This window comes from Rhinichthys klamathensis, unplaced genomic scaffold (genome assembly GCF_029890125.1).
Source record: "Rhinichthys klamathensis goyatoka isolate OS25496 unplaced genomic scaffold, OSU_Roscu_1.1 h1tg000126l_1, whole genome shotgun sequence".
Classification (NCBI taxonomy): Eukaryota; Metazoa; Chordata; class Actinopteri; order Cypriniformes; family Leuciscidae; genus Rhinichthys; species Rhinichthys klamathensis.
Window position 1 is genome coordinate 129,498 of NW_026606663.1, and position 114,162 is coordinate 243,659.

At 39.4% G+C, this 114,162-nt stretch overlaps 3 protein-coding genes across 9 annotated transcripts; all 3 read right to left on the minus strand.

Annotated features, from left to right (window-relative positions):
* Positions 1-11,572: 11,572 nt before the first annotated feature.
* usp54a (ubiquitin specific peptidase 54a) lies at positions 11,573-80,852 on the minus strand. Of its 6 annotated transcripts, XM_056256265.1 has the most exons (23): positions 80,778-80,850; positions 57,208-57,802; positions 49,649-49,741; positions 46,183-46,317; positions 45,174-45,287; positions 43,544-43,626; positions 41,779-41,884; positions 33,447-33,593; positions 32,734-32,883; positions 29,017-29,185; positions 26,305-26,490; positions 24,759-24,947; positions 22,302-22,839; positions 22,076-22,218; positions 20,735-20,896; positions 20,434-20,553; positions 16,898-17,039; positions 15,678-16,582; positions 15,205-15,332; positions 14,931-15,068; positions 14,070-14,286; positions 13,355-13,804; positions 11,573-13,023 (listed from the first exon to the last, which is right to left on the minus strand). In XM_056256265.1, the coding sequence occupies exons 2-23, from the start codon at positions 57,352-57,354 to the stop codon at positions 12,950-12,952; spliced, it is 4,536 nt and encodes a 1,511-aa protein (XP_056112240.1). In that variant the 5' UTR covers positions 57,355-57,802; positions 80,778-80,850; the 3' UTR covers positions 11,573-12,949. The 6 variants fall into 6 exon arrangements, with proteins under 6 accessions (XP_056112240.1, XP_056112239.1, XP_056112237.1 ...); XM_056256264.1 differs by lacking the exon at positions 11,573-13,023 and having other exon boundaries at positions 13,065-13,804; positions 20,735-20,893; positions 80,778-80,849; XM_056256262.1 differs by lacking the exon at positions 11,573-13,023 and having other exon boundaries at positions 13,065-13,804; positions 80,778-80,849.
* A 10,286-nt stretch (positions 80,853-91,138) lies between these two features.
* myoz1a (myozenin 1a) lies at positions 91,139-96,306 on the minus strand. Its single transcript, XM_056256307.1, has 6 exons — positions 96,099-96,306; positions 94,741-94,837; positions 93,122-93,309; positions 92,688-92,913; positions 91,744-91,915; positions 91,139-91,643 (listed from the first exon to the last, which is right to left on the minus strand). Exons 2-6 carry the CDS (start codon positions 94,826-94,828, stop codon positions 91,409-91,411), a joined length of 909 nt encoding a protein of 302 aa, XP_056112282.1. The 5' UTR covers positions 94,829-94,837; positions 96,099-96,306; the 3' UTR covers positions 91,139-91,408.
* A 3,641-nt stretch (positions 96,307-99,947) lies between these two features.
* Positions 99,948-109,952, minus strand: synpo2la (synaptopodin 2-like a). Of its 2 annotated transcripts, none has more exons than XM_056256270.1 (4): positions 109,591-109,952; positions 104,944-105,095; positions 104,069-104,694; positions 99,948-102,654 (listed from the first exon to the last, which is right to left on the minus strand). In XM_056256270.1, exons 1-4 carry the CDS (start codon positions 109,690-109,692, stop codon positions 100,133-100,135), a joined length of 3,402 nt encoding a protein of 1,133 aa, XP_056112245.1. In that variant the 5' UTR covers positions 109,693-109,952; the 3' UTR covers positions 99,948-100,132. The 2 variants fall into 2 exon arrangements, with proteins under 2 accessions (XP_056112245.1, XP_056112244.1); XM_056256269.1 differs by having other exon boundaries at positions 104,069-104,778.
* Between the last annotated feature and the right edge of the window lie 4,210 nt (positions 109,953-114,162).

Sequence of the window (114,162 nt, forward strand, 5' to 3'; positions counted from 1 at the left end):
AGCAGGAGGGATGTAAAGGTCAGTAAGCTGGGCTGAGTTGAGTGGGGGACAGAGGGGGGTGACTCTGGGACGCCAGAGTCACTGTCGAGCCCTCTTGAGGTGTCGTGGGCTAGTCGACGAAACACTGAGGATGGAAGGTGCCCACTTTAAGACCCTAGAGATGTCCCCTACTCGGCTCAATCCAGACGGTTGTCGTGCTGGTCCACTGGGGAGACCACACTCTTATTGCAGCCGTCTTGTGTGCTGACCCGCCAAGTACACTGCAGCCGTTAACGCCGGACAGAAGGAGATTCACATCACCATAAGGAAGGAAGTGTAAATGGATGGAGAAGCATAGGTTACTGTAAAGCTACGTCTTAGTTCGTGCTTATTTTGGCGAAAGCCGAGAACAAATCAGCATGAAGTTTTAACATCTACTCTCGTGTAATGGAAATCATAATTTTAGCCTATTATAATTTTAGCCTATTTTAGCCTATTATAGCTGCACTGCACAACATCAGGAAGATCAGGCCTTTCCTAACTGAGCATGCAACACAACTTCTCGCCCAGGCCCTGGTCATATCTAGGCTGGATTACGGTAATGCTCTTCTGGCTGGACTTCCATCATGTGCAACTAAACCTCTACAAATGATTCAGAACGCTGCAGCTCATCTCGTCTTCAACGAGCCCAAAAGAGCCCACGTCACTCCTCTGTTCATCTCTCTGCACTGGCTTCCACTCGCTTCTTGCATCAAGGTCAAGGCATTGACGCTTGCTTACAGATCTATCACAGGCTCAGCTCCCTCCTACTTTCACTCGCTCCTACGCGTTTACGTCCCTACCAGAAGCCTACGATCAGTCAATGAGCGACGGCTCGTGGTACCATCAGAGAGCCAAAAAATCACTCTCTAGAACATTCTCATTCACGGTTCCATGCTGGTGCAGAATCCCTGACAACATTCAAAAGACAACTGAAAACTCATCACTTCCGTGAGCACTTAACCTCATAAAAATAAAAATATACTTTCCTTTTCCCTTAATCCTCCCTTCTCTGGCTCATGCTACTCTGAGAAATGCCTCCACTTTGTATTTTAAGCACTTCTTGTGTTGTTTTTGCCTCTTCACGATGACTTGCTTTAATTTAGTTCTAATTTATAAGTCGTACTGCTCATAAAACATTCACTATTAGGCTTAAGAACCAATATAGATGGAAAAGATCGGGTACGTTTACACGACAATGATGTAAAAACAGAAAAGTTTTTCCTTTAAATTTTCGGCCTACAGAAGACAACATTGTCAAAACAATCCCTGTTGACACCGCGAAAACCGATGTATTATGCATGCCAGGCCAGTAGTTGGCGATGTCACTTTGTAAAGAAACACTATGTGCCTATGACTGAACATCTAATATGCATGACTTCACGATTTTTTGTAGTATAACGATAACGGACAATAAACTTTTAAAAAACGTGCACTTTGAAACCCGTTTTCAAAAGTTAGCATTTTCGAGCCCCCTAAACACCGTTGTCGTGTAATTGAAGTCAAAACGCATACATTTTTTTACGGTTTTATTTTAAAATGGTGTCATGTGAACAGCCCCTGAATCCAATAGTATCCAGCTGCAGACCCGCAGCACCACCAGTTTCAGAACCCCAGCGCCAGAACCGGAAGTAAGGGGCGGAGCTTACGTTCTAACACCAGCGCCAGGACCGGAAGTGAGGGGTGGAGCTTACGTTCTAAACCGAGTAACGCCACCTAACGCTTTGGAGCGTAATTTGCTTAGACACGAAACGGCATTATTACACACGAAACCATACTTTAACGTATTATAATGATACATTAAGGTATAGTACAATAAGCATTTTAAAACATTGATTTTGTGTAATATAATTCTATATAGTTATCCGTTTCATTGTATTATGAGTTACTTCCTGATCATGATGGTGAAAAATAATGCTTGAAACTTATGGTCATTTTATATAAAATATACTTTATTTCACAAGAACATGTGCAGCATGCATTTTTCTTTATGTAAAATAATGTCAAAAATCTAAAAAGAGAGAGAAAATCCGGCATTGTTTTAAAAGAAACCATAAAAATGTACCGTAGCATAGGCTACTTATTCAAATAATAGCCGAGTCCCAAATAGAAGATTGTCTCTTTTACACGCCTGGTGTGGCTGCAGGTCTGGGTAAATATAAGTCCGGTCTCAAATAGAGGTCGGGTCTGTTTTTTAGTTTCAGGTTGTATTAAATCTTCTAAAACCCGTCAGATCGTCCGCTTTTTGGCGGCCGCCAAAGCACATTTTTGTCCCGCCAAAGCCTATTTTGATCGGTGAGTGATGTAGAATAGAATGACTGCTGCGCATGACAGGGCAGAGCAGAGAGAGAGAGAGCCCTGGCCGCGCGCGCGCACTCTCACTTCTTCAAACAACACTTGCTCTTTATTTGTCACATACCAGTTATAGTTCATACAACGAGCAGTGACTCACTGTGTAATAAAAACATACCCTAAATATTATTTAAAAGGTGCAACAATTTTAAATATTTTTAAATACTTGCAAAAATAACCATGCTTGTGTCATTGTAAATAATTCCGCCCCTCCCTCACTTCCGGTTCTGGCGCTGGGGTTCTGGCACTGGGGTTCTGGCACTGGGGTTCTGAAACTGGTGGTGCTGCGGGTCTGCAGCTGGATATATCTCGATCTGAACAGCTGAAAACATTATACCTAATAGACAAGGTAAATAAATCCCATAACAGCGCTACAACAACCATAATGAAATGACCCTTCCCAATAGATAATGCTTTTTACCAGCAAACTCTCCTCTGTTCTACGTTTTTAATTTTTTAATTGGTGAGTCTCCGGAGGTTTGAGATTTAGTGTGTTGCTTTCTCGCTTTGTGACAACTAACCTATGCCACTCCCACACCATACACGCATCAAAGTAGCCGGAGCAACGTTTCTCTATTTTACGGATATGTTATTTCCCGCGAAAACAATCCCGTCAGGTCTAAAATATTAACACTTATTAGCTTACCACAGTGAGACAAAAACACGTTTTGGAAGAAGGATTAATGGTGTATTGACTCATTATTATAATTTTTTAACAAAAAAAAAGTAATATCTGCATAATGCCTTCAAAATATAGTAACTTTAAACATAATATTGAACACAATACAGTTAAAATTTGATGCTTTAGTATTTTAGTAAACATCAAAATAAGTGTACTTCTTAAAAGCACGACAAAAGATTATTGAAACATCAAAGTAACTTGACTTAAAGTAAAACTTTTAATTTGACATTACAAAGTGCACTTTTTAAAAGTGTACTTAAAGTCCCCCTATAGTCAATCATTTTATCGCTTAAAACTCGTTTATCACCAAAATGACAGTTAATCGTTTTTTCCTTGAAAAACATTTCTTCATGCCTTAAAATAGCTTGAATAACTCTACACCCTTGCCTCATTTAGTATACGTGGTTCTATGAATATGCACATTAGCCCCGCCTCCACTCACTCACACCAGCTCAGAGATCCACTCGTTGATGATCACATGTTGACGTAACTGGTTACAAGGTAGTTTGTGACGTCAGAAACACCAGCGATTTCAAACCATGTTTTTGAGACTGTCTTTGGTTCACTGCAGTTTTAAGGAGAAAATACTCAGCAATGGACTTATGAATTTACACATGGTTTATCTTAAAGCATATTAAAAACACCACATAGACATATAAACAACATTAAAAGCTTGATTTTTTATCACAGGGGGACTTTAAGTGTGTTAATAAACAGCCATGAAAGTGTACTTTTTTAAGTACAACTAAGTGGCCTTTTATTTCATTATTAGATCTGCAAGTATTTAAAAAAAAATAAGATTTGAGGTTCAGAGCACACAGTAGTGCCTCAGTGTGATTTTGGTACAGATGCCCAGAAGGCTGGTCACTCTCACACACCTACACTTCATGCAGGCAGTTCAACAGCCCCCTCATCAGTCAACACGCTCCCTGCAGGGGTTAAATCACTTTCTCTTGAATCATTCTTACTGACAGGCCAGAATCAGTCAGTCACAATGAACAATACTTGTATGCAGAACAATCAATCTAGCCAACAGCTCAAGGTCCAGATGACAACATCTGTGCTTCTGCAGTCACATAAAAGTAACACAGGAATAACATTGAATGCTGATTTTATGCAAAATGATATTTTATTCATATGTTATGTCCTTTGTAGAGGACACCAGGACTCAATTTCTTTTTAAATAAAAAAAAAACAATGGAATTTTTAAAACAAATCAATCAATTTTTAGGTTTCAGGATTTTATATACTACACTTTGTATAAAGATGATTCTCAACTATGTTATGAAAGATATAACAGAATTATTTGATATACCATTTTGCTTTGTTTAAAATGGCCATAAGGGGTTTTTATACAATGTATCTATACATTGTATCTAATTTGCATTATGATGTGTTCTTGAGGCAACATGTAATAAAAAAAGAAACGTAATAAGGGGAGTAATTGGCAATATTTTCATAATAATATCTGATATTTCATAGGAATATTGAAATTCCTTTCCCTATTCAGTTGTTGTGTCTCCCAACATGCATGATAAACATGATTTAAGTCCTGATGTCCTCTACAGTGTGCATGTATGAAATCGATGTCTTGTTTCGTAACAGACAGTCACATTTTGATTTGAACCCCCATAACATTTTCCTGAGATGTTTATTTATGACAAACAATTACATTTTTTTTTGTCAGATTTAAATTATAATTACAAAATATTATCATATTTCCATAAGAGTGTTAAATTTGATAACTAAATTAATGTCAGTCATTTTTAAAGTCCAAGGAGAGGCAGTTGTCATTGCAAAACTTCCAAACATTTGGTATCTCTGAAATGCCCTGAAAGTGCTCTTTACAGGACATCCATAATGTATGATGTGACATGTATGATGTCAGAGAAATTCACAAAAAATATAATGTCCTTCAGAGGACAAAAGTCTATTCCTGAGTCCCAGGAGGATAGGCAACCAGCATTCATGCCAAATTCACTTCAAATCACGTATTTCATACAGTTAGAAAATTGAAAAAGAATATATCCAAAAGTTAGACTTAAAGTCAAGGGTATTATTCATATATTAAAATAACAACCCTAATCTCAGTCTGAACTGTGAATAGAAGGCAGTAAGAAAGAGGTCAGATGCTGTGCTAATAGAGGATTAATGTGGGCACCTGCGTCACTGAATTGCATCTCTTCACAAGTCCAGTGCAAAACCAGACCACCAGTTTTCCAGACTAAATAAATAACACTGGCCTGCACCAAACATCACAAACGCTTTCCTGAAAACAAGAAATATTTTCCAAAATATGACCTGATATTTCCCCCCCAGTATCCTCTCTATGATGAGTACATTAGTAAGAGGAAAAATTTCACACAACACACAGCGAGGCATTTTAAGGTCATTTTTAAAAGCTCTTTTAGTTTTGAGCTCATTTGAATAATTTGGGAAAGATTCTAGTCCCTAAATAATCCTAACTGGTTCACATTTCTCATATCCATCACCTGTATTTACTGCTTTTCACTAAAGAACAGATGTGTTTTTGTCTTTCAGGAGTATTTCTCTTTATAAAACAGCCCAAATCATTGTGTAATTGAGGGAATGAAGGCAGGGATAAATATTCTCTCACTGACACAAACACATGATGCTCTCACAAGATGCTATAATTGTTGGCCAATTATAGCATCTTGTGAGAGCATGAACAACCTCACTGAGGTCTTTAATTGTAGTTGCATGCAAATATCTTAACATAAAGCCCCTTCAAAAACGGAAATAAAACATTTACTTCACACATAAAAAAAAGTAATAACATTCCATTGGTGGTATATTAGAAGTAAAGTTTAAATGTAATAAACTGTAATAAACCACCAGACCAAACAAGCACTCACAGCAGTGAGGCTGAAGCACATTCACAGTCTCATCACATATTCACAATAATCCCACTTATCTGATGACACACGGGCAGGTTTATGGAACCAGAATTCACACAGCAAGGATTAGGACAACACTACTTTCTCACAGCACAGGATACTTATCACAACTCACTATAATGTCAGAATCAGTCTACCTGAGAGATTATTATTTGTGCATTGTAATGTTGAGTTATGCTACATTAACGTAAATGGATACAGGAAACTACTGAAATACTGCATAGTTAGTGCTATTATGACTTATTATGTGAATATATAATATATCTACTTTTCGCACAAAGATTCTGAACGATTCCAGGGACCAGTTGTATAAACACAGCCGCTAAGTTAAGACTTTATCTTAAGAACTAGTCTGATCAATAAGCAATTAGTTAGGGCTAATCAGTCTTTTATTCTGATTCAAATAAGACCAAGTTAAAACAAATATGACCCATCTTGAAGATAAAAAATAGATGACTAGCTTGTAAGAAGTTTATGCAACCGACCTCCACGGACCCTGCACATACAGCAATTCTACAGACTTTCAAGGAATCCTTGAAAGATATAATGGGTTCTTCTCAATGGACTCTATGCTAAGTGTTACAAGAACATGTTTTACCTAGCACAAAATCAATCAAATCAAAAAGTTTTTGATGGACAATCAACCCAAATATGAAAATTCTGTCATCATTTACTCACCCTCACATGCTCCAAATCTGTACAACTGACTTTATTCTGCAGAACACAACAGATTTTGAAGAATGTTAGTAACTTTTTTCATTATATGGACAAATTAACATAGAGACATTTCTTAAAATATCTTCTATGTTCCAAAGAGGAAAGAAAGTCATACAGTTTTGGAATTACATGAGAGTGAGTAAATGGTGGCAGAATTAATTTTCATTTTTGAGTGAACTTACCCTCAGCTATGGGCAACTATTTGCTAATTCCAAAATTGTTTGACATTTAGTTTCACACTATTTTAAAGTGTTTATATTAGTGCTGGGCAACGATTAATCGCATCCAAAAAAGTTTGTAACACACGTGTGTGTACTGTGTATAATTATTTTGTATAAATAAATACACACACATGCATCTATATATTTAAGAAATATTTGGATGTATATACTGTATATATATATATATCTATATATATATAATGATCGTGATTTTAACGGTAAAACACTATAAATGCTAGTGAAAACTGTTAATTGGTTAACAGAAAGTTTTGGAAATGAAAAAGAACAAGTCATTGAAAAGTGAAAAACCGTAAATTTACATTCCCACAATTCCCTGCGTGACACTATACATTTGATGTATGTTTGTTGAAATAACTGTTTCTTCATCATTTTCTTAGTTTTTTTCTAATCAGTTATGTACATTAGGGTTTTATGTTACATTTAATGTTGTTAAATTCAAGTTTATTGCATTTTTAAAATTTCAACATATTACCATGAATGATGGTGTTTAGTGTATGTGTGAATGACACTGTGCAGCTATTAATTTTACTGTGGATAATTTGTTTGTGATGAGCTGTGACTGATCATCAAATCAAATCAGTTTTATTTCCAAAGCACATTTAATATTAACCTTGTTTGGCAAAAATGCTGTACAGTAGAGTAGAAAGAAACTAAATAAGACAAAACAAAACAAAAAAGAACAAGTTATGGTACACTGAACGCACTGGAGAAAAAAAAAAAGCGTTTTCAGCAGAGATTTGAATTCGGCTAATGTGGAAGCTGATTTAATATGTAATGGTAGTAGGGTGTTCCACAGACCACAGATCACGTGACTCTCATCTCGGTTATGATTGGTGACTGTTAGTGTATTACAATATTACAAAACAGATTTTAGTAGTTCTAAAGGTCAGTAAATTAACATCATATCAGATAACGATATATGGTTTATTGCTGTAAAATTATATAAGGTCTGTAAAACCTAAAATGTTGCTAAAATGTAAATTTCTGTTAACAGTTTACAGTATATATATATATATTTACATAATTTATATTATAAATATATTTGATATGTAAATAAATACAAATCTTAAATATATAATGCATATGTGTGTATTTATATAAATAAAATAATTATACACAGTGTAATACATTTATTTAAATACACTGTATAATGTCACGTCTGTTTTGGGTTTTGTTTCATGTCTCTTCTTTTGTAGTTTTGTTCCTGGTTTCTTGTCATGTGATTCCTTGCCCTCATTTGATTTTGCCATGTGTTTCCCGTTTATGTGTCTTGTTCTGATTGGTTGGTTTGGTCATGTGGTTCTTCAGTTCTGTTTCCTCATTGGTGTATTGTGTTCAGATGTTTCCTGTTAGTCATTAGTCATACAGCCATCATGTCCAATTGTTTCTTTGTCTAGCTTCGATGTTGTAATGTTCAAGTTCATGTTTGATTTCAGGTTTGTATTCCCGTTTATGTTTCAAGTTAAGTTATAGCCAAGTCAGGTCATTGTTGTGTTTTTTGTTGTTGTATTTTTGTATTGCTTTCATGTTTACTCCAATAAAATATGATGGTTATATGATAAATACAATGTGAATCTAAAATTAATTATTTGGTGGGGGAACTCTTATTTGATAGAGCATTTGATTGGACAAAAAATCTGTGTAGTGCTGGATGAGTCGTCAATATTTTCGGTCCGTTTTCCTGGAAAGATTCGGATGTTAATTCAATTCAATTCAAATGTATTTGTATAGCGCTTTTCACAATTCATATTGTTTCAAAGCAGCTTTACAGAAAGTGCATTTCAGAAATGTACATAGAAAAAATCTGATTTTTAGGTGGCTCAAAATGAAAAACAGGGGGCTGAAGGCCCCTAAATATGATCTACAATCACATATGATTGAAGAGTAAATAGGTAGCTGTAATAAAGCTATACTTCACATTGCACAAAATAGCTCTAGTTTGAATGGAAACAGGAAAAACTGAAAAGATGAAAGCAAGAGACACAAGGTCAGTCAGCATTAGTAGCCTAATCATTTCTGTGTGAGAGAAATATTGATCAGAACATGTAACAGTTAAGCAGACTCTGAAGCACAAAGGGTCTGACCAAAGATAGAAATCTAACCTCTACTACTTGTAGGTCATCTATTGTAGAAAAGGTGAAAGAATGGATTAGTTCAGCACTGCCAATTCAGTGACATGAATAGGTTTGATAAAATAGAACAAATGTATCCATGCATGCACTCAAAATAACCACAGAATAACTCACAAGTCATTAAGCTATATTACTGTCTCTTCGTAATATACTTGGTAACAGGCACAACAAAAGCCAGATAGAAGGAAAAAGGAGCCCGGGAACCAAATGTTTTATCAGTAATGTTTTGAATGAAAGACAGGAACCAATTAAAGACATGTCTATTAGTCCACAAAGATTGGTAAAATATCCAAGCATCTTTGGAGCAGTTTGGTTCAGATGTGGAACTCTGGACTACGGTATAGACAAAATAAGATCCGTGCACCTATTAAGTAGATTAAACCCTTTTCACTAAAAACGCTCGTTTCCTGCAATCAAAAAAGTTTTCAAGAAGAATTGTTTTAATACTTAGATGAAATGTGACTTCCATGGTCCCTGCAGCAGATTGAAGCCTACACTTAGCATGTTATTGGCAGCATGAAGACTTCCCATGCTGATTAGATTAATGCTCATTAAATCTTTATAAGTAATTCCAAATGGTGCGCTTTAAGAACAAAACTCTATTACACCGCAGAGGAAAGTACAGTGACTTAAAACCAACACAACCCCTCAGTCCCATCAGATTTCAGTTAACGCATAACTCCCCTGCCGATGATCAAACCATTTGCATGGTCGTTTTGTGGATTATGGTAAAAGATGCATCTTTTGCTTTCGCATGCCTTGAGAGTGTCTCGAACAAATGAGAGATTATGGCGACTGTCCATGGTTTGCTTCTGTTTTTCAAGAGTGCAATTTCTCACTGCTTGATCAGAAAGACAACAGAACAATGTCAGGTGATCCACCAGCGTGAGATATGCCCCTAGAATGGCCCACACTTACATTTTCAGTTGAATGGACAAGGCAACATTTCTAAGCGATATTGAACCACAGATGGCTGGTTTGGTGGATCGATGGCACTACATCAATACATTTTCATATCTGCAGAATACAGGCATCCAGAACATTATTGTACTGTAAGTAAGTTAGGAAACACAGCTGGTGCTAGTTTGAAGCAGTGTGAATGGCATTATTTTGATTAAGGGCATCTTACAAAAGAAAATCAGCTAGAGGCTTTGTAGAGAATATAGAATATATGTACTGAAGCCTGAATATTACTTTGATAACATTGATGTTCTTAGCAGATGCTTTCTTACCATAGCAACTTGGAGAGAGAAAGTAAAGAGCACAAATCCATCCATGTTACCATCGCAGGTAGATGAGAAGGTTTTAAGCTTTCAAACTGGTACATCAACTTGCATGCATCATATTAATCAGCTGCAAGGAAAGCAAAAAACAGCTCAGCAGGGGCCTGGTTTCAAAAAAGAAACATGAATTTTACAAGGTAAAAGAGTACCTCATGTTGCATTATATGAAACATCCTGCATCCAGTCCTCTGCTGTAAGTTAATGCTTTTCCAATAAAGAGCTGATGTTCCTGGCCTTTATCTGCAGATTCTGCTTTGACTCAAGTTCTTTGTGAATCTGCAAGGAAGAAACTCAAAGACCTTTTGCTCTTTTCCTCCCAGACAGCACAAGTCAATTCACACCAAACTGAATTGGCAGTTGCTCCACTGACCTGTTGCAGTTTACTTTGCAATTGACTTGCAGACTATTTTGTCATTGCCGTGTTACATTGGTTAACACTTAACTAGAACACATCCTGCACTATTCTAGAGCAACACATGAGCCCAAAAGTGTAGGTCATTTAACTGGCCTACTTGTACTTGCTTACCTCTACATAATAATCTTCAATTACCTTGCTTACTGTTTCTCATTTAGCAGTCCAATTACTTCAACTTGCCTTCATACAATTTCTTTTGCACATTTATACACGAAGACATTCATTACATTAACATAGTGACTCGTTTAGACCTCCTTCTTTGTTTTAGAAGTTCTTCTTGTTGCTAAGGAACTGAAACAACCTTATTACTGTTATACAAAACTAGAAGCTCATTGTCATCTCACTGTGATTGTTAATGTTCGAAGTACAAGTGAAATCCTTAGAGAAGAACTCATGATGGGTCAAGGTTTAACAAGCCTTCCTGTTATGACTGGAAAGAGGGGAAAATATCACAGACAATAAAAATGCAACAAGCACACAGCAGTGCAGGATGGTCACTGGAGGGCCTCTCAAGTCTAAATTAGCATATTAACAGTGGCACATGAACACAAGCATTTGCATTTGTTTTTATCATGCAACATTTTTGTTACTTTGACACCATCATTGAAATGTCTGTTCTGTTTGACATTCTGTTCTGTCTGTTTCTGTTCATGTTGGAGATTAGGTACAATTTAAATCAGAAAAGGGTTCATTATTGAGATTGCTGGGGAAGATGCTGGTATTATTCATTTCAACAAACAAACAAAATCATTTTCAAGAGAACACTTCATTTACGGATGGATGGATGGATGAAAGGCAGTCAGAAAGAAGGTACAGCGTTCTGCTCCTGATTGGAGCTTAATATAACTTTATTGCAAAAATACAAGTTTTATTTCTAGCACAGCATTTACATCAAATCTGAATCCATCTGTACTTAAGGTCAAAGACTGAATATCTGTACACACTTATATATACAGCCTTGCTTTTTTGCCATATCTGTTTGGATATTAATTAAAGAAGAAAAGGGTAAATCAATCACAGATCCATGTTCTGTTAGTAATCATCATGCCAGGGCAGTGTTGCACTGCATATTGGCCAAGCAAAAAAAAAGTGAGAATTCAACGCAGAGGCACTCCGATTCATCATTAGGTCCTGATTTACATGCAAAACTGTTCTAGAGAAATAAAAACAAGAGAGCATGTGATTGGTTGAGGTATTTGACATGCTCTACAATTTATGAAAAAAATAATGTTTGGCCCTGTTTCAAGATGAGCAGGTAATACTTTGATTTCCATGAAATGGCACATTGCACCATCAAACTTGGCTAATAGCTGAAACACTTTCAATGTGTAAGACTACAACTAAACATCTCAGGCCACAAGTTTCACCTCAACATCGTCCAAGAAATTAAATAAAACGAATATAAAAAGCATTTATTTTCCAGTGGGGGAAAAAGTGAAATTATCTTGTTTTGAGAACTGCAATTCTTGAATTTATCACTTTTATAATAAGCATTATTATAAGGCTGTTCATCTATAAAATGGACACTGGCACCCAGTTCCGTTGCCTTTCACAAGCCAAGGCACTGCAGACAGTTCTGTCCTTCTGTTTTCAATATCTCACGTCTTAAAACAACCATGAAATAGTTTTGCACTTAACAGTTAATGTAAGATATACTGTATAAATCAAAGTTAAACTGCTGCTACTACAAGATGTAAAAAAAGAAAGAAAAAAAAAGATCACAGGTGTTGGTGCTACTATCGGGCGGAACAATACTGTACACAAAAATATCGTCACAGATGCCAAAGAGGTTTTTGAAAGTTGACTGTTGGTACACGAGGAATCTGATGTACCTCTGATTACTTGCACAATGACGTTACACAGCCCTCTAAACGAAGTAGTTACACAACCATTGTTTTCCCATAAAAATTGGAGAAGTTACAACAGAGGAACGCTTCTAACTTAACACTTCTGAAGTGCACTAAACTTGAGTTAACATAGTTAAATTACAATCACAGAACTAAGGTTAGCTTGAAAAGCTAATTAAAAACTAAAGCGTATTTGTGCATATACGAAGCAGACACTGTATATCAGCAGGCAAAGTTTGTCAGTCTTGTCGTTTTGTGTGTTCGCGTCAGTTAAGTGCTCTGTTCTGCACAGCTTTATGCTGAGATTGTGGCCAATTAAAGTGAACTTAACTCTGGAAGTGAATTAGCAGTGGAAACATTTACTGTAAGTAACAGTGCAGGGAGTGACGTCCTTCTTCCAGCGTTTAAACGCGGCAGCTGCATTTAAAATATGGTTTCAAAAAATGACCACTCCTCACTCACATTCACGTCTGAGCCAAAGCAGCCATGAAAGTCATTATCTTTCACTTTAGCCAAAACAGCTAACAAGAACTTCCAGCTCGTTGCTGTGTAAAGAGCTTCACAGAATGGGCATGGGGCCTTATGCTTACTTTCAAGACAGAGAATGAGTGCGTTGAAGGATGCATCTCCAGTATGACTCAGCTGGTCATCCTGTAGTGGCTCCTTTGGGCTCTGCAGGTCTGGCAGCAGCTTCTAGTGGGCTCAGCAGGGCTCTGCTTGCACAGCCCGCAGAGATAGACAGGAGGACCACGGGGCATTCCACCACGTGGTTCTGTCCTGGGGAAGACATGAGTGTCCCTACCAGCCCTCCAGTCCCTCTCAGGGGGCACATCGAGGCGGAGGGGTTGGGCTGGTGGCTCTAGGTGCGGGTGATGATGGCTGGAGTGATGCGGGAATGGGGTGGTTGAAGCAGATTTTTGTTTCGGATGTCTGTAAAAACCATCCATCGTCCTACTAGATGCTGTAGTGCGGTGAGGGTGGGACAGTGTAGCGTAGGCTGCGTCTGGGTAGTTCCGGGGCCCCGGGCCCACTGAGGGTCCCGACCTCGCTTGGTGCACCGGGGGCCCGGATGAAATTGTCCTACGGAGGGCCCGTGGAAGGGTGCCGTAGTTCAGTGCAACGTTGTGGTAGTTTTCACAGGAGAACACTTCACCCCGGTCAAGCACAGCCAGAAACTTGTTGGTCTTTTGGCAATCTCCTGCAGAGAGCATCGAAGATAATTTGAGTAGTTGTTTAAAGCAATCATGCATTCAGGGTAGGTTAAACAGTCAAACTGAATGCAACTTGTAAGATGAATCATCAAGCTCTAATTTCATTATCCTGAACCTCAAGAGTGTTTTAGGTCCTTTGACCAGTTCCACAACAAATCTGATGGAACGCAAGATCACAGACAACAACAGAGACGGCACTCTCTTGCATCTGTGGCAGGGAGGCTGAACGAGCGGGTGGGGTGAGATGGTTACCTGTTTGTCCATGAGAAGGTCTCAGTGTCTGCTGGTGCAGGTGTGATGGAGGGGCGGGATGGTGGCGGTGGCTTGGGTGAAGGTATTGGGGCTGCGGTTCGTGAGGGAACACAGGAGGATTGTGGGAAGGAGGGGGCAAAACATGCAGGGAGGTGGTGGAGCGACGTGTGGGGGGTTGTACGTTCACATGCTTCGACATCCTGGAGACATGGGGGTCCTTTATGAAAGAAATAAAGAAATAGAAGAATGAAAGGAATGATTGAGGAGACAACGTGAAAATAAGACCCAGCCAGACAAGGACAGAAATGACAACAAGAAAAAACTAAAATAAAAAACAAAATAAAACAATTGATACTAAAAGAATAGGACAATGGACATATCAATTGTAGAAAATATACAAATTAAAACAATAACAGCAACCTGAGCTCTAAGTCAGTGGTTTTCAAACTGGAGTCCACGGACTACTGGTGGTCCATGAAGGATTCCAACAGGTCTGTGAGATGATTGGCTGATTTAAAAAATAAATAAATAAATAAAATAAAATGACTAAATAAATAATATTATAACTGACAAAAACAGCTTGCCAGCTGAAGTGGTATGTCACCTGTCAAAGTTTGAAAACCACTGCTCTATGTATTGCATTCACTATAGTCACACCAGGTGGCAGTATTTCTCTTTCGAAATGAGTTCACAAAAATGTAAGACTGCAATTCCTAAACCATGATGTGGCATTTCACATATCCTGAGAGAAAGTACTTGAAAGCAAATTTTGCAGCAAATTAAATGTTGCTAATGTATTTTGAGTGCATAATATGTGGTTTGAGTGTTTGACCAAGTGACTTTAAATTGTGAGACACCCACAAAGCTTCTGGATGGGGGTACGTCAGTCCGTCCTCCAATGACAGTTCCACTGAGACTCCGAGCAATTCGTCGTAGGTTCTCTGCACTGTATGATTCATCCTCACCCAGTGGTGCATCATAGGTAACAGCAGACACAGGCTGCTCACACACGACACACTGCATTAGCATTTCATTTCCTTATCCACATTAAGTAATGACAATTACTTCATGACACATCTTACACACACTTCAGTACTATAAATACTACTGAGAAAATGCCGGTGTGCCAACTCACCTTCTGAAGTGGTTTAGTGCTGTATGCTGGCGTCCTGTAGGCACTCCTCTCGATCTCTGCTGTGGGGGTTTTAGAACGGCCAAGTGTGGCAGAGAATCCAGAGTTGTGCTTACGAGAAGCAGCGGGGCCTAGAAAAACAGTACATTTATACAACCTGAAGAGTCTCTAGAAAGGACTTCTCATTAATTATATACAAAATATTTATTATCATATAAATAATAATAACAATAATATCAATATTTGTATTATTGATACTGTCAATTATTATTGTAAAAAAAATCAATTATTTGAATACATTTTTTAATGATAATAAATCATTTTTAATATTGTTATAGTTACTACTTTTGCAGGTGGCAGACCTTTTCAACGGTAAATGACGACAACAACAATTACAGGTTGTATTACAATTTTACAAAATGTACATTTAAAAAAAAAAAAAAAAAAAACCTAAGTGAGGTCTTGTTCGAAATTACCTGATCTGCTGGCAAGCTGAGGGCTGGGTCCCAATGGGGCTCGGGGCATGCTGGGAGCCTTCAAGCTGGCCTGATAAAGTGAGTCCAGCTCAGACAGCTCCTCACAGGGTGAGCCACGTCCCGACCGCGCACAATTCTGGGAATTGTAGTATCGATTGACATTCTCGGCCCACCTCTCCACGGGCATAGGGCCGGCTGGATGCTGCTCCAGTGCTGGTGATGAAAGGGTTGGAGGACAGGGGGATGAGGGGGAACGGAAGTCTGCTGGAGAGTACAGGGAGGAGTCCATCACGGTAGGACTGCGATCGGGACGTCCCAGACTGTGACAGGACCAATTGCGTGAGGGTGCCGGGAGTGATTTTTGACAGGCATCAGAAGCGGGGCTGTGGGGTGCGTGGGTTAGGCCATGGAGAGACTGAGGTCGAGGTGGGATTTGAAGTCCTTCCCCAGAGCTGGAGTGATCAGAGATGGAAGGTGTGTGACGGGCACTGAAATTAGTTGGACCAGAGGGCGTATTGAGCGGAACTGAGGACTGGAGAAGAGCCTCGCAGCCATTCACTGCAATAACAGGCACAGTGGCAGAACTGCGTTTTTTAGCAGTTTGTACAAGAGAGTTTTCGATGGTGACGGGGTTTCTGGGGCCCCACGTGTGTGAGCGTGGCACATTCTCATTCTCTGTAACAGCAAGAGGACTGGAGTTGTCCCCTGCGCTGCTCTGCTGCTGAGAAAGTGTGTCTGTATGGTAGGAGGAGACAGCAGGGCCGGGGGCTTCAGAAATAGGTTTATTTATAGACTGAGGTTTCATGTGGAGAGGTGACGGTGGTCCTAATGCATCTTCTGAAACTGCCTTCTCATCCTCTTCTTTAACATTAGTCAGAAGTATTTGGACCGGGACAGACTGTTCACTGAATGCAGAACAAAAAAATAACAATGAGTATCTGATAATAAACCGTGAACCGTGAGTCAGTATCTTGGATCAGTTCTTGATGATGTCATGCAGTATACAGACTTATTTCAGCCTCTCTAAAAGAGTGACATTACCTGGGCAGGGCGTTGCAATATGGTTTCTTACGCTAACCTGACTTTCAATCCTCCAAGTAACTTACAACAATAATGATCATTATTTTTTTTAAGGCAAAATGCATGTTTCCTCTTCTTGTGTGCGGGGCTCCTGGAGCACAGACACACACACACACACAACTGCAGCCAGCAGCAGGTACCTGAGGGGCTGTTTCTGATCCTTTTCTTCCTCCTGTTGCTTCTGCTGCATGCGCTGCTGCAGACCTCGTGCTCTCCTCATGCACTTTTGCATCCTGCCCTGAGCGTTAGCGCTGCTCTCATGCAAGGTATGCCTGAGTTTAGCTACAACGCAAACAAAACAAAACAAAACAAAAATAGGCAAAATAAAAATGAAACAGATGCAGAAAATAAAGAGCCGAGTCATGGGGCGCATGCAAACACATTACAGGGAACTGAAATGAAAAGGATCTTGATGTTTGACCGACTGGGTCACACAAATAGGGTTGATGGGGAACCTAATAAAATCCTTACACAAAATGTTAAATTCTCTCAAGCACAAAATGATTAAATTATAATGAAGTTGACTTAAATCAAAATGATTTGTAGTTAAGCCATCGAACTAAAAGAAAATCAAAATTACCCGAGCCTAATACCGTATCTCAGTCAAATTAATTATAAATATTTACAGAACAACAATACTTTCACCATGAGCTGCACTCTACCAAACCCTACAGAGGCTCTGGAAACTGAAGCAGGTAGGGGAGTGAGGTGTAGGTAACACACAGGGACCAGGCCATAGAAGGTGTGAGAGAGAGAGTGTGTGCAGTGTGTGTGTGTGTGTGTGTGCGCGCGCGCACATATATGAACACCCCATAAGTGACAAACCTCAGGGTATGACATACACAAGACAGACAGACAAAAATGATATTGGTAAGTAAAGCCTTTCACATTGATCACAGACAGAAAGACATAGACAGCATTTTTATTAACATTTATAAAAACTGATAGCTCTGGTTCTGGGGCTGGATTCATGAAAATATTAAAGAAGTTAGGAAGTTTCTTAAGATAAATTCTAAGAAGTTTGTAGGAAAAGACCTAAGTGCAATTCTTGATTTTTTTCTTTTTTTTCTTGGAAGACTCACTGATCAACTCAATGAAAAACACTTTGAAGGCCAAATGTTTTGTCTGCCTGCAGATTACCGTAACAATCATATTAAGCAGGCACACTATTTTCATTGAATCCAGCCCCCAGATTCTGCTTGTTTAATTCCAGTTATGATCAAATATATGCTTGAGGCTGTGCATCGTGTAGTGACTAGTAGTCAACCGATAAGGGTTTTTCAATAAAATGCCTAATATATAAATATAATAAGTATATTAATATGGTCAAATTTATTAAAAGTGTTTTTTCAATTATTTCAACTGAACCCGTTTTTTTGACGACAATGCTGTCGATTAGGTTTTGGAACTGGCTTTTGTTTATCAGCCAGCAGGACATAGTTATTGGCTGACGCAGATCTCAACATGGTCACACATCACCAGCATTGACTATAATCAAAACACAGCAGAGCGTATAGTGTACATCATTAGTATACGCAGTCTCTACATTGAAACCAGAGTATGTGAGCGGAGTGGAGTGGAAGCGGAGCGGTGTGAGTTTGAGTGCGGAGCGGATTTTAGAGCGCTCCAATACCGCTCCATCACGAGTACAATTCATGCCAACGGCCCATTATAGAACTGCATTTTTAGTAAGGTTTCACACCATCTCTGGTTGCTTTTAAATCCAGCTTAAAGACCCATTTTTACTCTCTCGCATTTGAGTAAATTTTAAATAATTTGGTGTTCTACGTTATGTATGTGCTGTTTGTATAAACTGAATGGTTTGATCCTTCATTTTATCTATTTTTTGCCTTTTGTCTACTACTTTTTCTTTTCTCTTTTTATTCTTCTATTTTATTTTTATTATACTGTAAAGCACTTTGGATCAACTACGGTTGTGTTAAACTTGTGCTATATAAATAAACCTTGACTTGACTTGACTTGACACGTTTAACACATTTAGCTAGCATGATACAGATACAGAAATCAGAATTTTTTTTGGAAGGTTATGATGACGACATGAGTGGCTGCGGGAGGTTATAGTTCTCAAGCCTACTGAATATGATCGGGCAACACGCACGATCTCATGAAAGTGCGTATCTTTAATTTTATTTCTCGTGCCATTTATACGGCAAAAATAGTTTTTGCGTGCAAATGATACGCACTAATCCCCTTGGGTAGGATTAGGGATGTGGAGTGCGTGCGTATTACACGCCATAAAGTGCATATCATATGTACGCGAAAACTGCATATCATATGCACGCAAAAACTATTTTTGCCGTATAAATGGTACGAGAAATAAAATTCGTGCTATAGATTTCAAAGCATACTTATAAATACTTTATTTGCAATTTCCTCTGGGAGAGAAGACGGAGCGGTGTTTCTGATATCAGTGAGCGAGGAGTGGAGCGGGGAGCGGTGAATGGTGAACCCGGAGCGGAGCTGGAGCGGAGTGATTATTAAAGGGGGGGTACAATGGTGTTTCATGTATTCAGAGTTGTTTACAGTGTTAAAGAGATGGATTCTCATGCTAAACATGGCCAAAGTTTAAAAAAAATATTTTGGACGAATAACGGAGAATTTCTGTGCCGAAAATCTTACTTCCGGGTTGGTACAAGTTTCGGCTGTTTTTTTTTCGATCGTGTATCTAATGACGTAGACGAGAGTGGAACTCCTTATATGAGCATTTCTCTCGGAAAAGCGCGCCCGCGCACACGTCGACCAGAGGAGAGCGAGACCACGCACATCAACGCGCTTCAACAGGAAATCATCAGCAGCGCTGCATAGGATTTGTTCAAGAATGTCTTTAAATACATTTGTTTAGCTGGCCACTGTAGGTGTCTGTTTGTTTATTGTAAAACCAAATCATGTCCTCATAAACCACGAGTAAACACACACAAATGTTGTAAGTTATAACTCGTGCATGACATGGTGTTCTAAAAACACTGCGCTCAAGTTCAAATCATTTCTACTTTTAAAAAACTCCCGCCTCAGTCGGCATCAAACTACACTTCCCACATGTACACCTTTAAAGAAAAAGAAAAATACGACGACATAAAGTGAAAATTAGTCATTTACAAAAACCGTTAAGCAAAATAAGTTATACAGTTCCAGTACACACCACATAGAGACGTCCTGCTGTAGTCGTTGCTGCTCGTCTTCAATTTCAGCCTCGGGATCTGATTCGGGATCAAAAATGTATGGCTGAATCTGATTGTTAGCCATGGTTTGTTTTGGGATGTCAGCTTCCAGACGCTCTCAACGCAAAAGCTTTGCGCGCTCGTGATTATTTAGCTCCGCCCACACGGCACGCCTCCACACACTCGTTTTTTTTCCGGAAAGACTCGGTACAGCCTATCTTTCTTTTATAAATATAAAAAAACGTAAGACTTTTTGGAGATATGAAGGGTGCAGTACTACTCTATAGGTACTCAAGATTAACATGAGATTGACTGAAACTGAGTGTTTCACCCCCCCTTTAAATGATTGGAGCGCGGAGGGAAAATTGTTCCCGCTCCACTCCGCTCACATACTCTGATTGAAACAGAGACAAACGCACTCAAACACAGAGATGTAGAGACACACAAGCTCGTGGCAGTAGTGATAGCAGCAGCAGGCTAAGGGCAGGATTACTTACACATTGCTTCGTTAACCACAGACAGAGCGGTGGCCACCTCTCCTGCCTGTTCCAACCTTAGAGATTGGTCTAACAGAGACTCTGCCTCCAACACACACCTTTCAAAGCCTTCCCCTTTCCCTGCAAGTGACAAACATCATAGCATAGCGCTTTTCAGCACGGAAACCAGCACACCCACATTTCACACACACATACACAAGCAGTCCCAAGCTCCAAATATTAAACCACAGCAGAAACCCAAGAAATGCATCCGAAGACTGAGCCACTCCCTTCGCCCTTTCGCGGCATGCTAACGCCGTACCTTGGTTCTGGAGCTCGTCCAGATCCATGAACTTGCTGGGTCTGGGATTGAAGCCCAGGGCCGCCTCTTTCTCCTTTTCCTTTCGCCTCTGTAATTCTTGCTCCTTGGCCCGGCGAGCTACTTCCTCCTGTAGCTCATCCAGTTCACTGCGACCCTCACCTGCTACACACAAACACAATCATTAGAATATTAAGGAAACATTCTGTGATGATGATCCATTGCTGCATTTACACTGTCAACCAATTCTGTTTTTCATTGACATCCAGAACACAGGCTTGACCTTGTTGCATGTATGTAAACAGCAAAAATATAACCCAAAAAACATGAGATTTTTTGGGCATCCAACTTTTCAATGCCATCTGACTTACATGCAGTGTTGTTATTGTGCAGTCGGAAAACGTTAACAACTGAAAATGGTTTTCTGTTACTGAAATAAAGCTGAAACAATATAAAACATAAACATCAGATCAAAAACGACTAAGTACTAAAATGACTAAAACTAAAATAAAAATTAAAGCGAAATAGAAAATAAAATTCTAAAATTGACAAAAGCACATAAACTTAACTTAAACTAAAATTAAAAAGTTAATTCATGACATTAATAAATAATAGTATATAAATAATACTAAGATAACAATGATTATATCTAACCACTTGTATCTGATTCTCTTAATTCTGAATCTTTCTTCAATGTTACACAGTTGAGACAGTTAGTTGCTGTCTTAATTTTACCCAATCAGACCAAAGGTACAGGCCAATCATTTGAAAAACATCACACCAATTATTGTGTGATTGATCATTGCAGTCACTTCAATTCTCTGGTACATAAGCTAATACCTACTATTAATGTTAACACAGTCCTAGGCAAATGTAAACAGGTAGAAAAAAATAATTTAAAAAATGCAGATGAGTGTCAAAATATTGCATCTAAGCATTAAGATCTGCAGTGTGAAATCAGCATAAGAGGCACAGTTTGAATATGCAAAAAAAAATAGGTGATCAAACATCTATTCTGGTCACATGGAGAAGCACAAACAGATATACTGTAGCAGCTGATATTTCTCCAGGGCAGACTCATGTTCCTCAGTTTACATAACAGATATACAGAGATAACATTTCACAGAAAGGAACAGGATGTATTTGGTCACTGATTCCACTACATTCTGCTCAATACTGCTTGCTTAGTATATTAAGTTAATTTTTATGTAAAAGCAAAGGCATGTGACACCTAGTTTAAACATCTGGAGAGAATGATTCATATCCTAAGGTAAAGAACGGGTGAATTCACCCACATGATGGCTGTGTGACGACTATAAACACACATGATCATACTGTACACACCTAAACTCATGTGACTGCTGCCCTTGAATGACGCTTTGACATCCTGCAGTAGGGCACTGCTGCTCTTGGATTTGGCGACAGGTACAGTTTTCCATGACGGGCTGACTTCAGGTGGAGGGTTTTTCTTTCCTCCCTCTCGTAAGCTGGAAAACAGAGAGAGAGAGTGAAATGAATAATGTGCTAACAAAGATCCTTATGAATTCTGATAAAGATTTTTGCATCATACCTGTGTATGCCATTACTGGTGCCCTCGCTAACAGGCATGTCTAGACTGACGGGGCTGTTACTGTTCCTCTCACTGCTCTCGTAGCCGCTCTCCATCCTCTGGATAAGCCGTGGGGGCTGCTCTGATCCTCGTCTCAGGAGTCCTGGCAGGTCGCGAAAGGTGGTCTGCTCCATGGATGCCGCCAAGTCCCCCTGAGGCCCTGTGTCTTCAGGCAACAGAGCTCCTAGCGGACTGTACCCGGCCTGCTTGCGCCGCTCCCTGCTAAAGATGCTATCAATGTTGAGGGCCTCACGACGAGGCTTCCAGGGCGGACGGTATCGCCCTCCAGAGGAGCTGGACTTGGACTCGCTGCTGGTGCTGTCGGCTTCCCAGTCTCGGGCCTTAGCGGTGGAGTCAGGTGGGCAAACTGAGCCCGAGGACGATGCAGAAAGAGGCCGGTTATGGATAATGTTGCTCATAGTCTCCTTAAAGTCTCTAAGTCGACTGGAGCTGGCTTTAGGTAGGGAACGGGGAACCTGCTGCTCTTTTAAAGTCTCGCCTGTAAGAGAGAAGGAGAGGACATTTAAAAAAAATAATGTAAAAAGAGGAAGAGGAAATGTTATTTTTACATAACCTAATATTGCTGTACACAGCCAGTAAAAGCAACAGTGATGACTAATGCAGCTCACATTGTCCAACATCCTACACTATCCTCTAATGATCTGTCAGAGAGCATCAATCCACTGACCAGTTACGGATTGTTAACCTGGGTTCCATTAAAGTAACACATATGGCGTTATTCCCCTGTCAAATGTCGAGAGCGCATTATTGTAGCGCGAAAGTACATTAATATAATGCGCGAGCGTGAATCTCAATGCTCGCGCGCGGAATATAATGTGCCGAGTGCGAATCTCTCTGCTCGCGCGCGGGAACTGGGCGTGCGCTCTCAGATACACGCTGCTCTTGTAAGAATTTTCTCTGGGCTCGCTCAGAGAATATGCCTGCACTTAAAACGTGTTCAGTGCAATCGCGAATCTCTCCTCTTCGCTTAAAGTAAGCGTGTATGTGCTTAGACTGTGTCCCGTGCGTTCGCGCATGCCTAATTATTCTTCTCTTCGATTTCTTTCTCTTTGCTCTTGGCATAAACGCTGTCAAAACGGCAACAACCAATCAGAAATTGCTATTCCATATGTTATGTAGGTTTTTTTCCCCCTTTTTTCTTTGGCCAGCCAGTGGCTGTTGTAAAAATGAGCTATATAAATTAAATAAACTTTAACTTGTGAATGTCATTGGTTGCTTTTGGTCATAATCCTTGTCCTTGTGTTCCCATTGTCTCTTGTCTAGCTTTGTTCCCTGTACCATTGTTGGTGATTCTATGTTTAGTCCAAGTTTATGTTCATGTCAATTTCATATTGTCACTTCAACCCAAATCGGTTTATTGAAATAAACTATAGGCCTACTTGGGTTCAATTCAACTCGACTTCAGTGGACTACATTACACATATTATAGACATGATTCTTTTTTTTTCTTTTTTTTTTTTCTTAATTTTAAAATCTGAAAGTTCTTGTTTTAGGTTATTCATATACGCCTATTATATAGGCTACCTTGTTATATAAAAAACATTAAGAAAGGTTTTAATAATTATTAAATTATTAATATTAATGTTTTTTTTTTATTGAATGAAATGTTTTTCATTATCTTAGAAAAACATTAAGAGAACGTTTATATAATGGGAGAATTGAACGTTTGAATAACGTTCTTATAACCAAGCAAGAACGTTAATACAACGTTTATATAAAGGGAGAATTGAACGTTCTAACGTTATTATAACCAGGAAATAACGTTAATACAACCAACGTTTATATAACGGGAGAATTGGACGTTCTTATAACCAAGAAATAACATTACAACGTCTAAAAAACTGGACGTTTTGAAATTCCCTAGAACATTCAGAAATAATGTTTTTATAACTTAATGGGAACGTTATGAAAACGTTCTTATAACCTAAAATTGTTAGCTGGGGAAGAGGAGAGATTCGCGATTGCACTGAACACGTTTTAAGTGCAGGCATATTCTCTGAGCGAGCCCACTCAGCCCAGAGAGAGAATAGGCTACGTGCACGTAGAAGTGTATCTGAGAGCGCGCGCCCAGTTCCCGCGCGCGAGCAGAGAGATTCGTGCTCGGCACAATATATTCCGCGCGTGCGCAGAGAGATTCGCACTCGGCACATAATATTCCGCGCGCGAGCAGAGAGATTCCCACTCGGCACATCATATTCCGCGCGCGAGCAGAGAGATTCGCACTCGGCACATCATGTTCCGCGCGCGAGCAGAGAGATTCACGCTCGCGCATTATATTAATGTACTTTCGCGCTACAATAATGCGCTCTCGACATTTGACAGGATAATAACTCCATAAACACAATGATCTGTTTTTTTGTATTGTGGTTTGGTGACAGCATTATATTAAATGCATACCTTCACTGTGGTAGCCAGCAGACAACACCTCATCTGTCTTAGAACAACGACTTCTTGAATCACCCCGGACCTCAAGTTTTCGTGGCCTGCTGGCACTTCTTTTCCGGTCCAAAACTACTCCCTTTCTGTCCAAGACACCGTCTTTTCTGAGAGTGTGGCGTTGCACTGGATCGGTGTCAGTCAAAGGACCTTCACAAAATGAGGGGAGGGGGAAAATGTGATTCTTCTGATACATTGTTTTGTAAAAAACCCACACTTTAGTCTTAAACATGCAGTGCGTATCTATCTGTCATCAAATCACAGCCTTTGCAATTTGATGACCGCACTAAGCCAGGTCGCGCATTATTTGTGCAGCCTTAAGCAGGACAAATTGACTACTGTATGGTTCAACACATTTAGTGTCAATATATCTAATAAGGTGTCTAAACTGTATTTCAGTGTGAACCAGGGATGGAAATTAGCACCCGCCACCAGCCAAATGCGGGTGATTTTGTGTTGTGGCGGGTAAACTCGCTTCACCTACCGGCCACCGTGGCGGGTAAATAAAAATAGCATACTGTTTCACCCGGACGGCGGACACTTTTAGAGGAGGCACACCTTCAAACAAAAATGTGGCGTTACATCGCAGGCGTAGAGGTCTGCAGAGAAAACATCATGGTGCGTTCACACCAAACGAGATTAGAGCGTCTGGCGCGAGTGATTTCATTGTTAAGTCAATGCAAAGACGCGTTACGCGCGTAAAAAGTTCCTACGGCGCGAATGAGGTGTAGAGCGCGCCGTGGTAGATGCGAATACGCCTCATTCGCGCGGCAAGTTCGAGCGTCTGACGCGTTCCGCGCGCATGATTTTATTGAGTGCTTTTGTGCATTCACGCGTTTGACGCGAATTCGCGTCTGCCGCCCGAGTTGAAAAATCTGAACTTTGGCGTCAATTCGCGCCGCGTTAACCAATCAGGAGCCTAGCTGCTGTCACGTGGTGAAGTATCTGGATGCTTCAATAAATTATTTTGTATTAAATGCCTGATGTGGTTCTAATGCACAACAAAGCAAATATTTTATCACATAAAACTTGATTTCAATATATGAGACATATTCATTTTGTATTGAATGCTATTTATTCCATTTCATATCTAGATTATATTAAATATTATTCTAATGTAAAGGCAACCAACATACTATAGCTCATAAATCCGTGTCTGGAGAGTGTTGTGTGAGAGAAAAAAAAAATCACAGGACAGGTTAATTACTTTTGGAGGCTGGCTCAATTTATCATCAAAACAAAAATAAATGACAGATTAGGTGGATGAGGCCGAGGGTGAGAGAAAGAGAAAATGTCAGTATTTCATTGAGACTTGAGATTAAATAAACTGCTTAAGTATTCTTGTAGTATTAATTTTCACATGCAGTTACACATTGTCGGTTAAAAACAAGAAAGTGGCTGGTAAAAACATTGAGTGGCTGGTAGATTTTGAAATCCACCAGCCACAGTGGCCGGTGGACAAAAAAGTTAATTTCCATCCCTGGTGTGAACGTATATACTGACGTACCTGTGGTTTCCAGGCTGCTGTGGGAGGCAGAGTCGTTGTCAGGGTTACAGATGACGGTTCCTTGGGAGTCAGAGGAGAAGTGGGAAGCCATAGACTCGTGGTGGGAGTGGGAGAGTGAATGCTTATAGCTGTAGCTGTCTGTGGAGGAGTCTGTCCGTGTATCGCTGGAAATTGATGGCTCACGGCCTGACAAAACAGAAGATTTCATTCTTATCACTAAAGCTACCAATCGGAGATGTTTACATTTTTAGCAAAAAAAGAGTGAGTGGCAACTGCCCGCATAAAACTTTAAGATATTGTGGGTGGTAGCCAGGGAAGGGAGGTGAAAGGGCATTGCTAGGTGGTTGCTACAGTATTCTGAATAGTTGTTTAGTAAGGTCAAAGGTAGGTATCTTTATTGATCCCACGTGGGAAATTTAAGTGCTTTAGCAGCAATACAAGAAGACCACCACAAATGTCGCCCATACATACACTACATGACTTTCAAAGTCATCTGATTGCTGTTCCTTTCACAGGAACCAATTCCACTCAAAACCTAATTCCCACTTCAGGACTTTGATCACACACAGGTCTAGATTTTTAACCTGTCAAATATCTCTTAAACTCAGATTTTAGGCTTTTGATGGAAAAATTGGTTAACGGTCACCTTACAACATATGGTGGAAAAACTGTAAATGGTTTAACACTGCATTTATGCAATTTTACTGTAAATACTGTTTGTATGTAATTTATGGGTTTTGAAAGTTAAAACTATAAATTACGGTGTAATTTATAGTGAAAAACAGTTTAAAAAAACGACATTGCCAGAAGTGCCCCTCATTACACCACATATTTTATTTAAATAGTTTTGCTTCCTTTATATTAAGGTTATCAGTAATGTATACTAGGATGGTCTGTGCTACATTTTGTTATTTAGTGAATGTTTATTGCATTACTTTTAGTATCTTGTGTTACAGTGTTTTGTCTTTGTGTGCATGACCTTGTGAACCATTTATATACAATTATTGGCCATGTTTTATGCACAGGCTACTTGGGATGAACTCTAATATCACCCATATTATCATAGTGGTTATCAGTATATTTTAAGCTGAAAAGCAGACTTTGGTACTTCAAGTATTGGAATATTGGCATCATATCTCCTAATGAAATATACCACATACCAAGTGAATTTCTGATAACCACAGCTGCTGATTTTTCCCTGTCAAATTAAAAGGGTCTTTTTTTTTTTTTTACAGTAATAGCCTTATCAAACTCCACTAAATATTTGTCTAAAAAGCAATGCACATATATATATATATATAATATACATATATATATATATATATATATATATATATATACACTCACCGGCCACTTTATTAGGTACCCCATGCTAGTAACGGGTTGGACCCCCTTTTGCCTTCAGAACTGCCTCAATTCTTCGTGGCATAGATTCAACAAGGTGCTGGAAGCATTCCTCAGGGAGTTTGGTCCATATTGACATGATGGCATCACACAGTTGCCGCAGATTTGTCGGCTGCACATCCATGATGCGAATCTCCCGTTCCACCACATCCCAAAGATGCTCTATTGGGTTGAGATCTGGTGACTGTGGAGGCCATTTTAGTACAGTGAACTCATTGTCATGTTCAAGAAACCAATTTGAAATGATTAGAGCTTTGTGACATGGTGGAAGTAGCCATCAGAGGATGGGTACATGGTGGCCATAAAGGGATGGACATGGTCAGAAACAATGCTCAGGTAGGCCGTGGCATTTAAACGATGCCCAATTGGCACTAAGGGGCCTAAAGTGTGCCAGGAAAACATCCCCCACACCATTACACCACCACCACCAGCCTGCACAGTGGTAACAAGGCATGATGGTTCCATGTTCTCATTCTGTTTACGCCAAATTCTGACTCTAACATCTGAATGTCTCAACAGAAATCGAGACTCATCAGACCAGGCAACATTTTTCCAGTCTTCAACTGTCCAATTTTGGTGAGCTCTTGCAAATTGTAGCCTCTTTTTCCTATTTGTAGTGGAGATGAGTGGTACCCGGTGGAGTCTTCTGCTGTTGTAGCCCATCCGCCTCAAGGTTGTGCGTGTTGTGGCTTCACAAATGCTTTGCTGCATACCTCGGTTGTAACGAGTGGTTATTTCAGTCACTGTTGCCCTTCTATCAGCTCGAACCAGTCTGGCCATTCTCCTCTGACCTCTGGCATCAACAAGGCATTTCCGCCCACAGAACTGCCGCTCACTGGATGTTTTTTCTTTTTCGGACCATTCTCTGTAAACCCTAGAGATGGTTGTGCGTGAAAATCCCAGTAGATTAGCAGTTTCTGAAATACTCAGACCAGCCCTTCTGGCACCAACAATCATGCCACGTTCAAAGTCACTCAAATCAACTTTCTTCCCCATACTGATGCTCGGTTTGAACTGCAGGAGATTGTCTTGACCATGTCTACATGCCTAAATGCACTGAGTTGCCGCCATGTGATTGGCTGCTTAGAAATTAAGTGTTAACGAGCAGTTGGACAGGTGTACCTAATAAAGTGGCCGGTGAGTGTATATACTGTATATATATATAATTATTATACTCAGACGTGAAATATTACACATTTTGTTATGAATTAAATATTTGATGTAGTGTGTAGAACTTCCCTGATGAAGGAATGAAAGAAATAAAGTGAGTTCTATGAATAAACGAGCCTTATGAAGGTGTGTAAATACCTGAATCCTCACTGTCATAATATGCTTTATTGTAGTGATGTAGGTCTAGGCGTGAGGCCAAATCCTGAGCTGACACGGGCGTCCCCCTGGGGTCAGCATAGAGCAGCAGCAGTGGCTGGTAATGCCCCTTTATACAGCGGGACACCACATCCTTCCACTTGGGCCCAATCTGTGAGAAAGAAAATGAGAGCAAGAATGAGAAAGTATAGTTATAAAGCAGTTCAAATAATACATTTGACAGATTTTCAAAATAGCAATCCCAACAGATCTCAACCAAATGTTACTTTTACACATTGTGGAAAACTAAACAAAAGCAGAGGCCAGGTTGAAATGTTCTGGCTACCCTGAATAACAAAGCTGAGACTGAAACCCAAGTCCAACACTTTTCAGACGAATCTTACCCTGACTCCAACTTCCCAAATGGACGACTTTCTCTACGCTTCCTCCATAACCAGACAGGATGTCCGAGCGGCCGCAGTAACAGACAAGCAAGAACGCAAGCGTGAACTAGTTAGCTTTAGTGTGTGTGTTTGTTTGAGGTGGACTATCATGGCGGTTTCTCTCTGTAGGCCACACCCTGCCGCTGTCCAGCTGGGGTTGTAAACAATAGTGGGATATCCTTGTTTTCAGAGGGCTTTTGTAAGAGCTCTGCGCAGCTCACGTGTAGGTCAGCATAAGCCTGCCAGACTCCACGAAAAAAGCTGATTTGTATGCAACTGTCCAGGATCCACAGTCCTGCACTGCTATTGTGAATCTAAATCCTGCAGGTTCAGAACTAAGAGAATGACACACCGCGTTAGTGACGTAACGCAAATTATTTATTTTTTCCAGGTAGTTTCAACAGTTACAGGAATTAAGCAGTGAATATATCACTATAAAAGTAGGGATGCACAATATTGGTACCACATCAGTCATCAACCAATATTAGAGATTGGTATCAGCTGATATTGGACATTTTGGATAGTTAGTTAATTGTGCATGCTCAGTTCCTTTATTTTTACATTTAAAATCTTTGCTGTCATCTCAACTCTTACATAAACTTAAGCTGTAAAAACACACAAAAAAAGTATAACATGTTAATAAATCTTAATCAAAAATCTCAAAATATCCATATGTAATACTTAATAAAATATTGTTTTATTTTTCATTCATTTAGCCAAATTAATATAGATTTTTTGTATTTAATACTATTAATATTTAAATAAAAATGTACCATTTATACAGTATAAACAGTAATACTGTGAAATACTATTATAATTTATTATTGCAAATAACTGGTTTCTATTTTAATATATTTTAAAATGTCATTTATTCCTGTGATGGCAAAGCTACATTTTTAGCATCATTACTCTAATCTTTAGTGTCACATGATCCTTCAGAAATCATTCTAATATGTTGATTTGGTGCACAAGAAACATTTTTTATTATTATCCATGTTAAAAACGGTTGTGCTGCTTGATATTGTTGTGGAAACTGTGATCATTTTATTTCAGGATTCTTTGAGGAATAGAATAAGTTCAAAAGAACATCATTTATCGTTTGAAACCGAAATCGTTTGTAACATTTTATGCTTGTTTGATTGTTATAATAAGTCTCTTTGTCTGTCAACTGTTTGTATTATTTTGTAAAGTGACCTTGGGTTCTTGAAAGGCGCTATAAAAAATAAACATTATTATTATTATTATTAACAACGTAAAAGTCTTTACTTTCGCTTTTGGACAATTTAATGCATCCTTGCTGAATAAAAGTAATAATTTCTTTAGAAGAAAAAAATCTTACTGAGGCCATCCTTAAAAATATTTTGGTTTGCAGTAACAGCAACAAAAAAAAAAAAAAAGGGTCGGTAGGTAGGTCTATATTTTTTTTTTTTCAAGATTCAATGTAAAAAAAAAGGATAATTTTGGTCATGGTGATTAGGTCGGTATGAATTTAAACAAATTTGCATATCGTGACGTCACTGACTGGGTCTTCAACCCCCATGCCTTCGGGCGCACCATTGCGAACCTCATTCTGATACAGGTTATAGACCACAAACAATTTGAAATCTTTGTAAAAAAAAAACATATTTATTGCATTAATTCCAGCTGCATTCATTTGGAAAAAAATAGGCAGAATAAAAAAAAAAAAAAAAAAAAAAAGGAGCCACTAGATTTCAATGAAAGTGGATTTTCAGAGGGAAACAAATAAATTAAAATGACTAATCTCACCAGCGCCGCACCGACCAATAAAACAGCGCGTTTGGCACCATTCGTTTACATTTGACCCATACTGTTACAAGCCCCCTTTCTGGTCTAGGGGCAGGAAAGGAGGGTAACAAAAAGTTGCAGGGAGAGAGTGAGAGATTTGACCCATAAACATCTGCTATTATTAACGGAAATCAGTGTGGTCAAATGGCTAGGCGCATTGTAGGAAACTATAGGCCGATTAAGTAGTCCTGACATATTATGGAATGGTCGATTTTCTTTTGTGCAATTTAGTACATTTCGGTATGGGATGTGCTGTTTTATTGGTCAGCGTGGCGCTGGTGAGATTAGTTCCTGCCGCTCTGACCATTGGCTGGCGCAAGCAAACACTTCTCTCTGCGCTGTCGAGTCTGTCGCGCTCGCGCGTCTCGGTCCATTGAGCCACGCAGATTACAAGTCAGCGCAGCGCGAACTCTGTAACACACCGCGCTGTTTCGTCCCCCTTTCGGTGTGTTTGGCTTCCCACACTTATGTGTGTTTGTTTGTCAGAGCCTGCAGTTGCTGTGTGACGTGCGTTCGCGGTGGGCATGTCATGACGAGCTGGACGCGCTCCGAGGAAAGGCCGTTAACATCGATTCCCTATTTGAATTTCGAATAATGAGCGACTAAATGTAGGCTCATACAGACGTATTTCACAAGCAGCCGCGCCGCAGCCATCATCACCGAGCGCGAACCATTGACCGTGAATGAAACGAAGCGAACGCACAGGCCATAGTGTGACATGCGTAAACCAATGGTGTAAACATAATCATAATAGATGACACCACGGGTTTTTATTTAAAAGAAAGAACGTAGCCTACGCAATTTATATTCACAATACTTACTATAATAAATGTATATTATTTTATTGCATTTGTATTAGTTGTTTGAAGAGTAAAAAAAAAAAATCGGTCGGTCTTAATGCAAGTTTACAACCGGCAAGTCGGTCGGACTAAAAGGGGAAAAAAATAAAAAATTGGGTCGGTCCTAATTTGACAGGGTCGGTCGGGTTACGGCAAACAAGAATATTTTTAAGGATGGCCTGACCACAAACTTTTGAACAGTAGAGTATATTGTCGGCATGATCAAGAATTTTAATACTGGTGAATAGCTGTATCATTCCTGTGTATGTTATGACCATAATGTGCACTGATGACTATTGACATGAAGCGAGCTACTGGCACATATACCTGCATACACACTCCTGACTGGTGAGTCAACAAGCTGCCGAATTATGTAAAACAGCACGCAAGCACTAACGGAGCAAACACACATACATTCACCCACCCACTCACCACATGCTGGGAGCCTGTGGGGCAATGCTAAATAACCAGCCAACACATTGGACTATCCCAGTTAATGATTCTACACAAACTCCCCATGGACAGAGCAGGCAAGGAACATTAGACAAGGGCATGTATAAATAAAGCAATACGAACAACTGACAAACCAACAAGCTAAGAGCAGCGTCTTTCACATTCACCCAGATGATTACCTCTTTCACATGAGCATCATCGAAGTAAATCCACTTGCGGATTTTGGTTTGGAAGAAGAAAGTGGAGTAGTGTTTGCCGTAGTAACAGACCACTCCCACCAGGTAGAGCTCCGCCTGTTTGGCCTTGTCCTCCGTCACTCGGTAGAACAGCTACAGGTGAAACAAAGGAGGAGAGAGCGCTTATTACTTATACAGGCATACATTTTCACATACACACACATAAAAGTAGATGCACGCACAACTTACAAAGATTACATATTTTAAGTGACCATGACCATCTTCCAAAGGAGATTATTAAATCACCACTCTTGACCTCTAGATGCATTTCGGTTTACAGCAATCATTTGTTTGGGCCTGTTTAAAAAAGGTTTACATTTCACATTGAAACATGAACCTGGTACTTAGCGAAAAGTTAACCCACTAAGGACACCCTGTGCCCGCCCTGTGTCCTAAGAAAGTGTGAACTCAGTGGCAGACAGTAGCTTTTATGTTTGAGTCATTGATGCAACAAGTTTGGCAAGTTCTGCCTGTAATTCCCATGTGCATCACAGTAATCTCAGAGTCTCAGCACTGCTGCTTTGAGCCTGACTGCATTTATCACCATCTATATTCAAAGGGTTGTGTTTTTGGCTGTGGGTTTGTTCATCTACTTATGTCAGCAGCATTGAGTGTAGTTTGTGGGATTTTTTGACTACTGGCAGGGAGTTTCTTACATCTCCAAGCCGCAGGACGGTCCCCAAGCTATGAATGACGTCTTCTGCCAGGTCAGAGTGGTCTGAGTCCCACACCAGGCCAATGGTGATGATCTCTGGAGAGTTCATAAGGACACGTCGGATGCGGAGCTTCTCTCCACAGTTGCCCTGTAGATGAGAAAAGGGAGAAGGCTTTTTCATACTGGAGCTTAATGAAAAACACACAGAAAGATTTACACACACTGTTACTATTAATTCTCCTTCTCCCTGCCCAAACTTACACCTGTCACCCTTACATAATTCACAAATCACATACAGACACCCATAATGTTTGTGTGTGTTTAAGTTGCATGTGAAGCATGTCTTCATCATCCCTGAGGGTCAAGAAAACATGTGTGTTTCAGATCTGTACACCTTGTTCTTGAACTTTCAAATGCGTTTAATACATACTGAAAATCTTGCTGTAGGGTAAGGGTTAAAATCTCAAAACATATTTTCTCCCATTAGCACTAGGGAACAGACAGACCAAGCATAATATAATCTAATAATGTATGGATTCATTGCTGTATGAATGCCTTATATGACTATCAAAGAAATCTAACAACATTTTGTTATATGGTTTATACTTAAAATGAGAAAAAATTACTTGCCAAGGGGTTAAGAAACAAACTTGTTTTCCCTTTGAATTAAGTTTATTCTTCTAACCCCAATAAAAAGTATCTTTCGCGTATAAACAAGCCTTAACGCTACCGTTCCAAAGTTTTGGGTCGATATGATTTTTAAGCTTTTTGGAAGAAGTCTCTTATACTCACCAAGGAAATATTGTGAATATTGTGAAATATTATAATTTAAAAACTATTTTTCTATTTTAATCAATTTTAAAATCCTTTAAAGAGCATGTTGCAGGTAAAAAAAAAAAAAAAACTAAATTAATATATAACCTTGTATGAAAATACCATATGAAAAGTTCATGCAGGATTTAAAATGTTTTAAAACGACATAAGGGCACTAATTTAGTAGATAAAGTGAGCGTTTCTTGGACTGCTCGTAAAAACGGCTTTTTTCCAAAATCGCGTCATTTTACATCACGCTAGGGACCCTCAGCCTCGGCTCAGTGCAAAGTAGGCTGGTATTCAGTGAGAGCGGCCTTGAGTCAGTGTGTTTTCGGTAGTTTTTGTATTTTAATTAATCATCGTCATGGTAAATTATTGTTTGTGGAGGTTGCAAAAACTCCGGCCTGTCAGGACATCGAGTCCACAGGTTTCCATAACAAGAAAAGGGACGGTGCTGTATATCTTTCGTGCCTGGTGCAGTTTGTGCAGGTGAAGAGACGGGATTTCTCTTCCGCATCGGCTTCGCGGTCGTGTGTAGCGTTCACTTCAGATCGGAGGATTACCATCCCGGCGATATGATGGAGTTCAACATGGGATGCCGAAGCAAAAATATTGATCGTCTAATACTGTACCAATGGCATGAAATAGTGTGATATAGGTAGTCATGCTCTAAATAGAGGCAACTGGTAATTGAAAAACAAAATTACTCCGGTTGTTTAAATATTCAAATCTTTAATTTTCTGTTTATGTTATAACCCAGGTGAAAAATATGTATTAGAAATGTACTTGGGTATGTTTTTAGTACAATAGAAATATACTCAAGTATAGTTTTTATACATTTAAGGCGAGACACTACAGGTGAATAGGGTAATTTTTTTAACTAGCAGATATCACCATGAAACTTTCCCAGTTGATTACCTATATTAAGATGAGAAAAAAATGTATTACAAGTTTTCTGTAATTTAATGTTTAAATATGCAAATTAGGCATTGTCTAATTAAATATGCACAAATTTGCATATATTTCAAAAAATGAAATCTGAGTATTGGATAAAGCCAGGTTCAAAATTATTTTTTTCATTGTGTTCACATATTAGATGGGGAAAAAATTACAGAGGGATTTATGGATATCTACTTTTGTTATCCTGTAAATCAGAATATACTGTCAATAGCCTTAAAAAAAATTATTTTTGCCATGTTTTTTGGAATAAAATGTTATATAAATCGGGCTAGGAATAATATATTTACAAATCCCTCTGTAAATGTCTTCATAATATAACTAGGTACAAGACTGGAAAGTTTGGTGTATATAGGTGCTACCGAAGTGGAGATTTCGGACTTTGAGTATGAGAGAAAGGTCATTTTGAGAAAACGGGCTTTAACCCTCTGGGGTCTGAGGTGTTTTTGGGGCCATTTGGATGTTCTGTGATGCCCTTACATTTGTGCTTTTTTCAGTTATTTATAAACATGTTAATGGCAAAGGTGTAAATTCACTCTATATAGCACAAACAGGGCTACCATAATCTGTGAGCAACTTGTATGTACATTGTTTGTATTTTTAAGAGAATATTGTTTATGCGTGGTTATTGAAAAAAATTAAAATGAAAGCTGCTGAAATAAGACCACAAAACAAATACTAAATATGTGTCCACAAGACTTTTGACAAATGGATGTTGACGCTTCGAGTTCTGGCTTCAAAATGATCTGAAAATCATCCTTCCTAATCATTCACATAAACCAATAGATTGTTTTAAATTGTGAAAAACATTTTTTTGTTTGCCAAGGCAATATGCAGATGGGCGGAACGGCCCAACCCCTATCATGAATATTAAGTGGTTCTCAGACAGTGACCCTACATAATAATGAGCCTTTCATTCAGGGGTGTCACACAAGAAATAATGCAAGGACAATATATATATATATATATATATATTGTCATTGCATTCTTTCTTGTATATATATAGCCTAAATATATATATATATATATATATATATATACACACACACACACACACACATATATATATATATATATATATATATATATATATACAAACAATCAAAATATAAATGAAAGCCAAAAGCACATTTTTAGTCATACCTGGAAACAAATTCTAGTCAAATGCTATATGGGCCATTCTACAGAATCTTGAAAAGAAAATAGTCTTTTTCCATAAATGTCTTATAAAGTATTATTTTTTAAAGTAGACCAATACAATAAAAATAAACCAGTCGCATTTCAAAGTCGTTCGCGAAATGACCGCCAGGTGGCGCAAAGGGACATTTATCAAAACGTAAGTGGGGCTAATGTCAATTAACAGTAAGGATGAAATTCTACAAGTTATGGTAATTTGCAAATAAGCCTACAACAAACATTTATTTTTAAACAAATATTTTTAAATATGCAACATGCACGTTTAAACAACAAACAATACAATCTGAACCAGCGCTTCTGCTCCTGTATTGAGACATGCAGCGCGTTGCAGTTACGATCCGGGTTCCAGTGGCCTTAATACATTCACGGCTTTTTAAAATGTCACAAAGCGTTTTGAGATGGTTTTGAATGAAATATTGAAGTTTATAATTAGGGTATTTTGGCACACCACGCCGAGTGGCTATGCATTATTCTAAAATCTGGCTTTATTCTGGCATGTTGAATTAGAGTTTGACAAACGCGGCGGCGCGTTCATTTGAATTTATTTTTCTCATAACAGCTAAAAGAACTTACTGCGTAATTGTTGGTCATACAGATAAGATATCATCTTTTAAAACTGTAAAAGGTCTACTTTTATTCATGTAGGCTAAAGTAGGCCTACACTCACAGGCTAACGACAAAACGTTTTCTCGCTCATGACAAACAAACGTTTGGGCATTTCTCAGTGAGAAAATTCATAGCCGAGTGGTAGAACTTACGGTTCGATCATCAAGATGACACGGGTTCAAATCCCGAACAAACATGGTCTATTGTAAATTTTATATTTATTAATGCAGAGAGATTTGTGTAGCTCTAAAACTCTGGTACACCATACAGTTTTTTGCTTATATTTATAAAATAAAATTACCATGCATTTCCATTTTACACTAAGGAACAATAGTATCCAACAGAACGACTTTGCATCTGTACCAATCGTATGAGGCCAATCGTAATTTCAAAAGCAGTTCTGTAAAAAAAGTAATTTTATATATATAGCCAATATATATATATATATATTTTATTAGGCCTATTATTATTATTTTTTTGATTCCCTACAACCTAGAGTTTTTAAAAACATGGTTTTAAGTAAAGTGTGATTTGCCAGGGGGACGGGGATTTCCTTCTGGTCTAAACATCCCTGCTTCTGCTGAATTATTTGAATCCCCACACCCCTCCCTCCACAGTAATCAATGCTATAGGCTACTTCACCAATAGACCATATCAAATATAAAATAGAGATATGCAACAGAACAAGCACGTTTAAACAACGATAAACAATAAAATCAAAACCAGCGTTTCAGTTGTCCATAGTTCAAGTGGCCTTAATGCATGCACGGCTTTTCAAAATTTCACAAAGCGTTTTGAGATTATTTTGAATGAAATATTGAAGTTTATAATTAAGTGTTTTGGCAGACCACGCCGAGTGGCCCTATGCATTTTTCTAAAATCGGGTTTTATTCGAACTTTTGCTAACGACAAAAGTTTATCTGTCGTCTCTGTCTCCGGGAACTGCGCGTCACAAAAATGAACCGAAAGCCACTTCAGCTCAGTCACTATAAGAAATCGGCTCTGTCTAATGCCTTTAAATGTCTAAATATTCAGGCTAATAAATGTTATCTGATTATGTAATCCATATGAAAACGAGAGGTACAGAGGATCTACTCAAACATGTAGCCTATGTAAGCGCTTCCCAATGAGAAAATGACAAGGGTGAAAATCTCGCTCTAATGAAATGTAGCAGGCTAAATCGCCCTGAATTAAAATGTAAAAACAGATCAAATAATGTATTTGTCGAAATGTTGCGATATTGTTTCATTTAAGTTCATAATTATTCTATAGGCCTACATGTTATTTAATTTAGCAGCATTACCACGAAGCACCGTGGTTCGATATTTATTTGAATAATAAAAAAAATAATAAAAACTTAATTCACAAATTGCATGCCTGGTTGAAAGGATCCAAAGATCCCTGTAGAATTTAATATTAAGTTGAACATTTTGTTCATGACAACAAATGAACATGCGTTTTTTCAGATTATATTTAGTTTTGCTTGGAAAAAGCTGGCCCAAACCAGTTTTATTTCATCAATTATTGAAATAATGAAATATTTAGTAATAAACTTTTATGACAGAAAATTCACTAGGCTACATGTAACTTAAATCATTTAATTCCTTCATTATCAACACTGTCTAGAATAGCGATTTAAGTGTGAATTACGACTTCTCTTTGTGTTAAATCAGCCTCAGACTCCGATAGCCTGTGGGGGGTTGGGGGACAGTTCAGTGCTGTGCGCGCAGGACAATAGGCCTAGGTGTTAATGTTCCTCTTTCATGGAGAGCGAGGGAGACTAAATAAACTTGTTAAAAAGAGATTCAGCGCGAGAGAGGCAAAGAAAAACGCATGTTTTAATTTAATTATGTTGCTTTGGACAATTTTCGTTTTGTAGGCCTACTGTTTTAATTGTTTAATGTCATTTATTTGGCAATACAAATTTAAAATGTCGCAAGAATAATATTAGCCTAGTGTTTCTTATTTTGCATCGCAAAAGAAATAAACTCTAAACCCGATGCAACCCTGTTTTAAATAAAAAAAAACACTTTATTTAAACCTTGAAATGTTCGAACTTGGTTTCAAACTTAAGTAATTTTAGTGTTCTTTTACATTACACAATAATTTAGCAGACTAAAGACGAGCTTCTTCATTTTCATTTTCTGATGCAATCGGCTGACAATCTTCCTTCATCAGTTTGTGTCCTTTGTGCAGCGGCTGCGGTTCTACTGGAATGTAGCAAATTTATGTTGTAATGATAATTAAACAAAACTCTTGACTTTAAATAAGTAAACAGTTATAAACAGTTAGCTATTTAAGCATCAAGAAGGTAAAATATAAACGCTGTTGGCCAACATCGGTTAACAACATGTATGCCACATTGAGATTCGATCTCGGGTCGATTGAAGCTCCCTGAAGCTCGTGTTGATGCGTTGATCACTGAGCCACCGTTTGTACGCTGTTAGAGTTAAAGTCTTATGCTTTTGTAAAGCTTCATTGATGTAGCCTAAATGTTTTTATTGCAATGTTTTATGTTTTCATTATTTATTCAATTTCATTTCAGTATTTCAGCCTAATTTCAGTATTGTGGTAATGAATTATTTTAACTACGTTTCACTTGTTGAATTCATCTGCTACCAGCTTTCAATCGCTCTGAATGAGCAGCAGATTACGCATTAGAGAGAATAAACGAACACTTTTCAGAGTCTATGATTGTAGCGCCTCTTAGCGGTAAAAGGTAGCAAATACACCCCACATTTTACCGCCGCGGTGGAACGGCTGATGTGGGCGTTGTCATGGCTTTCCTCTACATTTGCGTTTGAATAGCGCGCGTTCTCCGTGGGCGTGTCAGATTAACGCGTAATGAAGTGTAATGAGCTGGGGAAAAAAATTCTGACAGCACTCTCTTTTCATACAGATTACATAAACTGAGAATATTTGTTTTTTATATAAATTACTTCATTGAAAAGAAGAGAATTCAAGCTTCATAAAGAAAAATCTCTCGTGCCTGTGTGACAAGTATTTGCAGAGTTAGAGTTAATTTTTCGGACGCGTTTCAGAATGGACTGCACTGACAGAGAGAAGGCAAAACTCGCATCATGTTTATTTTTCTTCATTTGACAAAAAGCACAACACTTTGTTTTTATTGTGAGTATACAGAAAAATAATATACACTAAACAGGATCGACTGATGTATAACACTTACATGTAAGATTAAAATCAACAGAGTATTTTGAGTCTCTTTTGCACTGATAAGAAAAAAAGTCTGCCTATCGCGCCGGCGCGATAGCCGACCCCAGGGGGTTAAAGATTTAGCATCAGCCAATGAATGAGATTGCGCATTTGCGCCCTTTTACTTTCACGATTGGTTGCTGATAAAAAGGAAATGACCATATTTGGATCCGACAACATTGTACAGGAGAGAGAGAGCTTTCTAACAGTGTGTGTGATGACAGGGTGCAGATCGCGATAGCGGAGCAACGGATGATTTACAACGCCAACTTTTGATGAATTTATGAGAAATCTACAGACGCAAACAGACAAAGTGTAGTAAAATAAAGACCTAAATGTGTATTTCAGACTTTTTTTCACCACAAGTCTGAAAGAAGACATGTTTTTGAAGACAAATATCCCGAAATCTCAAAATTGACCAGTGAAAAAAAAACGATGTTTTTGCCTGCCGTGTCTCGCCTTAATAGTATAAATCTACCCTAAAAATACTAATGTCTGCTGGCCTGATACGATGGTAATAATCTGTACAATATTGTGAGCATGCACAGTGTATATCGTTAGCGAACGTGTATATCTATAAGCACGTCTCTCACCAAGACACCTGTCCTGTTCTCCACTGGTTCTCACACCACAACTCATGGTGTCTCTGACCGTTCTGTCTGACATTAGTCCTGGCCTGTCCTGCTCTCTTGGCAGCATAGCAGGCTCATAATTTTATGGCTGTGGTCCGTCATACGAGTAAGTACTTCCTCAGCGTCCGAAATGTCATTGCGATCCATTGTTTTCCTGTTGTTTGAATCGACCGCTCTCCCGCCCGTTACGTCACGCCCGCCACGCCCATTTTCAGACGTGGAAGTAAAATTTTCTCACAAAAACGACTCCAGAAGCTTCTGTAGCGTATTTATAAGTATATTTTAAAGAAAATCTAGTTCCTACATTATTTTTCTATACATTGACTCGTTGGGTCCTCTAACCTGCAATATGCCCTTTAAATGATCATTTAGAATCATTCAAATATGCTGATTTGGTGCTCAAGAAACAATTACTATTATCAATGTTAAAAACAGATACATTTCAAAAGAACAGCACTTATTTGAAACAACATTATAAATGTCTTTACTGTCACTTTTGATCAATTTAATAAGTTCTTGCTATAGAACGTATTAATTTCTTTTAAAAAGTAAACATATCTTGTTTCAAGGATGTTTAGATTTTTTTGCTGGAAAGACAAAATACTGATTAAGAAAAGTATTTTTTTGCAATGTGATAAGCCGTCATCCCCTACGCACGGAAACTGATCTGACACGAAAACAAATGCGTGTGTGTGTGTGTTGCTTAAGAAGTTGGTCGTCCTCAGGGCCACGAGACAAATTAACATTCCACTGATTGCATCCTGTTTTGACCCAGCGATTACTCAATGGCCACCATCCTATTCAAACCCAGACAAGCACCACACACACACAGACACACTGTCCCAGGCTTCATTGTGCCTAATTAGCACTTGATTTGATGGATCTGAGTGCGTGGCGCTGTGTAGTAATGCTAACCGGGCAGTTGCGCAGGTCTCCCACGGTGCTGGCGTTCCTCAACAGCTCTCCAAACATGTCTGGGGTGGGCTTCTCTCTGCATTCCAGCATTCGCACTGCCTGGTTACTGTAGCATAACCAACACATGTCATACGTTAAGACATCACAAGCAATAAACTGCAGCTCTCATATCTGTAATTATGGGTGAAGTGTTTGTATTTGCTGCCTTTGATTTAGTAAAGAGCCTATAATTACTATATGACTTCAAATGGAATTTGTAACACTAACCTAAAAAGCGATTCAAGTGTTTGGGTGTATTTGTGTACAGTGTTTTTGTATTCAGGAGGGTGTTTCTGAGGTCATTTTCCAGACAGGTTTGATCTCATTGTTGCAGCAGAGGTGACTGCATCTCAAAGACACTGCAACACTGCGTGCCTGGAGCAACGTCGCAGCTCAGGCAGGTCTCAGGGTGACAGTCTTGCCAATGTCACAATGTTACCTGTACATGCTCCTCTGAGTGAGAGTGTGTATATACACAAGAGAGACTTCGTCATCATTCCACACAATATTTTTAACATAATTATTCCCACTGACATTCAAATACACAATATTATAAAATTATCTAAAATCTCCTGGCTTAGAAATTTTGACTGAATGAGAGCCGTTTAAAGCTGCTGGAAAACAGCCTATATGCTCACATCTTTGACCCAACATGAGTTGAATTGTATATTAATGGGCCAGTTGCTGAGCTGAATTCATAGCCATGTCCATAAATATTGTCTCAAAAGTTAGGAAACTTATTTATGCTGTCTCCCTCAGATATCACGTTTTGACAAATTATGGGATGCTAATGATAAGCTAAATATACTTACAATTCATACAGTACTGAAAACTATAGTCAGATTTTTTTTAAATATGTGTTAAGTACATTTATTCTTATTAGAATATTGAATGATGAATCTTTCCTTTCATGTTGCGTACTGAAACCGATCAGAGCCTGCCTATGTAGACTGTACTTAATATTCCATGTAGGCAGAGAGGCAGATCAGGCAGAAGTTTTGAGGCAGAGAATATTGTTTGGCTGAAAAACTTTAAAAAATATTTTTATTGTACTAATTTATTAATCCATTAGTTGTAATCCTTGCGACAGTACTTGGACAGTAACAGTACTCAGGTTCAAGGACACAAGAAGTCAATATCGTTGTGCAGAAAAAAAAAGAAAAAAAAACACTTCTCCACTGCAATGTCAGCTATTGTCATAAAAATCCTCCTTAATCACAGAGCCACAAACTAGAATATTCATGAAGCCCTTTCATTGTTGTTGTGCTTAAGTCTGTTTGTCCACGGCGCAAAGCATCTTCTGCACTGACAGTCTGAATGCAGTTATCCAGACTGCACTCGCAACGAGCAGCTCTAAAAGCAGATGCTGACAAAGTCTGACTGCAGAGGTTCAAGGGGAGCTGCTCTGCTGTGTGGCTCGGCTTCGGATCTGGCCACTCATCACCCATGATTAAAAGCAGTGGCCAGGAGACCTAGAGTAAAATTTAAGCTGGCTGTTGCCATGTGCTCTTGGCCATTGAGGGAATCTCTTTCTGTTCTGATTGATTTCACTGTGTTTGATGTGGCGCAGAGCTCATTTGCTCAGCTGGAGAAGAGTATAGGACATGATGTTTTCTGTGGCGTGCACAGTGTGGCCCTTTTTGGTCCCAGCTTTCAAAATGACCTCATTCTTTAGCATCGCTCACTGTTGTGCATGTGTATGTGCTGCAGGGATGTTTTTACTCACCACAAAGAGGTGGTGGAGATGTAGTGGACCATCTGAATGAAGGGTAAGGGGTCTGAGGAGGCTCCACAGTTGCTGCACACACACTAAAAGAGAAAGAAAACAATATCTGTTAAGTAATCCTTTCTATACAAATGGACAGAGTGGTAAACATTATTGTATATTAAAAACTAGGTGTATTAGGGTTCAATACAATTCATTAATTTACATTTGATACAATTAATTTCCGTTATTTTTATATGACTTTCCTATGATCTATATCAGTGGTTCTGAACCTTTTTTGGGCCAGCGCCCCCTATCCATTATCCAGGTTTACTACTAGGTATATTATTATATATAAAATAGAACAATAAATTAATAAATAGTAGGCCTATATTAAAAATAAATAGACATACGAGACTGTTTATTCACATGTTTAAAACATAGTTTAATAAAGCCAACATTTACAAATATTTTGGCAGTTTTTTCTTTTTCTTTATCCATTTGAAAATCTTAAAATATGCTATTATAAACTCGTAGGGGCAACAAATGAACTTCCGACTCTCTCCCATGCCACTCAAAGTAGATATAACATGGGCTGTCACTGGACAGTAAAAACGACCGTAGGCTATACGCTCATTGAAGCGGTAATGTTTGCACTTAGGTTTTATTACGCATTTAGGAGAGTATTGCAAGAAGCTGCTTACATTAACCTTACTTTTAAAATAAAAAAATAAAATACAATCATGATTTTTCATGAAACATTATGTTAGAATTGTAGGCCTAAAATACCTTGGTATCCGCTTGTTTTCATCAATGGTATAATTAATACAATTACAATTAAGTTGGTTTGTCATGATTAATTTGTGTTCATAATCAGTAAAAAAAAAAAAAAAAATCTCCTAACAAGAATAAACACATATGAACAATTAAATTATTATTGTATTATTAATTATATTTAACTATCTCGAAACTGTCCAAGCAGCGTTTCGCGCTCAGATGTGACGGCGGAATTAATACATTACCAAAATGTGATTACAGAATATATTTAAATTATCCATCAAATTGTCATTTTCTCCTTACAGTCTTGTGAGTTAACAATAATGCCTGACTAGTAAATTACTTGGTGAACAAAGAAAACAAATTGGCATTAGGCATAGGCATTAGTTAATGCGTAAAAATTTAAAAGTTTTACCTAATGAATCAAATTTTGTTTAATTAATTTTAAAATTCGTCATATAAATATTTAAAAATATATCAATTCAATTCAATTCAAAGTCAATGCTTTTTTTAATGGCTTTCCATTCCTCCGCTGCTTGATTTTAGTCAGCGCTGGATTCTAGCCACCACCGGATTGTTGTCAGCGCGAAACAAATTTTTGAGCACGTGAATGCTGATTCTAGTCAGTGCTTGAGCGCTAGTCTATGACTGGAAAAATAATAGAGTCGTTGCAAAAGAAATGATACATAGCTTACATGTCGCAGATTTTAGAATGTTGTAGCCAATTATTTTGCAAGTAATTACATGTTTAATCTTGTCTACCCTGGATCTTTGGTGTAAACTCGTGAACGCCCCCCATGAACACCTGAACGTCCCCCTTTCAAAAATCTTGTTAATTGTTACTACTAATTGCTTGTTAATTAAGGGGATTCACCTGCTCAAAGAGTGTCATGGCAAACTTCTGGTGAGGGATGCAGTGTTTGGCTGTACAGATGTCCTCCTTGGTCTCATCAGAGATGTGAAAGTGGATCCTCATGAGGATATTCTCCTGCAACAGAGAATTATTGCTAAAATATTAACACTTAGTGTGCTCCAATTGAAATACAACTGAAGAGTGTGTGTCCTGCATGTCTCATGTTAATTGATTCTCACTGTCCAGTGGGTGAGTCTGTGGATAACTCTTTTGGCTGAGGGTTATGGCTAAGGAAATTGGGGAGGGGGTGGTTGTGTTCTGCAGGGAAATGTTGAAAGTTCAAGCATCTGCCCTTCACCAGTGTCTCCAGTCTTGCATAACGGCCAGACAACAATAGTGGTTAAAAGGAAAAAATATGCATTTGCAGTTCAACTTCTTACTGGTCAGCACATTGTACAATGTTGCTAAACCAGCAGTCGAGAGGGGCTGAGACAGGGAGCCATTCTTTATCTCATATGTTATGATGCTATGGCCTTTAAAATGAGCCATTAGGAGGAAATTAATCACTGTGTAAAATGGGAGATGTCTCTCTCTGTGATTACAAAAGATTACAGCGTCAAACAGGAAGGTTTACTTTTCAGTGGATCGCATCGCAGCTATCTCGACTATCAATCATCCTACCGAAAACTGACATGGAAGCAGACATGCAAGCAACAATGAAAGGAAAATACTGAGATAGAGATATAGTTACTGGGCCAAGAGGATAACAAACATCTTCCTTCTACTTGCACTGATGGACTCAAGACACGTCATAAGCTGAGCTAACAATGTACACAAGAAATATTTAAGACAAAGCAATATCCTCTTCAAGAAAATCTACCTCATCAGCGGAGAGTACAATATGGCATGTGAAAGCATACTAAAGAAGATGGAAAGAGCAAGGACATGGAGGAGAATGGGAGGAAAAGCAGTAATGTTTTATAGGGGGAGGGAAGTGAAAGAGTGATGGTAAAGAGTCAAGAGCCCTTACGAAACACTCAGCTGCATCATCCATAATGCCGAGCTGGAATCGCTGCTCATCCTGGAAGGTTTTGGCCAGAGCGCAGCGGAGAGCATCAGAGGGCAGCACCTTCTCACTGCTGAACTGGAACTGCGCAAAGATGCTCTGAAAAAACAAACAACAGTTTTCCGTTAATGTTAATCAAAGAAAACATCACTAATACTTTGCCACCCAGTTTTATTTAAAAAAAAAATACACTCTTCACTGGGCCAGTACCCTCAAAAGGACCCCTACAAGGTTCATAGTAGTAGTACCTTAAGTGTATATATTACTACTCTAAAGTACACTCTAAAGCAGGGGTTTTCAAACTGGGGGCCGCCAGGGGGCGCCAGGGGGGCCGCAGCAAGTTGGAAGAAAAGTAAAAAAAAAAAAGTAAAAAAAAAAAAAAAAAAAATTTATATTTATATTATTATGAGTATTGTAATGAAATAGCATTATAATAATTTGTGCATAGCCTATCTGAACATTATACTTGTAATGCTAATCTTTTAGAGATGCACCGATTGACTGGCTGGTGACCGGAATTGGACGATTTTCATGTGATTGTCGACCGGCCGATCAGTCTGACATGCTGATTTTATGCCGGTCTAATGCACTCGGGCGCCGCATGATTAACATCGCGCAACATCAGCATCCCACATGCACACGGAACGCACATGTAGGAAACCTCGTGAATTACGGCCGTTTCAGATCTCAAGCACGAGAGGCGCGTATTTTTTCGGCGTACATGTTATCAATGCGCGAGCTTCATTCACAGCGCGAGCAGGAGTGCAAAGCAGGAGCGTAAGCAGCAGTGAAGCGGGTTTCGGCACAATCTATTTTTGCTGCGCAGCTCACACTCAATTAAAGTGAAAGCACACTTTTGATGGACAAAATAAATATGATTTCACACAAAAAGTGCCTAAAATGCACATGATTTGCATGTCTAGTGTGTTTTAACAAGAACTGGAGTAGGCTATGTCAGAAAAGAAAATGAAGACTCAAAAATATTTATAGAAAATTTACCCATTTAAACTTAAACTTGTCTTAATTATTCAGTTTGGGTAAAACTATATGATGTTATATATATATATATATATATATATATATATATATATAGAGAGAGATAGAGATAGAGAGAGAGAGAGAAAAATATTTGTGTGTGTTGTAAAGTGGTTAGAAAAAAGGAAATCAGATCGGCTAAAATCTGTATCGGCAGGTCAAACTCAATGAAAAATTGTAATCAGCCTAGAAAATTGTAATAGGTGCATCTCTATAATCTTTCTGATAGGCTGGTATCAAACACCATCACATAATCTGATGTTCACCTAGAGGTTTTATTTATTTCTACATTTGCTGTAGTAGTGTCGATGGGTTCAATAACACATCCTGCAGAAGGGGGGCCTTGGCCAGAAGCTATTGGTATTTGGGGGGCCTTGGCATGGAAAAGTTTGGGAACCCCTGCTCTAAAGTACACTACAGTACTCTAAATATACACTTTTTAGGGACAGATAAGGTACAATTTTTGCATTTGTTTCTGAAATTATACAGTGGGGTTTAAAAGGGCACCATGGGAAAACAATTCAAACAAAAACAATGTTTTATGATTTTGAAACCTTTTAAAACATGATGATGGAAAATGAATAAGACATTTAAGATTCTGCACTATTCAAATAAGTAAATGATGTTACAAATCAGCAAATAACAGCTTAAATTTTGGTTTGTTCCACAAACACTGCATTTGAATGGCTTCAGAATACTTTTAATGTAGCCAATAATCACATCTTTTTGCTTTGTATGAAAAAGAGCAGTGACATTCTTAAAAACATTTTCGCTCGTGTTTTACAGAAGAAAGAACATCGTATGTGCGACATGCGGGTGAGTAATTGAATGACTTTTCATTTTGGGGTGAACTATCCCTTTAAATCAGTCTCTTTTCCCCTCTTAAGTCACATTTAAACCCTGCATAATCAAGACTTCTGTGCTGACAAAAGAAACTCTTCAGTAAACAGAGTCATTACGGGATTAGCATCTTTGCTTTGAAGGCTGAAACTCTGAGGTTTGAAGCAAGAGATACACTGGACTGATGCACTGACAGTGAAACATACTGGAGTAAAGTCAGAAAAACACAGACAGCTGAATACATAGGCAGTATCATACCCATGAAAGAGAGCGGACAGGCTGACAGACATATTGTCCCAGTCTTGTGTGTGAGAGCAGACAGGCAGCCCCCTACTGCACTGGCACAGGGCTCAGGAGAGAGCTCTATAATTTCCAGCTGAGTTATTGAACATTTGATGGAAAGCGCCAATGGCACTCCTGAACATTAAAATGAATCTAATATAAATTGAGAGTGAGGGAGGTAGGGACAAAAAGGAAAAGGGACGGAAAAAGGAATGGCACGGAAAGAGTTGCATACCCACAACACTGCTTGCCACGCAGCTCTAGTTAAAGACATGACGGCTAATTTTTTGACACACGTCTATTCCTTATAATACTTTACCATATACTTCATGTCTTAATAGTACATAAACATAATACAATACAGGTTAAAAGGTCTGCCAACAGCACAAGAGAAAAAGCAATGTCTGAAAGCTTTAAACTTTAAGCTTTAAACTGATTTAACAATGATTTTTGTGTTTTGGTGTCCAACAAACATCCAGTGTTTTTTAATAATTGGTCATTTGTGCTTTTTGACAAAATAACTAGGCCTAAATAATCATTAAAATAAACCATACATATTATGAAAATAGTTCAACTAAATGGCAAGTGAATTATTGTCTTTGTTTCTCATTTGAGAATGAATAGCGGTTACATAAATTTGAGTAACTTATGCAAACAAAACATGAAATAAGTTAGTCCTTTTTGAATGCACAATGGTGTAATGAGTTGTTGGGTGCTGTTCTTTATAGACTTCCCGAATGGAGCCATTAATCAGTAAAACCAACTTTTAAAAAAATAAATTACTGCTTAATGTCATTCCAAGCCTGTATGACTTTCTTATGCGGAGCACAAAAGAAGATATCTTGAAGACCGTTGGTTACAAAACAGATTTGACCATTGACTTTTGTATGGACAAAACCACTGAGACATTTCTTTTATGTTCCACAGAAGAAAGAAAGTCATACAGGCTTGGCACAACACGAGAATGAGCAGATCATGTCATTTTTGGGTGAACTATGACTTTAAACAAAAAATGTGTGACTAGATCTACAACAACAACAAAACCCTGGGTAAACCCGATAATCTCTCTGCTTCAACAATAAAGTTCACTATTTAATGTTTCATAACACTTCAGAATCTTAAAGCATACACAGATGGTAGAAACGCATTAGGCTTCATATACAAAGGGAAACTACTGAATTAGAAAAGCTATAATGGAGCAGTGATCCCAGTCAGCTCTATGATTTAAATGCATCATGAATAACGTTAAAACCTGATGGGCTCAGTGCTTTACCTTCAGAGCGCAGAAGATGCACGAGTCTTCCATGCACTTGTGTGTGGTGAGCTGCCGGAAACTTCGCCGAAAGATATCCAGATGCCAGAGAACCTGTAAGAAAAATGAGAAATTAGACCAAAGCAATGTTTACATCGCCCTCTGATCTTTGAAGCTGACTGTGCATGATACAAAAGCTCTCTGAAAGACAAGGTTGAATCAAGCGTCAGACAGTCTTCAAGACAACTTCTAAAATGCCTAAGAAGCTCTAGTCATCAAAAATGTATCAGGGCTCAAAAAGCACTTGCTGCTCTGCACCGCCTGCAGTTGACTTTCCACCCCTTCTTAAATGTCTCTCTCAGGAGGGCAAGACATTTTAAGAACAGAAGCCTGTTTGGAGACGGAGATATTGCAAGCTGTATCTGATACTGACAGACACCTTTCTTCAACTATCTCCTAAATTCAGCTTTCTTGATACCTCGTAATCCAATCACATGAGAGAAGCAATTATGTCTTACCAATCAGGTGTCAAAGATCTGCTAAGCCCATGTGATTTATCCAAGAGTTTGAAGAAACAGGGAGCAGGTTAACAAGCAGAGGAAATTCTGAGAGTGAGATGAAGTGATGAGTGCGTTTCCCAGCTTTAGTCTTTCATCTCGAGGAATGTATGCATCTCCAGAAGAAGGATGATGCGGAATGTCAGCGGAACAAACAAAGACCTGCTAGCTTCCTGCCGGGCAGCTTGCACGCACGCACGCACAGACACACAATCATATACACCTCCCATCTGGCCATGCCCAGGAGGCTGCGGAGGCCGTCCTGACCCCACCTGCCTGCCATGAGCTGAGACGGTGTGCCATGGCCCCGCTGCTCGTCCGGCACATCTACACGCTTGCATGCTGAATTATTGAGAGAGCTGTCAGTCCCACTAAACACAACTCAGCTACCCAAATGAATCTGCTGTCAAACTTCACCATCACAGATCTTAATAACTCGTAATAAACTGTCAATGGCTTTCCATTGTCAATTTCCATCCAAAGTTGCGAATTTAACTTATGTGCAAAATTGGAATATCTCATAAAACATTTGAAAATAAAGCACCGTTTCCATCCAGTGAGCCAAAGAGAACAAAGTCGTCACTTCCTGATAAGTTGGCGCTAATGATCACTAAGAGAAATGGAAGTTGCAGCAGTAGGAGAAGCCACTGTGTATATAATAATTTATAAATTACTTGCGAATCAGAGTGTGCAGACGAAATGCAAAGTTATTTTGCTTTCGGAGGCAGATGTCTGCTGTTTGTGAACACAGTTGTATAAGACAGTTAATTATACTGAACCACTTTGACGACAGACTTTAACAACCAAAACAGCATTTCAGATGCAATGAGACCAGTTTGCTGGTTAGTCCTGTTATGCCGTCCCATTGCAAAGTCATATCTTTTTTGATGCGCATTGAGGAATTTATTCAGTAAATGTGTTTCCGTGACAGTTTATGCTCGTTTTCTTATTGGATAAAAAGTTTATCTGACTCAATTGAGCGCATACGTTATTAATGCGCATTTTTTTTATTTTTGCGCATTATCCATCCAGCATTTTTTAAATGCAATATCCCAACATGCGCATACAAATAGGTGGATATAAACATAGCTAATGAACTGTAAGACGGTGACCTACTTAAGTTTCAGTCAAGTCTTGCGCAGAGCTGTGTGTTCGCTTTACTTTGAAAAACCCTTTGAAATTACTCTCTAAAATTGATTTTGTCAGCCCTACAGATTTCAAGAGACACAAATCAGAAAACATCTGTTTGAGTGAAGTTGGGGCATTGAACGTGTCTCTGCACAATAAAACTCAACTGCACTCAACAGCATTGATCTCTAAGGTCATTCAGCTCACCCTATATAACCTTCTGCTGACGCTCTTTGCATGGCAAAAGGAACCGTGAGTGAATAAAATGCATGAAATGCAATGCAGTCTTAGCCTAAATGTAAATGTTTGCCCGAAAGTGAACTTAAACAGCACTATCACAGTATCCATCACACAACATTTTTTTTTTTTTTTGCAATGGTCTTAGGAAGTAATTGTTTAGGAAAATCAACTGGTGAAGTTTTACTCGAAACCTTGGCAAGCAGGGCTCAAATATAAAGATCTGAGTGTTTCGGGACAGGTTGAAAAAGAGTAATTAAAGGGGGGGTGAAACACTCAGCACCATGACAGTTTAGAGAGCGGACAGGCTTGCAATGGGGGACAAATGAAGCTAACTTGACAACAACAGTTACTATATCAATATTTTAACGAATAGAAAATAGCCTTAAATAAGACATGCCGGTATATAATATACAAGCTTCTGTATTCTTTACACTTGTAAAAGTGCATGAACATATCCTGAATATGAGGTTAAATCACTAAATATTGAGAATGGAACAGCGGTATTATTAGGGCTGTGCTCAGAATATCGATACAACGATACATCGTCATGAACTCCTGGCGATGCGCGTATCGATACAGCAGCTGCCGTATCGATACTGTTGTGCTTTTGAATGTAGCCAATTCAGGGCTCGAATTTCGGCGCGGATATTGCTCATAATTTTTATAATTCCCGCAGCTCTCCCACTTATAATGCGGGAAATTCCCGCAAACATTGATTCACTTTAGCATGTAGGTTGTATTAGTAAATGAATCCACACAGCTTATAAAATCAAATCAGTAGTTTTAAAACGTTCTGCGAGACGCAATTTCACAAACAGCGTGAGTTCAATGGTGCTGCGTCTCTCAAAACGGCTGCTCAAGGCAGGCGTCAAGCGCTGCAGCCGGTGAAACTACACGCTCGCGTTTAGGAGTCGGGACATGACGGAATATTCACTTGCATAATCGGGCCAGCATTGCATCGTGACTAAAGTTTACCATTTGCGCGTCTTTAAGTCTTACCAGTTTAAACATTCAAACGATTTTAAACTATTCAGTACTTGCGCGCTCTCTGAGAGTTGGTTTTCTCTGCGTGCATACATAGACTAAAGCCGCCTCACATACAGCTCGCGAGATTATATAGCTTTAATAGATTAAAACACGCAAAATTATGTCAAAAATGTCGTTCTTGCAGTATCCTCTAAACACAGTTGGTTATGTCTTAAATGCATAAACGTTTTTAACAGAAACGGCAATTCGCGGTTGTATGATGAAATTAAGCGAGATATTCTGCTGTCACTCTCTTAACCCCGAGCATGTCAATCAATTGTTGTTTCTGCATAAAAATCTGAAAATGTAATCATTTAAAATGATTTCAACTTAGAAGAAATGACTTTGTTTGGTGCACATTTCAACACTTAAGATCAAATTGTTAAATACTAGATGTTTAAAAGAGTTTGAGAAAACTAAGTTAAATTTAAGTTGTTACCGTTTTTGCTTTTATGGAATGTTTTAAGTTTTGTTTAGTCATTGAGCCGTGTAGACATGCTTCAGTGTCACTATAATTGTCATTTCAGTTATTGAGGCAGACTTTAAAAGCAGAAGGAAGAGCCATTCTAAGCATTTTTATTTATTTAACTCATTGTTTTTTTATGACAAAAACTAAATTGTTTTTCAGTTATCACAACTGTTATAACACTGTAACTAAACTCAGCTCAAAAGAAATTTAAATTCCAAATTGATCCATATCGTGATACGTATCGTATCGTGGCTTTAGTATCGTGATGCGTATCGTATCGTGACATTGTTGGTGATACACAGCCCTAGGTATTATATTTTTCTAACTCTAAACGATCGCCACTGATCGGAACCAGCTGATAATCATACATTTTATGGATGCAAAAGATGCACACGTGCTCACGCTGAACATAAAAGGCTAAGCAGCCTTGCATTCAAATATATGCATGGGCTATATCAAATAAAAATTCGATGCAAAATCGAGAATTGTGACCACAAGAATCGAATCGTGAGAGTTGAAAAGATTCCCATTCCTAGTAAGAATAGGCTGAAAGACATTTGAGCCATCATTGTCCGGCAAGTGCTAATGAATTTATGGTTGTCTTGTAGTTTCTTGTACAATTATAATAACAGGATAATTTGATATTAAAAAATGTATAAGCAATAGTTTTAAATAATTGTAAAATATTAAATAATATTAGGTACACTATAAAAATATTGATATGATAAAAAGATGACGTAAAAACAGCTTTATGTAATATACGTTCAGGAGATGGGTTGTATAATTCGGGTTGAAAAAAGAAATCAAGCAAAAAAGCTTTTTTTAATATTACAACATATCAACATTAATATTATTTAAATACAATCTAACTGCACTGAAGAAGAAAGAAACCAAACACCTTAGACAATGATATAAAGATATTTTCAGGACTTTTCTAACAATAAGCAAATCCTGGTCTCTGGGTGTATGTACGCAGCTCTGCAGACACACAGGGACATTCTCAGCCAGTGGCCATGGACTAGCTAGTGTGTCCATGTCTCAAGCGGTCAACATCAGGGCACGGTGTCCCCTTCTATTGATTTGACATCACTAATTTGACACTCAAGTTCTGGGAGCTTTTGACATGCCATTGAGTTTGCCTCTGAGAATGTCTAACAACAAAATCCAGCTTTTCAACTGTCCAGTAGAGTTGTATAGTTGTATGGGATGCGACTGGCCTTATTGATGAGAAGCCTGCAGGACCTTACAAATAGTACAGGTGTTCGCTTGCCAACCTGGGTCACATCTGCTCATTAAAGCAATGTTCTGACCACCGTCATTACTGAGGGGAATGTCAAGCCTCTATAAAGGGACAGTAGAAACTAAGGCAATTTGACTCTTTAAAAAAAATCATAAATATGTGCAAAACAAATAAATGCCAGCAGGATCAAGGAAACTTTGGACAATCTTTTAAGAAATTATCTTTTTAGAAGAAAAGCAGCTGAAATTGATCAACTGTGGAGATTGTAATTGTGAAATACATTAACTGCAATAGGATGTTGCTTGAAAGATTAGTTCAATAAGAGCGAGCAAAGCAACATGAGTCCCCAAACTGGACAGATCAGAGACAGCCCACTGCAAAGATGGACACCACGGCCCATCACTAACCGAATTACACGCTTCAGATCCAGGGAACGGAAAGCAGACAGGACGCAGAGCTGATGAGAAAAAGAGATAGACTGAAATGGAATGAAAATTACTATGACTGACTGAAACTGAGTTACTTCCTTCAGCTCATCAAACATTCAAATAATGTGAGCGGTCATGTGAGGATTTTCCTTCACGGAATGTGACCATTTCACACCATGTGCAACGTGTTTATTTCAAGAACAAACATGACCTAACAATTTCAGGACTCAAAGTGAAGAATTCTTTATTTATTTATTCCTTTTTCAGCTTGCCAGCAGTTCAGAACATTATTTATATTATATAATATAATTGTGATATTTTTATAAGAATAAATATATATATTTATCCACAGTATTAAACCAGTATTAATAAATTAATAAACCAGTATTAATAGATGTATCCACAGTATTAAACGGCCTTCACCAGCCTAGGGCTGTCACAGATATAGATTTGTCTGTGATTGCTGAGGACACTTGTTTCAACGCTGTCGCAATAACCGCAATATTGTAATACTGACAAACCAACCACGGAGGATGGCAAGCAGCCGCAACCGTGATGTTCATGTTTTTTCTTTTTTTCACAAGGCTATGCCCTTCTTGTTTTAATAAATGATTAAAAAAAAAAAAATCCCTAGTTATTTTTTTGATATTGAAAATTGTTTTAATCAGGGCATTTGTCTGGTTGGGCAAGTACAATTCTCTTTCACATGTCCCTTAACAAAAAAAAACACACATGTCCCGGACAAGCATTAATGTCGAGCCCTGCCTGATATGTTTTCCTTGATTGGTTTTCCCTGAAGAGAATTACGTTGTTGAAAACGAAAGTAAAAGAGTGACGCACGTTCATTGCGTTTTACCGTGATGAGAGTTTCGTGTCTTTATTAAACTCAACGCATTATAATGATTTATCTGTCATCCACCCTCGATTAATTGCAATGTTATGTTTTTATTACTTGGCCCGCCCGACCCGCGGATTATGATCCGTGCAGCACTATCGGCAAACTATACGGTTTGAGAATGGACACAGGCCAGGAACCCGCAACAGAACTGTCACGGTGGAAAAAGTGTATCTGAGCATGTGACTGTCCGAGTTTTGTCGATAGCCGGAGACGGCATGGAATTTGACGGAGGCGGCCGCCTCGTAATTCTCTACGCAGGAAAAACCCTGATAACAAGAGTGAAGAATGTAATTTTCCCACCAACTGGCTCTTTTCTTTTACTTATTAATTAAGGAGGGGGGGTTTAATCTTCAGCTGGCCGACAGAATCCGCCACTGACAGGTCACGTGACCTGCCACCATCCACTGGCAAGTCAGTTAAGACAACTACTAGAGATTTATACATTTAGGCTCATTAAATAAAACAGTTACAATATTTCTATTGTCTGTGAATTGCTTAAAAAAAAATACTTAAAAAACATTGAATATTTATTTATTTTCATTCACGTCCAACTGTTTGGTTACCGCCACTCCTGGCAGCTCAGTCCAGCCAGTCTCCATTGAGCTCCAAGTTGACATGTCCCCTACCACTCTCGTTGCAAGCAATATTACATGAATTTATTAGTGTAGCCTAATTCTATTTTAATGGATGTTTTCTTTTACTGACCTTTGCTGGCCGCTCAATACTCAATTTTGTTACATTTTAAAGACTTCATTTTACATTTGCATTTCAAGTATATCAAGATGTTTAGATATATGTTGTGTAAAAGAGGATTACTGTTTTCACCCCCGGGTTTTGCCATATTGTTAATCTTCATGGCAACAGACAATCCAGCCGCAACACTCCCTCAAACACCCAACCCCCGAAGCAGTCATAACTGACACTAATTTGTAGCTTTAGACATATTATCAGCCAGCTAAGCCCCTTTATTTCCATATAGCTGATTATACAGTAATCCAAAAATAGAGGGTGAGTAATGGCAGGTTGCTGTGCAGGGTAATTACCAGCCAGGACAGTGTGTGTCTGACAGTTGTTTGTGGGGTCTAGTGCAGACAGTGCTTGAATCATCACTAAATCTAACGCAGGCTCCAACGAGCAGCACAATGGATAAAAGGCACAGTGGTTTCTGTCTAATGGCGCTCATGCGAGGAGAGCTACGAGTGAAGAGCCAGCGCACCGTTCCTACTGCTGCCATATGCATCTAACCGCTTGACTTGTTGCTTCAAATGGCTAATCATGAGGGGAGCACAATTTCACCCATGAGAGGAAGCATCTATTGAGGTCACGCAATGCACAAGTCATTAATTAATGAAAGAATATGCAAAATATTTATCCTCGCAGCCTACAAAGCAAAAGTAGATCCGAACAGTTGATGAGTCACTTGATACATCTGAGATACATCCCTAAAAGCACCATATAGAGACTAATAACTTGTGTCAAAAGTCATTTGTTCAACTGAGAAACTATTTATACTACAAGTCCCTGATCAGATTTCTGAAATTAAAAGGAGGTAACATGTAAGATGTGTTTATAGCATGAACATATGTCGTCCTACCTGTAGAGCGCTGTTCAGGAAGCAGCTGTTCTGTCCCGGCTCGTTGATGAGTCCTTTGCTGGGGGCGATTGATGTCATGGTTCGTGGGGTGAATATGCCCTGTAACCCACTGCTGCCAGATGCAAAATAGTTTCTTTTCCATGACATGGTGGAGGAAATCTGCGCAAACTCTAAATCATCCCTCCGCTTAATCTTATGTTCATCTTTCCAAAGCCAAGGGGAAATGCATTCGTGTTGTATCCAAAAGATGCAAATATTTCTTAAAAAAGTTCAATGGTCACCGTTTTTGCAATCATAAAATATAAAATATATACATTTGTACTGGGGAAACGTTCATCCAAGGGTGTTGGTTTCTTGTTGTCCTCTTGCATCAGACAAAAAAGCAAATGCTGCCTCTTGGCCTTATTAACTGCTCTCTGGGACTTGGTTGTGGAATTTCACACTACTATACTTTTGGATTGGAGGTGTGAGGATCTTCACTACTGCGCTCTGCGCTACACCCTTAAACAGAAGCAAGTGTGGAGACTGACGGCAAGACGGTCTTGTCCTACTTGTAAACAGGTCACAAGGCGTGAATCTTCACAACACTGTATATCTGAAAAAATAAAAATAAATAGAAATGTTAACATCTCACACTCAATCAAATATTAAGTTTAACACCATGATCTGCAGCAACAAAGTCACCACAAGTCATTCATTTTCAACAATAGTTGCTGATTTTTTTGTGGATAAATAAAAAGTTTGACTTATTATGGAAATAAGCAGCGACTTCTAATATGAATGAAGACACTAATACACATAGGCCTAGATCTCTGAGATAATGTAGTGTAGTGTAGTCAAGCTCGATAAGAAATTAATGTTACAATATCTGATTTTCTATTGATGTATGATTAAATCACTATAAAATTGGTCTCCACTTACATGCAGGATATAATAAAATGATGCATGACAGGGTTCCCATATTTTTTGACTAATGAATTTCCATGACCTTTCAAGTCTTTCTTGACTACTGACACCAAGCTGCAAATAAAACAACCAATCCATTAAAAGGTAACAGGTAAAAAGATTGATTCCCTCACAAATCTGACAATACTGTGGTTTGAGAGCATGTTTTACTCAACACAAGAGCAATACTAGCATAACTGGAAGAATTTATTTATTTACAATAGAAATATCCATGAAGTTTATGCTTCATTAATTTCCATGTCATAGAGGGGGGTCATAAACAAATTTCCAAATATTTCAAGGTTTTCCATGACTATAGGAACCCATAAAAGGTAGGGCTGGTCCGAATACCATGTTTTGAGCTTCGAAGCTTCGGAATCTCTATATGTCTGTCTGTCCGTTTGCATTTTGATTATTTCGAGAACCGTTCATCCAAACGACTTCACAAGGGAGTGCAGTGTCGTATTTGGTGCAATATAGATAGACAGGCGAGACACGTTCAGAATTAATAAACTTTTAATAAACTACAGAACACCACGAGCGGGAAGTGGCGCACCTCACACGAGCAGAGCTTATATGCTCCGAGAACGGACACTTCACTAGTGATATAAAACACACACACACAGGTCTGTTAACTTAAGCAATATTTTTAATAAGGTAGTCTAATATTTTTCTCACTAACAAATTACTGACAAAGTAGGGTAGATTTAAATAAAGATGTGGCGCGCCTCACGCGAGCAGGGATTATATTCTCCAAGAATGGACACTCCACTAGTGATATAAAACACACACAGGTCTTTTAACTTAAGCAATATTTTTAATAAGGTATAGTCTTATAATATTTTTTTCACTGACAAAGTAGGGTAGATTTAAATTAGTGATGCACCGATGTGAAAATTGTGGCCGATACCCGATATTAATATTGCTGTTATGGCCGATACCAATATTTACCGATGTCGATATCGATATATATTGCGATATAAAAACAATTTCACCAGATGACTTGAATAGCTCAATTTGGAAAGAATGAATCATTCTAGAATGACTGGGGTGGTTTTGTCATGGAGTAAATCCACATAGAAACTAATATTAATAGAATGTTTACTAATGTAGTTAACTAGACTTTAATAAATGGAACCTTAATGTAAAGTGTTTTCGATTTATGTCTCTTGAGTTCAGTGTTGGACAGATCAGTTGTTTTAACCATTCATTAAAGTGAATCGGTTCAAAGGAGTCATTAGTTCGCGAATCGGACGTGTCATTAACGGACCACGGCACACGTTGTGCGATTATTATCCAGGCAGTTTAGGACATCGCACAAGATTTGTCTCAACACAGAAAACATTTAATCACTAGATAGATTTTTTTGTTTTGTTTATTTAAAGTGTGGTTTATGTCATCTGAATGTGTGGAAAGCTTTTCAAAATTGTGAATTGTGCTAAAATAACGTTGCCTTTATTTTAGCACAATTGACAACCAGTGGTAGTTCAAAAAAAAACTCCTGTCTTCCGACCTTTTACCATTGTGTATTCTCAAAGATAATCAGTCAACTCAATAGACCATCACAGTCCCGCCCACAGCCCGAGAGAGCTTTGGTGCCGGAAGTAAATTTCCCATTCATTTCTCCCATTGACGTTTTGGAAAATCCGTATCTAAAGAGTTTTAGAGCATGTCTGAGGATAACCAGCTACGGCTGAACTCATAAGCATACAACATATCATTTCGAGTGAAAAAACGAAGAGAAAATCCAAAAAAAGTCAAAGGTACAAGACTGTGTACATATTTTCATTTCCGAGCGAAGGAACTACTCATCCCACAAACCATGAGTATCAATGAACTGAAGTCGACTTGCAACCGTGAAAGAGCCTTTTGAGCGACTTCCAAATCTGACGACGGCCACGTGAACTTTTTCCTCCAGTGAATTTTATATAGTGAATGTGCAGGGAAACTCCTTTTCCTCGATTTACTGAAGCTTATATGTAAAACGCATTTGCAGCTGCACAGCTAACACATTGAGCATCTGGCTCGCTCATAGGCTGTGCTGCGGCAACTGCACATCGGCGCCTCTGACGTGCGACCAATGAACTAGCCCTACGTCATTACACAATCTTCAGTCTTCACGGACCTTCGCGGGGTTTAACCAGACAGTTACATGACTTCCACCAATCAGATGCATCACTGTGGGATTGTTCAGGATTGTGGGTAATGAAGTACTTATCCAAGACATCGCGAATAAAAGGCATTTATCTTAAAACAAGGTTAGTGCCCCATGAACTTTTGGCGTTTATATGAGCATATACAATCGCTTAGTACAGCCGTAGCTGGTTTTAAGTCTTCCATGTATGGTTACGTTTTTATGGCTTATACCCCAAGTGTCAATGGAGAAATTGTATTGAATTCTTACTTCCGGCACCAGCTGTGGGCGGGACTGTGAAGCTCTATTCATTAATATGCGCGAAGGAGGGAGAGAGAGCAAAACAGTTTGAACACGGAGAGAGTGCGCTCTGCTCGTTCTCTCAGTTAAACAAGCGCAGCACTCAGTCATCTACATCACTCACCGGTCAAATAAGCCTTTGGCGGGACAAAAATACGCCTTAGTAAGGCTGACAGAAAACAGCGCGCAAGTTCCTTGCGCTTGATGTTTAAACTGACAGGACTTGCGCTCATAATGTATGCGCTCATGCAAAAACAAACATCCCCGCCCCCACACTCACATCTACACACACGACACAGGAATGATTATCGGCCTGTTCACATCGGCCCTATTTTGACATCGGAACGATACCGATGTGTAAAAAATTGACCATATCGGACGATATATCGTGCACCACTAATTTAAATAAATAAAAACGAAATTTAAATAAATAAAAACGAAATAAAAAAAAAATAAAAAAATGAAATTTAAAAAAAAAAAAAAAAAAAAATGAAATTTAAACAAAGAAAAACGAAATTGACGTCCCAGTAAAATCTCAAACAAAGTCTCCTATATTTCGCAGTAGATTCATTTAGATTGATAATAACGGGTAAAAAGGATAATACATTTTGTTTCTATTATTCTATTTTCCACAATGTCAAAGCAACGCAGCTTTACCCAAAATACAAGCTCAGGCATGCACTTCTGTCCATACAAACTCCGCTGTTCTGCGCTTTTGCCAGAGAAAACTCCCGTTGCAGGAACACGTTTAGTAGTCCAAGAAGAAGCAAATATATTTATTAAGCAGCTATAACGAAGTTATATCATAAGTATTATATTTCACCAGATTTTATAGTGTAAAAAATATATTCAAGCACGAATGAGAACCGTTTCGAGGGGGATCCCAGGTGTGCAAAAAAAGAAAAAGAAAAAAAAAGTAATAAATAACAAATATTCGAATGTCACATTTTCAAATCGAGTACCAACCCACCGAACGAATATTCGAATATTCGCGTCCAGCCCTAATAAAAGGATAGTCCACCCAAAAATGAAAATTCTGTGAAAGTGAGCATAGACTCAAAACAAGTAATACACAAACAGTGATGTCTTAACGCCGTAGCTGTGAAATTTCCTATACAATCTGACTCAGATCTCATCCTGTTGACTAAAACAACACGTGGATGCAGACAAGGATTTATCTGTTTGTCCCACTCCAAGCCAGCATAAAGAACATCCCTTAGCTGACTGTTGATGTCCTGCACTGACACATGACTTACAGGTCGACCTTCCAGACACAACACTCTGACATAACTCAACAAGTGATAAAATAATCACAGCTCTTAAACCACTCTCCCACAGGTAGCCTTAGCTATGTTAGCAGCACTCAGCCAGCCTGTGCGCTTGCATTAAGGTTAGGAAGACGTCCAAAGAGGACCGGATCCATTGCCTGCAACATTTAGGTTTTACCTCGAGCTCCTGGCAGGAAGTATAAAAGCTGCAGCTTAGAGCCGTTCCTCTCAAGAGTTTAGCAAATTTGTCTATGTCCATCACCGTCTGATGTGCTTTTAAGGAATGCAGACTTGAGGGCAGTTTTTAAGGAACGCAGAATAAAACACGAGAGGGGGAAGACCACAGAGAAAGAAAAAGGCCACAGACTGACAGGAAAAGGCAGAAAGGAACAAAGATGACAGAGGCAAAGAGAATGGATAAACAGAAGAAAAAATATATATTTACAAAGAAAAGGGACTGAAATGGAGAAAGAAATCCTACCAGGATGTGTGTTTATCCAGCTGTGAGTCACCGGCTGACCTTACACTGCTGATGTCACTGGATTCCGTGTCTGTGTTTATGGCTTTGAAACCACATTAACGCCTAAACCCGCTATTAAAATATGCTTTGCCTATAAACAACAGGGTATAATGTCCTCTTTCAAACACTCATCTGCATTAGTCTTTCGGACAGATTTGTCAAAGCTTTGACGGGGAGCAGTGACCATGTGATGAGTAGGAAAGCTAACTGATAACTCTCTCCAGGTATTACTGACCTCACTGGGCCATGCAAACAAGCCGAGCAATGTTAAAAGTGCCACAAAGCTTAGAAGTTTACTTTGTTTGGGAAAATCAACCAAAAAAAAAAATAGCTTACTTAGATGTCTCTGCACATTTATCTAGGATAGTAGAAATTACTTTGCACATTTTTTGTGATGTCTTCAATGTTACACTTATAGTGAGTTCTTTATCCCAGGTAGGCTGTGCACTGTGCCTCTGCTTGGTCAGCAGGGGGTGAAGTAGGTCGAACGGCAGGTCAAGCAGGCAGATTATCTTGATCAGACGGTGGATTATCCTGTCTGGCAGAAAACAGAACTAGCAGTGTCTACTGTAAGGTCCTCATTAGCTCCCAGACAGTGGCTAAGACTGTCTTGCTGGGCACTGTAGTATGTTCTTGTAAACATGGTTTTGGTGAACCACAAGCTGATAAACAAGCATGTCTCAGAGATTCACTCAATGTCCTCAAAAACAAACTAGGGGTGTAATAAAATATCGATACACATGAATATCGCGATATTATATTTGGCGATACTGTATCGATTCTCAAAAACACGGTCGATATTTGTTTACATCCAAGATTCATGTCCGTGGCTTTGTGTTAAGTTTAAATCGACCGCTAGATGGCAGTGTAATCTCAGAACGTAACCTGAAGGGGAGAAGCGCAAGAGTGCATAGCTAGCGTTAGCAAACCCAACTCACAAGACTATAAAATTATACCAGCTCCCGCCACAGTGTTCAGAGCTGAATGTGGATTAATTTTGCTTCCACTATAAAGGGACCACTAAAGAGATCGACAAGAGTCATGTTTGCAAAATAAGCCATGCCAAAATACAATACTTGGGAAATACATTGAATCTAAGAGCTCACTTAACATCTCAACGCCATCCGCGGATTCTGCGCTGCTGAGCGTTTAGATTTTCGCTCGGGTTTTATGCATATGGTGGTGTTATGACAGTTTAAAAAAAAGAAGAAATATTGCAATATATAGCCTTTCTTACAGAATTGCAATATATTGTATCGTGATGCATATCATATCACCAGATTCTTGGTGATACACGGTGGATCGTTGTTTTCTAATTATAGAGAGGTGTCAAAAATGCAAATCATGGTAATATACGTGTGCCTAATGCAAGCCTCTGATTACATATGATGCTTCAGCCTAGTGCTGGGCGGTATACCGGTTCATACCGAATACCGGTGTTTATTTTTGTTACGATATGAATTTTTAATATACCGCAATACCGGCATGAAGCTTTAATAACGATCGGAACGTGGCGCAACACTGATTGAGAGGGTCCCTTTTCACTCTTGCACTCTGTGGTGATGCATGTGTTACTTAGTGTGACTGTGAAGATGGATAGGTTAAACTATAATTGATAGCTGTCAAATTATATTACAGTGTTTCCCATACATGGTTCACAATATCAACACAGCCTTTTGGAAAATCTATTTGTGGTTGGCATTGACATCGTTGAAGAAACATGAGCACTGCACGTTTCAAGTCAAAACGCAGCACGGGTGTTTTTATATGAATGTATCTGAAGTGAACTAACGGTCTTTAGAAAAGTTTCTTTGTTATTACGATTGAATCTTTCTTTATATTTCCTGATAAAGCAGCGCTTATGTGTGTTGCGCTGCTTTGTGTACAGGCGTTACCGGGGACACCGCTATTTCTGCCGCTCCTACAGCGCCTCCTGCTGGCACCTATTTGTAAACAGCCTTGCAAACCTGTATTAATACTAGTGTGGATTTGTTCTACAATATTCACCCATGACAGTAAAATAGGGCATTCTAAATCAATCTACTGCAGCATTTCCTCTCTCACTCAGTAGAAAATGTGGTTAACACCCCAGTCATACTTGGAGAAAAAAATACCGTCATATACCGTGAAACAGGTATAATTTTGAAAAATACCGTGATATGGATTTTTGGTCATACCGCCCAGCACTACTTCAGCTTGGCTTTAGTCCACCATCACACGACTCCACTCTCTGATCAACAAGCACTAGTACAACCAGCAGTTCACCTCATACAGACAATCAATGCTGAGCACCAAACAGCCTCTGCAGGCCTCAAGGAACAAGAGAGAACAAAGGTCAACTGCAGCAAATCATCATACAAGCAAGGCCATTTCCATTTTAGGAAAACCACTATGAAAAGCCAAGAAGCCGAAGGTGATGGATCCCCCGACCAGATCTAACATAAGGTGTCACAGGATTATTCCTGCAATAATAGACTCTGCCGGGAACAGCGATGCCCATTTAGCCATCAGGGGTGAGAGAATTCCATCCCTCCCAACCGCCACCTCTGACGCAGCTAGCTGACATTTTCAATCCAGCAGGGCACATTTGTGGCACTAATGGAGTCTGTAATGTCTCACTGGCGAGAAGCTTCACACCTCAGTCTGACACCGACCGCTTTGCCAAACCTTCACTTGAACCAACAGTGAGAAAATATCCAACAGGGACAAAAGCTTGAGGGAAACATGTCGCCAGGCGACAGTGCAGTTGGATGAGCCTGATAGTCCTGGCACCCCATTTCTATAACTGAAAGTGAATGATAAACAAGCAAGCTATCTGGCCAAAGCTTCTCTACAGTTTACTTTAGTGAAAGTGATTTAGAGGCCGTTTCGGCAGAGGCTTTTTGCCATCTTATCATCAGATGCCAAATGAACAATGCTGTTTAGACAGATAGTGCACAGGCTTGTATGCGGCAAAAGCTATGTTTGGGATATTCTCTGTCCAGATAATTATATTAATAAGACATAACTCTGCTTACGTAATCAGCCTTAACCTACTTATTAAAGGCCGCTTATGGAGTGCAAAAGGACAAGTAAACCTTGAATGTTCACGCTAGCGGCTTGGGTTATTTTACCGTCTGAGAGAAATTTAGAAGGGCGATAGGAAACAGTAACAGGCCCATCCCTGAATGATACGCTCTCCACTGTCTCCATCAGACCCAGGCTGACATCATCCCGCAGCAGGAGCCCGGTGCTGAGGAAGCACAGGTCCAGCCTGAAACACAGTTATTTTCCACTAAACAGAAATAAGATAGGGTGGGTATCGGTTGCCATGGAGACCAAGACCTGGTGCTGTTTTTGGAAGGATGAGGTGCAAGCACATAGGGTGGTCAAGCACAAGATACAGCCAGGCACAAACGGTGTCCTTATGTTTCTATGCACTATTCCAAAAATTACTTAAAGGTGCAGTAAACGATTTTTGAAACACGCTGTTGAAAAGTGGATCAGCCCGAGCACCAAAACACACTTGTAGCTCATCAGCAGCAAGGGGCGTATATACTCATGATAAGGGAGGAGAGAGAGCTCAGTGCACAAGACAGACATTAGCAGAACGAGGGAGATGGCCGAGAAAATACAAAAGAGGAAAGGCCAGGGGAATATAACTTTTAAAAGAAGGGTTACGATCAGGCAAGAGGTAGGACCCGCGTAATATCAGAGAAGATTTCCAATGCTAGAGACCTTAAGGAACGGAAAGGACTGAAAACTGATGCCAAGGTTGCTTTATTTCTTCTTGATATGCAACGTTGGATTTGCTGTGTTTCACAGAACTAAGACATGCTGTCTATTGCTTGAATATACTCATTTGTCATCTTCGCTTGTTTGTTCATTTGCATTATTAACATTATAAGCCTGGAATGTCTAAACCTCCTCCCCCATCTGTTTTAAGCATCGGCTCCCAGAGTGTGTACTAAAAGCGAGAAAACGTACTCCCAATATGTTTTTTCTTTTTGTTCTCCTTTTAATGACCGCTATAACCCCTTAATCTTGTCACATTTGTAATAAATGAGTTACTTGGACTGGGGGCTGTTCATGAAAACATGTTTTTTCTTTGGGATGGAAGGGATGACTTTGCCATTGAAGGAGTAGAGGAGCTAAACAATTAGACATTCGACATGAATTAACATTGTAACACATATTGATGACATCATGCCCTTGGGCGGTAGGCACAGCAGATTCCGCTATAGTCGTTGCCTGTGTTGAATATACGTGATATACGTGAATGTGATGGGGGGGGGGAGGGATCCTTTTGGGTAGGGGTGTATTTGTTTCGATGATTTCAAATATCAACACCGTTCACCAGAAATCACTTGCTGCACCTTTAAACATTAAAAAATAAATAATAATAATAATCATATATATATATATATATATATATATTTGTTATACAAAAGATACTGAATAAATGCATGCCATGACATGGCATAGATCACATACCAAGGGATCAGAAGATGTGACCCATGGTTGGAGAGTTGTCGTTCTCCTGTAAGCATGAGCTAGTGAGCATCACTTTGCCCTGGCACAAGCAACTGCATTTCCCTCGTACCATCTGTGAAGCTGTGAGGCCACCTGAATCTGGGCCAGTACGCTACAAACTCTCTCTTCACAGCACAGAGTAAGACGGAGAATGCAACCATAGGGCAAATTTAGCCTATCAGTCCACCGCAGTCACATCAGGATTAGCTTCAGTGCTGTAACTAACACAAGTTAATTAATTCAACTGTTAGAAACAACAACTATTTATTTTTTTATAATCTGGAATAACACTTGTTTCACTTCAACAAATCAATCTATAAAAATCATTTTTCTGAATATGCATACATCACTGCTAAACAGCCTGTAAAAGCAGTCAGATGAGTTGGATGTCCCATAAGGCCAAAGAAACAAAGGAGCCATCCAATTCAAAAAGTTGAAAACAAGCAATGGCAGAAAACTGCAGGGCAGCTATTTTCAAGTAAACTGTTTTTGTGGTTAGTATGTCATAGGACTGGAAACGGAGTCCAGCGAGTGAATTTCGAAAGGTGGCGGCATTCTAGTTAGAATAGGTTAGATTTTTTTTTATACACTCACTTACAAAAACCAATCCGAGCTCCGCACAATAAAGTAGTGCAATAAAAAAAATGTATATTATAATAAAAAAGCAGAGTCACTCTTTGGTCACTCTTGAGTCTATGGTTGGCTGCACAATGTCGACTTTCATGATTTGCCATTATACCTGCAGGGTGAAGCTAATGGACAGGCTTCTCCATCAGTGCACATCCCCACAGAACTGATCATCAGATTTACAAATGTGTCGAATAACCAGCAAAATACCGGAAGTAGGACACAGACGAGAATCCATGAACCGCATTATTAGACTGTTTTCTAATGCTGCACAATATATTAAAACTAGGGCTGTCACAAGCGATTGTTTCAGTAATCGAGAATTCAGTAATTTTTTGTGGTAATAAAAATAGACTTTGTATTTTAAGTAATTTTAATGGTTATTATTCACCATAGGTATAATAACAAAGAGGCAATACTAATTGGTTTAAATAAAGTATCAAAAGCAAGTACTCTGTTTATGTTAAAAGCAACACTGTTCATATTATGAATGTTACATTGTGTTTTTTAACAATCAACTTATGTACATTACGTTTTATAACAACTGCCTGCAAAAGGGCACCAACAGCCTGGTGATTGTTGTTGTTACACATGCAGCAACAAATCCTTCTTTAATATTGGCATTTAATTCGAATTTCCACTTAATTGTTATTATTTGGTCACTTCTTTATGAAAGAAATGCTACAGCCACTGCAATTTCTTGACATTCAACATCAAAACATGCAAACTTAGGGAGAGGGTTTAAACTTTAACAGTTCTCATATTTGGAAACAGTGATTCTCCTGTGTTGGCTCAGGTTTATAAATTAATTTTGTTAAATATCTGGTGAAATGGCACACGTTGTGATGCAGAAGAACGTTGTAAGCAACCCAAACTCACAGCATTTGCAGAGATGGAGTTTGTTAACCGAGCTGCTCATGCACCCCACGCATGTAAATGATGTGATAAAAGTGCAACACTTCGCTATGAAACACTGAGACGGAAGAAACTCGTAACCTGCACGCGTGTAAAAAATGTAAATGTTGACCTTCACCCTGAAACCCGCAGTACATATATTTAATTAACTGAATTGCAGACTTTTGATTGATTTCACAATAGCACAATATTGTGATTTTAAATGGTTTTTAATTAGGGATGCTCCAATCGATTACAAAGTTACAAACTTGATTTGCTGCCTCTGTCATCTGCTCTCTCGGTCTCAGGGCTCAACCAGCTCCGCCACACACACACACAGAGCAGACAGAGATAGGGAAACTGAGCGTGTATGATTACCTGCGTCTGTCCTTCTTTAGATCAAGTCATATTTGTGAAAAAAATCAGTTTGCCATCAGTTGTCAAAAGTTGAAAGCGATATCTTTGTCGTAGTATCCTTTGAACGTTTAGGGGGATTTCCCATGACTGGCGTCATTCTGTTCAATGCATTGAATCAATGCCAGTGACCTCTATGAAGTGAAACATTAGAGTTACCCAGGTGACGTGTTGCTCATCAATCATTCAACACCTTGTTTCATTCATGAATGAATCAGCATTTTAGTTGAATGAACGTCCCTTGCTGCCACCTGCTGGCATAATGTAATTGCACTGACTGACAGCCTGCAATTGACCTATGGCTAAGCCACGCCCCCTCCACTCACTTGGACAAACAGTCAACATTCAGTGACAGGCGCTGTCACAGTAGAAGACATTTCACAGGAGGCAATTGATGATTTTTGGAGACAGAAATATTATATATCATCTCGAAGTCACCAAAAGGGCCTTAACTATTCATTGGAGGGTTATATTAATAATTTTATTGTTGAGAAGGTCGATGAAAAGCTTCAGCTCCAGGCAAACATTTACAGGTCACAGTGTAAACGTGATAAACCGCATCTCATTGCCATCACCATCTCAGACAACAAGATAGAGCATCAGCATTGTTCATGCACTGCATTATTAACATGAATCATTCAGCACAGCATTGCTAACATTTGTTATATCGGTTATTTAAAGATACGTTAATGAAGCTAAGTGACATGATGTACAACGCAGCTAGAAGCTAACGTCAAAGATCTTAAAGATAACGTTCAAATACGTTGTTGACTTAGAACAGATGTAGACATCCTTGTTTAATTCTTGTTTAATTTATCCACGTTTAGTTGGTGTTGTGGTCTAACTTACCGCATAACTTTATCCAGAGCAGACACTTATCTCGGTTGAGATGTGGCTTGGGAAAGGGTAAAAAATACACACGTCGCCCTGCCTCTCGGGATACCTAGTGTCGGAGTTGCATGTACCCCATGGACACCGTTTGACCATTTTAAACTTAAAATGACAAGAAAAAACATATAAAAACCAATGAAAACTGACTAACTGCAATGCATTTCAATGGACGTGGAAGCAGAGAATGTCCAAGTGTATTGGGTTGGCTATGCGCACTGTGATTGGCTCATCGCGTTTGGGGGCGTGGCTTAGCCATAGGTCAATTATGTTCAGTTCTAAAGTTTTGTAGGCTCTTTAATAAGCCAAAGTATCGTGATATGAATAGTGTTTTGGGTTAGGGTTAGGCATCCTCCTTACCTGAACCTTTAACATCGTTACAACATTCTTCATAAAACTCAGCACAAACAGTATCACACCGCTTGCTGCGTTACTGTCGCATTACTATCAACAGGATTTTCCCCAATGAACACTTTCTTTTGTGTGCCAAAGCCTGTTAGCGTGGTCTGTTTGATCTGAAGCTGACTCGGCCAAGGGTTTAGCCAGATTTCACATCAGTGCAATTAGACATGTGACTACTAGAGCTGACCTGCAAAAGTTTAAGTGATTCTTGAGCAGCCAGTCCACCTTTTTCCGAACGAGTCTACTAAATTTTAAATAATGGGTGGCACTTCCAGTTTGGGGAACTTCCACTCAAAAGGACTGAAACATTTTGAATAATAAGACTGCAACAAATAAGGGCTCTCCCGAAGTGAAAGTACTACATTATGTATAATAATGCAATGGGGCAATATTTGTGGGTCCTAATAAAGCCAAATGTCTACATTATGTATAGGCTATGCATAGTATAATTCTGTATTTTTCAAGTTCATAATGAATATTTTTATTCTGGTGTCACCATTGTTTTACTGCTTTACCTGTTCTCTTCAGCTATCTTAATTCTAATTTTATGTCAAAATCCTGTTTTGTTCAGTGCCACCCCTAGTCAATTTCCATACAGAAGGTTCAATTAAATCTTGAAATATTGTAAATTCTTCAAATTGTATGTACTACAAAATTATTGAAATTGTTAATGTTCGGAAATAAATCTGTTAAATAGCCTATAACATACTGGCTACTTCAGTATTATAGACAAGTTCCTCATGTAATCACCAAATAGTCCTCCATGAGAAAAAAAATTAACTAAAAGGAAACGAGTAGAACAATAAGTAACTTGATACAATGATCTAGTTAAGGAGGTAGCAGCTACATAACTATAATAACAACCACACACTAACTTATTTAAGCACTCAACAGGTTTCTAAAGCAAGACAGCGTTTGTTTTCTTCGAAGGGTTTCAAGATTTTTCTCTCACATGAAATCACAGCACACACGTTCAAACGTTTAACACTTGTTATATAGTCGCGTTCAAGTTTAACTTTCTGAAACATCGATGCTGCATTAAAGTTATTAGCGCTGCCGTTCTCTTTCATAGGTTCACTCAACGCTGCGGAAAGCGCAGTGGGATATCCTCTGGATGTGCCGATTGTCTGAAGCCCTATAGAATCACGCCAATCCATTGGCTGATGGCGCTCGCGCAAAGCTGGCTCCGCCCCGACGCTCTTACGTCGTAGCATGATGTACGCGCGCGCGCCATCTTCTCCTCAGATTTCTCTGCCTTCACGAAGCGGTCACATCTCGCCCTTCGTGCGGTTTTTCTGAGCCCGAATTCTTCAATTCAACTTCAGCTTTCGTCTCGACACTTCAGCGACTGGTATAAGTGGAACTCTGTTCTCCTTACAGTGAAGTGTCATGGATTATCGACGCTGCTCTCCGCCATGCGTTCGTTTCATCTCGAACGACGACCCTCACAGTAAGTGTGTTAAATGTATGGGTTTTTCGCATGCGCGTGAGGCTGTATTAGGATTGTCGAAATGTAAATTTTGTGACAATCTCCTTCTCAAAACCCTCCGCTCTAGACTCGCGGTTTTTGAGAAGGAGACATTCGTTTCCCCCCGTCGCGCTCCCGAGACTGCTGAGGCCTCTCGTGGATCCGCGGCCTGGGGTTCGGATGTTGAGCTCGAGGATATTGAGTATGAGCAGACGGGCCTCGCCCTTTCTCTCCCTCCCTCTCCCGAGCACGCACGCGGCGCGGTTGAATTCGCGCATGATTATTTATGTCCCAGCCCGGGAGCCCGCGAATCGGTTTCTTTCGGTCTGGATGACGTTATTTACACTGCAGCCTCCGACTCCGAGGATTTCGGGCCTGCTCTGGCTGATGACGTTATCCCGCCTAGCGGCCAGGACGCGCGGCCTACTCCGGCCTACACTGAGCTTATTGAGGTGCTGTCGCGCGCTACAGAGAAGCTCTCTATTGACTGGCCTGATGAGCCCCGCGAGTCTCAATCGTCCAAACTCGACGAGAGGTTCCTACGTGGCCCTAATTCTAGGCCAGAACGAAGAAAGCTGCCCTTTTTCAGCGATCTGCATCACGAGATCTCCAGATCCTGGAAGCAGCCATTCTCCGCACGCCTAACTAATGCGGCAGCCGCTGACTTCACCAACCTTGTTGGTTTTGTGGAGCAGGGTTATTCCGCTATTCCAGCGGTCGAGGACACGCTGGCTAACCACCTCGCCCCGTCGTCTGCACCGTCTTGGAAGGCGCGTCCCCTTCTTCCTTCCAAGGCTTGTAGGACTACTTCCTCCCTTATTGGGAAGTCTTACATGGCGGCTGGTCAGGCAGGCATGGCCCTGCATACCATGGCCATCCTTCAAGCCTACCAAGCGGACGTCTTGAAGGACATGGATGAAGGAGAGGGACTGACGCCCGAAGCTGTCAAAGAGCTTCGCAAAGCCACAGATCTGGCCCTAAGAGCCACCAAGCACACTGCTCGGGCTGTAGGTCGCTCTATGGCGGGCTCGGTTGCTGCAGAGCGCCACCTCTGGTTGAATCTCACGGAGATCCGAGACAAGGATAAGAGTTTCCTCCTGGATGCCCCTATCTCCCACTCAGGTCTTTTCGGGGAGGCGGTCAACACGGTGGTTGACAAGTTCCGCGCCGCTAAGTCTCAGTCGGCCGCGTTCAGGCAGTTTGTGCCCAGGAGGGTCAGAGGGCCCAGTGACTCCAACCCTCCCCCTTCTCAAACCCGAGAACGCTCTGCTCATAGGGCTGAGTTCCCTACTAGCAGGAGTGACCCGGCTCGCCACCCACCAACTACTGTCTGGGGAGCCCGAGGTCGTCCATTTCCTCGCCAGCGCCCTCACAAGCGCCTTCAGCTGAAGCGGTCCAACAAATCGGCCGCTCCAGCCTCCTCGAGCCGTTCCTGACCCGCAGGGCAGGAAGAGGAGAGCCTCATCAGATCTACGAGGTTGGGACAGACCGCGCAAGCGTTTCTGCCCTCCTCCAGCCGGCTCTCCTCATCCAACCCTGTCACCTTCGCCACCCAGCGTGTTTCGAAGTGCAGGTCCTGTTTCACTCTCTTCACCCAGTCCGGCGCAGGAGGAAGGAGACGCATCTTGCTTTCTCCCCTCGCTCCCGGTGCACGTTACACCCGCCAATCGCTTCCTCAGAGGCACAGTTCTTTTTCCTCTGGAGCAGGCGGACCCAGTTACTTCTATCCAGGTGGTGGTACCCCCCAATACGTGTCAGGACGCCAAGCGCTCTCCTCCACGGTCAACCGCGCCTCCCCATGGAAACCAGCGCGACACCCTACCTCAGGTATGTCCCTTGCACTGCAACACTCCTCTGCCTCTATCACATTTCGTTCAAGAATGGGAGCGTTTACCAGGGGTATCGCCTTGGATCCTTCGCACAGTTCGGCTCGGCTACACGCTTCAGTTTTGTCGCAACCCCCCCTGCTTCAACGGGGTCTTTCCTACTGTAGTCGACAGCGCCGCTCAGGCTTCTGTACTACAGCAGGAGATTTCATCCCTTCTGCTGAAGGGGGCGATAGAAGAGATTCCTTCGGGGGAAGTCGAACAGGGCTTCTACAGCCGTTACTTCCTGGTCCCGAAGAAGGGGGGCGGCCTGCGGCCGATACTAGATCTTCGCCGGTTGAATTTCTCTCTTTACAAAGGAAAATTCAAAATGTTGACGCTGAAGGCCATCATATCTCATATCCGGCGGGGGGACTGGTTCGTGACGGTAGACCTCAAGGATGCTTATTTCCACATCCAGGTCGTACGGCGACACAGGAAGTTCCTCAGGTTCGCCTTTGGAGGGAAAGCGTACCAGTACAGGGTCCTCCCCTTTGGCCTCGCTCTAGCGCCAAGGACGTTCACAAAGTGTATGGATGCTGCTCTGGCCCCGCTGCGGCTCCAGGGCATCCATATACTCAACTACCTGGACGATTGGCTCCTTTTAGCCCACTCCAGAGAGTTGGTGACTCACCACAGGGACATTGTCCTCCGTCATATTCAGTCTCTCGGTTTGAGGCTGAATACGGAGAAGAGCGTTCTTACTCCAGCTCAGAACACGGTTTTCTTGGGGGTATGCATGGACTCCGTTCTTATGCAGGCCCGTTTGGCTCCTGCACGGATTTCCAGTCTGGTGACATGTCTGTCCCGTTTCGCACTAGGCCAGCATGTTTCCGTGAGCACCTGCCGCAGACTTCTGGGCCTTATGGCCGCGGCCTCCCCTGTGCTACCTCTGGGGCTGCTCCACATGAGACCTTTTCTGTGGTGGATGAAGCTCTCAGGGGCTCGGCCCACGGGGCCAGCCTTTCGCCTATTGAAGGTGTCGCGCAGTTGCTTTCGCGCCCTGTCAATCTGGCGGGACCCCCTCTTCCTTCAGAAAGGAGTCGGTATGGGTGCGGTATTCCGTCGCCAGATGGTTACGACGGATGCCTCTCTGACCGGCTGGGGAGCGGTTTTCGAGGGCAGGCCAGCGTGTGGGGTTTGGACTGGCGAGACCCTCTCGTGGCACATAAACAGCTTGGAGCTGAGGGCTGTCTTCCTGGCTCTTTGCCACTTTCTCCCTTTCCTCGAAGGACACCATGTCATTGTCAGAACGGACAATATGGCAGTAGTGTCCCATGTAAACAGACAGGGGGGTTCACGATCGCGTACCCTAGACAGGCATGCGCGTCACCTTCTCCTGTGGTCCCAGGACAAGTTCCTCTCTCTGAGAGCAGTTCATGTCCCAGGGATTCTGAACCTCGCAGCAGATTTTCTGTCGAGGCAGAAGCTCAGGTCTGGGGAATGGATGTTGAACCGCCAGTCGGTGGCCCTGATCTGGGAGGTGTTCGGAAAAGCGGAAGTGGACCTCTTTGCATCTCAGGAGTCGTCCCAATGCCCGCTTTGGTTCTCTCTGAGCCCTCCAGCTCCATTGGGGATAGATGCGTTCGCCCACCCTTGGCCGATGCAGAAACTCTATGCCTTCCCGCCCATCAAGCTGATCCAGGCGGTTCTGTCCAGAGTGAGGGAGAGCGGAGTCCGCCTCCTTCTGGTAGCCCCATTCTGGCCGTCCCAGCCATGGTTTTCGGAGCTGATCCCTCTGTTGGAATCCTCCCCCTGGGAGATACCGGTCAGGGAGGACCTGCTTTCCCAGCTTCAGGGCAGGATATGGCATCCTCGCCCCGACATTTGGAAGCTGTACGTTTGGCCTATCAGAGGCCGTTAGCTTTAAGCTTTGATCTCCCAACCGACGTTCAGGAGACTATTGCGAATGCTAGAGCCCCTTCGACGAGGAGGCTATATTCCTCCAAGTGGAGGGTGTTCGAGGCGTGGTGCTTAGCACATGATAGGAACCCAGTTAGCTGCCCAGTAGGCTCAGTGCTGGAATTCCTGCAGGGAAAAGTTTGCTTCCGGAGCGGCCGCTACCACTCTCAGAGTGTATGTCGCAGCTATTGCTGCTCATAGAGAATCGGATGAGATTCCCTTGGGGAAACTGAGGTTAGTTTCGGCCTTCATGCGTGGGGTTAGGCGCCTGAAACCGGCTCGCCCCCCTAGTGTTCCCTCGTGGGACCTGTCAGTCGTCCTGGAGGGTTTGACAGAGGCTCCCTTCGAGCCCTTGGAGTCAGCTCCTGAGCGGATTCTGACTCTTAAGGTTGCTCTTTTGTTAGCTTTATCTTCACTGAAGCGGATAGGGGATTTGCAGGCTCTCTCTATTAGTGAGTCATGCTTGGACTTCGCTCCTGGCCTGGTTAGGGTTACCTTGAGGCCGAGGTCGGGGTATGTACCCAAGGTTCTTTCCACGGCGTTCCGCTCTCAGGTTGTTAACCTTAATGCTTTCCACCCTCCTCCTTTTGCCTCTGAGGAAGAAAGGAAACTTAACTTGCTCTGCCCGGTCCGTTCTTTGAAGTTGTATGTAGATCGCTCAAGCGGTTGGAGGAAATCAAACCAGCTCTTGGTATGTTTTGGTGCTGGCCGCCGCGGGCTTGCAGCATCAAAGCAGAGGATTTCCCACTGGGTAACGGACGCTATTTCGCTGGCTTATGAGGTGCGTGGTTTGCCTTCACCTCTTAGCATCAGAGCGCATTCCACCAGAAGTGTGGCTTCCTCTCAAGCTCTCTTTAGAGGGGCCCTCTTGGAAGACATTTGTGTGGCGGCAGGTTGGTCCTCTCCGCACACCTTTGTGAGGTTCTATAATTTGGATCTTGACATGACTCCAGGTTCCCAGGTTCTATCTGCTTGAACCTATCATGGTTGTTCTTATTTGGTCTGGTACCGGTTATGGCAGCGCTTAGCTTGGCGAGTTTGGTATTTCGTTCCCACTGCGCTTTCCGCAGCGTTGAGTGAACCTATGAAAGAGAACGTCTCTGGTTACTTACGTAACCTATGTTCTCTGAATAGGGAACGAGACGCTGCGTTCGCTGCCAAGCTCCTCGCGCTGCCGACAGTTTTTCTTTTCGGCAGAGAAATCTGAGGAGAAGATGGCGCGCGCGCGTACATCATGCTACGACGTAAGAGCGTCGGGGCGGAGCCAGCTTTGCGCGAGCGCCATCAGCCAATGGATTGGCGTGATTCTATAGGGCTTCAGACAATCGGCACATCCAGAGGATATCCCACTGCGCTTTCCGCAGCGTCTCGTTCCCTATTCAGAGAACATAGGTTACGTAAGTAACCAGAGACGTTTTCACCTTCTAACGTTAGCTCTAGTGCGCTTATAGCCAAGCCAATATATTTCTATTAAACAAACATTTCTTCACAGGTTTCAGCACACGCAGAAACAAGTAACTATGTCTTGAATGTGAAAACGACATTTCTTCTGAATGTTTCTCTCTGAAGCCTTCGACTACGTTTCCAGCTTTGCTCCATAGGGATTCAGGGACAATAAGTTACTCTTCCGAACCAAATCCTGTGAGGAATGCCTGAGCTATCTTCCTAAACTTTTCGTTAAAGAAAATGTTTGTAAAACTCACCCTTTTCTTTCAAATGTACGTCCATACAAAGTTGTGAGTGGAAACCTCCGGTTTGTTACTCACTTGACAACGGGACCGTTAGTTTCAGTTACCGGTATCCTCTCAAGCTCCGGATTCTCCTCAGCACATAACTCACCGCGCGCGTTCATTGAGCTCTGTGATAACGCAGACACAGACAGAGACCGGACGGGCGGGGGAGGGGTGGCGCTATTACCTGCAGCCCCTGCCCCTCCCCCGGCACACACTAAATGGGGGCGGGTGAACAACTGCGCAATGCCCACCCATGAAAAAGGATGCATTTAGGGATTTAAACACTCCATGAAATAAAAGCACGAGTTTTATAGCTTTTAGTCCATATATTTTAGCTTTGGGGGTATCTTTACGACAGTGTACACTTAAATGTTGAAAAAACAAAACTATTTTAACATGCATTTAAAATGTAGCCTATAATCCCTCCCTTATATGAGAAAATGCTAAACAAATCAATTACTCACTCTGCACTACATATTTGTCAAATCAAATGCTCTTTGTAGGAATGTCCCTCCCACTAATAGGCTAAATCATGAACTGCATCCAAATTCCCATAGCCTACTTTATGTACTGAAGGTTTATGAATTATGCTGGAGTGAATAAATCATGGTCACAGAGCTGTCAGTCCCAATAGGGTCAGACAGAGAATCATAGAGGATTCATAGAGGGGTTACTTTTCAGAGACTGATGACAGGCACCATGCAACAAACACATCTTTCAAAAACAGCAATTTTACATTCCCCAAGCTGTTAACTGACTGACTGCAGACTGAATGAAAATAATGGTGTAGGGCAAGTTACTTCCTCCACCCAGAGATAATTAACAGAGCCATAAGAACAGTGTAACCTGGAAAGCAGCCAGCAGCTCCCATCAAGACTCATTATTAAAAACATACGACGAGTGTCACAGATTGAGAAACTATATTACACATAAGCAAAAAACGACTTAGAATGTATTCACAACAACACTATTTAACTCCTTAATGGCAGTTCATCCAAAAATTAAACTTTCTTTTTTTTCTGTGCACATAAAAGAAGATATTTGGAGAAATGTCTTAAGTGTTTGTTTGTTTTGTCTATACAATAGAGGTCAATGGTCACCAAAACTGTTTGAATATGAACATTCTTTAAAAAAAAATCTTATTTTGTGTTAAGCAAAAGAACTTAATTCATACAGGTTTGAAACAACATGAGGGTGCGGAAATGATGACAGTTCATTTTTGGTAGAACAGAACTTAAATTCTCATCAAGTATATGCTAATAAATTTATGCTGTAATATAATCAAGATTTAAATGGATATCAGTCCAAAAATCCAAAAAGTTACACCTAGACCCAGATTTTCCATTGGCTGATAAGAGTAATGCTTTTTCACAGAGAGCCAGTCTAAACTCATAGTTGGTTTTCAGTGGCCACACAAAGGAAGGAAGGGAAGGGAGGGCCAGTCCACACTGAACTTTACATTGGCAGATGTTAAAGGCTTTTTCTTCTGAAAAACAGACTGATGTGGTGACTAATGTACTTTTAAGTATGAAAAAGATTTGACCACACCAAAGCATGACCATCAGAAGCCCATAAACCATGATGAAGGCCATTTCTGACATGCATTTAATATACATTTTGTCTCAAACAATCTCACTAATCATTTCACAAGCTTGCCAGGGAAAGGTGGAGGTGGAATAACAGGATAGTTCCAAACATACAATGGCATTTTTTGTTGTCAGAGATTTTTGAGATGTTTGTGCTGAACAAATCAAACCGGTTCTAGTCCATTCTATTACAGACAGAAACAAGGCTACTGTTCTTACACATCACTGCACAGAAATGGATTTTAAAATGTAAAATAAAAACATGTACCAAAAAAAAAACGGTATATATCTTCTGCACAGGAATAAAACACAAAGAGACACACGAGAGAATCAAACACAAACCACAAAAAAAAAAAACATTATGAAAGGAAATCCCACAATCCAACATAAATAATCACTAACAATTTTTCACAGAAAATAACCTCCCTCAAAATAATAATAATAAAAAGGGAAAGAAAAAAAACCCCAACAACAATATTTTTTTAGTGTCAATTTAAGAGGATAAAGCCATACAGTTTCCCACAATGGGCTATTCACTGAAAAGACAAAAGCTCAAGTTCAAAAACAAAAGGTTTCATTCATAATGCTTGCACTCCTAGTTCCACCACTTGCTTCCTCCCCCGTCGTCCCAAAGGCATGACAAATTGTTGTCCTAACTTCACAACTGCATTCATTAATGGTGATTGTCCCCCCATTATTGTCCCAGAAGAAACATTTGAGTTTGGTTAGGGAATTATAGCAAATAAGACAAAATTTCAGCATCTTCATAGCATCTCCACTCACCCATGGCAATAATGCTTGTATTGAACCAGTGACAAAATCATTAAATTCTTCTGAGAATAGTGTTGATAATGTTACTGAACATATGGCACAAGGAAACTAACTGGCTCCAAAAACATGGACAAGAAAAAGTACCATATGAAAATGATATTGATATGATATTTTAGCAAGCAAAAATTACTTGTTGACCTTCTAATGTCCATTAGAGATGTTATCTATTCTTCCTGGTTGATATTTAAATAAACTACAATACAGTATCTCTGCATTTAACTTCAACATTTACAGTGCTTATAAAAATCAGGTCACTTTTTAATCACTTATTTCGTTTTGGGGTACACTGGCTAGTGGCTACAATTTATTGTAGCCTAACTGTTGATTTGCATAAAAATGTATAACCCTATTTTTCTTGGCAAGAGGAAGAGAAGCGAGAGGGGAAACATGTACTTCCTGTAAGTTTTCACATCTAAACCCCAGAACAATAACCCAAACGCAAAATTTACATTCACATCATTCTGGAGTGACCATCAGGGTGATTCAGAGGTCTGAGTAACTATTCCTGCTTTACTTGATCTACTTCCTGAATGACATCATCCTCACTGAGTGACACCTCCCGGACAGAGAGGCATGCTTTACTCACTCGGTCATGTGATTACCCAACACAAGGGCTGTTGTCAAGTATTATCTCACACCGTAATGACATCAGAGGGCAAAAAGGCTGCTTATGTATAAACTCAGTGTCTGCCTAAAACTACACCTGCTCCATAAATACTACACCAGAATGGAAATATATAGGTCCCAATTGGAATTTCATTGTTTACTTCTTTACCAGTTTTCATGGCATGTTTCTGAGCCCTAATATTTTTTAGCAATTTCCTGCAGTAGATTCCTATCTACTCTACGTCTCATTTTTCATATTCTGAAAAAGCACAACATGCAGCTCATGGTATTTTACAGATATGAGCAAAGCGGACCACTTTATGGCATAAAACACAGCTTAAATAAATCTGTGCGATGACAAAGACCGAGTTAAACTGTCTAAAAGTAAGAACTTTACAGGGTCACAACTTCAAGGAAAAAGCCGAACTGTTAATCTATGACGACTTCCATACAAAGCCTAGTGCTGAAAGTAGTGTTCATTATCAACACAAACAACCCGAATGTCCTCTTTAAAGATGAAAAAGCCAGAATGAAGACACTAAATGTTTAAAACACTGCAATCGCACCTGTCAGCTACAGCTCTCTGGCATACGGTTCACGTAAAACTGTAAAACAAACCCTCAGGCTGACAAAAGAAGTTTCTTATAAGGCTTTATCCTGTGTCTGTGTACTTACAGCGCCTGTCTGGCAGACATCTGTGATCCGGTCGGCAGCAGCTGGAATGTGCATATCTTGCTGACAATCATGCAGGTTTTTCCAGGTGATTCTGAAACAATGACATCATCCCTATCAGCACACACCTGTTTCCTCAGGAAGCTCCTCCCACCTTTCTGCCTTTAAAGGGACAGACAGGGTACCACAAAAAAAACATGTGACAACTCATAAAGAACATTATCTGTTTGGACAGACTCGGTCATGTGAGCCGATGCCAAATAATGTGTTTTAGACAAACATGACCTGACTCAGATAGCAAATATGACTTGAGACCGTTAACAGAGACCGAATATAGAGCCAGTCAGTCAAATAGAAAAAAAAGAATGACCATTAATATTATGTAATGTCTTGAGGTCTTGTTTTTTGTGTTTCATTTCCTATGCATCAGGATGAATTAAAAACAAAAACACAATGACAGACATTTTATATTAATCAGCTGACATTCTTAAACGACACAATTTCTAAATAGATATTTTATAAACATTGGCTTGTATTGATGCTTATTAATATAAGCCTTTTAGTAGGCCCACACGCTTATAAGATTAAACCCCAAAATGTCACTTAAAATTAGTAACTGAAATGTCATTCACAGCCAGAAACATCAATGAATGCCATCTGGGACATTTTGGGCTGTAATCCTCTTTGCCACAATAGAGTGGCGCTGTTGCATGGATGGACAATGAAAGGGCGTATCGGTCTAATTTCATCACTAATTTTTCCTGAAAATCTGTTATTAAGAGATAAGCTTTACTTAGAGATCTGCTAATTACATCATTAAAACTGAAGTATTTAAACATTAAGAACCTGTCATCTGTAATCTGCCATTCACATTAAGACATTCAACAACCTTAACTCAAGATCTATCATAAGATGTAATTTGCATTAAAATAAAATAAAAATAGAATAAAATAAAATAAAATAAAATGTAGGTGCCACTAAATTCGGCCTTAATTGTGGCTTTCATATTGGTGTGGGCACATATCCATTGCAACAGGTGTGCTTATGCAAGATATCAAATTTATTTTCTATTAAGCCAATTTAAATGCCATTTTATGGAATAAATAACCTGAAAGAATGATGAATAAATATGTACACTAGTAGAAACACCTTAGCAGCACATTGTAGTTGAACAAAATTGAATAATGCACAAAATTGTCTAACCATAATTCTAAGATCTAAGAATTATCTTAAATGGAGCATTATGGAATAGAAATGACATAAACAAGGTAAAACTTTTAAACTTAAACTAAAAATTTGAACATAATATCCAGGAGCAAAGATAGATTTATCCCTGGCAAATAAACACAAAACCAGCCACATATCAATAGTTATCCTCATGGCTGACCTGTTCACATTGTCACTATGCAACAAAAGTGTCCCCAATCAGAGGCTTGTTGGGGTTAGAGTGGATGCGGGGGTTAACTTTGAATTGCTCAACTGCATCCGTCAATATGTGCGCTGCGTCTCCTCGGGTGGTTGGTAGTACACACACAGCGCCAATGGCACAGACTACAGTAGCCATTCACAAATGTGTGCTGTGCTCCCAATTCTGGGGGAGGGTTAAAAATAGTCTAGTGTTTCAAATGGGTGCCTTTCTCAGAATTTCTGTCTCTCCGCATGTTTCCAAGCTTGAACCTGGCTGCTGAAGAGTCACTATTCTTTATCATTTATAAACACTGTGGCCTCAACCATGAAATTATTATGCCAGAGATAAGAATGTGGATATTGTCTTTTTTCTATTTAAAGCCTGTCTGGGTACAAATCATTTGGGTTATGCTGTTCTTTTCATATCAGAGAGAGAGGCCGTAGTTTTTAGCTAAGTGAAGTCTCCAGGAGGCTCTCATTTTAGGCATTCAGGGTGTGGACTTCCTTACAGCAACCCACAACTCCATGTCTTCATGGCTATGTAGAAACTTCATGGTTTTCAAAGAATGTCCGTGACTCAAGCTTTTTCAATAATACACAGAGATATAAGCAGAAACAGATGGGAGGGAGAGAGAGAGAGAGAAAGAATAAGAGGGAGTGAAAAAAGAAATAAAAAAATCCTATTCAATGACTCACAGACGCCTATTCGGAACAAGGTCAACCAGTGTTTGTAACAAATTGAGTCTTTTCACCTGACATCATAATTGCCTAGTCAACATCGTAGCGTCCCTTACCAGCATAACGCCCTATAGGGGGTCATGTCATGGTTTAAACACACTGTGTAATGACCCTGTATGTCAAATACACTGTCAGCTTCAATTAATGTTCAGTTCGGTGCCTCTAGATCCAATTATTTGTTAAAGCTACTGTGAATCTTTTCTATGGGAACAGCAAATAGTTCACATGCACCCCACAATGAGACATTAAATAAACCGGCCAGCAGATTAAAAAGTGCAGGGCCTCCCTTAATTACATTTGAGAGAGCCTGTGGAAGTCTCTTGTGTTTAGACACCAGCCTTTAAGACTAGCGAATGTGCAACAGGGTTTTATAACTGACCAAAACAAGTCATTTTAGGAAGCATACTAAATACAGTAATAATAGGAAATAAGTTTACAGGGAAAGCAATCAGCTGAAATGTTTACACTGACATTTATGAGAGGGTCATCCATACTTTTCAGTAGTAATGTCTACTAAATGATTTTCCATGAAAACAATAGCAGTAATTATATGGTATTAAACATAGTATGTAACTTACAAATATATTTTACACAGCATGTAGAAGTAGGTAACGTGTAAATACCACTAACGTACTATGGCAGCAAAAAGTATTTCTACACTGAAACCACACTTTAAAAAGACCTTGGAACTTTGATACAAAATACAATAAAAAAATAAATAATAATAACGATAACTAAATACATACCGTTCAAAAGTTTGTGTCAGAACTTTTTTTTAAAGAAATTTTATTATTTTATTCAGCAAAGAGGCGTTAAATTGACCACCAAAAAGTAACATCTTAAATTGAAATTTTACTTGTTTTACAGTATTTTTGATAAATGCAAAAATAAATGCAACCTTGGTGAGCATAAAGGCCTAAATATACTTCAAGCTAAATTGAACTGGTGTGACGTCATTTCGAACAAAATCAGGCAAAAAAAATGTTTGTTTGGAGTTTGTTTTGGGAGTTCGAAACAGTTTGCCAAAGCAAACTTTCCGGAAAGATTTGCTTCGGCATGTAAACACCTTTGAACTACCATTTGTCCGTGGTGCTTATGTAATAGGAAGGTGTGCTCTGTGGCTCTTATGTCCACGAGTAAAAACGTGAACATGCTGAAGAGACGCTTTGTAGTAAAAAATTAAGTTGTAATTCTAGCTAAAAGAGCCACTGACACTGTTTTTGTCATTTTAATACTCTAAAGCTGCTGCTTTAAAGAAATCTATTGAAGATAAAGTGCTATAAAGATAAACGTGACTTGACTTTACTGGAGTGCCTAATTGCAGAGCTCGTGCAAACACATCAACATTGCTATGATCAGATGCTTTCTCAACTACTGTTTTGTCTCCGCTGTCATTATATATTTTTTTTTGCATGTTTTTTTTTGTTATTGAAAGGAAAGTGCGCAGCACATATCTAAAAGCCACTCTCAGCAGTGTGGGCAGCGTCCGGATGTTCGCTAACAGTATACCACTGGTCACGTGTTTCGGATTTCGTTTTATCCCTAAGTGAAGAACGAAAAAAAGAACATCGCTGAGTATATCAGGGCTTTAAGAGACTTAAACATATAAAAAAATATTACCATGAAACAATTAATTAAACAGAGTTCAATTCATGAAGTCAGAGTTCACTCACTCTTCGTGCGGAACTCGACTTGCGTACGGCTGTAACCGGAAACCAGTGATTATTGTTTATAGATATGGATATTTTTCTTACAAAAACTAATCGCTTTGCTTCAGGAGGCCTTTATTAGCCCCCATGTGCCGTATGGATTACTTTTATGATGGAAGGAAGCGCTTTTTATGAGCTAAACATTTTTTTACTATTCTCTCTCATTATAAAGCTGGGAAGAGCCAGAATATTTTTAATATACCTCCGATTGTGTTTGGCTGAAGGATGGCTTGAGGGTGAGTAAATTATGGATAATTTTCATTTTTTGGGTAAACTAACCCTTTAAGTGTTGCTTTCAAATTTGCTCCATGCCTTTTTTACAGAAAGAACTTTGCAAGTTTAAAGTTTTTTAAAAGACCAAATGTAAAGTGAGACCAAGAGGCTTGTGGCTTCAGAGACTGTTACATAATGACTGATCCAGACTGTTACACAGCTTACATGTGAGAGGAGGCCCTCACTATCAGCTACAGGCCAGCAGACAGAATTTAATGAGAAACAGGCAGGTGCGTGTGAGCACCACTCGAAAGACAGCTGGACCACTGAAAGCATTCATCTTTCTCCATTTCTCTCTATAAAAGCATTTCAACAAACAATTAATAAAGAATAAGAAACAAAAGGGCAATTTGGACAAAAACTAGAAAACAGAGCTGCACGATTCTGGATAAATTGAGTATCATGATTTTTTTTTTTTTTTAAATAGAGATCACTATTCTGAACAGACAACTACATAAATGTAAAATGTAATTTACTAGAGGTTCTGACAAAACGTTAATTTCTGCAGTATATTTAAAAATATTTAATTATTTTGAATTAGTTATTATGAATGGTTGAATGGTTTGAGTGAATGATTCAATGACAAAAACATTTAAGTCACTTGTCGCCCCCTAGTGGCGTAACAATGTAATCGAAACAATCGTTATTTGAGAAGCCAAGTTCATTTCAAAAGGTGATTTGCTCTATTTTGATCACTATGTTAAACATCAGTGTTTATATCTGAACTATAAACTTTTAACCCTTCTGAGATATTGAATATTTGTAACACAATATCGATATGGTTGAAAACACTGTTGTGAAGCGGTTTTATACATACTAAACAACATGATAACTGTTCTCTCTGGGTCAGCGCAGCGGCAATGCCAATCATAGCTTTGAATGTTCTGGTATGAAATAGTCAAAGGTTTAATAAGGCACAGGTGAATTGTTGTCATGTAGGAATAAGATTGAGTGGGTGTTTGAATCAACAGAGATCTTTTAACAATTAATCGTGAAGCTCTAACACAGGGCCATTTCCTAAAATGATGAATACACAGTGGCCCCAAAACATATTTGGACAGTTAGGCTGCACTTGTTAGTTTGATACTTTATTATCAATGCAATAAAATTAATACATTTTTAAGTGTGACTTGATGTGTATAAATACTTTTTAGGGCAACTGCCCGTTAGAAAATGACAGACTTGTATCACTGTGAAATAAGTTTTTTAGCTCTCATTCATTTCATAACTCTGCTGTCTGTCATATGCATTTGCAAATAAGAGTTTTGTTCCTTTAATAAATCACAACCGTATATGCGACTCACTTATTGGTGTTTACCCAACCTGTTTTAGATTTTTTTTTTTAAATGTATGCAAGTTTGTTTCTGTTATGATATCGTGTAATATTGACTGGCTATAACAATCCAAATGTGGATGATTTTTTATACTGACTGACTGCTGTGAGACTAAAGCAACTACATGTGGAATACCAGCAGCAGTGTCAATCTCATTAAAGGGGTCATATAATGCCATTTTTGTACAAGCTAATATGATTCTTTAGGGTCTAAATTAAAAGTTTGTAATATACTTTAATTAAAAATTCTCATTAGTATTGTAAGAAAACACTTATTTTACCTAGTCAAAAACAGCTCTGTTTTCAGCACGCCGTTTCAGTGCATATGACTTTAAATGATAATGAGCTTTGCTCACCCCGCCTCTCTGTTCTGCGCATACACCGTTTGTAACACAATAACACAATACCATAACGCGTTGTTCATTATAAACGTGGGATTATGAATTACATTGAGAACGTTGTACATAGAAAACATGCTGTAATGTACCCTGAGCGTAAACCGAGTGTAAACCATCGTAAAGCGTGCAGCTGGCGATTTGCAAAGATTAATATAAATATTAATATAAAGATTAATAAAACGTTACACTCACTTTAGTTCTTCTGAAGGTTCAGCAGGAAGACGAATAGGTTCCGATCCTTTATTCAGGTGCAGCTTCTCAGCAAAACCAGCTTTACACTGATCCTCGTTTATAAAGCAGTCCACTGAGAAATGATTCGGCAAACATGAGAGCATTGACGTTGCTCGTGGGGAATAATATGCGTCTTCAGCGGTTCGGATTTAGGAACATTAAAATGACTGCTGTGTTCGTTATTGCACCCAAGAACAGAACACCACAATCGCTTAGACGCCATTCTGCTCATAGACAGTGCTCCAGCATATCAACAATGACCGCGCGATTGACAGGACGAGCGAGGGCGGGTCTGTGTTGAATCACTGCTGTCAATCAACAATCGCGGGAGGGGCGTCCGTTTTATTGACGTCACAAAAACGAACGGCTCAATTTGAGGCAGGGGAAAACATATAAGGAGATTAAAACAAAAACACTGGATGGATTTTTATCGTTATATGATGGTTGTGCATAGGCACTGCCAATACACATTTCAGTACAATCAACTTGTAAAAGTGCATGTACCATTATATGACTCCTTTAAAATCTCTTCAATTTCCATAAGTTTCACTGGGCATCAGACTGTTCAAAAAATATATATTAGTTTTATTATCATAAAACCCTCAAAGTACAAATAAAGTAAGCAGTTACAGACATAAAATAAATATAAAAGCTGTTTTAATTATATGTTTCTACATTTCATTAAAAAAAAACCCATTGAGAATTCTCCATCGGGCTGCATGCAAGACCTGTGACTTATTATCTACTCTAGAGAGCATTGGTACCTAAATGGAATAATTCATTAAATAAAATGTCTAAGTCTGTAAGGCAAGGCAAGGCACTTTTATTTCTAGAGCACATTTGCAGCCACTGCTGACCAAAGTGCTGTCCAATCACTTGGACAGGAACAGGAACACACACAAATTCATAAAATTACATTGAACCAAAAGCCAGAGAGAAAAAAAATAAGTCTTTTGTGAGGATTTAAAGCTATCAACATTTGAGGACAGCCTTAAGTGTTCCCGCAAATCATTGTAATCACATGTAATCACAAATGACTGCGATTAGTTGATCATGACCAATGCTGATGAAAGCAACAGGAAAAACATGACGGCATCATTCTGAGTGCATCCAAGGACAAGTATTATCATTGCCACTTTATAAGTAGCCTATATAATATATAAAAAGTACATGAAATAGTAGAATTCTCATTTTGCATTTCTACGACAATCTGTTGTTAAATTCCATTCAGCATTAATGGACTGCTGCTTATTTGTGTCTCCTTTGCGGAGAGTGAATATAGAGAGGAGTGCATGTGAGCTGAGAGTGCATATCTGCAACCAGACACAACTTGGGGCTTGGAGCAGGAAAACCGCTCTCACAAGAAAAAGACCTTGGCTAATATCAAATGAAGACAAGAGTTTCATTTACACATGAATGTCCCCCACTCAGTTCAAATGATCCTCTACCTTGAGAAGTTTAATAAAAGTTACCCTCAAGCGCTTTTCTGTCCCTTCCTGTCATAAGCCCTTAAAAGCATGTTGTGAAATTTACAGGAATCCTATACACCCCCAACCAATTAGCCAGACTGAAAGCTCTGTCTGCTGATGAATACACGGGAGCGTAGGCCCTCGAGGTGTGTGACCATCAGTATGTTAATTTATTCATTTCTAAACTTTACATAACAATTAGTGGCCTTCTTTCGCATGCATGCCAGGGCTCTTATTTACTTTTCACAGAGAGATGGCTAAAGAAAGGGGTGATGAGAGAACATAAATGGAAGCTTCGGATGGAGGGGTGTCTATTTTGATCACTCCTCTTCCCTGTATTAAGAGAGACACCGCCCCCTTGTTTATGTGTTTATGTAACATGTCAAGCTGAAAACTGATTTTTGTGCACATCATTGATCCAACTCATTAAACTTCAGCCATTTTGTGATGAATGCTGATATTATGATTGTATGATGTTCCCATTTCCCCTGAACAGTAGGTGACAGGAATACATGGATCTGTCTCTGAGCAGTTAAAAACAAAACAAAAGAAAAAGTAATGAAAATGAACCAAGATAGATAGATAGCCTAGATAGAAAGATAGATAGATATAATTTTTTATCACACCTGAATGACCTACACATCTCAGTCTCTCACCTGCACAGCCTCTGAAACACCACCAGATGACATTGGCGTCTAGAGGACAATCAAGTGTATTGAAAAGATGAGAAACCGCTACGTCACTGAAAATGGTGTGAAGCATTATGGTCTTTTTGTGCTTGTAAGTTAAAACGCACGAGACGGTGTCAGAAATAAATCACCTAAAATATAAGCTACAATATCAATTGTCCATATGATGTAGGCTGCATTACATCGGCATAACAAATGTGAAAATGCCATAAAATGTGAAAATGCATGCATGATTTGCCATATATGATAGAATTGATGCATGCATCGACACGATCGAGGCTCAACCATGTGGTTATTCTACTACGTGGCGAACTTCTAGATGCGCTCGTTGTGTCCGCCACAACGCAGTGTGCACAGCTTCGTCAGCACATTACAGCATGTGAGGTGTCGCGTCTCTCCTTCGCACTATGCCTGTGTTAACAATACAACCATCGCGGAGAAGCATAGCATAAAAAAGAAAATGCTAATTTGAAATAGCCTACGCCGTACTGCGTAAATTATTAAACCCATCTTTTCTGACAGTGATGCATCCCTATGTTTGTTTACTAGATCAGCACATGCCTGTGGAAGAGCAGCTACGTCTTAACTTCCCAACTCAGAGTGCAAAACGTCTTCTCTGCCCTCTTTTTATGTCGGAAGAACCGAGATGACTTGCTTCGATAGAATGGTGAAAGGGGGTTTCCTTACCTTACAGTGTGCATCCTCCCCCTGGCTGGTCAAAATCTGTTATTTTCTGCCGCTAAACCTTAAACATCCCTCAGCGTCACTGTGTGCTGCAGCCAAGGCAACCAAGTCTCGCGATGTTTGGCGTCTCAGGTGTCGACGGAGAGCGACAAGGAGACTGGGACGTAGGATGGGATGGTTGGAGGCTCTGTCTGTAAATACAGGGGTTCATAAGTAGAAAGGGGGATCTAAACATTTCGAACGATTTCCTTAACGGTTCCATTAACGATTATTTTACTACTTACAAAAAGAAATGCTGGTCCCATTACAGCCTACCTCACTCAGCAGCAGTCTGATCTGTTCTGTTGCCAAACTCATGGACAGATTCACAGTTAGATTCACAGTGAATCACAGATATAACAGATCAGACAAAAAAAAAAGATTAATGTTTGCAGACTTTTGAAAAATACAGACTTTCTATGCAATGTAATAAACTGTACGAATGTGCAAAATTTGGAGCAAAATGCTGATTCAAATTCAATAATATCATTTACATTTTCTATTTCCTACACTAGTTTTAACATATAGGCCTAAATTAAACATATATTTTAATTAGGTATTGACCATAAATTGCCTAACTAGCCTATATATTAAAAATACTTAAACAAAAATGTTGACATATTTCATTCAAATTCGTTATATTTTATTATAATACAGTGTAGACCCAACATTTGGTTGTTTCGAGATATGATTAAATAAAAACTAAACAAGTAGCCAATATGATAGATTTGTGAGTCAGATTAATTCATTAATTGCTCCAACTGATTAATTTATTGAATTTGTTTTATTTAAGTTTTATTATTTTATATATTATTTTAATATTTATTCTCCTTCTCAATTCAGTTATAGTCACAAAAGACACAGTATATTCACAAAAGACTGCAACAAAAATATAAGCAATTAATCATTTATTAAAGAATGGGCATGTAGTGTGAATACAGCTTGGAGTTTTTATTTTATCACCTCTTTTTAAGTATTTGCATTAATGTTTGGATTTGATTAGTATATTAATGTGCATAGTGCGCTAACATTTCATATTACTTGTTATAATAGTAATTTATAGAACAACAATCTGTGTAAGGTGTTCCCCAGCTTAATTATAATCATAAGTAGGCCTACATGATTTTCATGACTATAATCAGTACTTACTCATGTTAATTACATTATAATGAATGGAAAAGTGTGATGATATGTAATTTAAAGGGCGGTTCCAGATTATGCAGTCAAAACTGTTTACCTTTATCTAAATTACAGGAAAAACAGCAGTGTGTGCCAAGCAGTTCATCACTGAGTGAAAATCGGACATTGTTGCCCAAGGCACATTATTCTCATTTGTTCACTTCTAAAGTGCAACATGCAGACAAAATATCAAGCGAATCAAAACATTCTCCACCTGACACCTTCATTTAAATTGATATAATTCCTGCATTCAATTCCTCCAAAAATACATACATATTTCTTCGTTCAAAGCTCACATTCAGATGCAGATTTAGAATCAAAGTTAAAAGTACAAGTAGAGACGTTTGCCTTTCACATTTTAAACGTCTTCCTGATGGATCTACAGTTTGTTGCATTGTGACTATGTGTGCATAGGTGTGTTTTTGGTTATTATAGTGCAGGGAAATAAGAACAGGCATAAATTAGGTTTGTTTAGGGTCGTAGGTTCACAGGTCGTCAGTCTCCCCATCAAATGGTATAGTATCCAACTCCATGTGGATGCTGCCTGGTTCAGCGCTACCCCCCCAACCAATGGGTGTGCGGTTAAAGGAGGGTCGTGAGCCGATATCATGCTGGTACACCACCGCTGTTTCAGGCTCCTCAACAGCCACCTCGATGTCTGGCAGCTGGAAGGTCATCAGCTGAGAGGCCTTCTCAAAGCCTCCATAGGGCATAGCACTCCTAGACAGATTGAGAGATAGTAATTAAAGGCAAAAAAGAGACCATATGACTGAAAAGTACAATTGCAGAATGCACAGGAAGCGAAGAAATGCACCGGCACCTGTTAAAGCTCTTATATTTGCTCAGCTCCTTATAAAAATAGGGTCCTGGCATTTGAGCCTTCATTGTGGCTAGAAGGTCTTCGTTGCCCTTCATAGCCCGTTCCCAAGGCGAAACGTATGTCCTCCCATATGCATCCCTCTTTTTAGCCTTTTCCTGAGCACTTTCCTCACCTATATAGAAATAAACCATAAACTGATTGAAAGTGATCGATCAAGTCACATAAGTAAAAGTGTTCCATTAGTTAATAGGATAGTTTGCCTAAAATTTCAATTCTCTCTTCCATCATTTACTCCTTTTGTGTCGTTCCAAAACTCTATGACTGGATTTGTCCATTCAATGAAAGTCAATGGAGTCCAAAATAACACTGGACCCCACTGACTTCCAATCTATAGACAAAAACAAATGAAACCTTAAGAAGTCAAACATGTTTGAAAAAGCATGCGGGTGAGGAAAAGATGACAGAATTTTCATTTTTGGGGGAACTGTCTCTTTAACAACAGTGTTATTTTAGTATTATTTATATACTATTATAGTTTTTATTAAAACTCTTAAATTATTTTTTTATTTTAGTTTATGTGCTTTTATCATTTTATCAGGTGCTTTTTAAATTTTACTATGTATGTTTATTTATTTTTATTTCAGCTTTAGTTTTTGTTCAGTTTCAGTTTTCATTTCAAGTTAGTAATTTTAGAGCTTCAACTTCAACTTATTTTAGTTCCAAGGCAAGATCTGTCAATTTCTTTCAGTTTAAGTTTCTCATCTAAAATGTATTTTATTTTATTTCAGCTTCATTTTAATTAAGATTTTTTTTATTAATAATTGTTGTTTTAATTAACGAGAATAATTCTGTTTAACACAAGTTTCATTGTGAGTCTCCATGGCAGTTTCTAGAGTGGGTGAACAAGCTAGTGTATAAAGGTCTCCATCTGGGTTCCTACTCACTCTGTGAGGCATCTCCTGACACACCATCCTTCCCTCCCGCTCCTCCAGCGAGCCCACCTGCTAGCAGCCCACCCCCTGCTCCCTTGCCATAGCTTCCGGGTTTGGGAGGAGGCACTGGTGCTTTGCCGGTCCCACCAGCCTGACCAGCCATCTGTCCACCAATCAGGCGGCCACCAACATCCATCATCTGGCCCCCCAGGCTGGGCACGAACTTCTGGAGGTTATCCTTTACACAGAGTTACATGGTAATTAGTGGAAGAATTTCCAAATCAGCATTCAAATCATGTTCAATTTAAATAAGAAATAAGAAAATGACCAGAATAAAGAATCAGAGATGAATGTAGAACGTTGACATACAGAAGATCTGTTTTTTAGGAATAATGACAGGCATATTAGGAATAATATACACAGATGTTCAGAGCTCTCTGCCTTACCATGGACTCACTACTGAAGAGGTCGGGGTTGTTCTCATAGATGAACCTCTCTACACGAATCTGCCTCATCTTGAACATCTTGGAGCCTTTGTTCTTCAGAAGGGATAGTTCCTCCAGCATGACGTCCTTGGGTACCCTGATTTTCTTCCCCAAGTCAAACTCTGAGGCCTCAGGCTCAGATTCATACTCTATTTAAAAAAAAAGACATTATTTGCTAAATATTTTATGTTTATAAATCATGTAATTAAAAAATCTGGTCAAAGTCTTTTATAAAATACACTCTTAGAAGAAAAGGTTCTATATAGAACATTAGAGGGTGTATGAATGCTTGAATCTGACTGGTTGATGAACGTTCTAATGGTGTGCAATTATTTTCAGGAAAAAGATATATATAATAGTGCTGTCAAATCGTATATGTGTGTGTGTGTGTATCCACATACAGTATATAAATATATGTGTGCGTATATATACAGTATATATACACACACACAGAGACATATTATATATATATATATATATATATAAAAATACAAACACATATTATTTAAACAAAAACTTATGTCAGATGCGATGAATCGCGATTAATTGATTTGACACACACACACTTGGGGTCTATCTGTGCACATGCCTGGCAGCGTAATCCATTTTAGCTATTGGTAAACTTGTATTTTAACTGTGCATGATATTATTATGATGAGACTATGCTTGAAAAGAAGGTCCTGGATTCTCTAATATCAAGTGTCGTCATATTTATACAGATATATCTATTTTTCTGCATTGTAATCAGTAACTAAGTAGCATTAGTTATCCTACCACCCACTGTTTGTGCTGGGAAATCACCCAGTTCCTTGGAAATGTTCATGACTGTTAATATAAATATATTTTGAAATGTATCAAGTCTATTTCTGCATTAGATTTAACATCCCTCATAGCTTTAACAAGGAATAAGTGTTTCCTCACATCAAAATAATGTTGCCTAAGGAAAAAACAAACATGTACCAGGATCGCAAGAGTCTCTCAACAGTCTTCACACTTCATTGGCTAAATTTTGGATTCTTTCACAACAATAATTTTTCACTCACGTTCAAAGCTTGAAAAAGAACATATCGATTTCATTTCATTTTCCATTGGAGACACTTATGTAATGTTCTTTCAGTAGACTATGTGTCCCATGATTATAATGATGAGGGGGAGGAAGAGGTGCTCTGGTAATAATCAGAGACACAGCTGACATTTCAGCTATGAAATCTACAAGATACATGTTGTCGCTGACATATTACTCCTCATTAAATCATATTAAATCCAGACGCATGAAACCTTAGTGACAGGCCCTGAAATTAAGATGATGTTCCCAATAAACAGTTTCAAAGTGACACCTTAAGACAGGCTGTCTACGCAGACGATTGAGCAGGTTGTATGCTGTCTGCATTATGGCATGGTCGTCAAAATCTAATCTCTTTAATGACATCTTTCAAAGAAGACACCTTCACACCTGTCAGGAAGGCTAAACAAACACACTCTTTAATTATATGAAGCACAAAAGATGTGAAGAAAAAACAACAACAGTTATTTAGTCCTAGATCCCAACAATCAAGGATAAAGCTCAATGGGTGTCTCACCATCTTGGGTTATGTGTGACAGGTCAGTGATGATCTTGGAAAGCTTTTTCCTCTTGTTGGGTGGGGCTGGTGTTCCTAACAGAGGCATGATTCCAGACTGGGAAAACAGAGATCAGAGTGGATTTGACCATAATAAAACGCATCCTTGTCTTGTCTATTTGCAGTAGTTTTTGATTGATGAACAGGTATTGTTTTCGTGTAGTAAGCAAACTCTGCAGATGACACGGTTAGTCCCTTAGGAATAAAGGGGAAGAACAGACACTTGCTTAATATCAATGACCTCACATTCCTCATATTAATTGATTAACTGATCAAGTGTTTTCTCAATTTCACTTTCCATACTGCAATGACGTCCTCCTCCAGGAGGTGACAGCATTTTAGGTGGAGCATCGACAGCACAAATATCAATAAGTAACTGATTAATACATATGAATTGTGTAATTTTGTGCTATTAATTAGTTTGTCTCACTTAAAAACATTGCATTGTATTATATGATATCTGTATCTGTACAGTTCATACAGATCTGAATCAAGCACTAAAGAATATCCAAATTTAGCTCTTTATTTCAATTATGTTTCGTTGTTTTCATGCCATATAAAATCAAGTTATAATTAATAAAGTTTAACCTAATTTTCTACTTTCAAAGTCTGAGCATGGAAGTCCATTAGTAAAGTGCAGTTTGGGCCTATTTTTAATTTTCATTTCATTGGCTTACACATAGTATATCTGCTATTTTTTCAAGGCTCTGTTAATGGCAAACACTGCATCGACTTGACTGTAACTCAATACAGTATGGCTATTTTTGAAGCGAGACCTTTTAGTGACGAGTCGTGGCATTGGATTTATTTATTTATTTTGTTAGATACTCTGAATTTGTAACAAACAAACATACACACATAAACACACCTACACGATGACTTATCGCATTGTAGAAATTGGAAATCTCCCTCAAACTAATTCGACATCACGGATTGATGTGTGGTGAGGAGGGGGGCGCACTGACCCACCCTGTAAAATAATCACAAGCTGTGGTCCACTAGGCTTAAGTTCCCCCAGCTGGACAGTATGCTTTGCATTCCATGTAAAATCGTCAGCCAGTGGGTGGGAGTGTTCAGCACATTCCCACTTTCTGGCAACAAAAAGGCAGAGGGCAAATGGAGCATTCGAGCTGGAATATTCCAATCAATGCAAATTTACAATGAGAAAATGCTGTCAGTGCTTGCAAACTCTGAGTGGGTATCACACCAGCAACAGGAGTTATGGCTGGTCATGTTTTCATCGCCGTCATGCAGCTGTTAGTTAAACAGTGTGTGCGGTTAGTTAAGTGACCGAAAAAAAAATCACATAATCCACTTACCAAGGCTCTAGACTGCTTACAAGACGTGGTCTCAAAGGTACAGTGAAAATAGGAAATGGCTTGTGGCTAAGAAGTTTGGTACCTTTGACCTGTGTGGCTGGACCAAGAACCCAAGGCGTGCAAAATCCAGTCGGGACTTGGATGGCAGATCTTCATGGGGGGAGGGAGAGTCCGGGTAAGAAGGGGGAGTGAGGGGTAAGGGGGGCCCAATTGGTCTGCACAGCACTTTGCTGATGGGAATATCAAGAGACTAATATCTGTCTTGCAGATGCTTCCTTGGCTAAATATAGAGAGAAGGAGAGAGACTGTGTGATTGCACATAGTTATCAAATAGCTACAAGAGGCAAAAGGACTGTGGTAGATTTGCACTTTTTCTTCTTTGGTTAGTCACCTTCCACTTGTGAGAGGATTTTCACTTTTTAAATCCAACAGCGGGCCCCCTGTGCTAAATTTATTATTATGATAATGATTTAAGCACTCAGAGGGGTCAACTAACTTCAGTCCAATATAACATGGACATGGTTCTAAATAGTTGTAGTGTGAATGAGACAATTAGTGGTGAAATTCACAAATTTGCACAGAGTGCAATCTCACTAGTTTGACACAACGGCCTGATTTGAAATAGAACCTTTAGGTGTGTGTGTGTATGTGTGTACACACACACACACACACACACACACACACACATATATATATACACTATACAAAAATGTTAAGCCATTTTTTAGATGTACGTATTTCAATTAATAGTAAAATTACATCAAATTTAATTGAATAATCCTTACATATTTTAATTGAATAAAATAACAATCCTTAATCAATTATTAAAATATGTAAGGATTATTCAATTCAATTTGATGGAATTTTACTATTAATTGAAATGCGTAAATTTAAAATAATACAATTATTCAGAACAGTAAAATTACTATAAATAATATAATTCTCTTTCTTTACTCCATAATGTCTCTGCTAGTCGGGAAGAATTGACATTTCCCACCTGCAGGGACAATGTTTTATCACTTTCTCACCCACATCATTTGCACTGAACCTGAGAACTCGTCAGATCTCGCTATCTTTGTCAATTCAGGAAGGATCCACTCAAAAATGGAATCTAAATAGGGAAAGTGCCATAAAAAGTGCCTGAACGTTCTCAGTCCTAAATATAGGAGGAGAGCATATGCATGAGAGTGGTGCCAGGTTCAGCTCGGCTCACCAACAATGTGCAATACCACACTTCACCGCTACTAAGTTTTAGAAGAAAGACTGTAGATTATAGATTTGGCACTATATAAATGTCAATTATTGTGATTTAAAATTATAAAGATAACAGCAGGTGTTTTTTTTTTTTTTAAATGAGAAAATGCTGAAATGCTCACTCTCATGTTCCATTACATACCGGTAACTTGATTTAAATTGTAAAATGTGAGACATAAGCGCCACCATGTGGTGATTAGTCACCATTATTGCCTGAACCATGTGGTTTTAGTCTTTTTAAAAGGAACACATTGATACTGATATATTTTCTTTTTCTTTAAATACATTAATCAACTATTAACACATGCCAAATATTTTAAAACGAGTTTGGCCCTTTTCATAATGGCTTTTTTAAATAATTCACACACCATTATGCTTGAGAAGTGAGGCATTAGGATCATGTCTGAATTACATGCAATGGTTTGACGCTTACCATGAGACAGAGACACTGTGTGAAATTTCAGGTTTTATTCAAACTATTGATTGTATTAGAAATACATGACACTTTCAGTTAGAATCATATATGTCCTAAAGTTAAGCTGAGCTCATTATACGCATTGCAAAAACAAAATCACCAGAGACATTAAAGGGTTAGTTCACCCCCCAAAAAATATTCTGTCATCATTTACTCACCCTCAAGTTGTTCCAAACTTGTATGAATTTATTTCTTCTGCTGAACACAAAAGAAGATATTTTGAAGAATGTTGGTATAACAAAACAGTTGTGGGGCACCATTCACTTCCATAATTGTTGTTTTTTCATGCTATGGAATTCAATGGGGTCCATCAACTGTTTGGAAACCCCTATTCATCAGAACATCCTCCTTTATCTTTAACGGATCAAATAAATTCATACAGGTTAGGAACAACTTGAGGGTAAGAAAATGATGACAGAATTTTCATTTTTGGGTGAACTATCCCTTTAACCACAAAGTGTTTACAAAGACAGACAAATTGATCAAATGATTTGTACAACAGCCAAAATTAAGAGAACTGAACAAATTTAAAACTTTAGTCTATAAAATAAAACATGATAACAAACGAACTGGGGAGAAAAACAAAATTGTGGCTCAGGGTTTAAACACCCTATCTACTCAACGTTTTTGTCAACTTCTAATTCAATTTATAAATGTAGCCTAGTTTTTAAAAAAGGAGACAGTTTAAAAACTAAATTTTCTCGCCTGCCAGTACTGCAATCATTATTTATTCATCCTCTCTGAGTCTCTGTATATCTAACACACATTTATATAAACTGATTTCCCTTCTTTTAACCTCAATTCATTGTTCCCTTAATGTTACAAGGCCTCAGATTTTTTTTTCTCTAAAGACGTTGCAATATTTTTGAGGAACACATTCAAAAACAACCACAATTATCAGCCTCACTGCCACAAATGCCATTCAAATGTCATGTTGCTTTGAGTATTCTGACTAATTCTAGTGAAGCCAGTTGGCTAATAAACCTTCTGATAATCCAGGACAGTGCTAGCTTTGCACTTTTTACGCCTGTCTTCATGCGACAGATTTGCTTCAGGGCTCAAATAGCCTATGTCTGTCTCTAGAACTCTTTCCAACACTGTATCTTTCCAACACTTACTAATTTGACCACTTGAATACGTTTCTAAAAAAAAATGATTAAAAAGATTTTCATTAATCTTACCCCTTTAAAATATAGGTACAGGGATATAAAGACTACACATCCAGCCAGAGCACACTTTAAAGAACCAGCCTGGTTTCCCTGTTTACTTTGCTCCTACAAATATGCTGTGACCCTCATGCACCTGTTCAGTTCAGGCTCTGCCAGGAGAGATATCATTTCTGATTGACCTAAGAGCATACAGCAAAACAAAGCCTCGTCTTGTCTCATTTTCTTAGGGAATTTTTCCATTCTTAAAAATGTCAAGTAGATCAAGGCTTTGCAAAGCGATGACACTTTTGTATGTAAAAGGTGCCAAAAGTCAAAACTCACACATGTCTTGAAGAAATTTTGAAAGAAAATATCTCAAAACACCTCAGTCAAATCCATGTTCTATTTCAGTCCAATCCATGTGAAATGTTTTTCTAGGCACCATGTCAGATTGTAGTTTTCTTCATCCCTATAAAATTGGGAATCTTGCACTGCAAAACCCTGTTGTCTAGCAGTCACTGGTAAATAAGTACTCTGACACATTGTCAATAGCTTTACAATAATTAGTTTTACATTTAGTATTTAACTTGTTAGGACCATTTTTACTGCTGTAACCTGATGTGTAAATGTAACAAGATATGCAATGAGAAAAGAAACAATACATGACGCAACTGATTGGATTGAGAATAATAGGCATTACACACCACTAGGAAGCCAGACCGAATGTGAGTTTGTCTAAACAATGCCTGAGTAGCTATTTGGCTATTGGTTAATATCCAATTTGCCCACACTTTGATAGAAGTTTACAAAGCCAAACAATGTTTTTCTTTGCATAACGTAGATAAATTGTTTACATTAAGACCAGGAACATGCATTGAGAAATGCATGCATGTAGGTTCAATTTTGATTTCAAAATGGGAGGTTTAAAAAATACTGATGAACATTTTGCAGAAAAGCACTCTCAAAACAAAGTTAACATACTCCACAGTATATTTTCATATGAAATGAAGAATATCATTTCTTTGTATCTTCAAGTTATATTAAACAGATGTTAACACATTGATCATACTTTGATCACACTGTATCATCAAAGTAGGAATTTTGAGTCTGGAACAGAAGCAGATGGTTTAGATTCTTTTGCATATAAATGAATACTGTCAGTGAGGTAGGGTTCCAGGCCTCCAGACGCGGGGCTGGATACCCCCTCTTGTTGCAATAAAGCGAGGTTTGGGAACTTGAATATGAGACTTTAAGGGGTTTGGTGGTAGGGCACTTAACTCAGGGGCACTCTTAAACTGTTTGGCAGCTTGGAACCCAGAGTAGCTTAGGCTTGACATACTTGACATGGGAGCTGGGGGTGAGTACGGCATGGGGTGAGGGATGGGGACAGCTGAAAGTTTGGGGAGCTCTGGGAGGCCTGGGGCCCGTAAAGTTGCTGACGTTGATTCGGTCACAGGTTCAGGTGGAGGGGACGTCAGGTCAGAATGAGAGAAGTGTTCGCCAAGCGTGGTCCGTGAGCGTGGTACAATCACTGTGGGGTTGAGAGTTGGTGCTGACATTGGGGTGGGAGTGGAGAAACGTTTGATTTCATACACACGTGCCGCCTTTACTGGGATCTGCTTGGGTGGTGTCAGAGTATGGCCCTCCTTCTGTTGCCTCTGGTAGGAGGGGATTGAAGACTGTGTGCCAATGCCGCCACCAGAACTGAACATTGCAGAGTTCAGTTGGTAAGGCTGCCGCCTCATGAAGTCCAAGACCTTGATACCCTCTTTTGGGACACCATAAGTACCCTTACTTCCTTTGAAACTTCCCTCAGACACCTTGGCACCTCCACGCTGAACCCCAACAGGACAGGAAGGAGACAGCAAGGGGTTGTAACCTATTGGTGGAGGGGCACGAACATTAGGGGAATACTTCCATTGGGATGGAGTTGGTAAGGGTTCCAGTGGTTGGATCAAGTCTATGACTGATTGGGATTGTTGGGGTTGTAGAGGTGCAGGCTGCAGATGTGGAGAGTCTACAACAAACAAACCCATGCGACTCTGTCTACGAGCAAACAGCTCTGCACCTTTTCCCTCTGCTTGAGGGATCTGTGACATTTCTGGGATGACCCGTGGCTTAGGAGCCACAGGCGGTGGGACCCTTGTCCTATTGTCATCAATGTTGTGGGTAATATCTTCAGGTTCAGAATATACACACCTGGGTCTTTCATCTAGGTTCTGCACCATAGACAATAGTTCAGGGTTTGGTGAGTTCTTCTTGCTGTCAGGTATCTTAAACATTGGCTTGTATGCACTACGGCGTTGGGACTCTCGGAGAATACCAGAGCGGCCACCAGAGGAAGAGGTTTTTTCACGATAAACTATTGGTGACAGCGAAGTAACAGGGCTTGTAGGGGTCTCAGAAGTTGTCACCATGTTGTCAACAGGGATTGCAGGAGGAACAGCGGTTTCTTCTTTATTAAGAAAGGTAGGTTCTTTGGTTTGAACTATGGGAGGTGGCACTGATGCAACCTGGATGTTTTCCACTGAGGAGCAGTGAAGAGCAGGTTGAGAATATGATTCCATGGATACAGAAGCAGATGGAGGAACAGACTTTCCAGGCATAAAGGGCTGTGTAGGTATCATTTCAGAAGGGACATATTCACTCATTTGATTCATTGTGACTTGGCTTACAAAGGAGACAGGGGTGACACCCCTGGCATGCTCTTCTGATGCTGCTGAAAATGATGGTACCACCACAGCCACCGAAACAGGTCTGGGTGTCTTTCTACTGACTGCAGGGCGAAACACAACAGGAGCGGTGGCTGCCCGATTGATAACGCAGCCTGGGGCAAATGGACGGGCAGTTCTATTTAACACAGAGCTGGCAGGTAATTCTGGTAGAGGAGTTGGTGGTGGAACCATCACAGTTTCAGCAGAAGGTACTGAGGGATTAGTTTGGAGCAAGACAGAGGGGGCTGGCACCATTGTGCTTAAAGTATCCCTGCTAACCATAGCAGGAATGGCCTTAGGTGTGCTCATCTGTGTCATGTTTTGTGTTTCTGCTGGTGCAACCTCATGATGTAGTGTTTTTGAAGGTCTGGCAGGTTTTGGAGCAACAGATGGTGGCTGGACATTGGGCTTTATCAATAAGTTTGGTTGTGGTTGAGGTTGCAGTGTCTGTAGTTGAGGAAGTGATTGCGTCTCTTTCAGTACAATGCCCAGGATTTGGCTTTGTAACTGTTCTTGCGCAGCTTCCATTTTCTTTGCATGTTCCTCAGCCCTTCTCCTCTGCTGCTCAAACAACTGTGCCCCCTTCCCAGAAGTATCACTCAAACCAGGACTGAGAGCACCACCCTCTCCTTCCTGACCTCTGGAAGCAGATCTTTTCTCTAGCATCTCAAGATAGTCGCTGTCCCATGTGGGGTCCGGTGCAGCAGAGAAACCTTCCTCATCAAACTCTGATTCGCTGCCAGGAAATATGCCATCCTCTTCTTGAGAGTCTTGCCTCATGTCCTCATCAACACTTCCAAAGCTGGTTAGTGTGTATTTCTTGGAGCGTTGCCGGCGCTTTTTAAACATCAAAACACCCTTTGAATGAGGGTTTGGTGCATCCGTCAGTAGTGAGGCGATGGTGCGGCACTTGGACCGAGCTTCTTTCACCTGTTTGTCCATGACCGTCTCTCCACGGTTCAATTCTGCATAACATGAGATGAAAGGTTTCAGACAAAATTTTATTATAAATTGATTTTTATGGCTTTACACCATTCACTTTATTCAGTCAGATATAATGTTGAATAAAGTCAGTCTCATTATTCAAATAATACTCAGTCCTGTATTATTGTGCAAAATCAGTGCCCATCAATGTCCATACACTTGCTAAACTTTACTCCTCTGTTAGGAGGAGTTAGGATAGTTAAAGATCTTTTAACTGTTCTTTTAACAGTTTTCACATCATAACTCAGTAAAAATGTGGTTTAAATCAAAGCATTTAGCATCAGGGCCACTCATTATATGAATCTATAGCAATTAGTGAAAAAGAGCATGGTGCCAAATTGATTTGTCTACAATGGGGACATGCATTATTTACCAGTGCTTAATTGTGGTCCCTGAGAAGAGCATGAGAGTGTTTAGAGTACAAATTAGAGATGTCTTTAGATGTATGACTGTTTATTTATGCTGTTGCTTGAAATGTCAGTGCTTCAAATAGCTGTAGCTCTGAATATGCTTGTACACTTTATAAAAATGGTACTGTGGCACATGACCCAAACCTAAAACTAAGTCTCACCACTGAGTTAATTCCTAAACCCAACTATTATCATAAGAGGGAATTAATTAACTAGAATGAATGTAAATCATGAGGTGTAGCCATTTCGTTGGATTTAATAACTGTTGAATCTAATGTTTGCACTAAATGAATGAATGGTTATCATCGTACATATTTTTCATACATATTTAACATTAATGATCTATTAATAGCACATTAGATTCCACAGCAAGTAATCTCAGCATAAACACAGATGCCAATGTGTTGTTTACCACCTGATCTGGGATCAACAAACACACATTCCGCAGCTGCAGTCCAGGATCAGTGTCATACCAGTGCATGTACACTGCATTACTAGTGTCCAGGCACTGGAATGTAAAACCTGTGTAACTAATGGTGCGTATCTCATTTTATGGACACTAACCTATCTTCTGAAGTATGCTAATTTGTGACTGATTACATTTAAGTGACTCTAAATTCCTTTCCAGACAGATTCTGGCTGTTCATGTCTGAAAACAATACTGAGAATACTAACAATACTGTCCAGTATTTCAGCTGAGAATATAGGTGAAGAGAATGAGGCCTGTGAGGCGCTCTGTCACCTGATATGAGCTAGCAGCTGGAGATGCTTCTGCCAGCTCATGCAAAGCAGTGCTCAGGTTATCAATCCTGCGAGCCTCAGGACAAATATAGACACTTGTGGGGGCTACTCAGTATGATCAACCCTTTTCTCTTCAAAGGTTTACATGCAGGCAACCACAAACAGTGACTTTAAGAACATATTTACAAAGCAGGTGTTCATGACAGTAAGCCAATCACAAGAGCAATAATCTCAATATACTCACTTGCTTGTTTTGCTTTATCCATGTATGTTAATGTGAGTTCCTCATCCACTGGATTGTCAACTGGACCAACCATGGGAACCAACTGACTACGAGAGCTCAGCATAAGAGCTTCTTTGGCTCTCTCTAGAGAAACCAGAGGGGGAAGGTTTGAGGGCTCCTGAAACCCACTGTCTTCTTCCATTAGCGCTTCTCGTGGGTTTTGGTCATCCGCACTCATGGATGAGGTCTCCGTTGAGGTCTGTGAGGACCAGGCTCCATGGGGAGGGGGCTGGTAAATCACTTCTCTGCGGGCTACACCAGGCAGTGCGTCTTCCCTCTTATTAGGCCCCAAAAGATTGTACATTTGGGCATCCGAGGCACTGTCATACCCACTCATTTCTGAAGTCTCTGCTCCCTCTGGTGAGGCTCGAGCAGCCTTGCCAGGTGAATTGCTGGGACTGCGTCGTTTTGGTTTGCGTTGCCTCTCATGAGCAGCCACGTCTGCATCACTGTCCGTTTCTCCGTAGTAGGCTTCACTGCCCGGCGGGGAGGTCAGTCCACTGCGTCCGGTCGGGGACATCAGGGGTTCACGGTGTATCTGCCGCACACTGGACTGGTGAGGTCGGGAGCTGGATGGTGACATGGCCCTAAGGGCAGCACGGTACTCTTTATCAATGCGGGGAGAAGGAGCTCGAGCAACAAGAACCACCGACTGGAAGCCAGCCGGTGCCCTGATAGACATGTGAGGGGGTAAAATAGCACAGGGGTGGTCAGAAACAATATCTCACAGCAGCCCTGGCTTGGAGGTCTAAATACAGTCAATACAATTATTTACTTTCAGCTCCCATTTGAGTTAAACAAACAGATAAGCATTGGCAAAGTAAAAGATGGTTTACCTCCTAACTCGGATGTGTAGCGTTCCTGGCATGCAGTCGATCAGGTTCATGACCTGTGCGTGCGACAGACTCCCACAGGAATTCTCATTGATGGACACCAGCTCATCTCCCTCACGTAGTCCGGCCCGACATGCTTTACTTCGCTTACGCACCTACAGGATAAATGTAAGTTGATAATGTATGAATAGGTCGAATTTGAAATGACCTTGGATATTTAACATAGAAAAGGCAAAGACTAGGTATTGATATAACATTTCAAATTCTTACCATCTTTAAAAAGTAGACCTGCAAGGAATCATAACGAGTGACATGAATTTGGTCATACGCATTTACAAAGTTCATAATTAGTGTCTCCAATTCACCTATCCTGTGTTTGAATTGTAAGGGAAACCAAAGCGTACACATCAACATTGGGAAAACATGCAAACTCCACATCGAAAGGCCTCCTGACACAGCCGGGACTTGAACCAAGGACCATCTTGATGTGAGGCAACAGTGCTACACACTGAGCCATTATGTCACCCATAAATGCAATACAAAATACATTTCGAAATAAAAAATATAGTTCTGAAACAATCAAAATGTCTCTAAGTGAGATGAGCCAGCAAAAAACGTGCAACATTGTTCATAATACTGTTTTTTTATTTCAGATAATTTTATCTTAATATTTACAGTATGAATGATGTCTAAATAGAATGAAAACGACACAGTAGGCTGGCATAAACAGTTAACAGACACTCCCTATGTGCCTGTGTGTTAGTTTTGTTTCTCAATTGGACCTTCAATGCCATTGCTCCAACTCCTGTCCTGTCTGTCATCTTATTAAGCACAGGACGATAGGCTCTGATTTCAGTGGTGTTCACAGTGACAGGTTGCACGTATTTTGAAGCTGCAATAATCAATCTATATATACTTATAATTATACTTTAAATAAGAACAGTGTAATGTGTTAATGACATTTTACATTCTCTGATCTTTAATACTGTGAAAGCTCCTGAATCAATATACCTGACTGTTAAAGCTAGGGTAGGCAATGTTTTTCATAAACACTTTTTTAATACTGGTTGAAATGCTCTTCATATCCTGATAGCAATCTATAATAGAAGTGGTCTAAATATTTAAAAATGTACTTCTTCTGTGGAAGTCTCAGGACCAAATAATGTTTTTTTTTTTCAAATATTCGGTCCGAATGCAATGATATGTCAAACAACGAATGTATTTGCATACCTTCGCGCACTCTGGTCATGCAGACTTCACACGTCATCAGCGTGTTCCATGAGTCTATGGCTAGCTGATGGCTAGTTGTACTGTCTATGGTTGTAGACAGAGGCTGAATCCGAATTCTCCCCACCTCAAATAGGCATTATTTGAGGGGGCAGCCATTTGTAGTGGTGTCCAAAACTATAGTGGACGTTATCGAGAGCACTCATTCTTTTCCCGCATTTCACTGCAATAACGAGTGTACGGCCGATGTAGGCCTACACTCAACGGCTGTCCGAATTTACTCCTTCAAGTAAACTGTATTAGTGGACTAACGTAGGGAATAATGATTGAGGATTTAAAGGGTGATTTCGGATTCAGACAGACAGTCGTGTGCCGCAAACAAACAGCACCACCTTTTACAGTTATGTTTTAACCCTCTGGGCTTCTTCGCAAATGGGTTACACTTAGCTTCCTCCCGGTCAAAAACGGACGAAGCCTTAAAATGTAACTTTATTTTTTCCCAGGATAACCAATCAAATATATTTTTGTTCTATAATATTTTCTGATTATTATTTAGAATTTTTAGAGTTTTTTATGATACTTTGCATTAATTATATAATTTTTATGAGCTATTTTTTCCATTAGAATTAATATATAATTTTTTTTTTAATAAATGCAACATTTTACATAAAAATAGAGTCTAGGCCTTCAAAAAAAAAAAAATTCAAGTGAGAAGAGCGCCATCTAGTGGCTTTAAAAATATATAAATGTGTCATGTCCTGTAACCGCCTGTAGGCTCCCATAGCATATAAATACATAGAAATGCTTTTTGATTCCTATTGTTGTTTTAGACATGATTTCTCTATCTTATTCGTTTTTTTTTTATTTAGATATACATTTAGATATTTTAAAAGACTACTTAATTTTTTTAACACAATTTTTTAGATAAGTATCAGGTTTTGCATTATGATTACAATCAAACTAGCATTTGGTTAGAAAGGGAACACAATGCAAACATTTTTGTTACTCAGTATTTGATCATTCAAATAATTGAACAAAATAAGGGATGGTTAGTGATAATTCAAAACACTTTATACAGACATTTTCAATAAATTGGTATTTTTTATTAATTTTAATTCATTAATTTGCATATTCTATAAATTTGCTGTTGCAGTCTTGCCTTATCTCTCTCTATCTCTGTGTGTGTTTGTGTGTGTGTGTGTGTGCGCGTGCATTTGAGCGAGATTTTTTTTCATTTATTGATTTTATTTTGCATATTCTAAAAATTTTCTGTTGCAGTCTTGCCAGTTTATCTGTGTATGTGTGTGTGTGTTTGTGTGTGCGTGGGTGTGTGTGTGTGTGTGTGTGTGTGTGGGGGGGGGGGGGTCTTATTTGCACTCTTGATGTTTTAGAGTGTCACCCCTTCATTGCTGAACACTTTTTTTCTGCACAGTGGCTGATCTGTAGCTTGTACCACCAAAAGTTTCTCTGAGTTTTCCTATTTTTTCGTCGGTCATTTTTGACCGGGAGGAAGCTAAGTGTGACTATTTTTTTTACGACCCTTTAACATATCAGAATCATCTCCTTGATTTTTTTGTGTGTTCATATAGGTAATACAACAAAAGTCACCAAGTTTCATCCCCATCCGATGAAGCAAAAAAATTTAACAATTCAAAACTTAAAAGTTTACGGACGAAACTTTTAAAAAAACTTTTAAAAAAAACGGACGAAGAAGCCCAGAGTTAACCAAAACAACAAGCTTTTGCTGTGTTCACGCCATGTCATAATTTCAGTAATTCAGAAACGGCAACCCATCACGTTGTATTCGGAGCTGTTCATGACCGACTTGGATTTATGTGTTTGGAGGCGGCGGGGCTTTGGAGACGCTCTAATGCTTTCAAAGTTAGCTTTCTATTACTGGCGTCTCTGAAATTGCCTATACCTCAGCTTTAACGGAACATTTTATAGTAGCCTATGTGTGCTCCTTTGGCCATTGATTGAGCAAAACAGACTAAAGCAACATGGAATATGGGTCAGTGATCTGGTTTTCCATTTCGGATCCTTGTCCTGTTGCCTGTGGTTTTTGTAAATGCAGAGGTACAGGTTCAGGACCTAGTGGTGAACTGGATCTGTAAACTGCCCTGTCTAAACTGCATCCATACCATTAGTTTAATCTAATTCCCTTTTGATGACAAGCAGCTACCAATAAAAAAACAATACTTCTCATGATAGCCCAGATTAATGGATACATAAAACTACCATAAACGGATAACATTATTATACAGATAGACAGAAAATAGTCCATTAGCACTGTTGTTACTCCTGGCCTGAATGATCAGATTCGGTATCATATTAAACTAAAATACAAAATCATGGCCATTTTTATTTCCTATACAATTACAAACATCTATGACATCAGCATGACCATCAAACAGAATAGCTGCTTTATGATTACTTGGTAAATACATTATATACAGGACATTGTATCCTTTAAAAAGAAAACAAAGTCTCCTGGAATTGGAAGAAAGTAGACTAATTTCTTTGAGAGATGACAAGCATGGTGTGGCGTGGGACCAAATTAGATTTAATTAGGGCAAATTTTATTAAATATGACCGGAATCCTGAAAGCCTGAGGACGGTCGTGAACTAAAACAGTGTGCGAGAGTATAAAGTTCAACATCCTTATTCACTAACAATATAATGTATAATCTGCTATCTACTAAGTAATTACAAAATAACAGCAGAACTCAACATCACAAGATTAATACATGTACTATAGAAACACTTGACACAGTAGCTTCTCATACAGTCATAAATTGCATATCAAATATTTCAGCTAATTATCATTCTACATATGAAGATTTATTCTACAAGCTTGGCTTGTTACTAGTAATATACCCTTGAATTATAGCTAAATTTACAGTTAGTGCACATTCTATTTAGGACTCAAAATGTTAAGGAGTTTGTCTGCAGTTCAGATAGTACTTGCAAGTTCACAGCTCTATGAATCATTTTGCTTTTTTGGTAAAGGATCAGTTCCACACCACACTTGGAGTGCAGGGGCCTGCGCTTCTGGTGTCCATTACATCTTAAGGCTGCTTTAAACATCTTAAGTTTCTTTAGAACTGAATAATTGTAGAAAGACATAACGTCCACCCCCCAGTTTCACAGCCTATCCCAGATGTTTGAGCTGTTTTAACTGAAAGCAACTTGCACTGACATATCTTAAAATGTCACTGTCAATGTTTTGTCTCAAGATGCACACCAGTAACGTTTTTTTCTACGGCACGTTTATTAAAGCTACTTAAATAATGTCCTAATTTAACTAACTAACCCTGGCTTCGTCTAAGCCCTGTCTGTGAAACCAGGCCTAAAAGTCTTAAAGTGATGTATAGTGCACCCATTTTAAGTTCATTTTATTCTGATGTTTCCAGCAATCATTACCTTGGCGACCTGCAGAGGTTTCTGGTGCTCGATTCCTCCCTGTAGTCGGAAGCCCCATGGTGCTCCTCCGGATAGGGTGATGATAACCTCCTCAGCCACCATGGTGCGGTCTGTGCTTGCGTCTATGGTTCAGTTTGTTGGCCTGGGGGGCCCTCAGTTCACACGGTCCATGTTATTACAGGGCCCCCTCAGAGAAGACAACTACTACTGCAACTATGTCCTTCTAGTAGCCCACCTGAGCTGAGTGTGTCACACGAATACACACAGATCCCCTCCCACACCCTGAGCTGGAGATAGGGGCGCAGCCATAAAGGAAGTTAAAATAGAGAGGGAAAGAGAAGAGATACCCACCGTCTCCCTATGAAGTGGAATCTCGTGTTGGATGAAGGTAGGAACTAGTTCATCACAGCTGTGCTGTCACTCAGAGCTGGCGGGATATAAAAATAGCCCTTTGCCTCTCTTGCAAAGCGGACAAGCTTTTTGCCGACTTTAGAATAGCAACACGTTGATTTGAGTCTGAAATTGAAATAAATGATGTATTCAAACTATCATTGAAAAATGTCTTATAATCTAACCTTTGTTTTTTTTTATAAAGGGTGGTCAAGGAATTAGACCGCTGTCAGTTGAGTTTGTGGTTATTCTTTAGGGGTTATATTATAACATCAGGACCTTCTAACTTTGTGGCATGGAACAGTGTGTTTTATCATTGAATCTGTACACACACTGACAGCAGACCTGTTCTCTTGGCGGACAAACTGGGACACTTGGCCAATCAATCTTTCTTTAGACAAGCACGCACACCTGACCTCAGTGGGAAATTAAAAAAGACTTGGTGACAATTTATTTCCACATACATGAGTAAGACTTTGATATAAAAAAAAAATAATAATAATAAAAAAAAAAATAATAATAATTAACAGGGATGCATTAAATTGATCAAAGGTGTCAAAGACTTTTACATTGTTATAAAAGATTTCATTTAGAAATAAATGTCCTTTCTATTCATCAAAAAACTGAGCAGCAAATCAGCATATTAGAATGATTTCTGAAGGATCATGTGACACTGAAGACTGGAGTAATGATGATGAAAATGCAGCTGTCATCACAAGAATAAATGACATGTTAAAATATATTCAAATAGAAAACTTTTACGGTTTTTAGAAACAGCACATGAAATGTTACTATAGCAATGTGCCGGTTAATCCAACATAACACAAACATAAAGAAAGATTAAATAATAACATACCACTTTTCCCCCTTCTTATTTGTATTTGACCACATGAAGCCATTGCACATTTTAACAGAATAAAAAATAAAATAAAAAATAGAACATACAAGTTCTGCCATACTTAGCCAACAAATAAGACACGCCCCCTCTTCCTACGACCCCAGTTTTAAGTGATATCTGTCAGGGAGTAAGATCATTTTAGAAACTTGCCTGAATAACAACACATCTGGTTTAAAGGTGCAGACATTTACCTCTAGGGTCCCCTTGAGTCAGAGCAAAACTCTGTGAGGGGGCCCCCATCAATCCATTCATAAAAAGACTACCCCCTAATCTGTTCTTTCAGAGCAGTTTTGCTGTCGAAAAAACAACATGGACGGATTTCAATAAACATTAGTATTTATTACAATGGTATTCAGTAGCTATAAATTGGTGGTATATATACCATAATATGGTACTGAAGGTGCACTGCCAAAATTCTATAATAGAAGTAAGGAAATAAAAATTAAATAAATAAATAAACTAAAAATAGAATTAATTAAATAACAAGTCTAAATAAAGACTGAAAGACCAACAACAACAAAAAAACATTAAACTGACAGTAAGAACACTGAATCCAAATTTTGGTTGACCGCTATATAAATGCTTTCTGAAAGTAACTGTGCACTGGAACCATGTAGCTGTCAGAAAAAGTATAACAGAGCTGAAATGTGTTTCCAAATGTGTGATTTACTATCAAAACTAAATAATAATATAGTTTCTCTAAATACAGAATGCAAACTTTAGCCCAATTGGCTTTTTTTTAAAGCACTGACGTCATAGGACAACTTGTATGACTGAACAGAAATGAGTTTATTTCTAAGAACGTTTTGATTCTTGATGTGTACTGACGCAAACTGAAATTTAATTTCATCATGGGGCATTTCTAACAAAACACAATAGACCAATACTGAATCTGGAGGTCCGGACAAGCCATAGCCATCCGTTAAGATGTATGTCATGTTATTGCCTGCCGCACTGAGTCCAAAACGGTAATTAAATAAATACAAATCATTAAGTAGTAAGGTATATAGCAAAATGTGTCCACATGACTCCTCTTAAGTTTAATCCACATTTGGATAATACAACATTTTTATTTACACTAAATGACATATTTACACTATCTTTGAGAGCCCCTGGTGGTTCGGGGGCCCTACGTAACTTGCGTGTAACAGACACCGCCTTGAGTACTTTGTCTTGTCCTCGTGTAATCAGGTAAGCTTCAATTGCAAGCTGAGCAGGAGAGAAAGACAGTGATGTTGAGATGATCTTTTATTAAATGCTTCCAAATGTTTCAACAATAACAAAGCTATGATGGTTTAACAACATTCAAACAAACACTTGATAGATTTAAATTCATAGTTTTATTAATTGTATGGTCATGCAAAAAAATCCAGCATCCAATTAAACCTCAGAGTATAATCATATGTAGTCCCATCATATATGGTTACAATGCAAAAAACAAACAAAAAAACTGACAAGAATGGGGCAACATACCAAGCTAAAGCTTTGTTAATCTCTTTTAGTCCATTTCTTTAAAAAATGAGCATTTTAGCATTGGAAACCATATCTCAGAGCCACATGTCATTTACCTTGAAGATGCAGGTAATACACACATATTTCAAATTTAGGTAACACAGACAGTGAAAATTATTACAAGAAAGTTACACATGCATATTTTCCTTCTGCTGAACTGCATATATGGTTTGGTTGTGAGTTATTTAGTTCAGGAATCATTCACTTATCATACAAAGGCGTTTGTGTCCATCTAACAGTCATAAAAAATACAAGAACTATAATCTCCTGCATCTGGAAACAACTCTTAACCATTTACATTTTTTATGGAAGTTTAACAGACTAAACTGCTCTTTTTTCATATCTGAGAGGACACACTGAGTGGAGGAAGTGGCCAGGCAGAGACTAGGACTGATCACACTGTTAGAACACACACTGCAGCAGAGAGCGCTGGATGAAGGTATGGCAGACATCACAGTGCCAGACGGTTTCATCTGTGGACAAGTGAACTCACTAACAAGATGCCGTAGGGCAGGAGTACTCTCTTTCCTCCCTTTTTTTCCACATATAAACTTGGGTGCAACATTTGCCCAACTTTAAAAGGTAATGTGTCACAAGAAATGGCTTAGCACAGAGTAAAGGGGGGAACGGCAAGTCCCCTAGGCATCACAATTCACACACAGGATTCTACATAATAACACAGTCAAGAACAGTGTTCCAATGTATGACAGTCACACAGATCAAATTTAAAGGGAGCACAATGTGTCCATGTGCTTTAACCGACATTTTTTAACTACGCATGTTTACTGAAAGTCGGATGAAGACGACTGGCTAAGAGTTCGAATCATCCCTCATCAATAATCGGCACTAGTATTTACAGGTTACACTGAAAAACATAAAACAAGAAAAATCCACGTCCCCCTGCCACAAATTGGCCCCCAAAACACCCTGGAACTGCATTCATCAAGTCATTTTCATTCAATAACCAGCCTGTGGATGCTCAGGTGATCACTGTTTTACCAAAACCACACTCAAGTCACTATATATGATGATGAGACATAATCAGAACAAGTGTACAGACACTCACGGAGGGGTAATGTGACAGTTTGGGTCTTCTTCTAAAGCGTGGACCCCTATGGATGGATTTCATAACCTGAAGTTGCAAAGCAGTCCACAAAAAAGTGAACAGAACAGCATAGAGTCTCAAGCTTGTGTGCAAAACAGTACAGGCCATTTCATTTTTTTTTTTCATTTTTTGACATGCTTATAGTCTACAAAATGATATGCACGCAGCTGGAAGCCTAAAAGAGTGAGCAGAGTAACCGTGAGCATGTTTGTGTGTAGTGTTTAGCGCCCCCTGGGGACCAAGAGACATACAACAAACTTGAATCAAAGTAAGTGGGAGTTCTGCAACTTCAGGTTCAGAGAGCCAGGAGGTTAGGGGTGCAAACATACATGAAGGCAAGTAAACCAACCCAACTTGAGTTTAGGCCTCACGTGGAAGTGTGTGGAAAGAAGATCTACGCAAAACACTACATAGCAACGAGCATCTTGAACCCAAGAAAGAACATTTATACTTACACAAACACACACATCTCCTCACCCTTTTCCCCCAGACACCACAGACTGTTTTGTCCTTTCTCGTTATAAATATCTATTTCTGCACAACTATATTAAATCCTGTCCCAATTTAAAACATTTGTCTTGAAAACACAAAATACTTTCAAATACAGCATCATTCAGGAGATTAAAAACCAAGAGTTCCACAAAAACACGACAGAAAGCCAGAAAGA

What these genes read in the sequence shown, in the direction of transcription:
- usp54a (XM_056256262.1), bottom strand. Translation starts at nt 57,354, where the DNA reads ATGTCATGGAAAAGAAACTATTTTGCATCTGGCAGCAGTGGGTTACAG. An exon ending in GCATCTTCTGCGCTCTGAAG is followed by an intron (nt 46,318 to 49,648) that starts GTAAAGCACTGA and finishes TTGTTTTTTCAG; the next exon opens with AGCATCTTTGCGCAGTTCCA. An exon ending in TGCTGGCTACCACAGTGAAG is followed by an intron (nt 22,840 to 24,758) that starts GTATGCATTTAA and finishes TCTCTCTTACAG; the next exon opens with GCGAGACTTTAAAAGAGCAG.
- myoz1a (XM_056256307.1), bottom strand. Translation starts at nt 94,828, where the DNA reads ATGCCTCTGTTAGGAACACCAGCCCCACCCAACAAGAGGAAAAAGCTT. An exon ending in TCTTCAGTAGTGAGTCCATG is followed by an intron (nt 92,914 to 93,121) that starts GTAAGGCAGAGA and finishes CTCTGTGTAAAG; the next exon opens with GATAACCTCCAGAAGTTCGT. An exon ending in AAATATAAGAGCTTTAACAG is followed by an intron (nt 91,644 to 91,743) that starts GTGCCGGTGCAT and finishes CAATCTGTCTAG; the next exon opens with GAGTGCTATGCCCTATGGAG.
- synpo2la (XM_056256269.1), bottom strand. Translation starts at nt 109,692, where the DNA reads ATGGTGGCTGAGGAGGTTATCATCACCCTATCCGGAGGAGCACCATGG. An exon ending in AACCTCTGCAGGTCGCCAAG is followed by an intron (nt 105,096 to 109,590) that starts GTAATGATTGCT and finishes TTTATCCTGTAG; the next exon opens with GTGCGTAAGCGAAGTAAAGC. An exon ending in GGATAAAGCAAAACAAGCAA is followed by an intron (nt 102,655 to 104,068) that starts GTGAGTATATTG and finishes CATGTTATGCAG; the next exon opens with AATTGAACCGTGGAGAGACG.